This window comes from Microcebus murinus, chromosome 24, assembly GCF_040939455.1.
Source record: "Microcebus murinus isolate Inina chromosome 24, M.murinus_Inina_mat1.0, whole genome shotgun sequence".
Classification (NCBI taxonomy): domain Eukaryota; kingdom Metazoa; phylum Chordata; class Mammalia; order Primates; family Cheirogaleidae; genus Microcebus; species Microcebus murinus.
Genome location: NC_134127.1, coordinates 26,146,587 through 26,287,062, shown reverse-complemented (window position 1 = coordinate 26,287,062; position 140,476 = coordinate 26,146,587). Strand labels below are relative to the sequence as shown.

The 140,476-nt window shown below is 45.1% G+C and overlaps 11 protein-coding genes and 4 long non-coding RNA genes across 19 annotated transcripts in view; 3 read left to right on the top strand and 12 right to left on the bottom strand.

Annotated features, from left to right (window-relative positions):
- LOC105869243 (uncharacterized) overlaps positions 1-3,459 on the bottom strand; it is a 5,687-nt gene extending 2,228 nt beyond the window's left edge. The window contains exons 1-2 of one of the 3 annotated variants that reach the window (XR_001153074.2): positions 3,375-3,459; positions 598-875 (exon numbers count right to left, since the gene is read on the bottom strand). This is a non-coding gene — a long non-coding RNA (uncharacterized LOC105869243). Of the gene's footprint in view, positions 1-597; positions 893-3,374 lie in introns of all 3 variants that reach the window. The other 2 variants (XR_001153078.2, XR_012914697.1) reach the window with 2 other exon arrangements.
- Positions 3,460-6,301: 2,842 nt separating this feature from the next.
- LOC105869239 (uncharacterized) lies at positions 6,302-8,056 on the bottom strand. Its single transcript, XR_001153069.3, has 2 exons — positions 7,876-8,056; positions 6,302-6,551 (listed from the first exon to the last, which is right to left on the bottom strand). It is a non-coding gene; the product is annotated as an uncharacterized LOC105869239 (long non-coding RNA).
- A 3,245-nt stretch (positions 8,057-11,301) lies between these two features.
- Positions 11,302-12,902, bottom strand: LOC109729810 (beta-defensin 1-like). The gene is made up of 2 exons (XM_020282748.2): positions 12,845-12,902; positions 11,302-11,485 (listed from the first exon to the last, which is right to left on the bottom strand). Exons 1-2 carry the CDS (start codon positions 12,900-12,902, stop codon positions 11,349-11,351), a joined length of 195 nt encoding a protein of 64 aa, XP_020138337.1. The 3' UTR covers positions 11,302-11,348.
- A 4,794-nt stretch (positions 12,903-17,696) lies between these two features.
- LOC105869238 (beta-defensin 103A-like) lies at positions 17,697-18,836 on the bottom strand. Its single transcript, XM_012760930.2, has 2 exons — positions 18,751-18,836; positions 17,697-17,996 (listed from the first exon to the last, which is right to left on the bottom strand). The coding sequence occupies exons 1-2, from the start codon at positions 18,806-18,808 to the stop codon at positions 17,851-17,853; spliced, it is 204 nt and encodes a 67-aa protein (XP_012616384.2). The 5' UTR covers positions 18,809-18,836; the 3' UTR covers positions 17,697-17,850.
- Positions 18,837-23,594: 4,758 nt separating this feature from the next.
- Positions 23,595-28,759, bottom strand: LOC105869240 (uncharacterized). The gene is made up of 3 exons (XR_001153071.2): positions 28,512-28,759; positions 25,036-25,190; positions 23,595-23,808 (listed from the first exon to the last, which is right to left on the bottom strand). It is a non-coding gene; the product is annotated as an uncharacterized LOC105869240 (long non-coding RNA).
- An 8,796-nt stretch (positions 28,760-37,555) lies between these two features.
- Positions 37,556-52,910, bottom strand: SPAG11B (sperm associated antigen 11B). 3 transcript variants are annotated; one of them, XM_012760934.3, is made up of 3 exons: positions 52,825-52,910; positions 51,794-51,928; positions 37,556-37,743 (listed from the first exon to the last, which is right to left on the bottom strand). In XM_012760934.3, exons 1-3 carry the CDS (start codon positions 52,883-52,885, stop codon positions 37,556-37,558), a joined length of 384 nt encoding a protein of 127 aa, XP_012616388.1. In that variant the 5' UTR covers positions 52,886-52,910. The 3 variants fall into 3 exon arrangements, with proteins under 3 accessions (XP_012616388.1, XP_012616389.2, XP_012616387.1); XM_012760933.2 differs by lacking the exon at positions 37,556-37,743 and adding an exon at positions 50,209-50,527; XM_012760935.3 differs by lacking the exons at positions 51,794-51,928; positions 52,825-52,910 and adding an exon at positions 39,078-39,132.
- Positions 52,911-54,490: 1,580 nt separating this feature from the next.
- Positions 54,491-62,048, bottom strand: LOC105869236 (beta-defensin 104A-like). The gene is made up of 3 exons (XM_020282798.2): positions 61,991-62,048; positions 58,090-58,236; positions 54,491-54,543 (listed from the first exon to the last, which is right to left on the bottom strand). Exons 1-3 carry the CDS (start codon positions 62,046-62,048, stop codon positions 54,491-54,493), a joined length of 258 nt encoding a protein of 85 aa, XP_020138387.2.
- A 247-nt stretch (positions 62,049-62,295) lies between these two features.
- Positions 62,296-73,046, bottom strand: LOC142864088 (uncharacterized). Its single transcript, XR_012914681.1, has 2 exons — positions 72,973-73,046; positions 62,296-62,499 (listed from the first exon to the last, which is right to left on the bottom strand). It is a non-coding gene; the product is annotated as an uncharacterized LOC142864088 (long non-coding RNA).
- LOC109729817 (beta-defensin 106A-like) lies at positions 64,257-66,754 on the bottom strand. Its single transcript, XM_020282799.2, has 2 exons — positions 66,706-66,754; positions 64,257-64,411 (listed from the first exon to the last, which is right to left on the bottom strand). The coding sequence occupies exons 1-2, from the start codon at positions 66,752-66,754 to the stop codon at positions 64,257-64,259; spliced, it is 204 nt and encodes a 67-aa protein (XP_020138388.2).
- On the top strand, positions 67,909-69,827 carry LOC109729818 (beta-defensin 105-like). Its single transcript, XM_020282800.1, has 3 exons — positions 67,909-67,978; positions 68,345-68,386; positions 69,700-69,827. The coding sequence occupies exons 1-3, from the start codon at positions 67,909-67,911 to the stop codon at positions 69,825-69,827; spliced, it is 240 nt and encodes a 79-aa protein (XP_020138389.1).
- Positions 73,047-77,147: 4,101 nt separating the features above from the next.
- LOC109729819 (beta-defensin 107A-like) lies at positions 77,148-81,116 on the top strand. The gene is made up of 2 exons (XM_020282801.1): positions 77,148-77,217; positions 80,971-81,116. Exons 1-2 carry the CDS (start codon positions 77,148-77,150, stop codon positions 81,114-81,116), a joined length of 216 nt encoding a protein of 71 aa, XP_020138390.1.
- A 14,389-nt stretch (positions 81,117-95,505) lies between these two features.
- On the top strand, positions 95,506-102,290 carry LOC105869234 (zinc finger protein 705D-like). The gene is made up of 5 exons (XM_075997278.1): positions 95,506-95,524; positions 99,305-99,424; positions 100,165-100,260; positions 101,326-101,600; positions 101,937-102,290. Exons 1-5 carry the CDS (start codon positions 95,506-95,508, stop codon positions 102,255-102,257), a joined length of 831 nt encoding a protein of 276 aa, XP_075853393.1. The 3' UTR covers positions 102,258-102,290.
- Positions 102,291-111,991: 9,701 nt separating this feature from the next.
- On the bottom strand, positions 111,992-113,677 carry LOC105869233 (ubiquitin carboxyl-terminal hydrolase 17-like protein 6). Its single transcript, XM_012760928.2, has one exon. The coding sequence runs from the start codon at positions 113,675-113,677 to the stop codon at positions 111,992-111,994; it is 1,686 nt and encodes a 561-aa protein (XP_012616382.2).
- An 11,909-nt stretch (positions 113,678-125,586) lies between these two features.
- On the bottom strand, positions 125,587-127,272 carry LOC142864127 (ubiquitin carboxyl-terminal hydrolase 17-like protein 6). The gene has a single exon (XM_075997277.1). The coding sequence runs from the start codon at positions 127,270-127,272 to the stop codon at positions 125,587-125,589; it is 1,686 nt and encodes a 561-aa protein (XP_075853392.1).
- An 11,906-nt stretch (positions 127,273-139,178) lies between these two features.
- Positions 139,179-140,476, bottom strand: part of LOC142864126 (ubiquitin carboxyl-terminal hydrolase 17-like protein 6) — a 1,686-nt gene continuing 388 nt past the window's right edge. Inside the window, exon 1 of the mRNA XM_075997276.1 lies at positions 139,179-140,476. This exon is cut by the window's right edge and continues 388 nt beyond it. Coding sequence (XP_075853391.1) covers positions 139,179-140,476 — 1,298 coding nt within the window.

Below are 140,476 nucleotides of genomic sequence, written 5' to 3'. Positions count from 1 at the left end.
TTATTGTTTATATATAATTTAATAAGTAAATTTATTTTCTGGGATTGTTGAGTATTTAGTAAGATTACAGTCTTTGGGACCAAGCCAAATTGGGCTTGAGTCTGGGCTACCGTACACACATTCTGCATGACTTTGAACAAGGTATGTCACTTCTTAGTCTCACCTTTAAGACAGGGCCCCAAATACCTACCCTACCAATAGTGCTATGAGAAGTATACATGGGATAGTATGTTAAAAGTTTTTCTCATGATGTTTGGTAAGGAGAAGGTGGTCAATTGTTAGTGTCGTTGTCTGGGTTCATAGGGAAAGTGTCTGAAAGCTGTGAAGTCCGCTTTAAATGCCATAACCATTAGTTATGTGTGTTATCTGTCATGACTCCTAGTGAAAGGTAATCTTAAGGAAAGGTTTTCAATGTCTTTAATCTTCCTTTCCTTATTTGTACAATGGAGTGTGTCGCACATGCCACGCTGCTCTCAGCGATGACACTGCGCAGTCATGACCCGTCCCAGTGCATCCTTTGGATGATGCACCAGTGTGGCCCACGCCAGCCCCAGGCACGTCCCCCATACCATCCCTCCAGGTGGACCCACAGCTCACCTGATGCTGTCTGGGTGAGACATATGAGGAGGAGAAAGAGAAGGAACAGCAGCCTCATGCTGGGAAGCAAGCCGTCAGGAGTGTGAGACGACCCGGCAGTGTCCGAGGGTGGCTTGTTCTTCAGTGCACATCAGTGAGGACAGATGATCTGAGAGAGAGCTTGGAAAATTCAGCTGGAGAGGAAAAGCTGACATCCGAACACAGACACTCAAACGGGGCCTGGGTGTGATCTGAGATGCTTCCTCTACGGACACATGATCACAGATCCAAGTTTCCTCCTGTCAAAAAGGAAGGGCTTTCCGGGAAGTCTGCATTTATTTTCTAGTGGATTTTCATTTCTGTTTATGGCTCTGAGGTTAGGTGCCCCCCCCTTCTTTTAAGAAGAAATCATTACAAAACAATGATTTGGAGGATTCATTCATTTATTCATCCACTCTCATTTCATGTCCCTGCCTCTGTCTCCTTTCCCTTTAGAAATACAAAGAAAATCATCCTTTTTAGAGGCTAAAAAAAAGGAGATGAAATTTTGTACATGGAAATTGCCTTCTCTCTTTTTTCAAGTTCAATAATTCTTTTGCTACTTAAATTAAAAGAAAGAATGGTTCTACTCCAGGGAAGCTCTTACCTTGCCAACATCTTGTGTGCATCACCACAGGGTAAGACCTTATGGACCAGAGAAATCCTTAACACAGGCATTTGTGGCAAAGGAAGTAAACAGCAGAAAGTATACAAAGTAAAACATTGGAGTGCCTCCTCCTCTCTCCCCCCTCCCTGATCCCTGTGTCGCTTTATATTGTTTCTAGTCTCTCTCCTCCACTGTACTCTGATTTTCTAAATTAGCAGGTGCTGTATTATCTCACTTTCTCAGCACCCTGAACAATATACCTGGCATAGAGAAGGCATTCAAGTATTTGTTTCAATGAATGAGTAACTGGATGATGGAATCACCATGTGGATGAATAAATGGATGGTGGGAAGGAGGAGGGTAGAAAGGAGGGAGGGAAGTACTATGGTCTGAAGGTTTGGATGTTTGTGTCACCCCAAATTCTTATGTTGAAATACTAACTTCCAAGGTGATGTTATTAGGAGGTAGGGCCTTTGGGGGTGATTAAATCATGGAGTTGGAGCCCTCATGAATGGGATTACTGTCCTTATAAAAGCGACCTAAAGGAGCTTGTTTGTGAGAAAGAAGTGGGACCTCACCAGGCACAGAACCTGCTGGTGTTTTGATCTTGGACTTTCAGCCTCCAAAACTGTGAGAAATAAATTTCTGTTGTTTATAAGCTACCCAGTTTATGGTATTTTGTTATAGCAGCCCAAAAGGACTAAGACAGGATGGATGGAAGGAAGGAAGGAAGGAAGGAAGGAAGGAAGGAAGGAAGGAAGGAAGGAAGGGAGGGAGGGAGGGAGGAAGGGAGGGAGGGAGGGAGGGAGAATGGAACTCAGCAAACCAGACCTGTATCTCTAGGAGTGGTCACCCTACATTAATAATACTGGTGTTGAGAAGCCAAAAGGTAGATTGTTGCTGAGATGCAGACATCAAAGAAATCATCCAGACTCTGAAGTATGCCATGGTCTTTGGAGGAATAGAGACAAAAAAATTATCCTAATAGTGAGAGAGCTTTAGAATCAGACAACCATGAGTTCAGAATCTTTGCTTTGTTATTCATTGGCTGAATGATGTCGTGCAAATAACTTAACCTTTTTAAGCTCCGTGTCTTCTTCTGTTCATGTGGTCATGGTTACAGTGTCAATCCCCAACTCTCTGTCTCAGTAAAAGGGGCTTGGGAGGAGTGGATGGCTGACCAATACCTCTCCATGCAGAAAGTTGTGTTTTCACTAGGCATTTCAACCCAAACTGCGAAAAGAATATTTTAGCCAACTTCTGGGTCCCCCAAAATATACAAGATGTCAGTTTCTTCCACCAAGGGCTAAAATGTCTCAGAAAAAAAAATAAATTTAAAACTGAATGGGGCCAAGTTGTGCCTTTTGGAGCCCATGGAATTAGAGGCTGGTAGTGAAACTTTGGCCATTTTTGATGTGGAAAAAAGATTGTCCTAGACAAGACCTACAATTGTAGCCATATACACACACACACACACACACACACACACACACACACACGCACACAATTTCCCATTGAACTTTACTTATTAAACATTACCATCACTTAAGTTTGTATAATTAAAAAAAACATTAAAACTCCTCCAACCATCACTCCAGTTAGAGGGAATTTTCTTGAACACCCCTCATGTGCCAGGAAACTTGGAAGTGGTATCTTGGTTGACCCAAAGTCCATGTGAGATACGTATTTCCTTTGAGCGAGTCAATGTATGTCATACAACTAGCGATCAAGCCAGGATTTGAACCGTATCTATCTGTTGCCAAAACTTTTGCTTATCTTACAGTATTTCTTGCTGAAAACAGAATGATAATATGTGCTGAATGAAGGAACATAGCTATGTATGATAAACTGTCTCTCAAGGGCCTCTTTAACAAAGGCACCAATCCAATCCCATTAATGAAGGCTTTGATCACTTCCCAAAGCCCCCACTTCTTAATACTGTTGCACTGGAGATTAGGTTTCAAAATGTGAATTTGGTGGGGGACACAAACATTCATAGCAAATGATGATGATGATGATACTAGAAAATGAAGTGTAGACTGAAAGCTGTTGTCCATATTCCCAACTCCCACACTTCTTGTACACCAAAAGCAACCCTCTTCATGGCCTCTCATTGCACCTTCAACCCCAGATGGCTCCCCTGAAAACCTACCTTGCAGTTAGTTGGCTTCTCCACCCTCATAGGCTGAATGCTGCCTGTCTGTTCAGGCAGAGACACTGAGAGTAGCTGCCCATTACCACATAATGAGGGATCCGATCAACAATGGGCAGAGGGAGGGATGGGTGAGGCTTTGCAGGATACATCATGACCCTGTGGACAGCAATCAGGCTGGAGTGGCGCTGAGAGAAAGAAGGAAGTGGGGACTGGGTGGACACCCCTCTTGAAGGGTATCACCAAAAAGCTGCACAAAGACAAAAACCAGCAGCTGAAGGGTGATGTGTATAGAAGAAGAGGTGTTTGTTTTAGTTTTTAGAGGCTGAATAGAGGGTGGTGAGAGGTAGAGCAGATGAGAGAAGGGATAGCCAGAGTCCTGTCCATGAGTGTGCAAGAGAAAGGGGGTCCAGGACCCAAGTGGAAAGTGGCCCTGGACCAGAACAATGGCAGCCCATTCTGGTGATCATCGACTCCACGATTCACAGAGAAAAACAGCCTCTTTGATGCTGAGATCATAAAAACATTCCTCCCATGAAGAAGTCATAAAAAGACACTTAGAAATGTTATGACAATAAAACACTGATTTTTTTAGGGTAAAGCTTGCAAGTAGTAAAAAAAATTAAAATTCCAGTAACAACAATAAGGTTTTAATGAGCAGTAAACCAAATCACATTTAAAATCAGATAAAGATTAGAAAGTAAAATAAGCTAAAAAATAAAGAATACAGAGGGTATAAAATATAAGAGATAATTAGATTAAGGTAAAACAAAAGCAATAAAATGAAAAGGTAGAAGCATAGGAAGAGAAGTTTATTGCTATTAACAAATAGGAACTCAGAAGTGGAAGGGAAAATTTAAAAATGGAAACTATTAATATACGAAGTAGAATAAGGATTTTGGAAGTCAAGGAAAAGCTTGACTGTTGAGAAACAGATAAAAAAAAGTAGCTGCAGGCAGCAACAGAGTGAAGATCTCCAATGGTGGAAGACGCAAGGCCTCAGACAAGGGTGCTCCTGCTACTGCCCTTCCCTTCCAGGGACTCTCGGAGGCCGTGTAAGCCCCAGGTACTAACCGCTCCTTGGAGTCACTCACTGTTGGGTGTCTCTGCACCTGTAAGAGCTGCCCATGTTAACAAACTGTTTTTCTCTTGTTAATCTGTCTTCTGTCAGTTTAATTTCCGTGGTCCCAGCCATAGAGCTGAGGAGGGTAGGGGAAAAACATTGTCCCTCCTCCAACACCCCTCATGGATTCTAGTCCCTGGCAGCCTCCATAACCATCTCCTAGTAAAACGCTAAAACTTTTATTTATTTATTTATTTATTTAGAGACAGAGTCTCGCTTTGTTGCCCAGGCTAGAGTGAGTGCCGTGGCATCAGCCTAGCTCACAGCAAACTCAAACTCCTGGGCTCAAGCAATCCTACTGCCTCAGCCTCCCGAGTAGCTGGGACTACAGTAAAACTTTTATTTTTAAAAACATAGATTTATTCAGCCCTTATTTTCCTTCCCCTCCATGTTATCTGTGTCCCCCAGGGCCTAATCTTTTGAAATCAAATGTATACTGTGTAGGCTTAAACAAAAGAGCAATTTTCTTCCCTAAATGAAAGTTAACTACCTGCCTATTACCCAGGAATGAATGGAATAGTTAAAATCAGCACTTTTGTCCCCCTTTTGGTCCCTCATAGAGCCATTATTGTTTCACATGAAGTGAATTTTAGAGTCCAATCTTACTTTGAAGTCCCTGACCAAGCAGGCACCCTCCAATGCAGACCTCTCTGCTAGTAAAACGTGACTCCCTCACTTTCTGCGCTGCATCCTCCCACTGCCCGGCCAAGGATGTTTGCTGCCCGGACTCCAGAGAAGCTGCAAGTTGATTACCGTGTAATAAGACCTACCCATAAAATAAGCCCTAGCAGGATTACTAAGCATTGGCACAATATAAACCCTACCCTGAAAATAAGCCCTAGTGATGGGCGTGGCTACCCAGCGCATCTGCACAACCCATGCATGTGGTCGCGGAGTGGTAAAGAACACAAGCAGCCCTTCCCATCTGCCCCATGAGAGCTCTAGTGCTCCACACAAGAGATTGGGGCCAATGGTTCTAAAGTAAATAGAGTCACAAGAAATTCAGGATGGAATTCAGGGTTTGGAGAGTTATGATGATGTTCCAGAAGATGACAACTTAACTCTATTTGAATAAATTTAGATTGTTGCACCATACTTAAAAAAAATAACACATCCCCTGAAAATAAGTGCTAGGGTGTCTTCTTGAGGAAAAATAAATATCAGACCCTGTCTTGTTTTCGGGGAAACACAGCATGTGCATCCACCTACACAAGGCATTTCTAGTCTGTGTTGGCACTGATTCTTCGTGGAGAAGCTCTACAAACCTCAAGAGATTATTTGTGAACTAAATTGAATACAGCAGTATATAATATACATATTGACTAAAGAGCTATGTAAAATACACAGTCAGGCACTTAAAACTGAAGCAAAATCGGCGGGTTTGAAGCAAACGGAGGTGCCCAGCCGAGCCTGGGTAAGAGGTGTCTGTTGCGAGGAGCAGAACCAGGAGCTGCTCAGACGGTGGTGAGATTTTATTCACTTGGTGGCCTGGGAGTGGCTTCCTCAAGGGACCGGGGGCCTAACTGGGTCTTGAAGGGTTTTGGGGTCACATTTATGGAGATCTAGGTTGCACAGGAGGTGGCAAGGCAGGGCAGATGCATGGGGGACAGGACAAAGGGGGGCATGCGGGAAGATTGGGGTCCAATTTACTCAGAGCCTAAAATTCTGCAAAAGTTAATGGATCGCGAGGAGCCCACAAATTAAGCATGGTGCACTCACATGCAGAATCTCTAAGCCAGAGGTCGCCTCGATGGGGCTCTCTGACGGCCACGTGAAACACCACACCATAACCGGGAGGTCGGGGTTCTCGGATTTTGAACAAAGCGCTTTAATTGGGTTCACATTTTTAAATAAATCTCAAGGGAACAGTTTCTCACTCTGTAGTGGTCTCAGCAGTGGGCGTTTTTTTTTCTCCTATTTCAATCTCCTGCAGCATTTTTGTCTGGGCAGGAAACACCTGCCAATCTCTTCCCAGTCACGGTAGCATCTGAATGGAAAACAGAAGCCCGCGTCCTCAAGGCAAGATAAAGGAAATAGTCCTTTTGCGAAGAAACCTGGAGAAAAAAGAAAAAGCATAGAGAGAAACTCAAGCACCAGGGGCAAGGTCCAAACACGAGTTAGTATCCCTTCTGGGAGAAAAGCTCCCATCCAAGGATGGGGCTACATGATCATGATGATTTGGCCTGGGATTGTCACTTCTTGTGGCTCATTTTCCTACAAAGGGATTGGCACTTGTGTGTTGCTAGCAGTACCTGTTCTCCACGAAACAGATTGCCGAGCATTCTGATGGTGGCAGAGAGATTTGGGCTACTCGATGGGTTCAGTTGGGGGCCTGTCAGGGGTTTCATGCAAATCTGTCCCCTTTATGAAAAAATAGACTAGAGGCTATAGGAGGTCAGTAGTTATGAAACACAGGTCGGTACATCCCAAGTTAGAAAAAGCAAATGGGAATCCATTTGTTTTTCTTTTTTCCGAATCACTTGGTTGATTAAGTATTTGAGCTTAGGCGGGAAGAGAAGATGTAGTAATTGTTTTATAAACATTCAATTTATAAATATTTAATCATCAGAGTGCTATCAAATAAAGGTGATAAAGTCACAAGAGATTTATAGTATTTCTCATTTCTAATATTTTTTCTTCTCAAGTTTCTTCTTTTCCTCTTTATCCTCCCTCCCTCCCTCCCTCCCTCCCTCCCTCCCTCCCTCCCTCCCTCCCTCCCTCCCTCCCTCCCTCCCTCCCTTCCTTCCTTCCTTCCTTCCTTCCTTCCTTCCTTCCTTCCTTCCTTCCTTCCTTCCATTCCTTCCTTCCTTTCTTACTATTCGTTATCTCTTATTCAATGCCCTGCATTGGTTTCTTTTTTTACTTCTCCTGGTGTCAATGCCAATGTGACATAAAGGAAGAGGTGGCCATCAGTAGGTGATGCTCCAGCTCGTGCAAAGCAGGGCATGCTGGGGACAGGGGAGAGACCATGTGGGGGCACCAGTGGCCAAGGTTTGCCATGTGAGGGGTCCCAGGCATATTATGAGTTTCTCTAGGTGGAAATAACTCCCCCATTTAATTGTAAAAGGATATACATATAAAAGAATAACCTGAGTTTCTATCCTCGAAGTAAAGTTAATTCTTCTACTTCCATTGAAAGAAGCACCTGATTTTTGCCAAGAGGCCGCGGTGAGCCTCGCGGGTATTTCAGGCCGGGCAGAGAAAGCACAAAACCCTGGCATCTCCTCAAGGCCTCGCCCGCCTTCAGTGTGAAAGGGAGGGTGCTCAGTTTTAGAGAGCAGCGCAAACAAGCTGTTCGGCCTAGAGGAAGAATGAGTCATAGACCGCAGCCGACCCTCAAATTATGTCGCCCCTCTTATTCCTCAGACCTGTCCTTACCCGAAGCGAGCAGCAGGGATAAAAACGGCAGCGTGAAGAACAAGTCGCGGACCCTCATGGCTGATGCTGACAATCTAAGTGACAGGCAAGGCGGGAGAGAGTGGTGAAGTTTTCTAGTTTATAAACAGGAAAGGGAAAGGTTACTGGCAAAGGGATGTTTGCAATTCTAGTAAAGTCACACAATGATGGAAACATAGCATCTTTCATTCTAGAACATATGACGTGTCACTGAACCAACTTGTGGGCACAGACACGTCCGCTGCCCGCTTCCATCTGAGACACGGAAAACACACCCATGACGGGTCCTTCTGAGGAGGGAGGCACAGGAGGGAGCTAAGCTGGGCTTTTCTCCACTTGGTAGCAATCCCAAGATGACATCTGGCTCGGATTTAATCCGTTTCCAAGGTGGCATTTATTGCTCTTAATTTTCTGTCCTCCCCCCAAAAAAAGCAGGAGACAGAATGAGGCCAAAATGGTGTTCATTCAGGCCACTGTAGCTGGGGTGTGAATCAGGACTTGGTCAGACCAAGAATAGCTACTCGTGGTGTTTGGATAGAACCAGAATAGGTTAATCTTCCATCCTGAGAGAAGGGAAGAAAGGTGAGCCACCTTTAAAGGGAAATGACCCAATGGCTCTTGGATTTTTATGTGACATTAAAACTTATGTGAAAGGCCTCTTAAATTCCATGCCAACTTAATACTACAAAGATTATGAATTAAGACGCTATCTCCATTTCTTATCTTCAGAGAAAGAGAAGGTAGGGGTAAAGTAACAGGCCGGATTGCTACCTTCTTAGTGTCTCTTACACGTTCTATGCAAATGAAGATTCTAAGAATGTACGTTTATGACTTCAGGTCGTTCATGGATCAGAATCCTTCACGTCCAGAACTCAGGCTTTGAAGACAGCTCTATGTTTTGTGGGGCATAAATTTGCTCTGTTTTTCTTAGGACAGCCCTTCGGAGGTATGTGATGAACTAATAAAGAATTAAACCTTGAACTGTAAGGATACATTCCCTAACAGTGCAGGTTTATTCCTGTCATTTCTGCTGAGAAAATACTTTTGGAGCAGAGATCTCCTGGAGATGTGAAATCACAGAGCAGAAACAACATGCCCTCCAGCCCCACTCAAGACTGGACCTGTTGGCCATAAATCCCAAATTGCAAATCTGAAATAAAATAGGTCCTTCATGTAAGACTGAGCTCAGGGCATCCCCTGAAGGAGGTCAAGTGGGCACATGTGAACCTTGGGTGCATCTATGAAGAACATTATATAAAGTTCAGTAAAATGTCTATAATGTATCATCATTTTTTCTCCTTCAAACAAATGCAGGTTTAGATCATTTGTGCTACTAATTTTATGCTTGGTGCATGATTTGAAACTAGTATACAGTCTGCCTTTCTTATCTGTGGGCTCTGTGTTCATGGATGCAACTAACTGTTGATCAAAAACATTCAGAAAATATTTGTCTGGACATGTACACACTTTTTTGTTGTCATTATTCCCTGAATAATACAGTGTAACAACTATTTACATAGTATTGACATTGCCTTAGGTATTAAAAATAATCTAGAAATGATTTGAAGTGTATAAGAAGATGTGCCTAGTTATATGCAAACACTACACCATTTTATATTGAGATGCCGTGACCTGGGGATCTCCAAGCATCTGAGGATTGTATTATCTATAAGAGGTTCTGGAACTAACCCCTCATGTCTTCAAGCTCACTCATTCTTTCTTCTGCTTGGTCAGTTCTGCTGTTGAGAGATTCTGATGCATTTCTCAGTTTGTCAGTGGAATTCCAAAGCTCCAGAATTTCTGCATAATTTTTTTATTATTATTTCAATCTCTTTTTAAAATGTCTCTGATAGGCTTCTGAATTCCTTCTCTGTGTTGTCTTGAAGTTCATTGAGCTTCTTCAGGTCAGCTATTTTGAATTCTTTGTCCGAAAGGTCACATGTCTCCATCATTCCAGAATTGGTCACTGGTACCTTGTTTAGTTTGTTTGGTGAGGCTGCATTTTGTAGGGTGTTCTTGGTGCTCATGGATGTTCATTGAGGTCTGGACATTGAGGAGTTAGGTATTTGTTTTAATCTTCACAGTCTGGTCTTGTTTGAACCTGTCTTTCTTAAGAAGGCTTTCCAGGTATGCAGAGAGAATTGAGTATTGTGATCTAAGTCTTTGGTCACTACAGCACTACCAGCACTAGGGGTACCCCAAGCCGAGTTATGACTCTTGCAGACTCCTGGTGGTGCTGCTTTGGTGGCCTTTGCTAAGGTATGGGAGAATTCCCTGGATTGCAGGTAAAGATTCTCCCTGTCTTCCCTCCCTTTCTGTGCTGGGCTGCTGAAGCTGTGGGAGGAGTGATGTGGGTGCTCCCTTATGGCCACCAGCACCAGGTTGCAGCTGAAGCCAGCCCAATCTTACCCAAAGCCTGTGATGACTGTTGCCTGGCTACCTCTGATGTTTATTCATAACCCAAGGGCCCTTTAATCAGCAGGTGGTGAATCCTGCCAGGACTGGATTTTTCTCCAAGGAGTTATTTCAGAACCAAAGTGCATTTACCCAGAGGTAGATTATATGCACATTAAGTGAAAAGTTAATATAAAGAAATAGAGAGCTTCTTATAAATACAGGATACATCATATGTCATGATTTAGCTACCACACCATCCGAAGGAGAGAGGGCAGGGCTAGATAGGTACCTTGCTTCTTCCCCTTACAGTCTATGGTGACTTTCTTTTAGACATTTGCTCCCCACTTCTTGCCTTCCACGCTATATTGTCCTGATTTCGTTGTGCCTTCAAACAGGCTTTATTTTTTTTTCATAGCATTTACTTGGATCATATCATGTCTAGATGTAAGAAAATCCTCTGTCCAACTCAACTTTGCCATTCAATTTATAGTTTACGAAGCAATGTCTCCCCTCCGGGGCCAGTCGGTAAATGAATAAGACAAAGTCCACACCTGTAGGTAGAGGTCTTATAGCCAAATAGGGAATTAAAAATTTACCCACATATGCATGAAGCAGAAACCACAAGAAAGGGAGCCCTTGTGCAGAAAGGAGGGTAGAGCTTCCCTCTCTGGGTGGATGGATCAGTCATGGTTCCTTGAGGGAAGGGAACTTTGAGTTGGGAATTGATGAAGGGGGAGTGCTTTTTAGAGAAGATGTGGGTAGGTAAGGGCATAGGAGGCAAGTGTCAAGACCAACTGGGGAAGGTGGAAGGACGCATGGAAGCGATGCTGACACACCTGGAAAGCAGGCAGGTCCCCAGATCCTTAGTGTGGGGAGCTTAAAAGGGTGTCCTAAGGACTTCAGAGATGGGCCTGCCCGAAACCAACACTGCATGATCAGCACAATTACTACAAGGCAAGGTTCTTTGTCTCAGAACAAAGGAGTTTAATTTGGTTTACACATCACATGTCTTTGCTGACGGAGCCGCGCGGCCACACGGGTCCCTGCGGCTTCCGGGCTCATTTCTTCCTGCAGCATTTGATTCTGGAAGGGCCGCAGGTGCCGATCTGCTTCCACGTCTTAGTGCAAGAAAACGGGATACACACGCCTCTATTCCTGGCGCAGCTAATGGGATTTGTGATATCTTTCGAAAAGCCTGGAAGGAAGTGAAAAACAAAAAGGGTAATGGAGTGTTAGAGTTCAAAACCCCATACCAGAAAGGCTTTGCGTAAACCCTCAAGGGGTTTCCTTCTCCTTCCTCAATAATGATGATGAGAGTTCAAACTAGTATACAGTCTAGTTTATATACTACACTGCAGTCTAGTATACAGCTGGGGGCATCTACTTTTAATCTTTGGGTTTCCAAGTCATTGAGCCCTTTAAGTACTTGAGCTGAGTAGAGAAAGATGCAGCTCAAGGGTGGGAATTGTTTGATACGATCTTAATACCGAAGTGACTCCAAACAACAAAAACCAATAATTAACAATAATTAACAGTAGACGTAAACGTTCATAATGGATTGCTTCTAATATCTAAATCTGGGTCTAAGTCTCTTCCTCTCTTTCCTGCTTCCTTCCTCTCTCCCTTCCCGGTACTGTTCTAAGCGTTGGAATATTGCAAGTTGCCTCTCAGAGCACCGTTGCTCTTCTGTGACCCAGAACCCATAAGCAAAACTGAGGCCTTTTCACTATAATTTCTACCTGAGCAGTTTTCCTGGGTCTCAGGGAGGGAGAAATTCTCTTTCGCCCTCTCCCTGTCTCTCCCTTCCACCCTCCCTTCTTTCTTCATCCTTTTTATTCTATTTCCACAATGTCAAGGAGAAATAAAGGTGAGGCATCCAATTTTAAAAGTTATCAGCAGGCTGTCCTTGCGCTGGGCTCCAGGAGTGGCCCTGTAGAAGGGACCTTTCTTGAGGACCTTTGATCTGAAAAGACTAAGGGACTCAGTGTCCCAAACAGGAGCTCTCAAAGTGTAGTCTGGGTCTTATGACTCTATGGAATTCTCTAGGTTACTCAAATCTACACTTTAAACATAAAAATGTATAAAATGACATATTGTGCTTCTTTCTTTGGATAAAATTAAAATTTCTTGTGTTTATTTAAAAAAAAAAAAGGTCAACTAACAGAGGATTCAACCCTGGTCTTAGCAGCCTTAGCGTGAAGAGCAGGGAGGAGACAAGATTGCTCCTTCGCCTCGGCCAGGAAAAGGCTGTCAGGTGGTCACTGGGAGCCTGTCACTGCTACCTGTCAGGTGTCCACTGGCCTTACCTTAACCTCCACTCCCATAGAAGGAAACGATGCCTGGTTCTCCTAAGCAGGTCACACAACGCACTTGGTCTAAAAGTATACTGAGAAGAGAGAGAGAGAAAGAGAGGCAGAAGGAGACAAAGAGAGAGAAAGAGAGAAAAGAAGGAGGCAGAGAGAGAGAAAGAGAGAGAGAGAGAGGAAGGGGCAGAGAGCGAGCCTTTACCCCATTCTTGCCATCCGTCCATGCCTATTTGCCTGGCCCGCCTTACCTGGAAGAGGCAACAGGAACACCAAGAGGCCCGTGAAGAGGAGATGCAGGATCCTCATGGCTGGTGAGCTCTTCCTCAAACTGAGACTGTGGAGGAAGTGGAGCTGTCCACCTTATAAAGGCGCAGGCACCCGGTCACTCGGTAGCATTCATCATGGGCCCTGGCCGCAATGCCGGTAATTACACAATGATTGCAGCTGGACATCTACCTGGTGCGTCAGAGCAGTGGCCCTCAGAGAACAAAAGACACTCAACAGCTCTTATGCAAATCGGGACACAAACAACCCTGGGTAATCCCTTCCCTCTGCCCTTGGGACCAGCAGCTCCTTCCTGTCTAGCTCCATTTAGGATCTGGGGTATGGATGTTGTTCAGGGACAGACTCAAAGTGTGGCCTGGAGCTCACCTGCCTGCTCCGGGAAGGTTCTACTTTTCCTGAGAGTCTGGGGACAGTCTCAGGCCAATGGGACATGAGATAAAGGCTGTGTCCCCAAACCTCTAACCTATAACAGGGAGGGAATTGAGGCTGTTTCTATGTGGCCAAGTGCTTCAGTCCCCCAGGCAAGGGCGGGAAGTCCCATTCCTACAGACAGGCTTTCGGAAAGCAAATTCTTTCACATCTATGATTTCAGAAAAACGAGGTTTCCCCAGCAGTGTGTCCCAGATGTGAGTTAGCCAAAGCAGTTTTAACTGGTCCCCATTTCTTGTGGCAGGGCTGGCTTTCTGGGCTTGAGCCCTGTGTAGTGGCACTCAAGGGACCTGCTCTGAGAAGGGACCAGGCATGGTGTAAGTGTCTGCTGTCACTATCTTGATCTTCTTAATAGTGTTTCCTTGGAACTTGTGTTTTGTACGTGAAGCTGGAGGCAACAGAGCATGCACATGGATATGTGGGGAGACGTGACGTGCAGGCTCATGGCTCAGTGGACAGAGGGCAAGGTGCGTGCGGACAGCTGACCTGGCTTCCCCGGGCACCTCAGGGCTGGTTGGACTGGTGGTGGCAAAGGCGGCAGCAGCAGGAGTGGCCTCAGCCCTGGGAGGAAAGGAGCATCTCCATGTGGGGACAGCAAGGAGACCTCTGTGCCTATCCATTCCGGGTCACTCCTGGAGCATCTGCACAAATACTAACTCCCTGGCCTGACTCCAGGACAGGAACCATAGGTCTTCAGGTGGCAAAGTGTCAGCAAATCATTGCAAAACTAAAGTGTGCACACGGACATTGCCATAAAGCATAGCAGGGAGTTATTAGAATTCTTTAAAGAGTTTAGAATTTTTCAAGGAGTTATCCCAGGCTCGGAAATAAAAAAGCAAATTTATAGAGATAGTCATGTTCAACAGAGAAGAATGCCATTTTTATGTGAAACTTCAGTCTTTAACGAAGACAACAATTTTAAAATTAATGTTTCCCTATTATTAAAGGAACAGCTCTGCAGTGCATAAAACAGGAGTTTTAAACTTTTGGTCTCACATGGGCCTCTGCAAAGTATGGGAATGTCAGAAGCCACAGCCAAATTCCACTGGATAAATTAACATTTAAAATTAAATTCATCTAGACTTTGAACTTGGAGGGATAAAGGAAAAAAAAGTTAAATTCAAACTTACATGAAACTGATTTGTCTAAGGAGTTAAATCGTTTTATAAAAGTATCTTTACAAGAATCATCAGCTCTTGAAATACTAAAATTTGTTTCATAATAATATATCCCAGTGACGTCACAGGTTATAAAACACTCTGGCAACATGTGATTCTTCTCCAAGGAAAAAATGAAGTTGCTTAAGGTGGGAAGTTCGATGACCTAATTAATGAATTGGCAGGAAAGTGGACCACAAAAAAATGTATGATTCATCCAGATATCCCATTAATAAAGTATTATTTATTCCATTAAAATTATGACACTAAATTTTGGAGGGGATTTGTATGATTATGCTGTTATTCCTGTATAACTGTTATCCTCATTACATTTTATAAAATAATAAAATGTTTTTAAAGAAAGTTTATCTCTTACTGCCTTTAACACTTTTTTCCCCCTGTTTTGAACAAGGTGCCTGCATTTTCATTTTGCACTGAACTTTGTGAATTTGGCAGTCAGCCCTGCCATGGCCATTTTCATGTAAGTTATCTTTTTAAATTTAAATTAATTAAATAAATCAATTAATTAATTTAAATTAATTAAAACAATTTAATTTAATCTTCAACAACAAATCTGCCAGGTAGGTATTACCCAATCATGCAGATGAGGAGCCTGGGATCTAGAAAGTCTCAAAGGTATGTCCAAGGTCAACTGGCCACTAAGTGTCAGGGATGTAATTTGAAACAAAATCTACCTCTCGTCAAAGCCCATGTTCCTAATGACTGGGACACAATCACCACGGTGTTCCAGTAACTACGCCACTTCTTTCTCCTGCAACCCTAACGCTAGAGTAATGCTCTGCCACATGCCTGACTCCCACAGAGTTACTGTCATCCTCGCCAGTCACTCGAGCTCCTTGGTGAATTCAGAGCCTGTTCTGACCTTGCAGGACGTAATCGAATGACGGTGTGATTACCCCCACCTTGTGGCAACTCTTTGTTGCCATCGCCCTAAAATGCAAATCTATTCTCAGTTTCCTGCCCGCCTGAAGTGTGGGTGTGCATACACCTGAGGCATCTTGTTATTTCTTTGTTTCCCCTTTATGAGCCCAGTGAGAGTTCTAACAATTTTATTGGTCTTCTCAAAGAATCGACTTTTCTTTCTTTCTTTTTTTTTCAGATTTGTAATTAACTTTTTTTTTAGCGCATTATGGGGGTACAAGTGTTAAGGTTACATATATTGCCCATGCCCCTCCTCCACCCTCGAGTAAGAGCTTCAAGTGTGTCCATCCCCTAAATGTTGCACATCTTACTTGTTGTGGTTGTATACCCCTCCCCCCCTCCCCCCTCCCACCTGCCCAGCACCCGATAAATGTTATTCCTATATGTCCACTTAGGTATTGATCTGTTAACCCTTTGCACTCGCTTGCTTTTTTCTCATTATCCACTCGACATTATCCACACTCCACATCTGAGTGCAAAGGGTTAATACCAGTTTGCTGGTGAGTACATGTGGTGCTTGTTTTTCCATTCTTGAGATACTTCACTTAGTAGAATGGGTTCCAGCTCTAACCAGGAATATACAAGAGGTGCTATATCACCATTGTTTCTTAAAGCTGAATGGTACTCCACGGTATACATATACCACATTTTATTAATCCACTCATGAATTGATGGGCACTTGGGTTGTTTCCACAGCTGCCTGTCTAGTGATTTTTGATTGGATTCAGTACGTTATAAAGCTAAACCACTGAAGGACGGATTGGGTTGTTTCCCTTTAAAGAATGTTAGACTCTATTCTGGCTCCCATTTAAGTTTCTTATAGATCAGTTTGGCCCTCTCAAGAATGGTTTTTAAAAAATCTATTAGAATAATTGCACAGTAATTGCACAACAGCTTAACCGAGAGCTAAATAACACCACTGCTAATGTGATACCCCTCTGAAGACACTGAGATCTCTCCACTTTGCTGGTGGGGATGCAAATTCTACCAGCCTGTGTCTGCCCCAGAAATTGCCCCATCCAATCCCTTGGAGTGTTTTTGTTTTTCTTTGGCCTTGTGAAGTTTTGCCCTAAGCATCTTCAGCTCGGGACACTGCTCAAGATTGAAGGGCCCCTCTCTAACATCCCACAACACTTAGGAGCTCCGTGTCCTCGCAGACACCCCCTCTTTGATCTTCTGCCCTGGAAATGGGGGTGTCTTGTGCTGTGTCAACTCTCTGAGTGTCCCTCCGTGTGTTGGCCTAGAACCTGCCCCTGTAGTAAGGCAGGGTATTTCATAAGTCCCACTTCACTTGTCTGTGGCACTTGCTGTCCGATACCTGACACCTGCTGAGTGGGTCCCTTGTTCTGTACTGTCAGAGGGCAATTCCCGTAGCAATTAGTTAATTTTGGATGGAAAGTGAAGACCAGGTTCATCACTTTCCATCTCTCTTCCTGAGAGCCCAGATGTCTTGTCGTTTTCCTACAGCACCTTGACTGGGGGGCTGGTGTCAGGGGTGAGGGACCACCCACTTCATTTCCTGGGATCCTCCAGTATCAACCACGAATGAACACTAAGTAGACTGTAGGGCCTCCAAATCATTTGAATGTACTTCATTTCAATAGACGCTTGTTAAGCAGCTTACATGCTTGGGGCACTTTAGCGAAATAGTCTGGCAAGGATGAGGACAAGGTCCTTGCTCCTAAAGATCACGCAACTGGATATTCAAGTTGGCAGTAGGCAATGTACACAATGCAGAAACCAGGCACATTCCTAGACAGAGGACGCAAGGCAGATTCTTGTGGTGAATGAGAGCTTTTGAGAAAGCAGCTGTGTTTTCCAGGAGCTAGCCTGAGACACAGCCCTGAGGGATGGGGTAGGGCTTAGAGAAGAAGCTGGGGGAGGGAAGACACGTCAGCTATAAGGTCAGCCAGGCAGAGGCGTGGGAGAGGGCAGCGCAAAGGGAATATCTGGACTAGAGCCCGGGCCCCTGTTTCTCCGAGGAATGAGGTTTCCAGAAGGCTCCGGGTTGCCCCTGAGAGATGCATTAAAGCTTTAGAGTCAGGTTTGGTGGAGAGACACAACGCTGGGTGGAGAGCCTGGAAGCCCAAAGGCAGGCAGGCGACAAGAAGGAAAAAGGAGTTTTTCAGGAGAATAAGAAGTTCAGTTTTCCTGGGGTGTAACACTTACAAAACAGGAATAAAACTGATGACATTTGGAAAATAAGTTTAGGCCCCTTGTAGATTCCCCGAGAATATTCTACTTTAATTGAATAAAAGGTCAGTCATTAAAGTTTTCTTAGTTGTTTATTTGGTAACAACTACCACAATAGCCATATTCTTGTTTAAAAAAAACCTAAATATTCTATTATATTTTAAAATAAAAAACATTTACTTGATTTAACTTTTTTAAGCTTTACAAAGGCACCCCCCCCCAACATCTTCATCACATTTCTAGAACTGTCATTTCTTTCTCCGGCAGCACTTTCGGCCTCCGGTGGAGCAGCGGCCGATCTGCTCCTCCCTGGGCAGGCAGCTGAGCACGGCGCAGCGGCCCCTCCGGAGCCGGCAGTAGAACCTATGCAGTGAGTTCACGATTCCACCGTCACCTGGGCGGGAAACAGCACACAGGGGATGTCTTAGGAAGACTTAGATGCAAGTTAGGGCTCCCAAAATTCCTCAAATAACTCATCTGTTGCCTCTCTTTTATTCTTTACTTTCTTTCTTCTTTGTCCTTTTATATATGTATATATATAATATATAAAATATATTATATAATATATATATTTTATTATATATATTATATATATATAATCAACAGGAAAGTAAAGGTAGAACTAAGCCACCAATAGACAATGTTTCCATGGGCCATGCTCAGCTGGCCCAAGCCATAGTGACGTTGGGGCCGTGACGTGGTCCCTACGCCCCACCGCAGGAACAGGGAGGGCTGGGGGCTGGGGGCTGTGGGGGCCTCTGCCACAGTCAGACTTCACCACTGCACCTAGGAAAATGGGTGTCTGTGCTGCTGTGCTCAGACAAAATCAATCTTCCCTGTTGGTATTAATTTTTTTTTTAGCACTTTCTTCATGATTCATTAACAAATATAACAGTCTTCCCATGGAGAAGACAGCGAGAAACAGGTTTTGTGAGCTATTTGGTCCCTTAAGAGTGGGTCAGAAAAGACCAGGAAGCCAGCTTTAAGGTTCTCGGTGATTCCTGTTGGAAAAATATACACAGGGCTGCCCTGTTCCCACACGAGGAACTTGTGTGGTCTCGGGCTGTCTGGAGAGCGCAGAGTCTGACTCAAGTTATGTTAAAATGCTCTCCCTGCTCCCTGCCCGCCCAGCTCCCAGCCCTCCTTACCTGGGACTGGCATCAGAAACAGGGCGAGCAACCCAAATAGGAGGTAATGGACCCTCATGGCAGGCAGGCTCCACCGCGAGCTGAGACTGGACGGCAAGATGTGCTTGTTCACTTTATAAAGGTCCCAGCAGCAGGTGGAAGGAAGCAATGGCTGCAATTCTTGCAATAGTCCAGTGATGACGATATGACATATTTCCTGATGTGTCATACCAGTGCCGCTCACCACGCAGAACACACCTACTTGCACGGAGTTAGTAAGAACCTGACGGGTGAAGCAAGGGCTTTGGAAGCGTGGCTGTCCTGCCATCTTCGGGCTCCATGGCTTGCACCTGTCTGGCTCAGATCCGGTTGTGGGTTTGGATGGTAGTGGGGGAGGGGCGGCAAGACTTGTCTCCATTTAGGGATGGTCTGGAAGCATGTGGTGTGGGACTGATGTGTCTGAACTGTGGTTACTCTGAAGCTTTCTGCCTCTTCCTACAACACTGGGAGAATGAAATCCAGCTGGGGCTTACTCACATTGGTCCAAACCTGGACATATTCAGTGTCTGGAAATAGGACTTGCTTTCAGGTAGTCAGGTAAGGGAGGGAGCAAACGAACTGTCCTCAAGAGCCCCTGACCCCAGGGCCTTGACCTACCATGTGGTGCTATAGTTTCAGTAAAGCATGTCTTTCTTTTCATTATTGGAAAGCTACCAAATTTATGAATCAGGAAGCTGTTTAATTTTACTTCATTAGAAAAAGAGCGTGCTGGGCCGGTGTGTCCAGTGGACTGGCAGCTCCCCCAGCCTGCCCCTGAGCCTGCCTATCAGGGCTTCAGATGTACAGTGGAGACCTCAAGTTCTTTCCGGCCCGTGGGCATTAGAAGCAGCCCAGGGATCCGGGGATTTCCACTGGATATAGACTCAACGTTCAGAGGGCAAGCTGCTTCAAAAAAACCCAAAAAACAAAAACCACCCAAATTATTAGATTTAAAGGTTAAGGCATCTAATGAGTGGGTTATATTTGTTGACCGACTATATAACTGGGAGCTGCAGTCACTGTGATGTCGCCTGGCTGTTGCATCGTGTAGATGCAATTATAACGGAGCCACCAGGGATGCAAAGTGTGTCGGTTGCAGGAAAGCGTGTTCAGGATGCTGGTGCACCCATCACAGGTGTAAGCAAACTCCTCCTATAGGTAAGGACCAGTCCTGCGTGCTCAGTGTCGGCGGGGGCGGAGGAGTGAGGTACAAAGAGGGACACGTCCTGGTTCTTTCTCTCAAGAAGCTCCGTGTGGGTTCAGGCAGGTGGGAAAATGGTCAAATAATAAATATCACGTGCGCTCTGATAAGTGTCGTAGTAACAATTTGAGCGCAGGGCTGTGGAAATGTAGATGAAAGATACTGTGTTTCCCCGAAAATAAGACCCACCCATAAAATAAGCCCTAGCAGGATTTCTAAGCATTTGCACAATAGAAGCCCCACCCCGAAAATAAGCCCTAGTGATGGGCGTGGCTACGCAATGTATCTGCACAACCCATGCATTTCCTCGCAGAGTGGTAAGGAAGATGAGCAGCCCTTCTCATCTGCCCCATCATGACAGCTACTATCCCAGAAGTGATCGGAAAGGTGCGGGCAGCCCCATCCACAAGGTCGGCTCCCCTGTCAGGTCCCGGCCATCCTGTGCGTGCTGCAAGCTGAGGCTTTGAGGGGAAAATAATATCCCCTGAAAATAAGCCCTGGGTGTCTTCTTGAGGCAAAATAAATATAAGACGCTGTCTTATTTTTGGGGAAACCCAGTAATTCCTGCTAAGGGTGGGTGTCAATAAGCAGATTTAAGAAAACTTAGGAGCTGTAGATGCTTCTTTTCAAAATCTAACTTACCTTTTAAGTCGAGGATTTGAGATAGAGCGATTGGAGATATTTGTAAATGGAGGAAGGAGGCGAGTGTGGCTGGGAGGGGTGTTGACTTTGGAGTCTTACTGTGTCCTATGTAGGCTAAGAACACAGGGCGGGTGGGGTGTTGCAGAGGATTAGGACCAGGGCTGCAGGGCTGGAGTCACCAGGCCATCGGCTCACCAGGGATGACTTACCCTTCCAAGGGCAGGGCAGACCTCCACAGGCAAACCCTTGGTCTAACCTGTTTCTTCAAAGACTGGGAGGCATTTCTGAAACATGCCCACGATTTCATAAGAGACTGCTTGCCAGCTAATTTGGAAGCTGGGAATTGGGGATTGGGCTGTGACAATCAACCTCTTCATGTTCGGGCACCCTCCTCACTCACACGACCAATTTTGAGGAGTATTTCTGTATTTCCAGAAAACTATAAAAATAATGCATGTTTATGGTAAAGCTTCAAACAATAGAAGAAAGTGTCCTTCACTTCTCCTTTGCCTCAGGGGACCAGTGGTAACTGTGGGTGGTCCCCTTTTTGACTTATTATTATCGTGTTTCCCTGAAAATAAGCCCTACCCATAAAATAAGCCCTAGCAGGATTTCTAAGCATTTGTGCAATAGAAACCCTACCCCGAAAATAAGCCCTAGTGCTGGGCGTGGCTACGCAGCGCGTCTGCACAACCCATGCATGTTGTTGCGGAGCGGTAAAGAAGACGAGCAGCCCTTCTCATCTGCCCCATCGTGACAGCTACTATCCCAGAGGTGACCGGAAAGGTGCGGGCAGCCCCACCAACAAGGTCGGCTCCCCCTGTCAGGTCCCGGCCACCCTGTGCGTGCTGCAAGCTGAGGCTTTGAGGGGAAAATAACACATACCCTGAAAATAAGCCCTGGGGTGTCTTCTTGAGGAAAAATAAATATAAGACACTGTCTTATTTTTGGGGAAACAAGGCTTTCTTCATGTCAAAAATGTCTGTAGCCTCTGATGTGATACAGTTACATATATACTGGCTAATAAGTGAGTGAAACAATAGGAGCATGTGGAGTCTCAGCACTAACAAGAGCCCTGTCCGGCCACTTTCTGCCCGCCGGGGTTTGAGTCACAGGGCTCGGAAATGCTGACCCTGCAAACCGTTGTGCTAGACTCGCTCGGTTTTCTGGTTGTTTTGTTGGTCAACAGGAAATGCTGATTAGCTTGAGAGAGGAAGGGAGAAGGGACTTAGTTATTTGTCTTTTTTGTGTATGTCAGACTCTTTTTCTAATCATTTCTTTAAAATTCTGTTTTTAAAATATGGAACAGAGATTGGATCGATCCAAGCGTTCGGCTGCGGGGCGGAGCTGCGTGGAAGGCAAACACCATGGACCTCGGCAGTGGAGCGCAGAGAACAGTACACCTGCTGTGGAGCCCACAGAGAAAGCCCTGTGAGTTGGCGATGTGAAAAGGACTCGTAAACTGCTAATGGCCACCCACATTGCCCAGTGTGTCGCCCACGTGACTCCACGGAGGCGTAGTTAATAATATCAAGGTGGCTAATGACTGTGGCATGGGCTCCCAGCACGGAATCCAGAAAGTCAACTTTTTCCTTTACGTTGGCGTAGTCCTACAGAAGAGTCTCCTTGGGAATAAGAGCCACTTGTCCTTGGCGGCTAATTTAGAAGCTGGGGATTGGGGACTGGGCTTCAACCATCCCCAACTCCTTTGCCACCATGTCAATCTTGCCAGGGCCACAGGTGTGTAAGTCATATAGGTAAAGGCATGCACCCTCCCAATTTTACAGACGAGGAAACCGAGGCTCAGAGAGGTTGCATGGGGCACCTCAGTAACTGGCCAGGTGTTCCTGTGTCTGCCCCAGACCTCTCTCAGGCCCGCTTCTTCTGTGTTGTGTGTGTAGGGAGCTGGACACTCCCAGCACCCTGTTCCCTAGGTGCCAGACAGACTGGCCAGGGGCGGCGCTGGCAGAAGATGGGCGGGCAGGGGCTGGGGAGAAGCAAGCTCCTTCTCTTCCTGCACCTCAGCAGCTGTCTTCTCTGTGGCTCAGTTCCTACCGTGAAGCGTCTTCTCCACAGTCCCAGCCCCCACAGCAGCCTCCCCTGTGGCTTCCCCTGGGTGGTCCTGTGCAAGCCCTGAGAATATCATCTCCTTCCTGCCCTCATCCTGATAGCCCTAGGAATGGCAGCGTCTTTCTGGTGCGTGAATCTGAGGTGACTCACCATGCATTTTGTCTTCTTTGCTCTCCTGTCACCTCCTGAATCAATTTCCTGCATTCAATTCCCCCCGTTTGACATCACTAGATTCATTTGCTTCCCTTACGGGGCTCTGACTGTCTGCAAAGTCTAGCTCTAAATCATCACACTGTTAAAGTTCTGCACATTCTTCCTCCTCATGGTGACATTGCTGTGTTGTCATGGGTGAGAGTAATGCTTTGCTGCCTGCTGCCTTCTTGTGTTCCTGACCAGCATCTTGGGATTAGCGTAAAGCAGGATTTGGGCTTTACGCCCAAAGACGTTATGGAGTTGCCGGTTGCTTTGCTGTGGCTCTTTGTTTGCATGTTCTCATGATTGTGTGTGGCTTGCGTAGCGGCGACACCTGTGAGGCAACTCCTGGCAACCTGGCCTTATCTTTTATCTCTGTTATGTTTGCTTAATTATCTCTAAAAGAACATAAACAAGGAAACAGAAACAACAACAACAATAACAACAACAGCTTTCCTTGGCTGTGGAACAATAGAGTGCCTTTCCTTCCAGAAAGTTAATAAACCATCAGCCTTTGGTCTGAAACCCTCCCTGGGAGCCTTACATGTTGCCATTGTTTCAGGTCTCGCGGAGGTTTAAAAATCAACTCAGCGCCTTGCTTCACTTGCCCTGCCTGGTGCGTATCTCTTGATAACCCCTGAGCTATGACTCCAGCTGCAGACGATACTGTCCTCCCTCTAAACCCAGGTCGAGAAAGCTATGGCACAGCAGGGCACGCAGGCCAGGGGTGCGTAGGTTTATTCCACGCTGGGTCACTGAGTTGTCTGTCTCCACCGAATCTTGTGGGTGGGGACTAATACTCTATGTTATCTTCAGGCAGCAAACTTTCTTGGCATTTTTGCATCTTGCAGGCAGGAACACGCATTGCAGGCCCTTTGGCTTCCTGCAGACACCTTTGAATTGGGAGCAGTCTATCTGATACTGTGGTTCATCCACTGTACAAAGAAAGGGAGAGAGGAAATGTCAACATAAAGGCAAGAAGAGGGTGTGGGAAGAGAGGAGAAGGGGGCCGGAGGGACACAGAGGCTCTGGGCTCCAGACGAGGCAGGTCTGGGGGGCGCAGAAACTCGCGTTCCCTTGGGGGCGGGAGCGCGGAGGGGCGGAAGCACGGGGCTGGTTCAGGGAAACAGTGAATAGTCCAGTCTGGCCAAAGCCTGGCGGACAAGTGTGTGGACAAGTTTGCATCTGATTTAGCAGGTACGTGGGGGCCATGCCACCAATGCATGCAAAAACTAGGTGTAACATTTATTTATTTATTTATGAGACAGGATCTCGCTCTGTCACCCAGGCTGGAGTGCCGTGGCATCATCACAGCTCACTGTGACCTCTAGCTCCAGTAACCCTCCAGCCTCAGCCTCCCGAGTTGCCGGGAGAGAAACTGTGCATGCAGTTAAGCTGATGAACCCAGTGGTGACTCTTTCAAAAATCTGTGTGTTTTATGGACCGTTTGCACAACCTACTTGCAAATAATGCCAGTCAGTGACTCTGGGAGCGTGGCCACTGTGGGACAGGCTATCAGAGCCTGGGACAGTCACCGGGTCCCAGCCATTCTGCCCCACTGTGGTTCTCAGAGCACCTCGACTAGTCCGGAGGGAAGAGGCTTCCCCCAAGGCATCGGCCGCTTTCTCTGCCAGGACTGTGCCAGAATCCTGGTTCGAGGACCGTTGGGGAAGGTGGCAGGGTGAGACTTCTCAGTGGTCTCACACTGGCAGCCACCGAGACTCTGTTGTTGGCCAAACACCTGTCCCACCCCAGATTTCTAGTCGTCTTTTCTTAACAGGAAAGATAAACTAATTTGAAGAGACAAGGTGTTGAGTTGCACTTTGGATAAATCTGTAAGGCTGTTTTTCATGGTCCTCTGACCCCCCATGTCCTGCTTGGGCACAGTCATTCCCCCATGTGGCGAGACGGGCCCCCTAGTCCAGCGAGACTCGGTGCCACCAGTGCCACTGATGACGGGCCACGCCTACAGGACCCCACTCGCGGGGCCGGCAGAGCACGGGTGCTGCTTAGCTTTGAGAAAAGCAGCACAAACTGGCAAAGTGATGCCACGTCCATGTTCTGCACCGACTCTCCCCAGAGAGCTCCTCCCGGCTCTTCCAGAGACAGCCACCCCCCGCAGTCACCCTCTCCCACTTCCGTTCATGGGCCACCACGCTTACCCCATGTGGCCTGGGAGAGTGCCACAAGAAGAGCAAGAAAGACGGAGAGAAACCGCATGGTGCAATTGAACCTCTGAGGATCCCTGGAGAGCGGAGTCAGAAGACCGTGTTGTCTCCGGTGCTGGTCACTTAGATGGCGCCTACTGTGTGCAGTGCTGGAAGAAAAGGAAACAGATCACTGAAGCTGGAAGGGAATAGCTTCACTGCGTTTGCTGAATGAGCATTCGTATCACATTCAGGCTGGGGCTTGGAGGGTAGACTCTTTCCCTTGCGGATACAATCGAGTTGACTCCTGCCAGAAAGAAAACAAAACAAAACAAAACTTTCCTTAATGAATGCAGCTTTTTTCTATTTCTTTTTTTTTTTTTTTTGGTCTATTACCTATATTTCTTTGGGGACCTAGAAGATCTTGAAGGTATCCCTCTCAAGGAAGGAAACAAGGAAACACTTGGATAGTTCAGAAAGCATAATTTAAAGATGAAAAAGACATACATCTGGCTCTAAAAATCAATTCTTTGTTTCACTGTTCTCTGGAGGGCCAGGCTTCGGGGCCAAAGTTAAAGGCAGATCAGTGTCAAGACTCGCTGTCGCTGGGAACAGGCAGCGTGGGCTCCAGAGCTGCGACCTCTCCTGACAGCATGAGAAAAGACAGAGTGTGCAGCCAGAGCCAGCCCCCTGGGAAGCAGGGTCCCCCAGGCGGGCGGTCCCCTCGTGGGTGGTGTCTGCAGTGCAGGAAGCTAGGGGCAGCCCGAGGGCCAGCGAGACATGCGCTGGAGCTCCCAGAGGAGCACAGGCTGAGTCTGAACAGGGACAGGTGTTCCCAACCAGGAGACGTGCCCTGCGAGGCCCCGCCTCTGCAGGGAAGCGTGCGGGGCCCCAGGCCCAGGCTCACTCGGAGCAGTGCACCACCTGCGTTTCCCGAGCTGCCCTTGCCACGTGGTTCACCTTAATGCGAGTGGAAGCGGCGGGACCAGCTCTCTCCCCATTGTGGTTCCATGTTCCCGTCTCTCCCTCAAATTTTTATTGTTTCCACCTGTTCTTGTCTTTTCCCTTCTCGCTTCAGAGGGAGCTCTCCCCTCCCTGCCCGTTTCCTTCCGCGTGGGGGTGCAGCGCTGTGCGCCCTGCAGCGCCGATGCCCTCCTGGTCCTGCGGGTCGCTCTCCCGCCCACGAGTATAACAGCATCATAACAATAATGATGGCGATGGTGACTATTTCCCCCTCTCCCTCATCATCATCACAGCTGACATTTGTTGGGCATGCACTATGCTCTGGACACTGTACTGGGCAATTTATGTGCATTTATTTCCTTTGAATCATGCAATAATTCCAGCATGTTGATACGCTTTTCCGCACTTCGCAGAGGAGGAAACAGACTGAGCGGCTGTATAAGGCACCCAGGCTACTAACTTCGCACCACATTCTTACTCCTGCGTCTCTTCCTGCTGCACATGACCCTCGAACGAGGTTATCTGCCCCTCTGTGCTGATGCCTTCCATGTGCGTCATCTGTAGTCTCCACCACTTGCCCCATTTTCCCGGCTGAGCTGTGTGTCCATTATCATCGCGATAGCTCCTTGCACCTCACCCTCACCCCAGCTTGTATTCACGTCTTCCCCCTTTCTGTAGATATCACTTCCATTTCCCAAACTGCTTGGCAACAGAGGCTGGGAACCAGCTTCTTTCCCACTCTTCTCTTTTCCTAACTGCTCAGATACAGCCACTCACTGTGTCCGGCCAGTTACTGCCACACGGTTTGCACAGTCGGCAGCCCATGCACCAGCCCCGCCTGGTCCAGCACCCCAGTGGAGAGTGACCCCTCCTTGCGCGGCATCTGTGCAGAGCGTGTCAGCACCACACGCTTGGAGCATTTGCCAAATTCCATGACAAATGCCGTGTACCTTCTGTGTGCACGTTTCTTACCATCTTTAATGGATGGTGTCTTTTCATTTGTGTCTTTATGCTAACGAGAAAATAGACACTCAAGCCCTGTGTTGCTTTTCACCCTTTGAATAATAGGAAATATTTTCGAACTCCTGACCTTGAGCAATCTGCCCGCCTCGGCGTCCTAAAGTGCTAGGATTACAGGTGTGAGCCACTGCGCCTGGCCCTGGAGTCTCACTTTGTTGCCCGGGCTAGAGTGCAGTGGCGTCAGCCTCGCTCACAGCAACCTCAAACTCCTGGGCTCAAGTGATCCTCCTGCCTCAGCCTCCTGAGTAGCTGGAACTACAGGCATGCGCCACCATGCCCAGCTAATTTTTACCTACATATTTTTAGTTGTTCAAGTAATTTATTTCTATTTTTAGTAGAGACAGGGTCTCGCTCTTGCTCAGGCTGGTCTCGAACTCCTGAGCTCAAACAATCCACTCGCCTTGGCCTTCCTGAGTGTTGGGATTACAGGCGTGAGCCATCGCGCCCGGCCCTAAATAGGAAATATTTTAAAACTAGGATGTTTAGGACAAATATCATGGAGAAGAAAAAAATCATTCCAGAAGATCAAGGAAGTGGAGAGAACATCGGCAGGTAATGCAAGGACAACAGAGTTTATAACAGGAGGTCGATGTGGAAGAGTTTATGTTTTAACAAAACATTCACAGTGGGTTCTATATAGAGGATGTATTGGAGGCTCAGGAGACTAAAGGCCGAGAGACTAAGAGAGAACGCAGGGCTGCTGTGTTTCCAGGGTGATAGGAGGCAAAGTCAGACTGGAGCATGAGAGCCACCGAGTGAGCACGAGAGAGGGAGGTAGGCGAGGACGCAGGCCCAGTAGCTGCCGGTGTTCTACTCGGGATGGGCAGACAGTGATCTCACTAATGAAGATATTAAAAGTGGTGATGTCGGCCGGGCGAGGTGGCTCACGCCTGTAATCCTAGCACTCTGGGGGGCCGAGGCCAGAGGATCGCTGAAGGTCAGGAGTTAGAGACCAGCCTGAGTAAGAGCGAGACCCCGTCTCTACTAAAAGTAGAAAGAAATTAATTGGCCAACTAAAGCTATATAAAAAAACTTAGCTGGGCATGGTGGCACATGCCTGTAGTCCCAGCTACTCGGGAGGCTGAGGCAGGAGGATCGCTTGAGCCCAGGAGTTTGAGGTTGCTATGAGCTCGGCTGACACCACGGCACTCTAGCCCGGGCAACAGAGTGAGATCTGTCTCAAAATAAATAAATAAATAAATAAATAAATAAATAAATAAATAAATAAGTGGCCATGCCAGTGGGAGCTCAGGGAGACATGGACCAGAGAGAGAGAAAAAACAGGCTTATATTTGGCACTTTTTAAAAGGGTCAAATTAGTTCAGGAACGTGGAGGCTCAGTGGCCATGGGGAGCTGCATGCCTTTCCTGGACTTTCTAGAATCACACCCCAAAAGGGGGGCGCTGACTTTACTGACTCCGAAGGACAAAATCAAGAAGGGGATAAGTATGCAGACAATCATACAAGGCTGCCCTGAAGACACTTTCCCACCCACTTGCCACACTTGCCAGCGATAGATATTTGCATTCCAAGCAGAACGAAGCGCACAGTGATGCCTTCCCTTCCGTTCGCACTGTGAGGCTCTAATCAGACCCTAAAGTCCCGTCCGTGCCCTTCCGGCGAGAACTCGCCATGCAGAGGTCTTGCCAGCAGCCCAGGCAGTCTGCTGGCTGCATCCCTGGGCAGGGCTTTCAGGCTGCAGTGGCTCTTACAGAACAATCATGAGGTCAGCTCATCAATGGGCTGGGAGCTGGGGCGGGGAGGTGATGTGTCCAAGAGCAAGAGGTGAGACCCCAGGGAGACGTTTCTGTAAATAGGGCTCCTGCCACTATCATTTAGTCAGAACTGGTCACTGAAAGGAAACTGTCAGCTGATGCTGCCATAGGCAATGGGGAATTTTACACATAATGGCCAGCATCTATAGAGATATTGTGACATACACAGCACCGTAGTTGATGTTTTAATGCATTTTTCCAGCAAAAAACAGCATGAGGCCAGTATTAGAACTTGCATCTTAAGAATAAGGAAAATGAATAGAAGAGAAGAGAAAGAACTTTCGAAAATTCAAATTTGGAGCCCAGGACAATCAGTCTGAGAGATTGTGCTAAAAAGCCACTCTGTCACCTAAGGTTATTACAAATATGAACATGTGTTATATCCACCTGTTTGTTGAAGGTTTGGGGAGTGGGGTTTTCCCGTGGAAAGTGAGAGACTGTATGTGGTGGAGAATGAAGGGGACGGGACCTGGAATGGAAGCCACACGTCACTCACTCGACCCAGGTCGCAGAGCTACTTCTGTGGCCTGTTAGGGACCAAGCTGCAGAGCTCCACGGCACCCCTCCCCACGTCCCCTCCCATCGTCCACTCCCTGGTTTGTGGAAAAACTGTCTTCCATGAAACCAGTCCCTGGTGCCAAAATGTTGGGACCACTGCTGTACTGCACCACAGTGTCCGGGTTCCTGACTCTCTCTCACTGGCCAGGGCTCTAGGGAGCCACTTGAACGATGCTTGACCTTATTTTGGGGTCTTCCCTAAAGCAGAGAAAATATATTCTTTACCGTCTCATTGTGTCTTGGGCCCAGGACACCGGCCACCTGTTGGCTCAATGTGCCCTTTGTGAAACGCTCCTGTGTCTAGGATCTAAAGCGGGTTCTGCTGCGTGGACTTCGGGGAATCCCAGCTCAGAGCCTGGGCAGGACACACATTTGGTTTGCTATACTCTTACCTTCTCCTGTCTCTCTGCCTCACAGCTGTGGCCCCGTTTATCCCTCCCCCCACCTTTGCAGAAAAACACAAACTCACTTCCGTGCGTCTCAAAATGGTGCATCTCCTGTAAGTTAGGCTGTGTGTACCTCACTCCACCCTGTGCAACAGCAAGCCAAAAATGTGTCAGTTATTCTTCAAAAGATACTGGAATCTCCTCTCCTGCTTTTTGGAGGTGGAAGGGTCTGGGCGTAGAAATCCGTGCCACTAATCCCCTCTTCGCAGGCTCTGTCCTGTCTCACAGGCAGGGGTACATTGGAATTCCCTGGGATTTCTCCATACTTAAGGGACAACATCTTCCAAAGGGAAAAGACTTCCCCTAAGAGATCTATGTTTATTTCTATATGGGCTCTTCAGCCACATAAATAAGAGAGGTGTTTATTTCCCTCACCTGCATTTTCTTTGTTCTTGTCCAAAGGTCCCAACTTCTGCTCACCTTTCCTCACCTTTTCCAGGAAGTCAAAGCCGTTTAACTGGATCCTGACTGGAAGAATCCAGCTTCAACACCTCCCGAGGTACAGAGAGAGGGTGACAGTTGCCTGAATTATCCCAGCAGGCATGAGGCGGAGCAGGAAAGAAACCAAATGCAAACTGCGCTGAACAATGAGATTCTAACTCTTGGTAAATGAGAAGCTTCTTAGTAATCAGGGAAATATTTCCTTCCTGGCTTTGGGTTAGGACTGGACAGTCCTCAACACCTAACACCTGTCCCAGGGAGTGGTAGGAATGCTCCACCTCACAGGTGCGTGAGCCGAGGAAACAGGCTCGTCTGCACTTATCCTGGTGAGTGTGCCTGTGTGTGTGGCGGGGAGGGCCTGGGGGTGCACCTGAGCCCTCCCTGGACCCGGGGCCTCGGAGAGCCCAGCCCCTCCAGCCTGGCGTTCTCCAGAGCTCGGGCATCAGCAGACACCAGGGCTGACCTGCCGCGGCTCCAGCCGTTCGGTTAAATAGAAAGAGGAGCTGGACCGACGCAGCGGCATCCTCACTGATGGGTGGGGGTCCCAAGAGTGGAGGAGGGACGGAGAGTGGATGAGGGAGGACAACCTGGAGCACACACAGGGCCACTGGGGAAAGACTGGCTTTTTAAACAGCCTCAGCAAAGAGACCTTTCTTTTGGAATCCAGAGAAAGCATACATTTGCCAGACTTTGACATTTTCACCCTTCTCTGATGAAATCTCCGGAAACTTCAGTAAAATGTGCTGTTTGTCCTGGACGGGCCTGTGTGGGTGTGTGAGGGAGTTTGGGGGAGCCATGGCCGAGGCAGGTCATTGTGGTCCTGGGGAGGAGACACCACCATGTGGCATGGAAGTGACCACAGCAGAGTCTCCCCTGGTAGGGGGAGACAAGTGTGACCCAGGAGCCGAGCACATTGTCCAGGAGAGCCGGGACTCTGCCCTGGGTGATGGTCTCAGCTCTGGTGCGTGGACACTGTCATCAGGAGCCTTAGCAAAGACCGCCACGGGTCCACCCAGGCAGGGAGGCCAGATCCCCGCAGGAGGCACCTTGGCATGACATGTAGCTTTCCAAAGCTGCAGGGATGGGACTGAGAACCACGGGAGCGGAGGGAGACGGCTCCTTCAGGTGAGGACACTCCTCCGGCTCAGGGACACAAACCCGGCCGGCTGGCTGGTCACCGCCTCTGCACCCCGAGCTCCTCCTTGCAACCCCACGGCGATACCAGCAAAGTGAAACTCAAAGCCTTTCCAGTTCCCTCGCCTGTGCTCCCCCGTGACGTGGCCACGCCCAGCGCCAGACACCCGGTCCTGCGAGCCACCCTGACGCTGCGGTCGTCTGCTCCGCGGTGGGATTCCAGGGGGCCCGGCGGCTTCCCAGTGCTGGGAAAGGACGGGCCCTCGCTGTGTCTCACAGTGGGAATTTGCATTCCTCATGCCTTGACTGCCCTCCCTGTAATCCCAGTCACGCTGGAGTCTGGGGGCTGTCCTGGCCTGGAGGGAGGACACGTGAGTCCAGTGGAAGGAATCGGATAGGGAGCGAGGAGAGGATGGAGACGCCCAGTGAGGTAGAAATGCTCCCTTCTCAGCTGTAGCGTTTTCCCTGTTGCCAGGGGCTGGCTGACACCCTGGGGAGTCTGAGGGTCCCTTGTTCGCTGGCTGCTAGCTGGACACCCCTCTGCTGTCCACCTCCTGGCCCCCTAGCCCATGCTTCCCTCCACAGGTGCCCCCACCCCTGCTCTGGGCACTGAGCTGGCCGCCATGGGGCAGCGAGGACAGAGACCCCTTGGCCCTCCCTCACTGGGGATCTGGGCTAGGTCACCCTTCCCCGTGCAGCCAGCGGGCTCGTTTGTAACTTCCCTCCTTCATGTCTTTCTTCTTCCCTCCCCCGCTTTCTTCCTTCTTGCCACAAATATGAAGTAGACTCAGAGCTAAACGTCCAAGGAAGATCGGTGCCCAGGGTGCAGGCTCTGGGTGGTGCCAGAGTGTCGGGACAGCAGACAGGGTTGGGCGGCCGCAGGGTGACAGGTGCCAGCTCCAGGTGGGGCTGGCTGGGAAGGAGGCACAGGAGGGCCAGAGCCACCTGCCGGCCTCAGCGTCACTTCCCGGAGAAAGTGCCGAGACCAGGAGGGGGAGGAGGGGGAACGCGGGAAACATGCCCTGCACAGGACACTGAAAGCATAAAATCCGGGAAACAGATGAGCAGGTGAGTTCAGGAATTTAATGCTCTTTGGCGGTTGGAGATTAACAGGGTTACCGTTTTGCTGGGAAGTTTAGCAGGGGCTTCCCTGTGAGGGTCTAGACAGGCGTCCTAAAACTGGGGCATGGGCCACATGCAGGTGTTTTTGCCCATTTGTTTTTTTACTTCAAAATAAGATATGTGCAGTGTGCATAGGAATTTGTTCATAGTTTTTTTAAACTATAGTTCTGCCCTCCAACGGTCTGAGGGACAGTGAACTGGGCCCCTGTTTAAAAAGTTCGAGGACCACTGGTCTAGGAGGTGCTGTCAGGAGGTCTGGGGCAGTGAGGGGGTCAGATCGGGCTCCAGGATGCTCAGGCCAGGCCAAGCGTCAGGGAGACTCCTGCCTCTCGGTGTCACTCAGTTTTGCTCTTAGGCCAAAGCTGGCTGCGGGATCCCTGCCGAGGGGCTGGCTGGGGCATGGCTCTGCCTGCCAGGCCGCCCACCTCCCACCTGCTCTGGGAGCCGGCGCTGACCCCATGGAGCTGAGCCAGCCTCATCTCGTGAACGGTTCCCTCCTACTTTTCCGCGCTTTGTGTATCGGGGAGCCTGTGGCCCCTCCGGGCCACGGGAGCCCCCGGCTCTCACACCTGAGCCCGACGCTTCTGCACCCTGTGGCCCGTGTCGGGGAGACGTATCACTCAGGAGTCCTGAGATCTGCGGCAATTCAAGGCCTCGATCACGGGCTTACATCAGAAGGTCTGTGCCTGCAGCTTCTTCCAGGTTTTAAGCAAAGAAATGTAAATGACAGGTTCAAACCTGTCCTCAGAATGTCACGCAGCAGCAGGGGAAGCCTACTCATGCCAGCACGGAACCAAGGGTGGAGACTTTGAAGGTGCAGACGTCACTGCCAGCTGCCTCCGAGCCAGGCTCTGACACAGGCGAACGTCCCCGCTTCCGGGACCGTCTCATGAGACCCCTCTGCCTCCTTCCTTCCAGGACTGGCAGGGTCCCCTACCTTAGTCTCAGGGCAGCTCTTCAATGCCTTCAGGTGGCTTTCCAGAGCACTGTAGCAGCAAAAAGCACAAAATTTATTTCTTGCCTTGCCCTCATCCAGGAATGAGACTTGGCAGGAACCCCACATTCCTTTCACATATTTCCAGCGAAAGGAGGAGAAGAACAGGCAGATTCCAGCCCCTTTTTGCTACTCTGTTAGCTGCCCTGGGCAGGTTTTCAACCTGGGTAAGTTTCCACTTCCTTGCCTCTAAAATGTAGACAGCACTACACACCTCACTGCAGACCATGTGTGTAATGTGAAAAGCAATTTGAAATACGTGGTCTCCTAACCTTGTGAACACAGTGACCCTCACCATCACTCTTTGTTAGGAAACAGGGACCCAGCAGGGACATGGTGAGTGAGGACCTCACCTCTGATGTTTCACGGAGCAGGGAAAGCGGGCCAGGCCGGGCCGTCCGGGTCCACCGCTGACTTGCCATGTGACCGCAGGCAAACCTCTTGAGCCTTAAGAAAGACATAGTAGAAGTCTCTGCTGACGCCCTGGCAGACAGGAGCGGAGCCTCTTACGTAGAAGCTGTGCGGCTCTGGGTGAGTGACCTCGCGTCTCTGAGCCTTAGGTGTCCACCTGTGTTCTGGGCGTCTTCATGCCATTCCATAGGTAAGCTGAGATACATGCATGGGGAATGCTGAGCACAGGGCTGGAGTGGAGACAGCATTCAGTAGGTACCAGGTAGCTGGTAGAGGTGGTGGTGCTGGCAGAGTTTCTGAGCATGCTCAGGGCCCTGGGAGTTTAGTGCCTGAATTCACCCACACCTGGGTGCTGGGCAGACTAGTGCGAGCTCTGCCTCACCTGGGCTCTGTGCCATGCCAATGATCCTAGAGCATCCCAGCCCCCGCCCTGTCCAGTCTGCACCGCCCACATGGGCCACATGCTCCACGTGAGACCACATGAGCGGGGAGAGTGGACGAGGGCTCTGTCCCCCGTTCTGGCCGGATTTTAGAGGCGAGAGCCCCAGGGGGAGAGGGGTGGCTGAGATGAGAAGAGGAAGGGGACAGAGAAACCCGGCGTTGTGAGAGAAAAGACTAGATACAGACTTCAGGCCTTGACGACGGTGCAGCCACAGTCACTGTGCCCTGTCCCGGGGTTCCTGGTGACACCCCTCTAGCCCTTGGACCAGAAAGCACAGCAGCAGTGCCCTGGAGACCTGTGATGGAGCCTTGGATCCATTGATTCCTTCCTTTCTCTATGTCATGGCCACTGTTCCTGGCTGCTTACCGAGTATTTATCTGCACCAGACCTGTCCGAGAGTTCAAAACCCAGCGGGAGGCACAGGCACATGAGTAAACAGTAGCAGAGGAGTGACCACCTGTGACAGCACGCACCCAGGGCCCGGGGGCACAGGCACAGAGCAGGCACTTCTCTGCGCAGGGTCCCGGGGAGAGGGCCATGAGGCTTTGCAGTGGAGGTGACATCTGAGCCAGTTTGAGTAGGGGGAGGGAACAGCTCTGCTACAATGACTGCATCATCTTGGGAAGCTGGGTCCCTCAAGGTACAGAGGGGATCATTGCACCTAGAAGAAAGAGCCGTGTGGAAAGTGTGCAGATTTGCCACGTGGAGCACACTGGGCCCCAACTGGGCCAGGCTGGGGCTCCAGACCACCACCAAGAGCCTCCTTGCCCCTCCTGAGGTGGACAGAGGGTCCGTGCACCTCCAAGCGCCAGTCCCGCCGAGAGAAGCAGCTTGCAGAGTCTCCCCAGCATCTCCTCCCGGCTGCCCCGACCGCGTGCTGACGTTGCCTCAGAGCAAGGACAGGGCAGGGCCAGCAAATGCCCAGGTTGACACCAGACCCGGGGCAGAGGCAGGGAGGAGAGCAGACACTGCCTTCTGTGCGTCTGCCTGCTTAGGGTCACGCTCGAGCCTCTCCTGTAACTCCCCGGGCACAGAGTCCACAGAGCACACCAAGGGACAGGGCGGGGTTAGGTAGAGCCCACAGAGCCCACTCCGAGGCGCCTGCTCTTCTGCCCGGAGCTGCCTCCTGGCCACCCAGGTGCCCAGCGCCGGCCACCCTGGGCCACAACTCCAGAAGGCAGGTGGCAGATGCAGGCAGCCTCGATGTTCGCCGTCCACAGCTCTGTGTGCGCTGCTGGCCCAGCCCCACTCTCGGATGGGACATGCACAGTGATGCTTTTGCAAACATCTTCATCCGCTCAGTCTGAACTGAGTTCAATTCATTTTTCCCCAAACCTATAGTGAATGGTTACTCTGTTCAGGGCAGGGAGGGATGGGACACCGTGTCAGTGCTGAGGAATCCAGGCCCAAAGTAGTAATCCCTGGCTCCAGCGGCCACTTTCCTTGGCCAGTTGCACCGGCTCCAAACTGCCTCCAAACCGGCTTCCCACCTGGTGGCAGGAGGAAGCCGCAGGCATCGACGGTTGCGGCGCGCCCTCTCGTGGTCAGTGTTGGTATTGATGGGTGGCCCCTCTTGGTCAAGGTATTTTTCAGGCTTTGAAAAATAAATAGCATTTCAGAGAAATCTCACATTAGAGGAAGATAACATTTTTCACAACGGAGACCATACCAGGCCCAGTTTCCACCTTGAAAATGTTAGACAACCCAGCTTAAGGCCGCTTGAAAATCCCCTGTTGGCCAGTCCTGGGCTCTGCCCAGGGTTCCTTAAGAGATCCTCATGTGACAAGTTCATGGGACGGGATGGACCCTTCGCCTCACCTGGCAGAGAGCTCAGGCCACCGCTTCCTGTTATTTTCCAGTCCTGGTGAGCAGATCTGTCGCTGGAGTGATGGCACTCCCTGCTGAGAACCTCCTCCCACCCTGAGGCGCCGGCATTTGCTGTGCTTCCCACGGGAGCACAGGCTGAGCAGAGGCCAGAGCACTCCCAGGCAGGTGCTTACTCCAGCCAGGTTTGGAGCACGTGCTCTGCCCCGGGGGCACGAGAGCGGGCTCTACAGTGATGCCTGTGCTGCGGAGACGTCCCCTCTGTGCAGTCCCAGGGGTCTGACTATATTTAGAAAATAAAAAATGAGAGTGGATTTAGAAGAGGCTGGGGAGAGGCCAAAGGCATGATGCCAAATATGTACTGCAACCTCAGCTGGGAATCGCAGACGGGAACTCCGAAGTGTATATTCTAGGTGACTCTTAAAAAGCAGGTTCAGCTTCTTCAGGAGCAAACTGGATTCAGGCAGCCAACAGAAATATGAAAACAAAGTATCTTATCAAGCCATCTGTTAGTCTAGAGAAAGCTTGGCACATGGTCTCTTCTATGTCAGCACATTTATTATTTTTTACATTTCTTATCTGTAATTAATATGCACTATGCTTGGGATGACTGGCTCAACAAACTTGAGCAAGATCCAGAGAAAAGTAAGGAGGAAAAGGGTGTTGATCACTAAGGAATCTTCATGAACGATGACTCTACCTTGCTTCAGTTGCTCAGAAATATGTTCTTTAGAAGTAACGTGGAAGAGTGAACACTCGATTGATTAGGCATGCCAGAGTCCCACGTAGGAATGGCATGGTTAACCTCATGATTTTCATTTTCCTTCCACCCCTAAAACGGACCTGTTCATGCCTTATTATTACACACTCCGTAAGACTGTTACTAATCAGCGCTTAGATAATCTAAGAGTAAAGTTTGATAACAATACAATCCTATCAAAATGTGATCTGTTGGTGTTATTCCTTGAGGAGGCTCCGGAAAACGTACCCTAAGGTTTGTCACAGTCTGGGTGAATAAGCAGGAGAAGGCGAGTGCCCGGTGTGACAAGATATCACTAGGTGGAAAAGAGACTTGCAGATCGGTTTCATTTCTGTCCCTCTGAAACTAAGTTTATAGCTCAGTTTCTAGTCTATCAGCATCCCTGGATAGGTAAGAGATAGTCCCTGGAATAGGAAAAGAAAGTGGAACTTTACAAAATTCTGGGAAGCCTTGAAATAAAAAACAAAACAAAACACAAAATGGCAAGAAAAGGAAGCTTTTAAGAAAATTCTTTCATCAGACCTTCACCTTGGGTGCTAGATTCATTCAACAAACATTTATTGAGCACCGCCGCCAACAAGCCACACATTTCCTCAAGCCAGCCCTCGGAATACTTCAAATCTCTGCCTTCCAGGAGCATACGTCTTAGATCCCAGGTCTGCCAACCATCTCTGGCGTCTCTCTTTCTCCTTCCTGTCTGTGTGGCACGCAGCACCTATTCCAGGGATCGGAGCAAATGTCACCCTTTTTCTCACCAGAATAGCAGAAAAAAAGCCTGCAGGTCCCATGTTGCATGAGGCAGATTGTATTTCTAATTCCAGGTGGAATATCCCCTACAGATGCAACAGAACAGAGTGATCTTTAATTCGCAGAGTGCAGAAAATAAAGAACGGCCCCAGCCTGCAGCCCGACTCCAAATGTTTACTATCTTCTTACAAAGCTAAGTCTCTTTGGACAAATCCCAACTTAACTGAGCTTTAGTTTCTTAGCTTTAAGACTCAAACAATTAATTTCTATGTCAAAACATTTTGCCAGGAGGACCCCATCGTGAGCCGCCCCCAAGATCACCTGGCCATGCAGGTGATCCGAGCAGCCCATGCAGCCCTAAAGGTCTGAGGCCAGCTTCTCCAGCTCTGCGGCGAGAGATGTGCATGAAGGGAAAGCGGAGGGAGCTCTGCAGACCAAAATGGAATGGTAGGGGCGGGGCTTGGTCTCTAGGCAAATTGGAAATAGTTCTGATTCTCAGCGTACGGCCCAATCTTTAATTTTATGCCCTACAGTGAAAAAGGGGACAATAAAAGCCCTCTCCCCACCAGGACCTGTGTGCTTGTAAATCCGATCTGACCACAACCACCTGAAGTTCCCATGAGGAAAGAGCTTTGGACAGGAGATGGTTGAAAGAGAGGTCTCAAATGCCATGAGCCTCAACTTCAACAACAACAACACTACAGTGTTGATGTTGTGTGATTATAAAAACAGTCTTGCACAATAGCCCAGCTCTGAAAGGGGCCCACACTAATGATCCTGTGTCATTTCATCCCTGCCATGGCTCAGCGAGTACGGCAAAATGAACAAGTGGGTCCACCTCTACTTTAGCAAAGATAGAGGAGTCGCCAGCCTAGAAGTCTGGAGATCTGGATTCTAGCATTCCTTCTTCCAACAACTCATTTTCCCTCCTTGGATTATTTAACTGGTTATGCCTCAGTGTTCTCATCTGTGAAATAGGTTATCTGTGCAAGGTGGGGAAATATTAAAAGTGTGGACATCTACTATGATCCTAATTACTCATTGCCTAGCAGTTTATTAGCACTTTCTCTGGACTGCGGTTTTCCCCTGGTGGAGCGTGGGCTGCTGTGGAAGGTCTCTGATTCCCATCCAGCTCTGATCCTTGTGTGACTGTAACTTCCTTCTGGAAACCTTTCCCAGACTGCAGATTGCAGTGAATGCTTCTGATGCCCCTTTGACCTATGCTACGACTCTGACAACTCTCATTAAGCTTTTACAGACTCTTCATGGGGGAGATCGAAATGTCCCAGAGCCGAGCCCCAGAGAGGCCACCTATGCCAGCTAACAACACACAGACACAGCTGCACGCTGTCCACGCACTGACACGCACACGAGCAGGATTCCCGCACCCCCTCCCCAGGGCCGATCACAAGACATTTACCTGAGTTGGTTTGGACCACACAGAAGAGAACAGCGAAAAGAAAGAGGACCCTCATCCTTTCAGGTCCCCTCAGATCTCCCCGTCCTCCTGTGGAGGAGAGCGAGTCTGATGAGTGACAGAATGAAGTGGGGCGGAAAAGGCACAAAACGGAACATTTATAGGTTTTGGACACTAATCCGAAATGAGCACATTTCTCTGCTCTACTGAATAAGGCTGTGGGCAGAAAGTACTGACCACTCTTCCCTTTCTGCCTAAAAATAGACAGGCTTCTTGGTGTCCGGAGAAGCATGGACAGGCCCACAGCTGTCTGGAGGTTGGAGAGGAAAGCGGAGCGGCCGTGTAGCGGGGACCGGCACGGGGTGACGGTGAAGCAGTTGTGTAAAGACATGCTCCTTGCCTGAAGGGGGTTTTTGGTTGGGCAGCATCCACTGCAGTTGAGCAGATGACCAGGCAAATGACTCCCAAGAGTCTGTCTACTCTACAGAAACGGAGGCCCCTGTGCACCAAGAGGTAGTTGCACGAGAAGGTTCACTGTGGCATCATTCACTGCAGGCAACAGAACACAGCCCAGATAGCGTGTTATGGCAGTGATAAAACAAGTGGTGCATTTCCACAAAGCAACAAAAATAGGAAAAAAACAACTATGCATGCATACAGCACCATGGATGAACCCCCCAAAATTATGCTGGGTGAAAAAAAAACCCAAATGCAACATACTATATTATTCTAAAAATTTAATGGAACGGACCTATGTGTTCATTAAATGCTGAGATGTTGTTTGTTTTGGGGGAAGAGGGCAGATTCTTCTCTCATTGGACAAAGCTTCCGCCCCTTGAAGGTTTGGCAGTCTAGTGGGGGGTGCAGGGAGCCCCTAAGACCACAGCTGGGACACTGCTTCACCAGCACAGCACAGAGACCCCCAAGAGCGGGCACATGGGGCTCGTCCCCATAGGAAGGGGCCGCCAGAGCAGAGTCTGCAAGGACAAGGTTTGTACAATGGGCGATGCTCAAACACACAGTGGAAGCAGCTGTACATGCAGCCCCTACCTGATTTTAATCCCCGGCTCACGTAGATTTATTTCTCTTAAAAGTCTCTTGATACCAAGGGGAAAGGAAAAGCAAGTCTTCTTCCCATTTTGTCCCCAGGCCTATGTGACAATGGCTACTAGTCGCCGATTAATTTTCCCAGAGCATTCCCATGTGTACGGGGGCATCTAGGAATCTACACCCCCATTTTATGTAAACGATAATAGACTTTACATGGACTTGCCTTTTTTATTTGGTGTACCTTGGAGAGCCTTCCAAGTACGAACGTGGAGAACTTTGTCATCCTTCATAGCAGCTTCACTGTGTTTCTTGCAGGTTGTCTTCTGCCTCATTTAACTGGTCTGCCACAACCATCTTTCGATGGTGAGTTTGCTTTAGAAAGGTGGATTTTGAAGAAGAGATGTCAGATAGCGGCCCTAGACCTTCTGCATGGGGGAACAGCGTGAGGGTCCAAAGAGGTAGGGCCACGTGCTCATTCCAAAGTTTCCAAGTCTGGAAAGATTAAGCAAAGGCAGTGGGTCCTGCCCAAGGGCACTTGGGGCCTCCTTCACGACCTCTCCTAGGGCTCTCTGAGTCCCGCCTTACCACTGCTTAATACAAGTCACTAAGGACACTCCCTTCCTAACAGCCATCAGCAACGCTTCTGAGGGCTGCTCTCCATGGTCCAGACAGGCTAGAAAGCCACCGTCTGGGCTCTGGGAAGCTGTGCTTCCTGGTCAGTGGGCTGCTCTTCCTTCTCGGGTTCTCACCAACAGGAGAAAGTCCCAGAAGAATCTCCACTTCAGGCACTAATCTGCCCTCCCAGGTAACCCTAGTCCTCTTCTCCAATGCTCAGGGACATGAGAAAAGAGCAGGGAAGGACACACTAGCAGTCTTCATTGCCTGGCATGCTGGGCTCTGCACTGGGAGGTGCTTTGTGTAATTTTAAAAATTGAGAAAACACTTCAACAGTGAAGTAATAAAATATTAATTAAATTACAAAAAAAAAATAAAAAAAAAGCACCAAAAAAAAACCAAAGGGCACTTGGACTCACAGACCTTTCTGTGCCTTGTGAAAGCCTCTTTAATAACAGGACCATAGGGGAAATGGGTTGGCCACTATGGGCTGCTTTTGTCCCTCTGCCAAAAAGTATGAAACTAAATAAACAAAAAGGTTGCCCTCAATGGTACCCACGAACTAAGTATTATAACTGTAAAATAGACATGAAGATGTAAGTGCGTATGGGAGGATCAAGCTCAGTAAACAATAAATCTATTAAAATTTGAAATTCTCTGTGGAGCATTTGTTCTGAAGACATCTCTGAAATCTCCCATTTTTAAAAAGGCATGTGCCGTTTTATTTGACCCTTAGGAAAGTTGGCTTCTGTGCTAAGATCTCACTGTAAGTTAAAGAAGTCCAGCAAATAACTATAGTTCTGAGTGTATCCTGTGCATGGGCAAAGTGTATCTTAGAAACATAAGAATTACTGCTTGATAAAACACTAGAGTGTAATGATACATGTCCAAACGTAGAGGTCATTTTTAAAAAGTCACCTTTTAAAGATGACTTATAGATGAGATAATAAAATGCCTATTTTATACTTTACATTCATTCTTTCTGTTTATACCATACCTTATTTGGAAAGATTTTTAAGGTAAAGGTGAATTATATATTTTTTATAGTAGTATAGCCACTAATCAAATCGTAGTGAAATTATAGTTTAGAAAGTTTCTGCATAGTTTTGAAACTGAATGAGCTCTGTTGGAAAATCAACTCATTTGGAGGAGAAATAAATGACTAGTATCACATTTTATCACCCATCTTCTCCTTTAGGCATGAGTCTATTTCCAAGTCACAGATACAGAAAGCAATCCCCAAGGAAGAATTTTACAAATAGTTCTGGAGAATAAAGCATATCATTCAAAATAAGAGAAACTAGAAAATCAAGCTCATTGACTAATTTCATTACTATCTGATCATAGGTTGATAGGTTCATATAATTGCAGGGCTGAAAAAACTAAAGCTCAGTTTGTTTCAACACATGAGATGTGCATAATACTCATGAATAGAAAAGAACAGTGGAAGGAGAGGAGAGGAAAGATACATTTGGGATTGCAAACATTCGATAGTAGCAACCTTTTTTATATATTAAAAAAAAACCCTTGGCCAGGTGTAGTGACTCATACCTGTAATGCCAGCACTTTGGGAGGCCAAGGAGGGAGAATCACTTGAGGCCAGAAGTCTGAGACCAGCCTGGACAATATAGTGAGACCCCATCTCTATAAAAAATAGAAAAATTAGCTGGGCATGATGGTGTGCACCTGTAGTCCCAGCTACTTGGTAGGCTAAGATGGGAGAATCACTTGAGCTGGGACTTTGAGGTCACAGTGAGCTATGGTGACTATGATAATGCCACTGCACTCCAGCTTGGGCAACAGAGTGAGCCCTACCTCTAAAAACAAAAACAAAAAAACCTTGATAAAATTCAGCAACAAAAAGACACGTCAATTTTCAAATGAGCAAAGGACTCGAATAGATATTTCTCTGAAGGAGAAACAGAAATGGCCAACAAGCTCATGAAAAGATGCTCAATGTCATTAGTCAGAGGGAAATGCAAGCCAAGACTGCAACGAGCTATCACTTCACATCCACTAGCATAGTCAGGCAAAAACACAACAACAGCTGAAAATAGTGAGTGTTGGTGAAAATATGAAGAATTGGAACCTTCATGTGTTGCCGGTAAAAAGGTAAAATGGTGTTGCCGGTAAAAAGGTAAAATGGTGTCGCCGCTATGGAAGAGTTTGGTGGTTCGTTGGTAAGTTAAACAGAGTTATCAATTAGACCCAGCAATTGTACTCGTAGCTGCATCCATACAAATAATGAAAATGGTGTTCTACCAAAAACTGGTGTATAAACTGGGTCCCTACCAACTGCCTTGGCTAAGCACAGTTCTTCTGTGGCTAAGAATTCTTACAGTGTCCCCTTGAAAATAGCTTCCTACTGACTTCTTTTTAACTGAAAATCCACATGAGTTCTTTCTTCTGTGTCTGTCTTCTTTTTATTCTTGTGACTTACAAAAAAAAAAAGACAAAAACAGCTAATACTCATCAGCATAACCAGCCTCCTTTCCTTCTTGCCCTGGAAACTTCTTAGGGGATTTTGTTTCCCACCATCCAAACTCCATTCTTTAGTTTGCTTCCTCCAATCCTCCACATTATTAATATAATCCCTTGTTGTAGCTAATGGTCATTCACCAGACCTTTGAATAAGCCGGGGAAAAGGTTAGGGCAGTTATTTATTGGTTTCCCATAGTCCGACACCAAATCCTCATCCCATTTGCCTCATAGATCTTCCTTCTCTTCCAAGGCTTGGCACCGCCCATCACAGGAGAGCATGCCAAGCTCCCGAAACCATGCCACCTTTGTGCATCCAGCTACCTGAGTAACTCAGGTCTTATGGATGGACCTCTGTTTAATCTGTCTTCAGTAGCTGTGACCACGCTGCTTGCTTCCCAAGATGCATTCATCACTCACACAAATACAACTCAGTGATGGTCACAAATAGCTTGAGGTTAAAAGGACACTTTTGTCCATTGTGCTTACCAAGAGCTAAACGAAGCATCAACCCAGGCAGTATTGGCTAGGGACTGGAGCCCATGCTCACAGTCTACATTCCCAGAAAGTGCTGTTTCCTCTACACACACTCACTAACACAGCTATTTGGGCTGGCGGAGTCCGTGTCCTCCTGCGGCTTTTTGGAGTCCGTGCCCTCCTGCATCTTGGAGTCTGTGCCCTCCTGTGGCTTGGAGTCCGTGCCCTCCTGCGGCTTGGAGTCCGTGCCCTCCTGCATCTTGGAGTCCTGTGCCCTCCTGCAGCTTGGAGTCCATGCCTTCCTGCAGCTTGAAGTCCATGCTCTCCTGCGGCTTGGAGTCCGTGCCCTCCTGCGGCTTGGAGTCCGTGCCCTCCTGCAGCTTGGAGTCCTGTGCCCTCCTGCAGCTTGGAGTCCATGCCCTCCTGCAGCCTTTTGGAGTCCATGCCCTCCTGCGGCTTGGAGTCCATGCCCTCCTGCAGCTTGGAGTCCCGTGCCCTCCTGCATCTTGGAGTCCTGTGCCCTCCTGCATCTTGGAGTCCGTGCCCTCCTGCATCTTGGAGTCCGTGCCCTCCTGCGGCTTGGAGTCCGTGCCCTCCTGCGGCTTGGAGTCCGTGCCCTCCTGCGGCTTGGAGTCCGTGCCCTCCTGCGGCTTGGAGTCCGTGCCCTCCTGCGGCTTGGAGTCCGTGCCCTCCTGCATCTTGGAGTCCTGTGCCCTCCTGCAGCTTGGAGTCCATGCCCTCCTGCAGCTTGAAGTCCATGCTCTCCTGCGGCTTGGAGTCTGGTGCCCTCCTGCAGCTTTTTGGAGTCCATGCCCTCCTGCAGCTTGGAGTCCTGTGCCCTCCTGCAGCTTGGAGTCCTGTGCCCTCCTGCAGCTTTTTGGAGTCCGTGCCCTCCTGCAGCTTGGAGTCCTGTGCCCTCCTGCAGCTTTTTGGAGTCTATGCCCTCCTGCAGCTTGGAGTCTGGTGCCCTCCTGCAGCTTTTTGGAGTCCATGCCCTCCTGCGGCTTGGAGTCCGTGCCCTCCTGCAGCTTGGAATACTGTGCCCTCCTGCAGCTTGGAGTCCTGTGCCCTCCTGCAGCTTGGAGTCCATGCCCTCCTGCAGCCTTTTGGAGTCCATGCCCTCCTGCAGCTTGGAGTCCATGCCCTCCTGCATCTTGGAGTCCCGTGCCCTCCTGCATCTTGGAGTCCGTGCCCTCCTGCGGCTTGGAGTCCGTGCCCTCCTGCGGCTTGGAGTCCGTGCCCTCCTGCAGCTTGGAGTCCTGTGCCCTCCTGCAGCTTGGAGTCTGGTGCCCTCTTGCAGCTTTTTGGAGTCCATGCCCTCCTGCGGCTTGGAGTCCTGTGCCCTCCTGCAGCTTGGAGTCCTGTGCCCTCCTGCAGCTTGGAGTCTGGTGCCCTCTTGCAGCTTTTTGGAGTCCGGTGCCCTCCTGCGGCTTGGAGTCCATGCCCTCCTGCTGCTTGGAGTCCTGTGCCCTCCTGCAGCTTTTTGGAGTCCGTGCCCTCCTGCAGCTTGGAGTCCTGTGCCCTCCTGCAGCTTTTTGGAGTCCATGCCCTCCTGCAGCTTGGAGTCTGGTGCCCTCTTGCAGCTTTTTGGAGTCCATGCCCTCCTGCGGCTTGGAGTCCATGCCCTCCTGCTGCTTGGAGTCCTGTGCCCTCCTGCAGCTTTTTGGAGTCCATGCCCTCCTGCGGCTTGGAGTCCATGCCCTCCTGCAGCTTGGAGTCTGGTGCCCTCCTGCAGCTTTTTGGAGTCCATGCCCTCCTGCGGCTTGGAGTCCGTGCCCTCCTGCAGCTTGGAATACTGTGCCCTCCTGCAGCTTGGAGTCCTGTGCCCTCCTGCAGCTTGGAGTCCATGCCCTCCTGCAGCCTTTTGGAGTCCATGCCCTCCTGCGGCTTGGAGTCCATGCCCTCCTGCAGCTTGGAGTCCTGTGCCCTCCTGCATCTTGGAGTCCCGTGCCCTCCTGCATCTTGGAGTCCCGTGCCCTCCTGTGGCTTGGAGTCCGTGCCCTCCTGCAGATTGGAGTCCGTGCCCTCCTTCGGCTTGGATCCTCAACTTTCTCCCCTTAATTTGTCCACAATGAAATGGAAATAATAACTGGCACCTTGCAGCACCTTGGGCAGGCAGGTGGGAGGTGATGACTAGGATTGTCTAAGGGAGATTTCAGAGCTCAGAGGACGGGGACGGTCGCAGCTAAAAGAGAAGGGATCTGGGAAGCAGATGGAAGTGAGAGAACAGATTCTCTGGAAGGCTTTTCTGGCGCCCTAAAGGCTTGAGAGGACTGACCAGATGCTTCAGCCCAGCACAGACAGAAGCATTCAGATCTAGCAGAGCCAGTTAGTCAGACCCCTCCAAAGGAGCCCCTCTGTGTAGTGGGGCTGCTCACTGTCCCCTGCAGCCGGGTGGGTTCCTGCCCCTGTGGTCCCCAGAGGCACTGCTAGTGTTACTCGTCTTGCTCCAGAGAATTATTTCGGTTTCTCGAGAAAAAGGCAGACTCTGCATTAATTAACTCAGTCTCTTTTCATGAAGACACACTCACTTTTATTTTATTTATTTTTTTCTTATTTCTCAGGGAGATTCCTTGGGTGAAGGAAGGTCATTTCTTGGGACCTGAGAGACAAGATCCAGCCAGGTCAAAGAGGGCCATGCCTGTGGGGTTGTGGTGACCACCACACTTGAGGAGCGGAAGAAGAGTTAGGTGTAGCCATCATTTACGTCACAGGGGAAGGCAAATAGGGATGGCGTGGGCCTGCCAACCCCATCCCCCCAGCAGACTGCCTGGTGACAGGGAGACTCTGGGCCCTGGCCCAGTGAAGGGATCAAAGCCCACGGGAGGTGCCGTGGGCGGGAAGGACACTGTGTGTGGCAGGTGGGCGAGCAGAGCAGAACGCGGCAGGGCAGCCAGGTGTGTGATCCCGGCCCCGGGGTGGCTGCAGGGCCTCGTCCCACTGGGGCACAGCCAGTGTCCATAAAGCCTCTGGTTGCTTAGGGTCTCACACTGAACAGCTTCTGTGCAGAGAACAACACAGTGTAACTAATGGAATTGCTGGCTCAGAACCGACCTTGAGAAGACCTTATATTCATTCTCTTGTCTCCAGGCAGAACTGCAAAACGTTGCCACAAAATGGTAGAAAAAAATCATTATTATTTTTTACCTATTTCTTATGAATCTCAGAGTAGTCTCCAAATTCTCCCTGGGTAATACGCTTTAACTAACGCTCGGTCCTCTTAGTGCCAGGGAGGTCCTTTCTTATGTTAAATTTAGGACTTTCTTGGTGAAACTTGAGTTTGCTACAGCATGTCTTTGCCTGCGATCAAGGGATATCTTTATATATATTTATCCTTAGGCATATTACTTTTGTGCTTAAAAATGTATATTTAAAATTTAAGTGTAATGCAATAACTTGACAGGGTGCTTTTAAAGGTAAAAATAATTTAAAATCATCAATAATCCTAACATTGGAAACTTCATTGCTTTTGGACTTACGTTTCATAATTAGTTTTACATCAGATTTACGAACATTGGAATGCTGTAATTTTTAGGTGAGAAAACTACCTTGACTATTTTATTTTATGCATTTGAATGGTTTTTCATTGCTTTTATATTTATTATACCTAAGAAATATATAATATCTTTTTAAGTAGATGTGCCATAGTTTGATAAGATATTGCTCTGTTTTGAACATTTAGATTTTTTTTTCTCCAAAACATTTATGGAAATATTTTTGTTAATTCTTGAGGATAATTTCCGGGAAGAAGAACTGATGCAATGAGAACAAGTGTTTTTGTCTTGCAGGGATATGGACAGATTGCTTCACAAAGAGGTGAGATAAATTGTCGGTGCTTCCGGTTTTGTATATAAGTACTAGTTTGGTCAGACCTTTGTTGTCCCTGGGCATCAGCCTCGGGTGAGTGCACCTATGTGTGAATTAAGCAGGGGACACTTTTGTCCAGAAAGAAGTCTGGAAAGGTGGGATTCTACGTGCCTAGTTTTGTTCACGCCGAGCCCTGGGATCTGGATTGCAATCTGGATTTCTATCCATAACAGTGTCTGGAATGATTCTTCACTCTCAAGAGAAAGAGTAAAGAGAATGATAGACTCAAGATTTTGTAACACAGGACGGGCACAGTGGCTCACGCCTATAATCCCAGCACTCCGGGGGGCTGAGGCGGGCAGATAGCTCAAGGTCAGGAGTTCGAAACCAGCCTGAGCAAGAGTGAGACCCCTGTCTCTACTAAAAACAGAAAGAAATTAATTGGCCAACTAAAAATATATAGAAAAACTTAGCCGGGCCTGGTGGCGCATGCCTGTAGTCCCAGCTACTCGGGAGGCTGAGGCAGGAGGATCGCTTGAGCACAGGAGATTGAGGTTGCTGTGAGCTAGGCTGACGCCAGGGCACTCACTCTAGCCCGGGCAACAGAGTGAGACTCTGTCTCAAAAAAAAAAAAAAAGATTTTGTAACATGAGTTATAAACAGCTTATGAATAATTAACATGAGCCTAAGATAGTTACTGCTTATGAATATTTCACAGACAGGTCATACAAATTGCATTGTTTCCTCACTGTTTATCTGTTAAAAATATTCATGGAACTTCTTTTAAGTAGGGATACTCTACACAAAATTATAAAACAGGTTCCGATCATGGAACACACTCATCCTTTCTCGCCTCTCACCTGCTCACTCACCCCACCTAGACCTCCACAGCTGATCTGCCTGAGAAAGCAGAGGTTGCAGCCCGTGTAAAACTACTAGAAGCTTCAGTGAAGTCCTCACTTAAAAAGAAGTGAAAGAGACTAAGCTGAACTAGAGTAGGTGCCATTCCAAGAGAAAAAGTGCAGGTTATTTTTTTTAAGTTAATGTGTATTTATTCTCCATGAGAGTTTGAGAAGCCACGGTTTGTTCAGTAAAATGAGAACAAGATTCTAAGAGAAAGTCATACTTTGAGAAAGGGCAAGACTGTTTGCAAATATAAGATTGCTTGAAAAATCAATAAAAATCCAGTATCTGAACTTGAAGATCCCAAAATAATAAAAAATAGAGAGGCACTGCAGAAAGAGAAATTGGTGCTCTAAAAAGAAATACCTGAAAAGTAGAGAGTGAAAGGGAAAGGCATGGAAGTTATGGGTGAAAGGTAATGGGTAGGGAGGATATTGCAAGGACAACTAGGATTAAACAGCAGCCATTTCAAGAAGTGGGCAGGTAATTGCCAGAGGAAAGAATACATGAGGTTAGGAGCACATCCACATTGACAAGAACAAAGCAGTAACACAATAAAACTATGAAAATCCACATAAAAGAAAAAATGCTCAATAAACAAGTGAAAAAAATGCTCCACTACATAGTCATCAAGGATGTACCAGATTGACATGGGCAAAATGGTAGAACCAAAGGCCCTTGTCTTTCTCTTCTCCCATTGATGGGTTTATATAAGTATAAACACACATATCAATTCTCTCAGAGAGAAAGCCTGAAACTAGTTGTTTGTGCACCAAGCAACGGATAAAATATTCACATCAAAACAGGAGGGAAGAGCTGAGATGCACCCTGTTTGTGAACGCCATTCAAGTTCAGCATGTCCAAAGCCCATCTCACTCTCTGTGCGTTCCACTCACCTCTCCTTGCCCCATGTGGGTGGCCTGGGTCCACACAACTATCCATCCCACAGCTCCTCCTCTTCTGCCACCAGACCTGTGAACTCCAGCTCTTTGGGGTCATCCACCCTTCACCTCTGTTCTCCCTACTTTAGTCACTGACCGGTCTCCCTGAACTCCAGTTGTTGCAATCATCTCTCGTCTGGTCTTCCGGCCTCTAGTTACACACATTTTTAGTCCGTCCCTATTTTCTTTGTAATAATGAATATTCTAAAGTTGGAGATTTGATTACGTTGCCCCCCCCCCCCCGAAGCACCCATTAGCCTCCTCTTGCTTAGTGGTCAGAGGTCTTTAGCACGGTATCTGTTTGCTTTGAGACTGGCACACCGTTTTGCTTATACCAGCCACATCTGTTATACTAATTAACCCCTTGTTTGATGTTATGCTGAACTTCCCCCCATTAACTCAGCAAACCATACTTTCCCGTCTCCAGCCCTTCCTATAACAGTACCCTCTGTTTGGAAACCTCTGCCTCTCTCTCTCAACTTAATAAATCCCTACTCATCCTCCAAAACCCTTCTCAAATATCCCCAGGAACTCTTTATAAATTATCTTTTGTTTATCTGCTGTACCTATTACCTAGGGTATATCCACATGATAGCGTTTGTAGCATTTATTGTTTTTATTTGTTTAGGTACTTGTCTCCCCACATATATTATTCATGTTTCTAATTGGCTTCATTTCTCATGCCTGGAACAGAAGTAGGTTTTCAATATACTACAAGGGTACAGTAAAAAGAAAAAAAAAGTAGGTTTTCAAGAAATATTTGTTAAATAAAAGAACAAATTATTTGAATGCTTTCCTATGACATTTTATTACATATACATCTACCAGCTCAAATTGTGTGACTTTGAAGTTCCTGTACCTCTCAAGCTAAGTCATGTGTAGCATTTTTGTCATTTATTTTGCCACAATAAAATGTTTAGACTGTCTGGCACAAATGGTAACTTCAGCTCCTTCCTGCTCAGACACTGCTCAGAAATCCTACACTGGGACTGACAGCGTGGCACAGGAGAACAGGCAGGTAGTCGAGCTTTGGCTTCTATCAGCTGCAGCATTTCCTGTGAAAACAACAGGCATCTTTCTTTTTAGAGCAGTAGCCGACTTGCGTTTCCATGTAGTTACAGTATTCTTGGCAGTAGCCTTCTCTTTTCTTGCAGTTGACAACTTGGAAATCTGGTCCAGGCTCTGTATGAAGAAATATCCAACATTAGCCTCTTAAAATGAGCTCAAGAATCAGACAGTAAATTAAAACAACAACAACAACAACCAAAATACAATGAAACACAACAAAATGAAAACAAAACAAAACAAAAAGAATCAGACAGTGGTCACGTTAGCCCTTAGGCATATGGTGGGATGGCAATGGGTAGGAAACAGCTTTCCGTAGTTCAAAGTTTTAGGTTTTTATTTATTTTTTTAACTAATCCTGCGACAGATTATCTAGTTCTAATCTATAACATCACCTCCAGATACATTGCTCCGCTCCTTCTAAGTCTCTGCTAACCAACTGAAAACAACAATCCTGGCTCACAGAGATGCTGTTAGACTACATAGCCCATGCCCAGTGCTGTGCCTGTTCGTATTTGTGGTGCAATAATTGCTTTTTCTTTTCCTTCCCTTGGGAGGAGAATGAGATGAGTGAGCCCCTTGTCACTGGAGGCCAATTCTGCAGGGATGGGATGCTGGATAGGCTACTGCAGGAAGTCACGCTGCTGGGACTTCATCTGCTGGTTTCACTAGCAATTTGCCAGCACCCTCTCATCCTCCTGGGACTTGCCACCGAACTTCTGAGCTAGTCCCTCCTGTTTCAGGGTCGGCAACGAGTTCAGGATTAAGGAAGCATCTTGGAAACTCCATCTCCTCCAGCCCTGTGGACAGGAAGGTGGCCCTGGACGGGGTTTGGGGCAGACCAGGAGCCTGGCCCTGTTGGGGAAAGTCTGGAAAAGCATCCGTGAGCTCGTTGACTTTTGTAAGCCCCTGTGTGTGCTCCTCCCAGCCCAGGCAGACTGACAGCACAGCCTGTTCTCTGCCCCAGTCTCCAGGAAGCATTCCCTGACCCTTATTTGGCACCTGGCACTTGGAAGGTATTCAGTAAATTGCTGTGGAGCGAATGAGCTCCAAGGCCCAGGGTGTGGGGCTGCAGCCTGGCAGGAGGAGAATGTTCTTCCAGTGTCTCCTCCAGCTACTGTGTTTGGGTGAAGTCGGTGATTACAGACGTGGCCTCAGGTAAGTTGCCTCTTGACTCCGGAATACCCTCAGTGGTGCAGGCCCAGCAGAGGTGTCAGACCCCACTGCCTTCCCGACAGGTAGGGCAGCCCTGGGCCACCCAGAGCTTCTTCCCCAAACATCTGCCGCTCACCCGCCCCCCCACCCCGGCCACCTTCCCTGTCCTCCTTCTCTCCACATCTCCTGAGGGGACGAAGTTGTCACATGCTTGGGTGCCCGACTTACCCTGGTAAGGGGGGGTGCGCGGTGGTAAGATGTAGCGTTTCACTCGGTGGTGTGACGAGTGACCAGGAGATCCTTCCCCAGGTTCTCTGAACCCCTCAGTGCTTGAGTAGTTAACATGCCTGGTTCGGGACGATCCTGTTGAAGCATAAATACCCAGCATAGCGTGTTCAGTGCTCTCCGCGGGGTGGAGCCACGAGGATGTGGTACCTATATGCCCAGGCATGCATGCACGTGGGCGATGGGATGAGAGGGAGCTGGAGGGAGGGCCAGTGCTGCTTGTGTGTGCGCATGCATGTGCGTGTGCAAAGAGAGAAGGTGCGTGGCGTGTGAGAAGCATGTGCATTCAGCAGGGAGCCTGGGTTCCCCATGAAAGCCTAGCTGAGCCTTTGCCTCAGGTGTCCGCCGGTTGAGCACCCCTAAAAGTTAGTGTCTTCCCTGGGAGGCCGAGGCAGGCTGATCACTCAAGGTCAGGAGTTCGAGACCGGCCTGAGCAAGAGCAAGACCCCCCTGAGCAAGAGCAAGACCCCGTCTCTATTATAGATAGAAAGAAATTAACTGACCAACTAAAAATATATAGAAAAACTTAGCGAGGCATGGTGGCACATGCCTGTAGTCCCAGTTACTCGGGAGGCTGAGGAGGGAGGATTGCTTGAGCCCAGGAGTTTGAGGTTGCTGTGAGCGAGGCTGACGCCACGGCACTCACTCTAGCCTGGGCAACACAGTGAGACTCTGTCTCAAAAAAAAAAAAAAAAAAAAAGAAAAAAGTTAGTGTCTTTTTCTGGAAGGGGAAAGTTAAAAGGACAAAGAGGATGGAATCAGGGGAGGGACCCTCCCCCCGGGGAAGCCAGTGTCGTCAGCATATTCACAGGGCCACTTACACACCCAGCTCAGAGGCTCCTTGCTCAAGAGCACCACCCGGAACACGTGCTCCCCGGACGTCCTCTCTCCCTGCCGAGCCCGGTCTCTCATCCCCAAAACGCCCCCTGCAGAGGGGTCCCGGCACCCAGGCCCAGGCCACCTTTCTGTTTTACCTGGGAACAGCAGGGCCACGAGGAGAAGGCTGGCTAAGGGAGGGCGAAGTGGCCGCTTCATGTCTGCTCTCCCGGGCCGCCGGGAAGGGCGCAGGTGGGCCGGCCCGGGGCTGCCTTTATGGGGCAGCGCGCGAGTGGGCGGGGCGTGGGCGGGGCGTGGGCGGGGCCGCGTTCCTGAGTGACGCCTCATCTTCAGGGGACACACGCAGGGCGGTCTCGTCCCACTGCTGGCGGGACAGACACTCCAGCGGTACTTCTCAGGAAGTAAATAACATGCCTGGATGCCTTGGGTGGGTTCGGCGATTAAGAAAGAACAGGGGAGAGAAAGGGAAGAACAGCAGGAAGATGAAAGGTCTGCTGGAGACGCAGGACAAATAAGTCACTTTCATCAAATCACCAGTTTCCTCAAGCGCTTCTCAGTAGCCCGGTGTTCATTACACAACAGCGTAAGGAAAGCTGCCACAGCGCTTCTGTCCTGTCTGCTAGGCATGCTTCTTTCAGTGCAGAAAGTCTTCAAACATCCCAGCTAGGACCTGGCTTCAGAAACTTGCCATTGTCTTGTCATTTCTTGTGGCCTGCTAAAAGCCACATCTATCCTGAAGGGAGGCGGAGGGGATGGCAGAACCCGTTATAGAATATGCTAATCGTTGGGTCAAACTTTTTTTTTTTTTCCACAACTTATAAAAAGTATCTTTTTAAAGCTGCTTAGTATGTGGAATTTCGATTCATTTGAACCAAGTAGGTGAGCTAAAGTAAAGTGAAAGAGACTCCATTTGTCAGAAGAGAGGATCTGCAACCCACATCCCTGAAGGATCTTATGGGAAAATGCAAACGTGTGTGTGTGTGTGTGTGTGATATTTTCAACACCAGAATATCCTCTTTCTTGCCTCCCAAATGGCATCCTGTTAAACCCTGGAAAATATAAATGTGAGAATGGAAACCACATTGTAGTCCAGTTTGGACTCAGAAGTATTCTGTAGTATTGAATTTGGATTCTCCTATTGTGTTATCAAATGACCCAGTGAAACTTTCTCCGGATGAGGCTCACAGAACAGTGAAGCAAAGATTCCTACGTAGATTGTCTTATTCTTGAATTTTAGGTTGTAATATGCTCACAAATCTGCCAGGACTGCTAGGACCTCCTTTACATAGGCCCAGATGCCTCTCCAGGGCAAATAACTTGCTATGTGGAAAAGATAGACAGAGATATTCAAGCCCTTTTTGGAAAAGAAGTGGGGAAGCATTGCAAGACACGAGAGAAAACTGCTTTTGGATAGTAGTAAAGGGATTGGCTTAGAGAACTTCGAAAAAACATTATTCAATGTTTTTTTTTTTTTCATGCAAGGAATCACGAAATGAATTCTGTCTTCAGAAGGCAAGTGGATCTGTAATGACTTCAGCCATCCTAAGAATGCCCTGAAGAAGGTATGGAAAAGAACACCGGAAATCTTCTTACATAGGTTCTGAGGAATAAATACCTTATTTTGGCAATAAAACTCTTAAAACCTACATTGTTATAATTTTAAATAAAATCTGTAGAGGCTGTTAGTTCTGATGAAATAATCATAAAATTTTAGAACTGAGAAATGTCTTAGAAACCCAACCTCTGTTTGAAGAAGAAGAAACCAAGGATGGGTGAAAAAGCGACGTGTGCGGACACGCGAGTTCAAGACTGAAGGTCTGGCCTCCGCTGTGCGAGCACTAAGATGCCAGCACGGGCTGCAGGGAAATAAAGAGACACTCAGAGTGAAAGGGAGAGGAAGAAAATTCCTTTGGAAAAGAGTGGGAACTCTTAGTGGTCATAGACATAAGAAGAAATATTATTTTTCACAGGAATGGTATGTTTTCTCCCTGCTACTTTTAGTCTTGTTGCTTAATTTCTCGTAACTGAAAAGCATTTCAACTCCTTCCCAGTCTTCCCAAGTTGATTATTTTTTCTCTTGGATTCAGCCATGAAAGTAGCTCCACTGCCTCCCAAGGTCTGCTGCTCCTGAGTCCACATCCGTCTTTGACTTTGTCACATTGGGAGGACTCAGGAGTCTCGCCCTGTCACCTGGGCTAGAGTGCAGTGGCATTGTCATAGCTCACTGCAACCTCAAATTCTTGGGCTCAAGTGATCCTCCTGCCTCGGCCTCTCCAGTAGCTGGGACTACAGGCACACACCACCATGCCCAGCTAATTTTTCTATTTTTAGTAGAGATGGGGTCTCGCTCTTGCTCAAGTTGGTCTCAAACTCCTGAGCTCAAACAACCCTCCCACTCTAGCCTCCCAGAGTGCTAGAATTACAGGTGTGAGCCACCGCACCCAGCCTCTTACCTTCTTTTTCCTAGAGGGGCATCTGTGCGGATGTAGATGAGTACTAGCAGTCCTTGTGGATTTGTTAACATATTACAGCCTAAAATTTAAGAAGAAGGAAATTCACGTAGGAATCTCTGCTTTACTCTTCTGTGAGTCTCCTCCAGGGTAACTTTCTTCGGGTCACTAGAAATGTGGTAGAAGAGTTCGAGGCTGATTCTATAGCAACATCTGAGTCCAGACTTGGCTGACACATGGTTTCCCTTCTCACATTCATGCTTTCTGGTATTTAATGGGGTGTCACTTGGGAGGCAAGAATGTGTTGAAAATCTCTCCCCCTACACATTTGCACTTTCCAGTAAGGACCTAGGTGGTGGATCTGCTCACCCAGATATTTGCTTGGTCAATTTCAAATTTCTCTATGTCTCTTGTCTCTGTCTACCTCTGTCTCTGTCTCTCTCAAGTTCACATATTACAAAATGCATAAATATAAAATTAAAAACGTCCAAATGATCCTTCTTCCTGTTGATTTTAATTAGGCTAATTTCAAAGGGTTAGTGATCTCCCACTGGGAACTGCAGCCTTCAGATCTGTAGCCATCCTTTGGAGAAACAAGCTAAGTAGCAATGTTATTGAATTTCTGATTGTGTATCAATTGTGCATAAACTGTCAATGCCAAAAGCATTAACTATTAATGTTTCCTGCCAATTCTGGAAACAATAAAATAGAAAATATAAGTTTGTTCTCATACTATTAAGCCACAATATTAAAATAGTCTAACTTTGTAATTCCCTTTACTGCTGAGGATAGCAGTTCATGAATACGACTGTGAATTGTAGCTGGGGAAGTACTGTTTTAGCATCCAGCCCCTTTAGAAAGTGAAAGGATGGAACATAAGGTCAGCAAACAAAACTCAGGGCTCTTCCACAAAAGCCAGGCTACAAGGCCATCCCAATTCTACCTGACAGTGAGGTAGTTTTTCTTTCTGCACGTTGTCACCCCTGCAGCCGCTGGTGGTGCTGATTAGAGCCTGGAGGAACCCTGGATCCGCTCTTTGTTACATTGGGAAGTACAAGACGGCCTCTCTCTAGGCAATGCACCAAATTGGAATTTAAAAAAGAGATAAAAATAATTTTAATGTGGGGCTAGAAGTTGAGTCTGTGCTTGTGAGTATTGTTGAGTAAAGTGGCCGTGTTGCAGAAGGGAAAATCAAGGCACCAGTCAGTTGAGTAACCTTCCCAAGGCTACCGACTATGGGACTCCAGGCTCCTGGCATCTGATCGCACTGTGCTGGGCTGTGCGGGCTCTGGTTGGCATCTGACCATGGGGTTGCCTAAGATCCTGGACCATGTTAAGAAGGTCCCTGGTCCCTCTGAGCCTAAAAGGCCAGGATGATGCAGTTACTCTGTATCATTCAAGAGCTTCTTGCGAGGACCCAAAGAAAGTATGCACTGACAGGACTTTGTAAAAGACAAAGAATAATGAAGGCACCAACAGAGTATAAGAAACAACAAAGCAAGTGCTGTGTAGCCCTATAGCACATTCTGTGTTCTGCATTTGGAGTGCTGCATCTTCAGGGGCTGTTTAACAGCTTCCTCCCCTCCCTGTGGTTGCCGTGGTGAGATCTAGAGGCTCACCCAGGAGTGCATTCCATTTTGGGTGTGGTATTTTAGAGTTGGGATAGCAAGTAGACGACACCACCTACGCAACAGACCTTGGAGGCAAACAACCAACTGCAGTGTGTGGACCTTTTAGGGCTCCGATTCTAGGAAAGCAACTCCTAAAAGAGTCACTTGTGAAATAATCAAGATCATCTGAACACTGATTGGCTATCACATTATATTAAGGATCTAGCATTGACTTTTTTCCAGAGACGAGAGTGGTACCGTGGTGATATTTTTAAAACCAGTCCTTTTCTCTGAGTTACACATTCCAAAGTACTCTCAGATGGACATCTTTGAAATGAGTGGTTATTCTTTGAAATAAGCTAGGAGGAAGGAGATTTTCAAGGGAAGGAACAAGATTAACGACATGTGGAATTCGGGTGGGGGCTGCCAACAGGTTTGTGACGCTGTTGTTAGCACAAAGGGCACAGTCTGAAGGTGAGGGTGCTGCTGCACCACGCCCGGCAGCTCCTATGGGGCATTGCAGGTGGCCTTTCTTGCTTATTTTATAGCTGCTGACATTCATTGGCTACATCCTCATTTATCACCCGGGCCACTTTTGTAGAGAGAAGCTTTTCCTCATAAACCATTTGGTGACCCTGAAATATGATGTGGCCAGGACAGGCAGGTCAAATGTTTCCTTACTCCCTTCTTTCGCGGTTTCTAGGATAAGGTGCCTGGATGGAGCCTGCTTGGCCGGGCGTTGCTCTCTCCTGCCCTCTGCTGGACGGGATGCCACACAGACACCCACATGGTCAACCCCTTAAGTCATGGTTGGGGGGAGCGGGTCCCCAACAACCTTGTCATCCCACCTCATCTCTTTTGTTTTTCTCCTCTGAGGTCTACGTTTTGAAATATAGGCCTTGTATTCCAAACAAGGCACGCTTAACATCGATTTATTTTCCATTTTAATTAACAAAAGACATACGTAACTGTGGAGCAGAACTTCCGAGCAGAAAAGAAAACCAGTATTATTAAGATAAATTGATATAATGCAAGCCCAAACAAATGACGTTTTACTTAGGTTTATTGCTGATGAGATATACATAATTTTTTTGTTCTGTTTTTAAGGTGTCAGAAATCACGCCTAAGCTGTGTGGCTGTCTTTCCCCATCTGCAACCCCAGGAGGCTGAGAGCTCTGCTCTGCCATGACCCCTACATTGCTCTGCGTTGAGTGGAAGCTCTGCAGGCCTCATTCAGTGACTGGATTCTTGGTTGCACGGGGCACGCCCTTGTCGTAAGGCCTCAGGAAGTGAAGGCACAGAGGTCTTGCCTTGAGCACAACTGCATTTCAGTGTATCATACGCTTCAGTAAGCTGTCACTCCACTTTTTCAAACAGCACGCAGAGGTGTTGGGACACCTTCCAATTCTGTATTCCTGGCTTTGGCATTCCCTCCGGCAGCGAGCAGTACCATAGCCGCATACTCTGTCCACTTCAAATTCACTTCTCACTAGACGACAGGGTAAGTCACCATGGTTAATTGAACCCCAGCACTGAAAGGCCAGACTGGCAGCGGGTTTCTTCAAGGAAGAGGTGGAGAACGCTGGAGCAGGGTGGCCCAGCTCTTCCCAATGCCCTGACTCTCCCACGCTTTCTCACCTGCCCGACTTGGCCCTCTGGTTCCCAACCAGGATGGCTTTCTTTCTTGAACATAAAAATCAGTCCATGTCACATATCTTTTTAAAAATCCCTACAACAGTGTGCCATAACTTTTTGATGAAATCTAAACAAGCCCACTACCAGGTCCCCAGAGCTATCTTGATCTGATTGGGGCCACCTCTTCCAACTCTTGGTGCTCCACTGTGCCCCTCCCCCCAGCACCTGCCGTGACACCCCTGCTGGCTGGCCCTCTGCTATTCCAGCACCTTCCCTCACACTGTCCCCTCTGCCTGGATGCTCCTTGAATCTTCATCTCTCAACCTTCAGGTCACAACGCTGGGGACACCACTCCCTGTTCTCTCCCTGTCGTTAAATGCCCCACACGATTTTTCTCCCTGTGCATGTTTTATTCTTTCATATTATCTATCCCACGTTGCAGTCACATATCTTTTTTTCATTATTTGCTCTTCTGATTTAAACGTAAGCTCCCAGAGCGTGAGGAGCATGTCTGCACCGCTCACTAGCATGTGCCCAGCATGAAGCACGTAACACGTGCTCAGGAAGAGCCTGCTGAGTAAATGGCTGGATAGACTAGACTAGAAAAATCCAGAAGAGACTACAACAGGCCCGAGTAGAGTAGAGGAAACTGGAACAGACCAGCATCCCGACCGTGCGGCCCCTGCCCCGGAGAAGTTTGGGGGGAGATGTAGATTTAGTTACAAGGTCTCAGGAGGTGCTCACTGAGGCTGAAAGCAGATTTTTAAAACTTGTTACCGGACGCGCCAAACTGGTAGCATCTTACAGCAACCCCAGGAGAGCCCAGAAGTGCGGCTGCTGCTGGAGGTGGAGTAGCAGACAGACTACCAGAGCCTTGCCACGTAGGACTGGCCTGAGGCTCTCTTGCAAACTCAGCAGGACCCAGGTTGGGGGAGGGTGCCAGGAGGATGCTGGGGAGTAGAAAGTCTGCTGTGCAGAGGTGGGGGCTCCTCCTTATTGCACCTGAGTCCCTCTCCCCTCCCAGCCACTGTCTGTTCATTTTCCACAGAGCAGAGGTGCAGGAGAACTCAACAGGGCTGATTATCCTTGCACCAGGGTTTTGTGTCTTTCCTAGTAAATAACATCCTCCTATTTCCAAAGCTAAGGCGTCAGGGCAGTTGGATCGGGGCGCAAGTGGGGACCAAGAAGCGGTTTGACCGAATCACCTGCTTGACATGGTGCTAAAGAGTCCCACGGTTAGGATGGCCCCTGGGGGGTGGGGAGAAGAGCCTGTTTTGCTGTAACCTCTGCCGCTGTGGTCGGAGTAGAAGGCAATGAAGAAAGGAGTGAGACGAGCTGCAGTATTTATTAGGCTGAGGCTAGGTAGTACATAGATGACTTCTGATGTGTTTGGAGCCAACTACTTTACAGCCTGGAGTTAGAGGAGCAGCAGGAAGCCACTGTGTGTACTCAGGGAATGTGCAGCTTAGAGTTAGTGGAGAAGCAGAATAGACTAGAAAGACAATCCAATCTTTACAGTGCCAGAGCATCAGCTCCAGCAGATGATCATTAGCCACCTATTTAGAGGTGGGAATTAAGTCCCAGAGAAGGAAAGTGACTAACCTGAGGTCACACAGCAACTTACGTGTCGGAGCTGGTCTTATAGTCTGAGGAATCACAATATGAAAGGGAGAATGTAATCTATTAACCAAGCAATAAATAGATTCTAAGCAGTAGATAGAATATTTATTGGTAGATCCAATCACATTGGGTCTCTTTCTTGAATAAGCGATTGCCCTCCTCTGCACCCATTCCCAGTCCTTGTGGGCGTTTAAGGGGTTGATGGTTGTTGAGAGCCAAAGTCACCCAAAGCAGGAGCAGCAGGAGATGCAGGTGGGAAGTGCTCCCTCCTTCACCCTCACTCGCCTCTGCCTGCTACTTTCTCCCAGACCTGTGGTCCCTCCACCCCTGCCCTGGGCCTCACAGCAGGAGGTGAGTATCAGGTGAGTGAGTGAAGCTTCATCTGTATTTACAGCTGCTCCTCATTGCTCACATCACCATCAGATCAGGGCGGGCATTAGATTCTCACAGGAGCGCAAATCCTATTGTAAACTGCACATGGAGAGATCTAGGTTGTGGCTCCTTATGACGATCTAATGCCTGGTGCTCTGGGGTGGAGCTGAGGCGGTGATGCTAGTGCTGGGGAGCAGCTGCAAACACAGATGATCATCAGCAGAGAGGTTTCACTGCACAATAAATACAAATTGCTTCAATCATCCTGAAACCATCCTCCCCACCCCAGTCCGTGGAACAATTGTCTTCCATGAAACCGGTCCCCAGTGCCAAAAGGTTGGGGACCTCTGCCCCAGATCATCTTCCTGCCAAGGCCTTTCCTTAGACCATGCTGCAGAGGCCAGTCTCACCTACCCCCAGCAGCACATCGCAGTGGCAGCTCCCATCTCTGCACATCACTTCCTGGCCCTGCGGAGGCACCTGACTCAGGCTTTCTATCTTGACAGGTTCTTTGTCTTGTGATCATAGGTTGAGGGAAACCTGTCTTTTGATAAGTAGATTACTGTCATATTTTGACAAACCTGGAACATGCTGATAACAGAATGTTATAGAAGCGTCCATGAGAAATGACCCAGGAAGACAGGACAAGGAAGGAGTAAACTAAACACATGCCCTCTGAGAAAAATGATTAACCCATGTGAGTCACTGCTGAGATCCAGTTGGGAAGAGGGGAAGGAAGCATGCTGGGCTTCTGGGCTTCTTCAGAGCCTTGGAAAACCCAGGGGGCAGCTTGGGAGGGAGGATCACATGGGTTCTATGAATCATAACAATTGGTTCAGTCCCAGCACAGCTGGATGTGTTGAGCAACTTTGAGAAAATTACTTCCATTCACTGTACTATTGGCTCAGCTTTTGAAAGGAGGGACTTAGGTTAGATGATCTCTAATATCCATTCCATATCTCATATTATAAAACTGTATGCTTCTTGGCACACAGATTAACACAGGAGTCAGAAGATTGCTGACATCTCAGTCTGACTTCAAAATTTCCTTAGCAGACTCCAAAGACACCTGCTATTTATGTGTGTTATTAATAAATTATGTTTTTGCCTCCTAAATTCACTGCATTCCTCTTGATCCTAATTTTCTGACCTGATATGAAAAGTTGTAAAATTTAGAAGGAAGGGTAGGTCCTCTTTCTGTGCAGAGCAAAGCTGTTCAGAAGGAGACAGATGGGAGAAGCCATCTCATTCCACAATGAGGAATACCTGCAGCTGCCCTGCAGTGGAGTAAGTATGGCTGGTGAGTCCTCATCGCTAAGGAATCCAAGAAGAACTACTACCATGGGCATCTTGGGGTCAGTGACATCTGAGAACCCTGTCTCCTGCTTTTGTTTTCCTCCCTAGAGCTGTAAGCCTCACAGCTGGGAGGTGTGTCTCAGTGAGGACTGCCACTCGCTGCAGTTTACTAATGCACCCAATGAAGACAAAGCGATAAAGGCTGGGATTGAAGAAGGTTGCTGAATCCTTCAGGATTCTTTTTTCTAAATCAAGTTTTTCTCCCCACCTCTCATCCTCTGCCACTGCGTATATATTTCCAGCTGAGAGCCTCTTTTTACCTGGAGGATCTTGGGAGAGCAGAAGAGATATGGCTAAGAGCAGCACAGGGATCCTCATGGCGGGAGGGCTGCTGGAGTGAGCAGGGGCAGGTAGGAGGGAATCACCCCCGGGCAGGACAGGGCAGCTGTTTTTATGGGCAGGGCTGCTTCTGATTACTGAAGCTTATCAAGGGCGCTGGCATTGCCCATGAGCACCAAGACTCAGTGTGAGGGGGCGGTGTTGGGGCTTTAGAAATGTGGGCTTGGCAGAACTCAGGACAGGGAGAGTGAGTATCGTATGGGAAGTCTGAGTCCCATCATTTGCCTCCCCATCTGAAACAAGAATTGTATTAGATGATCTCCGAGATACCCTTCGGCCTCAACATTCTGTGATTCTGGTGAAAGGACTTTCCATTCTGTTTCAGTTGAACTGGTATGAAATCGCTCCAGGTGGGTGTCAGTCGGGAACTTCTTGTCGAAAACATCGGTGTAGGTAAGTGGGGCTAACGTCCATCCCTTCCAAGTAGCCTCTGGAATAAACATACAGGAATAAATAAATACACAGTGTCAAAGAGAAGCATGGTGTGGGACATGAGGAGGTCATGAATGCATGAGGGGTCTCAGCACACTTCTGGAACAGGAAGGGTGTGTGGTGAGAATGACAATAAGTGACAATAGGGAATACTTTATGGTGGGCATCATCAGTCATCAAAGGGGGCGAAGTCTGGCTACAGAACAGCAGACTGGCTTGGAGCTCAGAACAAAAAGGGGGACAAGAGTGAGAAGAGAGAAGTTAAAAGGGGAGGGAGGACTTATTGAAATGCTTATTTCTAACAATGGCACCAAATCACCTGTGACCTTACTCTTTACCCTTCCAGAGAGCATATATGCCTTTGGATATAATCCCCCCTGCACCCCAGGCAAAACAGACAGGGTATAGGCTCCCAGGAATTGCCCTTAGGGAAAACACCAGATAATTTATTTTAATGAAAATTCATGAGGTATGTTAGAGAAGATGAAAATGTCCAGTTTTGGAAGTTGACATTCTAGGATAAGCTCTCCTCATTCTGAAACACAGATTAGACAAAGCCTGGGAAACAACATTTTGTTCATACATCCTAAGCAAAACCAAGCAGAGCTCACACTTATGGGAGAACAAGACAGAGAACCGATTCTCCTCACACAGTAACAGGATAGAAAATCAGAGATCACCACATGTACCAGTTTAGATTCCCCAAGAAGCAGATATCAACAAGAACGAGAAAGAAAATGAATTTATTGGGGAATGTCTAAGAAGGACAGAAAAGAATCATGCTGACTGGAAAAAAAGCCAATCCCAAAAGGTTATATACTGTATAATTCCACTTATATGACATTCCTAGAAGGACAAAGCTGTAGAAATAGAGAACAAATTAGTTGTCCCAGGGTAGAGAAGGAGGTGGAGGTGGGGGGAAGAGGGTGTGGCTCTAAAAGGATAACATGAAGAGTCCCTGTGATAGGGAAATGCTCTGTGTCAATGTCAATATCCTGGTTGTGATTTGCACTATAATTTTGCAAGATGTTACTATTGAGAAAAATTTAGTAAAAGATCTGGGAATCTGTATGTATTATTTTTTTGCCACTGCCTGGGCATCAACAATTATCTCAAAACAGAAAGTGTAATTAAGAAGTATGTTGTTAAAGGGTTATTGATTCTAATGGGATTTAGTACCTTGATCTCCAGGAATTAAGGTGGAGGTAAGGCAAGGTTTCCATCCCAGGAGGGATCTACACTGAATCTTAAGCATTAGGAACATGACAGGAAATTCTTACTTAAACTAGATAATTGTCTTAGTTCATTCATGCTGCTATAACAAAATACCTTACTTACACTGGGTAATTTATAAACAATAAAAATTCACTGCTCACAGTTCTTGTGGCTGGAAGGTTCATCCTTCTTCCTTATATCCTTCCTTCCTTCTTTCTTCTTCTTTTTCTCTCATCTCAATGGGTTGGTTATGGCCAACTGCCTGTGTGCAAGCTAGAGGTCTGTTGACTTATATTCCCATTTTAAGAAAAATATTGGATGACTTTGGAACAATTTCTTTACTCCAAAATTATACAAAATAAGCCAGGGTGGAGGGACTATAAAGATTAGGTACTCATATTCTCTCTTCCAAATGAAGCATTTGACAAACTGAACAAAGACAGCCATTTATTTTTATTGAAGTGTCTGCTTATAACAGAGGCTGGTTTAAAAAGAAGAAGCTAGGTCACTGATGCTTCTCCAGGAAGCTTGTCTTCAAAATTAGTCATCTTCCCTATGATTCCCACATGGCTGGAGAATCATGCAGCATCTCAGGGTCTTCTGGCAGAGAGCAACAAATTCTTGATTTTTCTCACAAGAATGCCTGCATCTCCCACCAAGCTTCTGGCATTTGTCATCAAAAAATGCATTCTTGGCTACACAAGGGAAGGAGCCACCTGGATTAATCCTCTTTTCATACATGTCTAGATACCAGTGATGTAATGAGTTGGTGAAGATTTCTTTACAAGCTCTCACAGTGCCATACCCTGCAGTTAGATGAGATGGCTGGGGAAATATTTCCTATTGGATATTTATGTCCCCCCCCCCCCCCCCCCCCGCACAGTGTGAAATGCCAGGAAGAATAGATTTGCTTTCCAGCATTTGAGATTAGGATGTGTGGGGGCTTTGGGAAACAGAAACTATCAAAATCTGTAAAGGTAATTATCAACTTGTTCCTACAAACAACTCCAGAGTCCATGAGTTCCCCAATGGACTCAGAAAGATTGCTACTTGTTGAGAGTAGAGCAAGAGCTGAGATTGGGGTGATGGCTCAAGACTGGATAGATACATAAAAAGAAAAAATATGTTTACTATTGTAGACAGAAAGTAAAGAAGCTGCCTGGAAAGGATTTCTCCTCCATAGTCCATCAAAACACCAGCTGTGGAAAGCAGGTGCTTTGGAGCGGGTAGGATGAGTATGTTGGGAATGGTTCCTTAAGACTTTTCTAGTGTTATTTTGCACAGTTCTGGCCTTAGGACTTTATCAGTAGCAATAATAAGAGCAGTCTACTTCAAATTAAGGACAGACAACATATCTTATCAGAATCAACATTTTAGAGTTGCCTAATTTGAGTGTATGTAATGAAGCTGTCAGATGGACACAGATTGCATTTCATGTCAAAATATAAAGGTACCTAATTCACATCTACGTGAAACTCAACAACCAGATGGATCAGTGCCAGCATATGCACTAATTATTATCCAGGGTCAGCATCTCTGTTCATAAGTATAAATACCCCACTATTTTGAAGCTCAGTGAACCCTGCCTACCACTGCAGGGGTCTATGTTGTTTCTGCCATTCTGTCAATAATACCGTGAGGCTGTCTCGGGCCAGAGTTGCAGGACCTCACTCTGACAAGAGTCCTTGTATTGGATCCAATTCACAGTGATAACCCAGGCTGACTCAGGAAGTAAAAAGAGTGTTGGTGCCCATGAGCTTCCAATGGATCATCACAGATGCCCATGTGGATACTGTGTGTGTGTGTGTGTGTGTGTGTGTGTGTGTGTATGGTGCATGAATACATTGGTTTTATTTAAATATATTAAATAATTTTATAGTAAATAAATTTGTATTGTGTTGACTCATAATGAGTGATCTGAAAAGGATACTTCTGGTCAGTTTCCGATGTATAAGTCAACACCAGTGGGGTGGATGTAGCAGGGTTCACTGTGGGTCCTAGAGCCTCGTATCCTCACACAGAGTCTACTCACATGGGCTTGTCACAAAACAGCTGGTGTGAAATTTCTGGGCATTATTCCTGGGGATAATGTATCACTAGCATCTGGCACAAATTTGGACTTATCATGGGTTCTGAGAGACCCTTTCTTCAGCTCTCTGGATCTTTGGGTGAGTATAGTCTTATACCTTAACTGGAGCGACTGGAGTTTCCCAGGAACAAGAGAGCTCTGACATGGGGAGGGCATGATAAATGCCTCTCACTGGGACAGAGTAGAGCTGAACTCTGCTCCTGGCTTCACCCTTTTTTGTCTGCATGACTCTGAGAAGCTGTTTAGCCCATTTGAGGTGCAATTTCTGCATCTGCAAAATACATGTAAAATGGATGGTCCCAAACAAAAAAGAGGCCCTGAATACAGTGCAACTGAAGGTAGGAAAGAGTTTTCCTTAAAGGCACTGGCTTTGGAGCATTAAAGGCATTTTATGTGAAATTTTTATCATAGCACTCAGCTTTATGGTATGTATCCAAGGAATGTCAGCCTAGGTCATGCTGTGTCGTCTGCTGCTCAACGAGGTGAATGCATCGGTGTCTCTAAGCTCCATTCCTTCTCCCTCCCATTCTTTCCTTTCTTTGTCTCTCTTCCTTGTTTCTCTTAATCTTTACCATAACCATATCTTAAAAGGTCCATAGACTCTTTGCTTTTAATTTTTTTTCCCAATCTTTTTTGGCGGCACCAAGAGTTGTTTTTCCTTCCTTTATTTCTTCAAACCTGTGACAGCCCCTCCCAGAAAATAATAGCAAATGCAAGGGATTTATGGAAGAGGCGTTAGGGTGGAAGTCTCCTCCTGCAGCAAATGGTCCCCCCGCAGGGCCACTGGACCAAAGGTGCCCTTGCATGCCAGGGCTGGTCATGCCTGGACGCTCCCTGAGGTCGACCTTCCCTCTGGGACACCACCTCTGTCCACCTTCCCTGTCAAGATACTCATATTACCTGGGGCCACAAAGAGGAGAACAGCAGAGAGAACGATGAATGTCCTCATGACTGGAGGGTCTTGAGAGAGCAGCACAGTGTCCATGAGAAAAGGGCCATGAACACCCACATTTATACGCTTCTCCAGAACAAATAACATTTTGATCGCTGAGGCTTGTCAGGGATAAGAATCTTTCCATGCTCTGCTGAGTAGAGCCCACAAACCTCAGTGGGTGTCACTCCATCCACAGTGTACTGTCTTTCTGATTTTGGAAAGTTCCCAGGAAGGAACATGGAGATGACAGTTTGGATTTCCAATCCTGACCGTGCTCCTTAGTATCAGTTAATCTTCTGAAATACCCTGGGAAGCACATACCATTATTATATCTTTATTTTAAGGATTAGGAAACTGAAGTTCAATAAATCAAGTAATCTATCAAAGGGTCAGACATTGCTAAGTCTATCTTTCTGACTTCATAGTCTTAAGGTTTTCTAATTATTCCATTTTGCATTCTAGAAATGAAGAACAGAAATATAGGCAGCTTATTTGGGGGGCAGTGATGTAAATATGATTTTTGATACCCATGTTCTTAATGAATTAAAAAGACATGGCAATCACGGCTTTATTCTCTGAAGTGACGTTGTCACAGGCAGAGGGATTCAGAGCTAATTTGTAAAATGACTTCTCCCTCTCCCTTTCTCCCTGTGGTATTTCTGAACAACAAAAATGAAGGCTGGGAAAAGAAGAATCCACATTTATTGAACTTTTAAGGGTACCAGACCCCCTAAGCATGCTACATGTACAAAACACTTTTGCATCCTAATCATACTGGATAGATCTTTACAACAACCTTGAAGGGCCACAGAATTTGTGAGTTTTTTCTTATTTTCATCCAGAAAATGGAAGCTGGAAGAGATGGAATCATTAGCTCCTCGTCCCTGGGTGACTACAGCAGCCCCATGAATAACCCCTGGTCTCCTGACTCCCAGGCTGGTGTTCTCACGACACCAGTTAAACTCCTCCGAATATAAGGCTTCATGGGCGTCCAAGGCCATTATCCATGATATCAGCCCTTGATCCTGAGAAATGGTGCATATAATTATGCTTCCTTTGTTGATTCACTTCACTGACCAAGAGCATACCCCATTACTTTTAAATATAAATGAGCCTCTTGTCTTCTCAAAGAAATCCCAAACCTCTGTTCTAAAGAGTCTTCCTTAAAGATGGCTCTGAGCAGGAAGATGCTTTATTTTGTTTTTGCTTTGTTCTTCACTTTGGCTCAATTACCATCAGGTAAATGCAAATGGATGGGATTTTGATGGGGCGGATCATAAAGCTTGAAGAATCTTCTAGGTACCACCCTGAAAGTGAGAGTAAAGGTCCACTTTCCATGCTGCCTCTCATGGGGATTTCTTGGAGCCACCATGGCATTTTCTAAGAGCAAACTGTGTATGATACTTTACCTTTTGTTTTTGTTAATTTGGTATTGCTGGTGCCAGGAGTGCTGGCTTGTGACACAGAATAGAATAAAGTTCACAACTCTGTGATCTCCTGTTTCTTGACATCCTATGTCACATGTGGAGTTGGGAATATTGTTTTATAGGGTGTTTTATCCTGTGTTGATTTTAACTTTCAAAATGTGTGTTGTTTTGAATTTAGGGTGCCAGGCAGGAATGGATTACCCCCAGTTGTTTCCAGGAGGTAAGTTAAATCCCTTGCATATAATTTTTCCTTTCTTTTAGGAGCTTTGGCCCTGTTAGCTATTGTTGACTTCCAGAGAGTAAGAGAGGATAGAGACAGTTGTGCAAATAGAATTGTCTGGAGATCTCAGTCCACTAACTCTATTTTCTATTTTTCCTCTTGTCCCCAGTATCATATTTATATTTTTCCATTTTGCAGAGAAATATCTTTATTACTGGATGGCAATTTGGCCATAGAAATTTGTACCCACTGACTCTTCCCATTAGCTCACGATGCTAACTAACCCAAGGTCATAGATTTAATCTTTTAGCAGCCAATTAGCACTGCTCTGAGAACCTGCCTGCCCATCTATTTCACAAGCTTATCTCCTAAATCTAGTAAAAGTCAATGCATGCTCTTGGTTGAAGAAGGCTCCAATAAAAGAGTGGCTCAGTGGAACCTCATCATGATCACAGAAGAACTATTCATAAGGAATAGCCCACAGATTTTTTTTTTGTGAAGTCATATTTCACAGGAAGAAAGCACATTGTAAACTGAAAGAAAAATTGTAAAAAAAAATGGAAAGCGTTTAGACAGAATTTCAGAGTAAGAAATATACAGGTTGCTACTAGTCATCGAGTGCCTGTTATGTAACAGACACTCTATTCAACAACTTTACATGGATTGTGTCATTTAATCTCCAAAATGCCCCTATGACGTAGGTACTATGATAACCAAAATATTCTCACATAAATTATTCCATTTGATCACTAAACAGACTAAAAATGTAGTCAGGTGCTTCTAGAATGTGGACTAGACAAATAAGAAAACAGAGTGAGAGTTTACTGAGGACATGCAAAGGCCTGGGAAAGAAGTGTCCAGCCACATAACCATTCTTATTATGTTAATGATGGCTGGATACTTTCTGGGCAGACCTTGTACGAGGCCCAAACAAGAATTAAATCTTAGTCTCTTAACTCCATTGTCAAAGATCTTTCTAAAACCACAAGGTATCCCTCCCATTTTCATGTAGCAAACTTCACAGGGGTATCAGGTGTGTATTTTTATAGTTCTGTGATCTATATGTCATGCTTTCTGCCCGTGGCTTACTTTTGCTCCATGCAAGATTATAAGCGCTTGGGGAGCAGGAATTCTGATTAGCTCTTCCTTAAGAATTAACCCTCCCCAACTCCATCCTGCAAAAAGCAGAAGCTCTTTGAAAAATCTGGGCTGGTTCTTGAAAACAGTCTTTATAATCATCCATACAAACCCTCCCTTGGTTGGTGGCCTTTGCTACATCAGAAAGCCATGTCAGCAGCTCTTTCTTGGCACAGGGGAGTTTGCTGTTTGCGAGCCATGCAGGCTTGGTCGGGGCAAGTGCAGGAGGATGTGCTTGGAGAATGAGAAGATTAAAGGACGTTGCAAGCTAAACTTTTTCTGCTGCCAAAGGAGGAGCTTTTAATCCAGACCAACAACACTCTTCTGGTCTTAGGAGCAGGACTGGATGTTCGAGGAAGGTCAGAAGAAGTTACGTGGCTTCTCCACGTCACACAGTGAGTGAGTTTCAGGACCTTTCTCATTTCTTTCTGTTTTGTTTCTTTGCTTGCTTTTAAAGATGGTCTTAAAAAAAAGACACAAGAGGATACCTAATAGCTACCCACTTAATCAGATAGCAATACTATATATTTGTGGAGTACCTTATAATTTATAAATTCTTATTTCGTACTTTTCTCATATGACCCAAGGTTACCTCATAAGGTAGCTTTTATTTTTCCTATCTCTATTTAAAGGAATGGAGACCTAGGAGGCTGTTATTTCCTTGGGGCCATAGCTGGGAAGCTGTAAATGATGTGAACACAGCTGTCATATTGTGTATCTATCTGCGTGTATTAATTCTCGCTTAATTAACAGATAAATGGAAGTGGCATCCACATCTATGTTAATGGAGTTATAATTCTGTTGAATATAAGAAACTCTTTTTATTCGTGTCATTTCTTGGTATCCTAATTGACACATTCATCAATTCTAGTACTTAGGGTGTATTTTTAAAACAACTCACATCTACTCAGTTAATGCCTACAACGCCAACTTTGCATTTCTCTTCTTGCCCATGAAAGAAAATGGTTACAGATGCACAGAATGTTCAGCACAGAATGTACATAAATGATCAACTGTATAACTTTTGCCTTATGAAATAAAATTTATAGCTTCACAAATAAAGGTCAAAATTACCAGTCCTATGGCCAATGACTCAAATGTGGTCACTCAGTTTTAACACGTGAGACTGAACAATATTTTGCTTAACATTTGAGCATATCCTTTGTCTCTTTGTGCTCAGACTCATCCTTCATTATTTCCCCACTTTGCTCTGTAAAACAAGAGCGATGCAATTACACTTCCCAGGCTTCCTGACTTCTGGCTGGTTTCAGTCAATGCAAGCGTCTCCCAGGCGAATGGGAGGTTGGAGAAAGGGTGGACTTGGGGAATTTCTCCCCGACTCTCTCTTCTCTCACCCCCACAGGACAGTCCCTGCATCTGTGTCCTCAGCTCTCGCCTGGCTGTCCCACAGCAGCTGTATCCTCTGCCAGCCCACACTTGCCCTTGGTTTCCCCCAAACCATAGCACGGTAGAGGTTCCAGCTGTGGCTATCTTTAGGGCTGCCTCATTGCTCCAGGTTTGCATTTACAGTTTTTCCAACACTCCATGGTCGGCTGTCCATGTCCAGTTCTCTCTATGGACTGACCTGGTGTGAGGACCCTTTCCATGTCTGGACCCTGACTGGTTTAGCTTTTAGGTTCACTCTATGTTCAGATTTATTTACATATTGTATTATCAGCTATCTTTCATCAGCTGTCTTCAATCATGAAACCTGGAGTGTTTCTTTCATTTGCACAGGAATTACCTGAGCGAGGTGGGAAGTGTGATATCTGGGCTTAAGAGCGTACAGCTGAGCAGTCAAGTAGCTTATGGGGAGATGCCCTTCCTTCCAGTTCTCCACAGTGAGGGTGGAGGCTGCTGCCTTTCAGAATATCGTGCAACTAGGATATTCCCCACTCACTGCAAATACCACATTGCTTGATTAAAAAAATTAAAAACCCTTATTGAAGTTTCTTTTATGGAAAGATTCATGCTCATGTCTTGGAGCTGTACATGGTGGTAGATCAGTAGTTGTGCCCTGATGTGACCTTCCTAACGACCTTGTGTAGTATCCAACTTACAGCTGCAGAAGACACCGTGCATGCATGCTTTCCTACTCACAAGTCATCCCTCTCTCTTTCTCTTACTCTTTCCTCTCTTCTGCACTTGGCTCCCCTTAAGGTATTTTCCATCTAATGCCCCCTCTTCCCTGAGACACCCAGTCCTTCCTAAAGAATAATAAAGTCTTGACCCTTACTAATTTCCTGTTATGTGAAAATTCAATTTTTTCACGTGTCCATTGGAGGTGGGTGGTTTCACTGGATCAGTTGATTCCTTGGGAATTTCAAGGGATTTCCGGTCTTAGTTTCTGCTGGAGCTGCAGAGGGGAAGGTCTCTGAATGACTGGTGGGTCAGAAATAAATGGATGGGAAGAAAAGAGGTGTAGTGCATCTTGTTTTCTCATAAAGTACCTCCACCCTACATAACTTTCCTGTTTAGCATGACTATAACCCAGTTGATTTGCAAAATTATAGCTATGGTCTTATAATGCTAACCCTAACCACATGTTACTCCTTCTTGGCTCTGTGTTTCATTTCAAAGCTTCCTCACAATATCTGAAAGGGAATGGCAGTGCTTATACAGCAAGATCTGTCAGTTCTGGCTGAAGCCCCAAAAAGATGCAGGAGAAAACATTATCCTTAATTCCCAAATTCCCAATGGAGGAACCGGATCACAAATGCAGGATTAGCAAAGAAGTTGACCATGAAAAGTATCTTGAGACACTTACCTTCTATGCCTACTTGAAGGTATATTAAAAAGCTATAGAATCCAGGGAGCAAGATTTCTTTACAAACTGTGTTGGTGTACTGTGATTGTGACTTCACTCTGTCTCTCACAGGGAAGCATGAGAAAAACATCACTTTCACACCAAGCATTATAGGATGGGCTTCAGGAAGGCTACTTGGAAATTTCAGCATGGTGATGCATCATGTCTGATGCATCTAGAAAATATCTACAGGCAGAAAGCCGTGGCTGGAGCTGGGCAGGATGGCAGGACAAGAAGTAGTCAGCAGCGGGAGTAGACACAGTGGTATGTTAAGCATGACAAAGGATGTGATTCCCATAGACCAGGTGGATGATACACGAGGTCACTGGGTTGGAATCATCCTAAAGTAAAAACAACAACAACAACAACAACAACAACAACAAAAAACCCAAGGATGTGGTATGTTAGGGCAAAGGGACTCAGCATAAAATGGTTTTAAAGATGTAGCCGTGGGAAGAAGGGAGTTGAGGTAAATTCATAAGAGATCAACTAGAAAGGATATTAACCATTCAGGAAATTGCTAAATGCCATGGCCTGCTCAGGAGCCTTGAGAGAAGACATAAATTTGCCTCCAAAAGAGATTCACCTTAGAATGCTGCTATAGTCATTCCTTTCACTGTATAACAAAGCACCACAGACTTACCTACTTAAAACCACACATATGGTCTCACCAATTCCGCAGCTCAGAAGTCTGTGTGTGATGTGTTTAGAATCTCTGCTCAGGATTCCACAGGACTGAAGTCACAGTATTGACAGGGGCTGCGATCTCATCTGAGGCCAGAGATCCTCTTCCAAACTCACGTGGCCAGGAGCCAACCCGGACAGTGCCAGCAACTACAGACTGCCTAGCATTCTCTGTTCCATGGCTCCTTCCAAAACATGGCAGCCTTCTCCTTTAAGACCAGCAAGATACTCTCTCTCATACTTCAAAACTCCAACTTCTTTTTAACAGCACTAATTGGGAGTGGGGGGGACATTGAAACAGTGCTATTTGAAATTTTTGGTCTACTATTACAATTAAATTGGTCATTAATTCAAATTAGATTGTTATAAATTATAATATTAATTATAACCCCCAGGGCAACCACTCCAAAAATAACTCAAAAATATATAGCTAATGAAAGAAATGAAAATGGTACATTGCACCATATCTATTTAGCAGTAACAAAAAGAAGTAATGAAGACCTGCTTAGTTTCCCACCTGGGGTGGTTCACCCCTCCTTAGGGAACCTGGTGGTCCCCCTCTCCTGGGAAGTCGCCATACTGATGCTGAACTTAGTGTGGATACCTGATTGGCATAGCACACTACATCCCAGAACTCCTGGACTCAAGCAATCCTCCTGCCTCAGACTCCCAAGTAGCTGGGACTATAAGTGTGTGACACCACATCCAGCAAGAAGCAATGAATAAATTTGAATTAATCCATTTACATTTAATGTAATTATATTAAATGCAAATGGTTAAGCACTCCAATTAGAGATTGGAAAATGGATTTTTTAAAAGCTCCAACTCTATGCTGCCTATAAGAAAGTCACCTTAGATTAAAAAAATCAAAGGTTTAAAATAAAAAGAGGCCAAAAAAATGCCATGAAAATAATAACCAAAAGAGAGCCATAGTGGCTATACTAATAGCATATAAGACAAAATTGCTATTAGAGAAAAAGAAAGACATTTTATAGTGATAAAAGAGTGAATCCATCAAGTTAATACAACAATTATGAACATATATGCAACTAACAACAGAGCCCCAAAGTACACGAAGAAAAAACAAACAGAAATGAAATGGGAACTAGATAATTCAATAATAATAGTAGGAGATTTCAATACCTACCTTCAGTAATGGATAGAACAACTAGAAAGAAGATTATTAAGAAAATATAAGATTTAAATAACACTGCAAACCAATTAGACCTTACAGACATGCGTGAAACACTCCTGCCTCAGCCTCCTAAGCAGCTGGGACTGCAGGTGTGTACCACCACACTCGGCTAACTTTTTCTATTGTTTAGTAGAGACGGAGTCTCACTCTTGCTCAGGCTGGTCTTGAACTCCTGATCTCAATGGACCCTCCTGCCTTGGCCTCCCACAGTTCTAGGATTACAGGTGTGAGCCACCATGCCCAGTCATAATTTGAAATAAATTAAGATGCAAAATACTATTTATTTTTACTCAGACACTTATTTTTATTATATTTTTTAGTCTACCTGAAAGTCTAAGTTTTTTTCTGGTATAATTTCTCTTCAGCCTGAAGAATTTCCTCTAACTGTTCTTGTAGGGAATTTCTGCTGGAGAAAAATTCTTTTAGTTTTCTTTGAAAATGTCTATTTTTCCTTGATTTTTGAAGACTATTTTCTTCTGAATACTAAACTGAGGCTGGCAGGTTTTTGTTTGTTTTGTAGATATTGTTGTTTTCCTTTAGCACATTAAAGATGGCGTTCTGTTTTTATCTGACCTTTAATTTTCTGATAAGAAGTCAGTGGTGACTCAGTTGTTTTTCTGGACAGAATGGGTTACTTTTCTCTGGATGCTTTCAAGATTTTCTCTGTTCGTTTGGATTTCAAAAGTTTGACTGCAATGCACCTAAACATATCATTCATGCTCTCTAGAGTTTGATGAGCTTCTGGTTTTCAAAATGTATGTCTTTCACCAAATTTGGAAGTTTTCAGCAATTTTTTCTTGAATTACTTTTTGCTCCATTCTGATTCTCGCCTCATTGTGGGATTCCAATTACCTATTTACTATAGATTTTCATAGTAGTAGCCTTGATGGCCTGTTTTATAAATCATTTTGCCACTTTGATCCTCATATTGTATAATTTCTAATTTGCTGAGCCATTATCCTGTCATATTCATTACTTTATCAAATCTATTCAGTCAATTTTTTGGGTATCATGATTTTTAGTTTCGAAATTTATTTATATTTCCTATTTTCTGATGGGATTTTCCTTTTTTTAAAAAAATTATTCCAAGGGAATTTCCTTTACCACTTGGATAATGTAAAAATGGGTGTGCTAAAAAAAATAAATAAAATGAGTGTATTAAAGTCCTTGCTGATCATTTCAGCATCTAAGTTGTGACTAGTATGTTGAAGAGAATTTGGATGCTGTTATGTTTCTCTGACACTTGTTTTTTTTTTGTTTTGTTTTAGTAGAAAACTAACTCCATTAAATTCAAATTGCAAACACGGTCATGTCTGTGATGGGCAGGAGCTCAAATCTCTCTCTGTTCGTTCATTTGTTGCTTTTGTTTTTAACTAGTTTGCTTTGCTGATATGTGGGTTAGCAACAATCAGGGACAGAGTTTGTGCAAAGAACCCAGAGCCCTCCTTCTCTGGGTGTCCCTTTTAGTATTTTCCAGTGGCTATGGCCACTCTTGTGTCCAAACTTCAGAAAGATGGTAGAATTTTTTTATCTTTAGCTTCTTCATGCCACATTGAAATCACAGAGAACTCTCAAAAATATGCCTGCTTTTATTTCAATGTTCATATCCTTCAGGTAGTTATTTTTTCCCCCAGAGTCTTGCTTGTTATTAATGAGAGGATTGGTCTATTGGAAGCTCACTCTACTCTACTGGAAATAAAACTGCTCACTTGGTCTATGGTCTTTCATACAACCTCCCTACTTAAAATCCTTCAATAACTTTCTTTTGATTTTAGGACAAAATTCAAATTTTTTAGTAACATATACCTGAGCAGCATAAGTACACATGGTAGTTGCCTGACATGTTTGTTGAATGAATGCTATTTTCATGAAATATGAAATATGGTTATATTTAATAATAATGTCATTGTCCTTAATAATATGTTATACCCATATAAACTTTGAACATTTAATAACAATCCATTTAATTGCTTGACTATTCATGAATGTCCCTAACTGGACAACTTTCAATGAATAAATCAAATACCACATATATTTTGAGAACCTACTGTTGCAAAGCACTGCTGTGAGGAATTAATGGAAAAGAAGGACGAGAGGTAAGCTGTTTTCCTCTGCAGAGCTCGCAGTCTAACTAGGGAGATAAATTTTTTATATACTATAACTTTTGCAAAGCAATTGCACCAACAACCAATTAATAACTGCTGAATAAATTTTATAAAAGAGTAAGTTGGGCTGGACACAGTGGCTCATGCCTATACTCCTAGCACTCTGGGAGGCAGAGGAGGGAGGATCGCTGAAGGTCAGGAGTTTGAGACCAGCCTGAGCAAGAGCGAGACCCTGTCTCTACTGAAATTACAAAGAAATTAATTGGCCAACTAAAAATATATATAGAAAAAATTAGCCGGGCATGGTGGTGGATGTCTGTAGTCCCAGCTACTCGGGAGGCTGAGGCAGGAGGATCGCTTGAGCTCAGGAGTTTGAGGTTGCTGTGAGCTAGGATGACACCACGGCACTCTAGCCTGGGCAACAGAGTGAGACTCTGTCTCAAAACAACAACAACAACAAACCCAGAGTAAGTTGTTTGTAAATATTAGCTAAGGAGAAAAACGTAGCAATTACAGATCTGTGGACATGGTGGTCGGTATGGCAGGGCTTGCAAGAAAAAATAGAGAAGTTTAGGCAGAGACACAGGGCAGAGTATTCCAGGCAGGAAGGCAGGGTTCTCTGCCTTACGGTCCCATAAATGTGATTTAGATAAAATCTGATCTGTCAGCCCACACCTTGTTCACTGGAGCATGGAAAATAGTACCTTCTTAATGAACATCACAAAACAAAGTTGGCTTCCAGCCCCTTCAGAGCAGCAGTATGTGTTTTCATCAACTTCCTCTGATGAAGAGCTGGACTGTAGCTACTGCACCGTCTTTGTCATCTCTCCACTGATGCCTGGAGCCATGAGAATCTTTTTCTTAATGTTTGCTGCACTCATTCTTCTTGTCCAAACTGTCCCAGGTAAGAGGGAAATCTTTATAGAGGTAGCGATGGCAACCTGCACAGGGTCTGTCTTTTGAGAAGAAAGCTCAACTTTCACAACAGTTCATGATCCATCCCTGTGTCCTGCAAAGGTCCCAGGCCAACCAGTCACTGGAAAAATCTTTTCCTGAGCCCAGACCTAAAACAATGGGACCACGCCGACCTAGACCATCTCCAACCATAAGAGTGTCTATTCAAGTTCCTAATAGCTCTGCCAAGGGGTTCAGACTTATTTTACTTTTAGATTTCTTTCCTCCTTTTGTAATCTTCATCCCAGCTTCAGCATATGCTAAAGTGATTGCTCTAAAATGAGAAAAAAAAAATCAGAGGCAAACGCCAAACACTCATGTTAATTTAGAGAAAGTACACCTTTTATAGCCTAAATTAAATGAAAGTTACATTAATAAGTTCTTTAAAGAGCTATTTTTTTTTCATGTCTGAGTAGTTGGTCCAAATCTCTCATCTATAGATTATTTCAGACTTTCTTTCTGGCTCTCACACACTGATAGAAAATTACATCACTGAAACCACTAACATTGTGATTGGGGTGCTCTTCAGTCTTTAAGTCTCTTGAACTGGTGTCTCTTTGCTCAATATAGTCATGAGTCTACTCCTAAGAAACTTTTGTGTCCATATTTCCTCAACTACCTCATTCCTTCTGTTATGAAGCCTTTCCTTTGAAAGGCTCTATGTGCATCATAAAGTGCCCTGTTCATTTCCTCATGGTTTCCTGAATTTCTACACCTATTTATTACACATTCCAGGCACAGTAGTCCTAGCAAGCCAGTAGATATCAAATGTGTGCTTGCCACTTAATGGGAAATTGCTCTGGTCTCTATATTAAAGACAGGTAAAATGAAGAAGTAAAAATATAATTAAAGCATGGTCCTTGGCCTTAATTTTCTTTAAATTTATTAGTTTATTACTTCTGTGTTGTTCAAAAACAGATTGCCCAAAATTGTAAATAAGCATTCAATAAATTTAAAATCTATAAGTAAGTGAATGGTCGAGATAAGCAGATGACAAGTAACTTTAATAGGAAACAATTTTCATAAATGCCTCAAAACATGCAAAGTGCAAAGAGAAGCTATGAAAGGGGAAGCTTGGTTCTAACTAGGAGATTTGGAAAGGCTTTTGGAGAAGTAATATTTGCATTTATGAATGAACTTTTGAACGAACCTTTTAAAACAGGACAGGACTTGAACTAAAGAACAGAATGTACTCTACATATGTGCCAGTGATAAAAAAAAAATAACATAAATAGAAAAATACAAGTTTTTAAAAAATAAAAAGAGAAAAAATATAATGAAGAAACGATCAAGGAATAATGCTTCCATGTTTGATAATAATGTCCCCCCTAATTCTACAATTCCACTTGTAAAATTAATTAATTAAAAAATTAATTCCTTAGCTTCTGCCCTCAGTTTCTTTCTACAGATATCAGACAACGTTCCAGGCCAGAGAAACTCATTTCAAGCTGCCTTCCCCACTCCCCTTAATCAAGACTCTTGTGCATTCAGATGAATCTATAGAAGCGGGTGCTGAGTAGCTCCCTGTCCCCCCAAACTCGGCCCAGACATGTTTGAATCCCAACAATAAGCACAGTTTGGATACAAACTGGGACCACCACAATCACAAAAGTCACACAGAATCTGAGAGTTGGAAATGAATTTGACAATCCACGTAACAGGTGACTAGCACAGATTATTAGATGAAACTGTTTGAGATCGAATCTCAGCTCCAACCCTCATCCACTGTATAAACTCTGTACTTCAATTTTCTTTCTATAAATGATAATAATAATAGTGTTTTGAAGATTAAAAAACTTGTTATATTCATTAGTTAGAGGCTAACTTGTTATAATAAAGAAACTCAAAAATAGAATGACTAAGAAAATATAAAAGTTGATTTATCTTTCATGTAAAAGTCCCCAAATAGGTAAGTTGGCTAGGCTGTGGTACAAAGCTCTTCTCCATCAAGTTTTGTCAGGATTAGGGCTGCAGGTCAACCCTGCCATCCTAAACATGTGACCATTGTATCCGATTCCAAGGATGCTCTAACAAGGAGAGCTAGAAAGCAAATATGGGTGGGGCTCAGTGGCTCAAAATTTTAGCACTTTGGGAGGCTGAAGTGGGGAGGATCACTTGAGGCCAAGAGTTCGAGACCAGCCTATGCAATAGCAAGACTCCATCTCTACAAAAAGTTAAAAAAATTAGCCTAGTATGGTGGCATACACCTGCAGTCCTAGCTATTCAGGAGGCTGAGGCAGGAGGATCACTTGAGCCCAGGAGTTTGAGGTTGCTGTGAGCTATGATTGCGCCCCTTACTCTCATCTGGACAACAGAGTGAGACACTATCTCCAAAAAATAAATAAGTAAGTAAATAAATAAATAAAATAAAGCAAGTATGAGACATAATTTAAAAGATTCCATAGGAGCAGCTCACAGTATTCCACTCTTATTTCATTTGTCCAAACTTATTAATGTGGCCATATAGAAATATAGAAACTAGGTGCTGACATCTTTAAGTATCCAGGTGTCCAGCTAAACCCAGAAGTTCTATTACTAAAAGTCTGAAGGGAAAAATGACTCTTTGGAGACAATTTAACAAACTCTCTCTTCATATAACTGCTTTGGTAGTGCCAGGCACATACATGTTAGAGTTAAATGTCATTATCATTGTATTGTAATTTGTTCTCCCTCTTCATATTTTTCTTATTCTCTGCCCTGATTCAGTATTTGAGCACATTAAATATATTCCATGTCAACTGCATGTCCAGATGCCTGACAAATTTCAGTCATCTGTAACTCACAATATCCTGAGTTCTACTTTGGCTTATTTAAAATTTTCCCCTTACTTTAAGCAGAAATTCTTGCAATTTCTTTCCAATGGTCTCAGTCCTAACTTGGATAGTAACAAACCCAACATCTCTTCCACAAGGTAATAATTCAGATATGTGGTTAATGATATGCACCTTTTCTCCCTAAAGTTGTTCTCTCCAATAAAAAGCATTGCTCCTTTTGAGAGTAGCTGACATCTCTTTTGATTATTTCTCCTCCTATTTCTCCTAAGAATATATTAACATATTGCCAATGTAAAACAAAATTCCTCTTTGGTAATATGTTCACTCTCTTCAACATGGTCTCTGTTCTGAATGAATGCACATTGCCTAAACCCCTCTTAATTTGTTTGTCAAAGCTACATGCATGACCACATTCATGTTCTCTGCAGAGTGACAGGACTAGCACCATGTTGCTTTTTTGTTTCTACCTAAGATTGTGAAACTCCAAAACCATATGCAAAGGCACATGGTCTATCATTTATCTGCCTATAATGTAATAACACTGTGCAACTTTTGCTATACATCATTAACTATTAATTTGGAGATATGAAAAAAATCACTTGTTAGAAACAGTTGTTTATCGGAATTAGAAAGTATTTTGCCACCCTCCCAGGAAGAAACACTCTGTGTCTATGTAACACACATATAATTTCGGCATAGGGAAACTCTTTTTTTGTTTTTCCTAATTGGCTACCTAATGAGGACATTTGCCAGGGTCTGAGCTCCGACGTGACTGGTCAGACGTCTGCTTTTTCTGATTCCTAGGCTCATACCCTGCCACTCAAGGAGATTTGGTCATGGGGAGTTTTGAATTTTTCCTGGGTGATGCAATTTTGTCCTCCAGTAACTAATTAATAGATAACTAAAGACTAATTGCTTTCTTCACCTAGCCAGGGGAGGAATGCAAAGAGAAGCACTTTGTAAGAAATTGAGAGGCCGCTGTCAAGTTGAATGCCTCACTATTGACGAGCAGATTGGAGGCTGTAGAGCGGAATTAATACCACTTTGCTGCAAAAGAAGACGTCTTAAAATCTAAGCAGCAGCTACAAGAATGAAAGAGGTAAAGATAATTTGGCTGTGATATCAGTGGGGAAACCTCTCTGAATCTTCTCTTTGACCTCTAGATTTTGGATTCTCTGCAATTGCATCATTCCAGTGTCTGATGCTACAGGGAGATACTCTCCCCAGGCCATGAGTTTCTCCAGGACAGGCGCTATGTCTTGTTTACCTTTTCACCCCCAGTTCCTGGAACAGGATCTATTACTATTTTGTTAATTGCTCAAGTAAGTGAGTGAATAAATAGATAAGACAAATATGATTTTTAAATTTTTTGGGTAGAGACAGGGTCTTGCTATATTGCCCAGGCTGATCTTGAACTCCTGGCCTCAAGGGATCCTCCCACCTTGGCCTCCCAAAGTGCTAGGATTACAGGTGTGAACTACCATGCCTAGCAAGAATCTTAATTTTTAAACAACTTTTCCAATTAAGTCTCCTGCACAGTAATGTTTGAGAGCTATTGATCACTGAACAGAGGAGCATCTGAGATTCGTATCTGAGCACTGGTCTCTTTGCCATACCTCAGATAGTGGCAGAAATAGAGATTCAGAACTCAAATCCAGAATTCCTGGCTTTGTGTCTAGTGGCATTTTACTGTGTTGTCCTGTACCATTTGAAAAGGAGTGTTGACAGGGAATGGCCAAAGGGCTCACCTGCTTGTTCAACTAGAGAAACAAAGCCCAGACTTTAGTGGGGGAGACAGATATATGCCCAGCAAATTCACGTGCCATGTGGTAAATTCTACAACCTTACCTGAGACCTGTGGGAATTTAGAAAAGATGTGGAGGAAGCCAGTAATTATGATTGGAGTTACTGGAGTCTGGGGAGGTTTCCCAGACAAAATGCAACCTAGCCTAAATCACTTAAACTGAAGGATTGTTGTTGATAAACCTCTATTTTGTTTCCAATATATTGGTAGTTTATGTTCCCATTTGACAATTGTTTCCATTCAAAACTGCCCACTTTCATTCTTCTGGGGAACTGGATGCCCAAAATAATAAGGACTCTTTGTCCTTATTTGTCCTCTCATGAAAGCCATTCTGCTCGCACGAGTCACCTCTGTCCCTGGTGATCCTGACCGAGGTATACAAAGGTCCTTATTACCCAAACAGGTATATTCCACCGGCCCTGGTGAGCTGCTGACCAAAGTGAAGCCATCTCCTGCCTATCTCTGGAGACATCTTCACCTGTGAGGACTATCAAGATTTTTATTTGCCACTGCTTTTTTTTTTTTTTGCATTTCATTCTTTTTTGAAACAAGTCTCACCAGGTAACACAAAAAGGCTGTAGAAGTCTTGGTAAGTTTAAAGAACCTAAGAGCTCAAGGGAATCCTGCGCATTGGACAAAAATCTCTGATATCCATACTCAGAGAAGGGGCCCATGAGAAACCAGAAGAGTTGATGCCTGAGACACCTGAAGTCACGTGAGCCCTGCATGCGCCCCTCCCACTGTGTCAGGTAAAGACGGATGTCGGTGAAATGCACTCTGGGTGCTTTGCAAGTGTCTGGAACTACCTCTGCTTCATCACCAAAACTGCACAGGATCTGCGTGATAGAAAATGGGGCATTTTCCTGATAAGTCTTTGTCTCTGAACTCCCTCTGCTTGTTCTCCAAGCCGGTGATGCTAAGACTGGAAAGATGGGAAAGCTCCATGGGCCCTGGCACGGCAGGGTGATGCCAGCTCACTAGACAGGTTCACCTGGAAAACCAACCCATTGCCCTCAGTTCTGCTGTGCCTCTCTCTGGGCTTGACTCTGTCCCTGTGAGTTTATTCCAACCCTTGGCTTTGCCTCTTTTTTTCCCAACCCCTGGTCTTCTCAAATAGACCCCAAACACAGGGATCTGAGCTGCTCCTGAGACCGAGTGGCCCTTTCACCTTCAGGGTAGGATCAGGGACTAGGAGTAACAACCATCCTGCCTAGACCTGCCCTGAAGTGGCTCTGAGCCAGACTCCCCACCTTTGTCCAAGGAAATAACTGGAAACATGAAAGAAAAGGCCAGTTTCTAAAACTCATGCCCAAGTATATTGTTCAAGGAGGAGCAAACAGTATCAATGCACATGAAATCAGATATTTGTTTATGTTTTGCTGAGGAATGAAGGCCCTACAGTTTGGTGAAGTGTATAAAAAGTAGACACGGAGGAAACAGCAGTGCTCGCTTAACCAGGGTGATGATATAGGGGAGGAAAATGAGGATGACGGTGGCTATGGTAACAATGATGGTTTTCATCTATCAGGCATTGCAGCCATTTAGACAAATAGGACATAGTTTCTATTGTCTAGGAGCCTATTAAGTCTTCAATTCAATGATTCTGTAAAAATCACCCTACATATCATTTTACACAATGAAGTTATTAGATGTTGTTGTTACCCTAAAAAACAGAAAAACAAGGACCAATTGTGAAAACTGCACAGAAGTTTTCCCATCAAACAAACAAACAAAAAACATAAGAAACAAAACTATTAATAAATACGGGCTGCCACAATGAGATACCACTACACAATATTGGAATCACTAATAAATGTATTGAAAGTCAATAATAAGTAATTTAAAAAACAATAATAAAATATCAAGTGCTTGAGAGGATGTGGAACAGCTAGAACTCTGTAACATCTTCTGGTGGAAATATAAAATGATGCGGCCACTTTGAAATAAACCTCAGCAATGTCTAACAAAGTTAAACATCTACTTAGCACATAACTTAGCAATCCCTCTGGTACATGTTTACCCAAATGAAATAAAAACCATATTCACACAAAAATCTATAGACACACATTTCTATCAGCTTTATTTATAATTTTCAAAATCTGGAAGCAACCCAAATGCTCCTCGACAGGGACATGGGTGAACACGCATAGGTCAGCAAGACGGCAGTGTGCTACTCAGCAGTCGAGAGATGTGACACTGATGTGTACGACGTGTTGGAATTATAAGTAGATTACACTAGATGAAAGAAGCCAGAATTTAAAAAAAACTATATGTCATATGATTCCATTTATATGAAATTCTGGAAAAAGAAAAATTATAGAGACATTAAACATGAGTGATTGCCAAGAGCTAGGGGGAATGACTTTTTGTGCTGATGGAACTTTTTTGTATCTTGATTGTAGAGGTGAGTACCTGCCTGTGGTAACTACATAGATTTGTCAGTTCAGCACGAGAATGAACACACACACACACACACACATTTATGCATAAACTATATCTTCACAATAAACGTGGGGATTGGAAACAAATGATGTGTTGGCATGAATCTCTACCCCAGTGGCTGGAAATAAGCTAATTTTGTGGAGAGTTTCCCTGTAACACACTCACAAACACTTTGCAAATTAACTTGAAAAAGTATTACTATTTATTTTCAAGGGTTTAATATGTTCTTTAAGAAATGAGTGTTGTGAGCAATATAATCCATAGGGTTATAGGAATAGCAGTGAGGCTATGCTATCTGCAGACACCACAAAATCATTCAGTGTCAAAGTTGGAAGAAATCTCGTCTATGATCCAGTCCAATTTTGCCATTTTGCACAGAAGACATTTATGACTGCTCCCACCTCCCCCCGCCACCTGAGTGAAGTCCAACATCACAGTGCGAGCTGGCTGTCAGTGCCAAAATACTTCTTAATATCTTAACTTCTAGTCCTGCGTTCTTCCCACAGCATCCCACATGCAGGTTATGTTGGATTATTTCCCTTGTACGGACTTTCTAGTAAAGTCAGGGGAGAAAGTGCCACCACATCCAACTGCATTAATGTGGGAACACATAAAAATGATTATTTCTATTTACAGAACCATTGTCATTATACAACAATACCAAAGGCTCTGGTTGGTACTTTGTACACACCCACCATTTATAATGTATGGGACAGATGGAGTAATTACTTCAAGGCATTAAAACAAAGGTGGCCCGCATGCATGGTTCTGAGATAGTGTGTCCACAGAGAGCAAACCTGGAAAAGTGGAATGAGCTTCAGGACACAGGGTTGTAAAGCTGTTGCCACCCCTTCTTCTAATGAATAGGTGACCTTCTCTTCTCTGGGTCTTTCTTTCTTCAACTGTAAAACAAAGTTATTAGAATAGACTAGATCACCTACATGATCCTCCTAACTCTGAGTGCCTCTAAAGCAAACAGTAATGACTCAGTGTATTCACAACATATAATGCAAGATACACAGTTCACTAAGAAAGAACTAAAAATACATTAAAAAGTGAGACAGGTGCCCATATTAAATCAAATGCCTCCAGGTGACAGAGAGGTAAGAAATGAGGGGAGTAGATGAGATTTAAGAAATACTGACACAGTTTTAGGAGTGATGTCAGCAAGATGGTGAGACAGGAGGCCCCGGCTTCTTCCTCCTTCCATAGACATTAAGAATAAGCAGCTACACACAGATCAATTCTTTCTGAGAAAAATCCAGAAATAATTGAGAGGCTCTTGCACGCTGGGCATCTGAGAAAATGCCCACATCGAAATGGGCAGGAAAAACACAGACACACTCTCACCTTCAATGGCAACCTCAACACAGCACAGGAGGGAGGGAGACACCAATTTTCAGCTTTTCCTGGAGGAATGAAGGGACTGTACATATAATACTCTAGATTTTATGGCTGCTACCCAAGGGACTGGCTGGCAACTCGTCTATCCCTGGCAGTTGTCAGGGCTTAACATTCACTCTTCTCTAAGAACCACAGAGAACAAAGAGGTGATTGTAAACAGGTGTGTCAACACTGCCTGTGCCTCTTTTCCTGGGCTCGGAGCAGAGTGTGCAGGTACTAGGGCCCAGCTCACAGCTGCTCCTTGAAAGGTGTTAAGACTGAACACCTAATGTCCAAGCTTTTCTAGCTACTACCCACGGGTCCTGGCCCCATGAAGTCCCTGGAAATGAGCCCATTTGCTTTTGTCTCTGCCTCCTGGGTGAATGGGGATGAAGGAGTGAAGGGAATTTCACCCCAACATATGACTCCTTAGTGTAAAGAGTATTTTGAATTAAAGGCCCTTAGAGATCAACAAGCATTTGAAGAGACTCTCCTATACCCATGAAGAGCTTATAGACCCACAAGAACACAATTATTTTTGCTTACCCTCTTGTTCTTTCATTATCTGTTGCAGAAAAGAAGATCAAGAACGAAGCAAGAACTGGCCCTACCGCTATGTAAAACAATGCCTCTCAGGCTCATTCAATTTCCAGAGATTCATTTGCAAGTCAGTCTCTGTTCTCCCCATCGATTCATTCTCTGTAGTAATTCTTTTGCCCCTCAACAGAATAACCTATATTCCCCACCTCCCCTCTGAAACGAGGTCATGTAAGCATTTGGACCCCCACGGGGATACTGAGTAACCACTCTATCTCCCTGCACACACAGCAAGGAAAGCTGCATGCCTTTTCTCTGATTAATTTGCCTTACAGTGGAGTTGATTTTTCAGCAAAGTTTCTCAGGGTGAAGGGGAGGGTTTTCCTTGGCCCCAACAGGGAACAGAAATGGAAACTACGTTCTGTGGTCGTCAGTGTGAATTTGCACAGTCGGTGCACAGGCCGCTTTGCGCTTCACATGCTAGTTCCCATGGTAACTAACCAGTTCTAATGGGTGGACCTGCGGATGCTCTTGATGCAACCACCGCCCATGCTGACCCTCACTGACGTGTCCGAGCCTCCGCGGTCCGGCTGTGCCTGTCGGACTCACGGACACGCGGCTGCACTCGCTCACAGCAGGGCGTCTGATATAAACTGTCTTTTTTTTTTTTTTAAACTGTCTTTAATTTTTTGAGAAGGAAGCTCCTCCATGTTCCATAGGTGACCTGGCAGCTCTAAGCGTTTACCGTGAAGCAGGTGAAACACGTGCGGACGGTGCAAGCACCGCGGCCCTGTGGCCACACAACACACCCTCCCGCACAGAGACGCGGAGACACCGGTGGGCGGGGCAGAAGCAGGGCTGACCCGGAAATGCTCTGGGGTGGAGGCCCTCGGCCGAGGCCTCGCCCACACCGGCCCCGCCCTCCAGCTAGGTCCCCGGGAGATGGAAGGCTCCAGCTGACCTGGAAGCCCATTTTCTGCGTGGAAGACTCTGTTCCAGAAGTGAGTATTTCTTAGTTCACAACTCCCGCTGCTGTCCCCATCGCTGTCGCCATTGCCCCCAGGCTTGTTTCAGCCTGTCACGGGGGTACAAATGTTTAGGTTACGTGTATTGCCTTTGCGCCCCCCCCCCCCCAGTGAGAGCTTTGAGCGTGCCCATCCCCCAGACGGTGCGCACCGCACCCATTAGGTGTAAATGCACCCTCCCCTCCCCCCTTCCACCTGCGACACCCAATGAATGTTACCAGTATACATGCACTTAAGTGTTGATCAACTAATACCTATTTGGTGTTGAGTGCATATGGTGCTTGTTTTTCCATTCTTGGGATACTTCACTTGGTAGAATAGGTTCCAGCTCCATCCAGGATAATACAAGAGGTGCTAGATCACCATTGTTTCTTATAGCTGAGTAGTACTCCATGGTATACATATACCACATTTTATTAATCCACTCAGGTATTGATGGGCACTTGGGTTGTTTCCACATCTTTGCAGTTGTGAATTGTGCTGCTATAAACATTTGAGTGCAGACATCTTTTTTATAGAATGCCTTTTTTTTCTTTGGGGTAGATGCCCAGTAATGGGATTACTGGATCAAATGGTAGTTCTTTGAGGTATCTTTATATTACTTTCCACAGAGGTTGTACTAGTTTGCAGTCCCATCAGCAGTGTATGAGTGTTCCTATCACTCCACATCCATTGCTATTTTGTAAAAAAATAGTCTTAAAAACAATTAAAGGACATAATCTATTTTCCTTAATTGCATTTGCATGATTTACCTAAGTACTGGGAAGTTGTTTTCTTTAGGGTGTGCCTTGATGAGATTTTTATTGACTACCGTTTACGTTAATGAGGGTGTTTCCTTTGAATTATGTTTGATGAGATTATCAACTATATATAAAGGAAGATCCAGACCAAAATAACAGACTCTGTAGTGAGAGAAAGAAGCTCTTGAGTTCCTTTGTGTGGTGACTCCATCCTCAAAATAGACTTGGCTTCATTGGCTTTTTCAGCCATTTGGGATCTGGTATGTACTGGAGGGAATTTTAACCAGGAGGTGTGGATTATTTTATTTTCCAAAGGAATTTTTATTAGGAAATTATTGCTTAATGTCACTGTAGATATTTGAAAACAAGGGCGTATGAAACCTGGTTAGGTTATTGTGGAAAAAGAATTTATCTGTATTTATAATTCATATGTAATTGTCATAGGGAAATTTGCCTAAACTTAGCATTCAAAAGTCAATCTTTCTGCATGTTGACTATTGTTAGGATATAGCATAAATAAATACAGAGATACATAAATAAATAAATAATGGAAAGTTAGACCAGTGGCCTCAAAGAATAGTAGAGTTCTAACTAAGCCAGGGCAAAAGCAAGAGAAAAGACTAACTTTGGTTGGAACTTAGTGAAGGTATCTCTGTGAAACTGACATTTAAACTAAAACCAAAATATAATTTGTATGAGGTGGGAAGTGTGTCTCTGTGGATTGGCCTAGGAATGAAGGATAGTAATAGTGCCCTGTAGACATAACAGCAGTGTTGTTGGTTTTGTGAGGGCAAATGAAATATCAGTCGCTGTCTGGTGGAGCCATTAACCAAAGCTGGAGAGTGAAGGAGTAGTGATTTTTTTATGCAGGGAGGAGAGAGATGTGGAGGTAATATCCTAAGATACATTTCATCGTAGGTGCATGTAAATTTGTCAGCAGAGATGATAGCTCAGAAATGGGGCCAGGGATGGTGGCTCAGGCCTGTAATCCTAGCACCCTGGGAGGCCAAGGCGGGAAGATTGCTTGAGCTCAGGAGTTTGAGACCAGCCTGAGCAAGAGCGAGACCCCATCTCTACTATAAATAGAAAGAAATTAGCCAAACAACTAAAAATAGAAAAAATGAGCCAGGCATGGTGGCGCATGCCTGTAGTCCCAGCTACTCGGGAGGCTGAGGCAGGAGGATCGCTTGAGCCCAGGAGTTTGAGGTTGCTGTGAGCTAGGCTGACGCCATGGCACTCTAGCCCAGGCAACAGAGTGAGACTCTGTCTCAAAAAAAAAAAAAAGAAGAAGAAGAAATAGAATCCAGAAAATTTGGTCACTTTCAATTTAGAGACAACAAAGGACAAAACTGAAGCAACTGAATCAATGGGAGCCTACCAAGCCCCTGTGTGAAAGGAGGAAAATGGGATTAGATTGACTTTAGTGACTTTCCAGTAGTCTCGAGGACTTAGATGCAGAAAGCATGTGGAAGTAGTGATTGTGTGAAGTGTCAGAGAAGCCTGAGAAACAATTGGTTTTGAAAATGAGGTCATGGTTTTATTTTCTTTGTTTCCAAGTATATGAGGAGATAATGGTGATGTTAAGATTTATTTACCAAAAAATTCACTGGTGGTATTTGCAAGTCAAAAGGTGAAGGGAATCTGAAGAAACTGGAACTGGATTGTGAAAGGTTAGAGAACAAATTGACAGTGTAATCAGAAGAGATTTTTGTTTCAAGATAAAATATACATAATGAGCTGGAATGATGAAAGGGATTTTGAAGACATGGATAGATTCCTATTAAAGGAGATTTTATTTATAATTAATACAGTCCCTGACAAAATAGGAGAGAAAGGGGTTCAACAGAAGCATTTGGACTTAGCCAGGCACAACATGACCCTTCAGTTTAATAGGAGAGGAGGAACAAATGGGGATGAATATAGGAATATTTGTAGATATTATGGTGATAAACTTATTTTGTCACATTATATACTTCATCTGTGTTATGAGCTGAATTGTGCCCCTCAAGTTCATAAGTTGCAGTCCTACCCCACTGTACCTTAGATGTGACTGCATTTGGAGATAGGGTCCTTTTTTTTTTTGAGACAAGAGTCTCACTCTGTTGCCCAGGCTGGAGTGTCGTATTGTCAGCCTAACTCACAGCAACCTCAAACTCCTGGGCTCAATCAATCCTGCCTCAGCCTCCCACGTAGCTGGGACTACAGGCACATACCACTATGCCTGGCCCATTTTTTCTATATGATTTTAGTTAGCCAAGTAATTTCTTTCTATTTTCAGTAGAGATGGGGTCTCACTCTTGCTCGGGCTGGTTTTAAACTCCTAACCTTGAGTGATTCTCCCACCTCGGCCTCCCAGAGTGCTAGGATTACAGGCGTGAGCCATAGTGCCAGGAGAGAGGGCCTTTAAAAAAGAAAGTAGCTTAAATTTTAAATTGATATCATTAGGGTGGGCCCTAATCCAATATTGATTAATTGATTGTTGTCTGTTTTTTTTTTGTTTGTTTGTTTTGTTTTGTTTTTTTTTGAGACAGAGTCTTACTCTGTTGCCCGGGCTAGAGGGCTAGAGTACCGTGGCATCAGCCTAGCTCACAACAACCTCAAACTCCTGGGCTCAAGCAATCCTTCTGCCTCAGCTTCCCAAGTAGCCAGGACTACAGGCATGCACCACCATGCCAGGTTAATTTATATATATATATATATATATATATATATATATATATATATATATTAGTTGTCCAGTTATTTCTTTCTATTTTTTTAGTAGAGATGGGATCTTGCTCTTGCTCAGGCTGGTCTCAAACCCCTGAGCTCAAACAATCCTCCTGCCTCTGCCTCCCAGAGTGCTAGGATTACAGGTGTGAGCCCAATAATGCCTGGCCTTATTGTTGTCATTATAAGAGAAAATTAGGGCACAAACTTGTATAGAGGGCAGACTATGTGAAGACACAGGAAGAAGACCACCACCTACAAGCTAAGGAGAGAATCTTCAGAAGATCCTAACCCTACTAACCCCTTCATCCTGCACTTCTGGCCTCCAGATTAGGAGAAAATAAGTTTCTCTTTAAACTACCCAGTCTTCAGTATTTTGTTATGGAAGCCTTAGCTAGCTAATACAATCTGCTTTAATGAGAGTTAATCTCATATTCTGAAAATAAGAGTAAAGGAGTTGAGAATATGTGAAATTCAAAAGGCAGGAGATATTTGAAATATTTATGGAGCATGGAAGAATAATTTATATAGCAAAACATTGTAGTAGTGTAGAGTTGATAGGTGTCTTTGAATGCCATGAAGAGTACTGATTTTGTGTTTAGACAGGGATCTACATCTTAGTCACACACAGTTAGCTGTAGTCATGGAAGAGGCTGGTACATGGAGTGGGATGGTTAATTTTAGGAATCACCTTGACTGGATTAAGTAGTAGCTACAGAACTGGTAAAGTATTAATTCGGGTGTGTCTGTGAGGGTGTCTTTAGAGAAAATTTGGCTTGTGAGTAAGTGGATTGATTCAGGAAGATCCACCTTCAATGTGGGTGGGCATAATCTAATTGGCTGGGGGCATATGTAGAACAAAAAAGAGGAAAGGATTTCCTCTCTCATTCTCTTAGAGCTGGAACACTTTTATTTCTGCCCTTGGGCAAGTTACTGCTCCAGGTTCTCTGGCCTTGGGACTCCAGGACTTACACCAGCAGTCTCCACCCCACAAAGTTCTCAGACCATAAGCCTCAAACTGAGAATCACACCACAGGCTTCCCTGGTTCTGAGGCTTTGGGACTTCAGCTGAGACATCCTACTGGTATTCCAGGGTCTCCAGCTTGCAGACAACTCCTGGGACTTTTCAGCTTCGATAATCATGTGAGCCATTTCCCCCAATAAATCCCTTATCTGTCTGTCTGTCTGTCTGTCTAACCTATTGATTCTGTCTTTCTGGAGAATGCTGGCTAATGCAGATTTTTGTACTACGAGTGATTCTAGAGGAGTAGAATTTTAAGAATTGGTTTCCTTAATTGGTTTTGGAGTTTTGAATTGGTTCTCTAGTTTGATTAGACCTACAAATGCTAGGGACTGTACTTTTTTTTTTTTTTTGAGATAGAGTCTCACTCTGTCACACCGGGTGGAGTGCAGTGGCATCATCATAGCTCACTGCAACCTCAAAATCCTGGGCTCAAGCCATTCTCCTGCTCCAGCCTCTGGACCTACAGACACAGGTCACAACGCCTGGCTAATTTTTCTATTTTTAGTAGAGATGAGGTCTTATTCTTGCTCAGGCTGGTCTCAAATTCCTGACCTCAAGCAATCCTCCCTCCTTGGCCTCTCTGAGTGCTGGGATTATAGGCGTGAGCTTCCGGCCCCCAGTCAGGACTGTACAGAGAGCACACTGAGAATCCATGGCATGGACTATTTACTATGGACATATATAAAATATCTGATACTCCTAATCACCTACTTATAAAAGGTAGGAAACTTGCTAACTATTTGTGATGCCTTCAAACATTTGTGGAAACCAAGGAGTATAATGAAGTTGGTAAGTTTTTTCTAATGTCATGGGGCAAAGTGATGAAATAAAGGGATGAACCCATCAATGATTCAAATTTCTGACTCCAGCTCCACATGTAGCCTAAGTTAAGTGTGCCCTGAGCCAGAATTTTCTCCTGTAACCACAGGGCTGCAGTTGCTAAAAATCAAACACAAGTGCTTATCATGTGATTGGCAGAAGTTGAGCTCTCAGCCTTGCAGGGTGTCTGCTGTTAAGTGAGGGCATTTCTTGGGGAAGAATGAGATCCTGCAAGTTGGGGGAAGGGGACGAGCGGAAAGACCCTGAGGAGGCTGGGGACGTTAAGCTCCTAAATTCTGATGAATCTCCCTTTGTCAGTAGAGGTGTCCTCCCTGCCCCCATTCTGCACCCATCCCACCTCTGTCTGAGGGAATTAACTCCGCACAGCCTGAGGCAATAGCAGGCAAGACAATGCTGCCTCTCTTCAGGACCCACTCAACACCCCTCTTCTGACCTATAACTAGACTCAAATGCCAGCAGATCTCAAAAGGTGAGGGGCAAAGTATGCCCCGCGAGGATGTGTGCTGCATTCCAAAAGAACTATTTGAGTTTTGTAATATATACAAGCAGAAATCCAGGGAACATGTGTGGGCATAGATATTAAGGGTGTGGGATAATGGTAGAATGAAGATAAAGTTGAATCAGGCCAAATTTATTGATTTAGGCCCATTGAGCAGAAACTCTGCTTTTAATGGTGCAGCTCAGGGAGTTAAGAAATGTGTCAATGGTTGGTTGGCTGAAACGTGGATCAAAAGATTGCGCCATGTGAGCAATTGTAGATGTTCGATCTCTCTTGATTTGACAAGGGATTCATAGGCTAGGGGAGACTGGGACTTACACATGCTGGGAGGGTTCAGAGACATTTTCACAAATACTTTGAGGAATAGATTTGGGAGGGGAACCCCGGCATCCCTGACGAGCTCTGTGATTGATTTTCTCTGAAGGCTGGAGCTTACAGTGGGAACCACAGGCACTTGGTTGGAAAGCTTAAAGACAAAGGGAGTATTTGGGCTTGGATGTTGCAGGGGCCAACTAGTGGCACTCAGTCATCTACTGTGATGGACAGGAGAGGCAAAGCAACAATCAGAATAGTCTGACTTGTGTAGACCTATGTATGGTATTGGCTAGCTAATCATTGTGTTTGTAGAAGTGAAATAGAAAGGAAACCTACTAAATTCGTACTTGATCTGAAAAAGGAGAAAACTTTCATGTCAAGTGAACAGTCTACCTTGAATCATAAAAGCAGAGAGTCATGACCCCTCAGTCAATTACCAGAATGAAGCCAGTTTATAAACCCAGAGCTCTTTGAATGAAGGAGGGGGCAGATTCCCCTCACCCCTATGAAGCACCCCAGTACACTACTGAACAGTGATACTGTTAAATCCTTCTCCCATCCTTTCCAAAAAGACTTACAGACTTTTCCCAGAGTAACTGCACTGTGGGAAAAGATAATCAAACTTTCAAAGAATACTGGACACTGGCTCTGAATTGACCTTGAATCAAAGAGACCCAAATGTCACTGTGGCCCTCCAGTTAGAGTAGGAGCTTGTGGAGGTCATGCAGTCAGTGGTAGCTCAGGTCTGACAGTAAATCCAGTGGATTCCTGAACCCCTCCCGTGGTCATTTCCTCAGTTCCACAATGCACGATTGAAACAGACATAGCAACTGGCAACATTCTTGCATTGGTTCCCTACCTTTTAGAGTGAGGGCTATTCTGGTGGAAAAGGCCAAATTGAAATCATTAGAGCTGCCTCTACTGAGGAAAACAAATAATAAGTCAGAATCAATAGCTCATCCCTGGAGGAGCTGTAGTAATTGATGCCATCATCAAGGACTTCAGAGACATAGGGGTGGTGACTCCCACCACTTTTCCCATGCAAATACCCCTATTTGGCCTGAGCCTGGAGAATGACAGTGGATTATTGTAAGTTTACCAAGTGGTAGCTCCAATTTGGAACCTGGTAGGCAGCTACTGATCTGGCAAATGCCCTTTTCTCCATATCTGTCCTTCAGGCCCAAAAAGAAGCAGTTTGCTTTTAGCTGGCAAGGCCACAATCCATCTTCACTGTCTGACTTCAGGGGGTGAATTAACTCTCCATCTGTGTGTCACAATATAGTTGGCAGAGATCCTGATTGCTTTTCCCTTCTGTAAGATGTGACACTGTGCCATTGCATTGATGGCATCATGCTGATTGGACCTGCTGAGCATGATGAAACATCCAGCAGGCCTGCTCTATCCCATTTGAGATGTAAATCAACCTTTGTACAGCTTATCCAGGATGTATCTGCTGCCCACCCATCAGTCACTTAGATCATTAGCCATTGTTATTAGTCTCTTATTGTGCCTAATTCATAAATTGAACTTTATCATAGGTCTATATACATAGGAAAAACCAGCGTAGTATATATATAGTTGGATGCTATTCATGGTTTGAAGCAACCACTGCGGGTCTTGGAACACATCCCCCATAGGAAAGAAAGGACTACTGTGTATGTGATGGAGCCTGAACAGGTTCTGAAGTTGCAAGTAGGTTACTCAAAGAAGTAGTCCAAATGCCCATGGCTCTTACCCCTGCTACACTGCTTTGTCTCTCTCAGCCTGTACCTTGGGCCTCCTGGGAAGTGCCCTACAATTAGTTGACGGAGGAAGAAAAGACTAGGGCCTGCTTTACAGATGGTTCTGCATGATACTCAGGTGCTGGACAGCTGCAGTATTATGGCTCCTTTTTGGGACATCCCAAAGGACAGTGATGAAGGGAAGTCTCCATGGGTGGTTGTGCATTTTGCTTGGAAGGAGAAAGAGCCCTATCTGGGATTATATACCAGTTCATGGGCTGTAGCCAATAGTTTGACCAGATGGTCGAGGACTTTGACGGAACATGATTGGGGTAAGATGATATCTCACTGTGGTTTTGATTTGCATTTCTCTGATAAGTGTATTGGTCATTTTTTACTCTTTCATATACCTCTTGACCATTTGTATGTCTTCTGTTGAGAAATGTCTATTCAAGTTCTTTGCCCACTTACTGACAGGATGGATTATTATTATTATTTACTGCTGTATTTGAGTTCCTAGTATAGTCTGTATATTAATCCTTTGTCAGATGAATAATTTGCAAATATTTTCCCCAATTCAACAGGTTGTCTTTTCACTCTGGTGCCTGTTCTCTTTGTTGTGCAGAGGATTTTTTTTTAGTTTAATATAGTACTATTTGTATATTTTTGTTTTGTTGCCTGTGCTTTTGAGGTCTTAACCATAAAATTGTTGCCTAGGTCAACATTCTGAAGTTTTTGTCCTATGTTTATTATAATATTTTTATAGTTTCAAGTCTTACAATTAAGTCTTTAATCCATCTTGAGCTGACTTTTGTACATGATGGGAGATAGGGGTCGTTCTTCTGCATATGAATGTCCAGTTTTCCCAGTTTTACCATTACTGAAGAGGGTATTCTTTCCCCAGCGTATGTTTTTGAAATCTTTGTTGAAAATCAGTTGGCTGAAAATACATGGATTTATTTCTGGGTTATATTCTATTCCACTGGTCTGTGTGTCTGTTTTTATGCCAATACCACACTGATTTGGCTACTAAAGTCTAGTAGTATAATTTGAAGTCAAATAGTGTTATGCCTGCAGCTTTGTACATTTTGCCCAGGATTTCTTTGGCTATTTGGGCTTTATTTTGGCACCATTATGAATATTAGGATTTATTTGTCTATTTGTCAAAAATGGCATCGGCATTTTGATTGGGATTACAGTGAATCTGTGTAGTGTTTTGGCCATTGGGATCATTTTAAAGATATTAATTATTCCAATCAATGAGCATGGATGTCTTTCCATTTGTTTTGTCTTGTTTATGTTTCCATTTGTGTTTCTTTCACTGGGGATTGAGTTTTCTCTGTGTGTGTATGTATATGCATCAAAGAAGATACTTGATATAATTTCAGTTTTTAAAATTTTTTAACACTTGTTTATGGCTGAACATATGACCTAATCTGGAGAATGTTCCATGTGCACCTTGGAGGAATGTGTATTCTGTTTCTAGGAAACAAGTTAAACTGTTGTCTGGGAAAGTTTTTATTTCTCCCTTATTTCAGAAGATCTTTATTAGATAATGTATTTGTCTTACCTGTCTTTGGTGCCAGGTTTATTTTTCCATTTAGCACTTTGAATATATTTTTCTACTCTCTCCTGGCCTGCAGGGTTTGTGCTGAGAAATCTGCTGCTAGCTATAATGGGACTACTTTCAATGTGATATATATAATTTCTTGCTGCTTTTAGAATTACGTTTTTTATTTTTGATGGTTTGATTGCTCTTTTGGTTGGCTTTGATTGGAGATCTCTGAGCTTCCTATAGCTAGATTTTGTTACCTTTCCCAGATTTGGGAAATTTTCTGCCATATTCATTTAAATTTGCTTTTGGACCTATTCCTCTATCTTTTCCTGTTGCAGCTCCTATTATGCCAACTTAGGTTACTTGGTGGTGTTCCATAATTCCCTAGGATTTTTTCCCTTTTATTTCTGTGGCTGGGTAATTATTATGAGGATTTTTAAAGTTGTTTTATCAATCTTCCTTTTCTCAAGATCCATTAGTTGTGATTTATTAGTTTCTTTTGGTCATCTCACTTTTCTGATTTTTTCATAATCCTTGAGTCCTTACCTTGGTGCCTGTGTGTTTGAGAAAATGGCCACCTCTTTTAACCTTTCCAGGTGTTGTTTGGTGGTGATAGCCTTCACTATTTACTTTAGTCTGGGATTCTGGGAGCCAGCTGACAGCATACAGACAGACCTTGCTGTCAGGATTTCTATCTGGGTGGGCTGCTGCCTATGCTGTGAGACCAAGTGAGATGTATATGTTTCTATCTTTATGGGAAACCACAGCCATAGCCTTGTTACTTTTGCCCCTGGAGAGGAAGAGTTTCTTCTGTGTATATCTTTTAGAGTATACTGCACGAGTCTGTCATTTGGAGTGGTGGGGTCACACCAAAGTTAAAGTCTAGGGATTCATGACAAGTTGGTCTGGAAATTGTGCACAAGACTGAAATCTAATGTTTACTTTCTCAATTCTCAGCTTTGCCTGCCTAGTGCTTGGACTATCTGTGTGTGGAAAGCCAGAAGTAGATTGCCTGACATTCATTGACAATGCAGCCACTGGTGAGTAAGACATGTTTCTTTCTGCTTAAATTGCAACTGTATTACCAGTAAATGAGCAGGCTTCCCCTATTATGATACATTTTCTAAGTGCAATAAACAGCTATTAAGGATTAGAGTTTCAGTGACATTTCCTGACAACTCTGGGATGAGTATTCTGGGTCAGGAACTCATCTATAGCTAGCCTTGTTCCTAAATTATATAAATTTATTCTAGCCTCCACTAATATTGTGTATTTATAGAAGAGATGAGAGAGATTTTCTTTTTGTCATCAAAACCATGGTCTCATTTGGAAATAATTGACAGAGTAACCATATTATTGGCTGCAGTGGACTTAGGATTGTGATGAATGAAGGCCATACAGATGATTAAGGAATGTCCATTTGCATTTGAACTATAGTCCAATAGGGAGGTAGGTGTCTCCTCAAATGAGTTTAATCTAGTATGAAAAGTCCTTGGTGAGATCTGTGCAATGTTGAGGCAAGCATTTCCTCAGATTGTTTTCTATTTCAAACTTAAAGTTTTGATAAAACATATTTATACTTTTGAAAACTTCAAAGACAATACCTAAAATTCTCATTATCAGCCTTGTCCTCATCACACTACTTCTCTCTATAATCTTCTTTTATTCAAATTTGATAATTGGAATAATGTATAGGGAGTGTTGTTTTCTTAATTGTGGCTGTGAATTTTTGAGAATGAGCCTAGTAGGTAGAGTAAAATAATTTAAGCCTTGTAGACCTTTTTAAGGAAAGAGATAGACCAAAACTAATAAAGAGACTTCTTTTGCCCTTGAGCAGATACACAGCATAAAGATAAAATAGAGACATTTATAACTATTGCTTGAGAAACTTAGCAAAAATTGAGAATAGAAGGCCTCATGCCTAAGAAATGGTCAGGCTATGACTGTCCTTCAGAACAGCTGGTGCAGAGGCTCCTGGCTTGTGCTGCTTAACTGTCTTTGATTCTTATTTTGTACACTTGACTCAGGTAGAGTTAAGGGAGACTGCACTCACAGATCTTAAGTTCTGTCTGAAACTTGTTGGGTTCTGAAAAGTGTTTAAGATTGTTTCAAGGTTCTCTGTATTTTTAATGAATTATGGACTCATGGTTTGTGTTTAATACTTCTTTTCTAAGTAGGAAACACTTCATACATTAATTAATTGGATCTTTTAACACAAATCTGGTTGTTAAATCAACTTGGTAAATGAGGAACCTATGGTTCATTTAGTGGAATAATTTGACCATAAACATGGTTGAAAAGTAACAAGTTGTGGTTATTGTTTGCCTTACAATGCATCTAGAGTTACTTGAAATTGATGGGGAAGGAGTTTTAATTATGAATTTTCCAGTGAAAATTTTATAATTACTTATCTGGGAGTCATAATTACTAACCCTTTCTAATAAACTTTTATGAATTTAGAGTGTGTTTGTCTCTGTAGATGTATTTGAAAAGCACAGTGACAGCTCAGCACTGAGAATAAACTGGCTGGAGTCACAAACACAGTTTGATATTTCTACACACTATGTTACTCCCCCTTCCTCAGTGCTGTCATCTCAACCCTAGAACTCCAGACATTGACTGGGAATGCTTTATCTAAACCTGAATGTCTGTGATGTTCCAGGAATCAGTGACCTTTGAAGATATAGCTATAGACTTCACCCAGGAAGAATGGGCCCTGCTTGACACATCTCAGAGAAAGCAGTACAAAGACGTGATGCTGGAAAATATGAGTCATCTAGTCTCCATTGGTGAGTATGTCAACATTTATGTATTTCTGTGCAAATTTATGTATTAATTCAGTTATTCATACATTCAACTAGGATTTAGAACATCTTCTCCCCGTTTTGTCTCCATTCTCTGTCCTAATTCTTTAATAGCCCTTATAATAACACGAAATAATGTTTATCACTTCAGTAGAGTGTAATCCTGACCACAATTTTGTCTTTCTTGCTACTTAATCTCCAACACTCAGCATAGATCTGGAAACTTGATGAATATTTTTACGTGAAAGAATTAGTGGATTAAATATTTTCTATATAACTATTCTGTTATGTTCACTATTCTGAAGCTTGAAAATAGTAAGTTTTCAATAGTTAGTAAAATAATGAGCATATTTTTATGTACATAGAACATAGATTTTTTTCTTAAGATGTATGATTGTTGTATTCTATTAGAAAATAATATCTATTCCACATTGGAGGTAAGCATTTTTTTCTCATTTTGGTAAGACTGAGGATCCTATGTTCTCTTATGCAGCTGAGTCATGGGCATCAGTATCCTGAGAACCTCACTGTTTGGGGGCAAATAATCTGGATTTTTATTTTTAAATCTTAGAACAGACATTCAATGTTTTCTCTATTCTAGGAATTGTTACCTGGGTTAAACTGTATTATTCCCATTCCTTCATTGTATCCTGGCCTAAACTTGATGAAAATGCATAATAATTAGCACATAATTTAAAATTGATATATCTTTTTTCCATGAACAGGGTGTCCACTCCACAAATCAGATGTGATTTTGCGATTGGAGCAAGGAGAAGAGCTGTGGAAAGAAGGGAGAAAATTTCTTCAAGGCCAGAGTCCAGGTAAGCAGCAAGGACTAGGAGGTTCCTGGTCAGTGATTCTGTAAGTCTTTAAAATACCAACTGAAGATTTTAAGTGAGTGATATTTTCTAAAATGAATATAAATTAATGGGCAAAATGCCTCAGATGTTGTCATTACTTGCATATATCAATAATTACTCATGTTCTAGTATCTTTTGTTTAAAGGATATTCATGTACTTGTTGGAGTTAAAATTACACACTGATTCTTCTCCTGATACTTCCCCTTGAAGATTTTCCATTTATTTACCTACCCAACATCTCATCTCCATTTTACTTTTTTCATATTTCCAGCCTGAAAATCTTCTCTAATTGTCAGTACTTTATAATCTGTTTTTAATATCTACAGCAATCCTTCATTTGACATATGTGCCCCATTTATGTATAAATTTTTAAAACATACTAGCATGAGACTTGATTATTTTGAATATTTTTATTCTCCTAATGCCACTTAAAATATATTTTTTCAATTATTTTAGGTGAAAAAAGTGTCCCAAAAAACCAAAAACTGATATTCACATATCGTGTCAGCAGGAAAGGCACCTCCACCAATATACCAGCAGTAAGTATCATGGGTATGAATACAGGTCATGTAAATTAAAGACTTGGGAATGGGATAAGTTAGTAAGTGAGCACAATCACCTGACTGGAGTTGATTAAGTATTAAGAACTCTGAGCAAAAGTTTTTGGATACTTTGAGTTTAGTGAATAAATTAACCTTAGGTCAAATTTATAACTTGAAATCTTTACGAAAAGGAAACAGAAACATTGTGGAGATATTGCTCAAATCCTAATATTTGAAACACTGAAGTCTTCACAATTAATCTGATGAATTCTATGGTTGGAATGCTATAAAAATGAAATTATTTGTATATGCATAGAAGTAACACACTAAAGTATTTAATTAACATTGGAAAGATTTTAACTGGAATCTATGACTGAAAGATGAGGCTTCATATGTAAAGAAAATAATGCATGGATGCATGGGAGAAAATCATTAATGGCCTTTTATCTCCTTCCCCAAATCAGAAATCTCACCATCCTCAAGAGGAACCTTTTGAACTGAATAATTTGACAGAAGATTTCACTCACAGGTCTTTATCGATTCCTCAACATTTGTTAATTCACACCACAAAGAAACCCTATGTCAGCAAGCAGTGTAGAAAATCCCTCAGTGACCTGTCATTCATTAATCAAGATAAGCAAGTTCTTCATAGACATAAATCATATGAATGTCATCTATGTAGGAAATCCTTTCATAATAGCTCTAACCTTAGACAACATGAGAGAATTCATACTGGAGAGAAACCATATGAATGCCATGTATGCAGAAAAGCCTTCAGTCAACGTTCTCACCTTAGACAACATGAGAAAATTCACACTGGTGAGAAACCATATGAATGCAATCTGTGTGGGAAAGCCTTCAGTCAAAAAGTTGTCCTTAGACAACATGGGAGAATGCACACAGGAGAGAAACCATATGAATGCCACACATGTGGGAAAGCCTTCCGTCAATGTTCTCACCTTAGAAGGCATGAGAGAAATCATACTGGAGAGAAACCATATGAATGTCAACAATGTAGAAAATCTTTTAGTAGTGGCTCTGGCCTTAGACAACATGAAAAAACTCACAGTGCAGAGAAGCCATATGAATGCCAGGTATGTGGGAAAGCCTTCAATCAGTGTTCTCATCTTAGACAACATGAGAAAACTCACACTGGAGAGAAACCATATGAATGCCATGTATGTCGGAAAGCCTTCAGTCAACCTATTGTCCTTAAACGGCATGAAAGAATTCACACTGGAGAGAAACCATATGAATGTTACCTATGTGGAAGAGCTTTCATTCAAACTTCTATTCTTAAGAGACATGAGAGAATCCACACTGGAGAAAAACCATATGAATGTCATCTATGTGGGAAAGCTTTCAGTCAAACTTACCCCCTTAGAAAACATGAGAGAACTCATATAGGAAAGTAGCCCTAAAAATGTCATCTATGTGGCTGAGTTCAGTGTGGGCAACATAATGAGACTGGTATCTAAAATAAAATCATAAAAATAAATTAGCCAGGTGCAATGGTGTGTACCGATAGTCCCAGCTACTTCAGAGATAGAGACACTGTTACTTGAGGCTAGGCTGGGAGATATATGGCAAGAGCCCATTTCAAAAAAAAGTCATCTAAGTGGGATGCCCTTCAGTCACCATTCTTCCTTTAAATAATATGAGGGAATTCAACAATGGAGAGAAAATGAGAAATGTCTTCAGAAAATACTCTGACCTTAGATGACACAGAATTTGAAATGTAACTGCCCTGGAAGACAAATCAGCCATAGTTCAAGCACACTAGCATACTAGAACCTTGAAGAAGCATTGTCTTTAATCATTGTGGAAAATCCTTCCATCATGCTACTCCTCAGTTGACATAAATACATTCATTTATATATATGATATCTGTATTAGACATTTAGTGGTTTGATCACAAAAGGCATGAGAGGGCAAACTATAAATGTCATGAGACTATAAATATAATACAAGTTTTCAGGAACAAATCAAAATTTTAAACACACTAGAGAACTTGTACAGTGCAGAACTTCTAGTTCTGTAATCAGCATGAGAGTGATTTTGTAGTTTATTGTTAAGCAACATGAGAAAACTCCATTTGGAATAATCACTCAGGTCCAGAATAATTTAAACATTCAGCCAAGCACTAGCCTTGGTGTACAGAAGAAATCTTATTGAATGAATAACCTGTTAAATAAGAGGAAAGACTTAACTTGCAGTGTGCAACCTCTTGATGAATACCAAATATTTTATAATGGAGAAGTTATTCAATGAACAATAATGAGAAAGACTTTATTCATAGAGCAGAAGTTGTGGCACATGGGATGATTCACACTGGACAACATCCTGTCAGTGTTGAGCATGAAGTAAAGTTTTGAATTTTCATTTATTTAGCTAACCTTAACATTGTCATGCTGAGGAGATACCAATCACAAAATAACTATGCAGACACCTTCTACTACATTTTACATTAGACAACTAGAATTAAGATAAACAAATAAACAAAGAAATCATGTTCAGTATCTCCACCCTACCACATGTGTGTGTGTGTATGGATGGATGTATATGTCAACAGAACACAAGGGCATTTTTTGGAGCTTAGAGATATGTTTAGTACCTTAGTTGTGTGGTGATGGTATCTGGGGTTTATATGTCCAGACTCATCAAGATATATATATTAAATGTATGCAAATTTGTCTACCATTTATATCACAATAAAGGTTAAAAAAGAAAAATGACTCTAAAATTTTTGTAATGAATTCTTCAACATACAATTCAGCAACTCAGAATTTTAAGAAAATACCTATCTATGAAAAACATGACATGTAAGAGAGTGAACTTATTGGGAATGCTGAATGCATAATTTTAAAAAATTATATTACATTTCGATAGGTTAATACAATATATAAATGATAAAACCTGTTGCTGAAAAACCTAATATATTTATGATAGTCTAGTTTTTGTACGCAGTTCTAAACATGTAAATTTGGGTCTGCAGTCCTTGACATGTGAGGAGAGATTCCGCCCTACTTTCTAAGTCTCCTTTTTCTCCAAAAGACCTGAGCTGTGTTCACACAGCTCAGCTAAACTCATTCCAACTTTCCCTAAACACCTGCTGGCTCCATGTATCCCAGAGGGTGACACAACAAGGACCTTCAGCCAACTTGTCAGATTTCTCAAAGAGCCATGACATGGATGTATCAGGAAATTGGGAATGATATCAAAGCCACATAGTATTAACCATTGAGTGGCCCAGACCTTGTTTTTGTCCCTGGGAAGTTAACTCTGGCCAGAGAGACAGGTGATCTTTGCCTTCCCAGCTGATGGAAGACTCCCTGGATTTTTTTCAGTAAACCTTCTGAGTTAAGTGGACACAGGAATTAATTCCATAACACATATTTTATCAAGGTCAGTCCTGACTTATGACACAGATAGGGACACAACTGTTCTCCCACCACAGCAGCTCAGATGATAAAACAAGATAAAATACCCTATCTTATCAACTACCATGTATGACCTTGTTATTAATTTCCCAAAGCAAAATTTAAGTTATCACAAAGGGTATCTCCCCTGCTTGCACTCAAGGGTAAGATACGTATTAATGTTATATTTCTGCAAACCTCAATACTGAACCTAAACTTCAAGTGTAAATGCTGCCAGAAGGTCAACTGGGCTGACATATACTTTTGGAAAATTGGAAAAATCTCAAACCATAGGCCTAACTTAAGCCAAATAAATGAGCACATTGCTGAGTAAAACCAATACATCATAATTTTTAAAAATTTCCCAAGTGATTTTACTCTGAAGCCAGGGAGGGACAATGTAGAAGAGAAAAAACCCCCGTGTCTGTAATTAATGTGAGAATGCCTTAGTTTATTGTTAAATAACATGAGAAAACCCCACTTGGGAAAAGATTTGGTCTGTATATAAAGTGAAAAATATTCAGCCAAGCATGATGGTTGTTGTCTACTAGAAAACTCTCTGAGGAAATAGTTGGTAAAACAGGAAATATGAGAAGAAAGGCTTTACAAGGGTAGTGAATCCTCTTGTGAAATACTAAATACATCCTACTGAAGAAGTTATTCAATGAAAAATCATGAGACATCCTTTATTCATAGGGCAACACTCCTTGCACATGTGAGGTTTCAAACTGGATGAAACACTCTTACTGCCACAAAAGGAGGAAAGTCCTCAGGTACCATGTATTTCTTAGTTAACATTATCTCACACTGAGGAGATATCAATCCTATAATCAACATGGAGAAATCACCTTCTAGATTTCAGTTCAGAAAACTGGGTCAAGGACAGGGAGTGGACTCTAAAAATATACCTTTAACATAAATTACTAAATAATTCAGAATTCTGAGAAAATGTCTGCTTATAAAAATTTGGTATTTAAACGTACTGATCTGGGAATATTGAATGCAGAATGATGTAAGAAATTAAAATGCTTTTCAATAGATCAGTAGTTGCAAATGTATTTATTGTAAGCAATAAAACCTGCTGTTGAAAAATCTAATAGGTTGATAGAGTTCCAAGTATTATTTATGCAGTTCTAACACATAGATTTGGGATGATCACATCAATTCCTATGAATTCATCTTGCTATAAAACAAGAAGAAAATGATTAAAATGTCAGTTACAATAGTAAATACCCTGGAACAAGAGGTGCCAGATTAAGTGTTAAATGTTAAATGACAGCATGGGATGGCAATTGTCAAAAATCAAACTACAGTAAACTGGCATTCCAATACCTTCAAAATAGTATTCTATGTTACTCTCCATCTCTGTTGGTATGTGAATCTTTCTGTGTGTTGCTGTGTCTTTGTCTCTGTCTCTCAAACATATACATGCCCACAAACACACACAGACATACACAAAACACCTCTGCCTTCCACGCCATCCTGAATTTAGTAGATGACAGATTAAAAATAGATCAACCAACTTCAAAGTATCATATTTATTGCTAGTGACTCAAATGTGAGTGAATTGTATACAATTAGGAGAATTTTAATACTAATTAGGTAACTAATTATAAAAAGCACTTATTTTACTTCTTATTATAGATTATGTTTCTGGTTTATTTTGTGTCCTCTTGAATAGATTTTCTCTAGCCCAGTATGGAGTCCCATTTACTGATGATGGTTAGGAGGGTTTCACTGCAGACATTCATACATACAGCTGGTCCCCAGCTGCATTGTACTGCCTGGTGCCCATTTAGAATGACCCAGCTGAAATGTCCTCAGCCCCCTCTGGAAGCCAGATCAAGTTTAAGCCTCTAAGGGTGGAAATTCTTATACAATTTTTTATTTTCTTGTATCAAATCCAGAAAACACAGCATATAGCATTTGGTAATTTTATCTATATTTAGGTTTTCCTTATAAGTCTGGATATTTGCTATTTAAGATTCAGTTTAAACTGCAGATGAACTTTGCCCTTGTTTTTATGAAGATATCTTTATATCATTAAGGAAAGACTATAGGTAGTTTTTAATGACAAACGTTGGAATCAGGACAACTAAATAAGATATTAAGATAATGAAACCAAAATCATAGGAAAAATTATTCCCACAGTGTGTATATTTCAAAAAATATCCAATTATTCAGGTACAGGGCTCATTTTTCCCATATCAAATGAACTCTTTCCTCACATTCTCTTTTATCTCAAATGTATAAAAATTTAAACATTCTTCACATACAAACATCAACACACATTCACCTCATATGTAAATGTATACTAAACACAAACTTTCTTCAAATAGAAATTTTCACGTGTCACCAAGGCTAGATGATATGCACACTTTCCACTGTCACATGCACAAGCCTATGCCTTTCAGCCACACCCATAAACCATAAAAACATAATAAAAATGACACATCTCCAAAGCTCTGTAGGTGGCCCCGCCCATTAGTTTCCAACAGCACATTCTCAACCTCTTTGGATAACCCGTCTGAATACCTATCACACACAATACCAGTAAGAGAACAAGGAAAAAGAAATACTATCCTTGCATCTCCCATATAAACTCCAAACCGATGATTTAAAACTGACAAACTGATTCACGTGTATTTCACATTGTCAAAATTGAAGCATCCCATATTCCTTCCACAACTGACTCTCCAAATACATCACAAACTGCAAGCCCTCAAACTCAATAAAAATCCAATCTTCTCCAGTAATCTTGCAGTGGGGACTCTCCCCAGAATACAATACACACATATGCAGACGTTGTTTCATATGCCATGAACTCATTCTTATAGACCGTCACCCTCTGCACTATCTCCCTACTCACAACTTCAACACAAAAATATTTCCCTATGTCGCTTCTACACTGGAAAGCAGTGTCCCATGACATGGGACCAGAGTGCACATAACCATCCCCGAACCTTCTTTTTTTTCGTGAAGGGTGGAAGAACGCCCGCCCCTCGGCTCTGGGCTTGGAGGCTCCTTGAATGAGTGACTGGGAAGTGGAGGCCTGAGGAGAAAGAGGGATGTGCTCTAAAAGGGCACGAGTATGAGGTGAGGAAGGAGGGCGGGGGTACTCAGGACAGGGCTGGGGGCTCCAGAATCCCAGGGAGAGGGGTATGTCGCGGTATTCTGGCGCTGTCCTCAACCCTTCGAGAGGTTCCAGAATCTACTTCCTGCGATGAGAGACTTTCTTCGGGATGAATAGCGGAGGAGGAGAAAAGAACGAAGACGGGAAGGCCAGGACAGCGCCCATCCTGGAGCTATTTTAACTAACCCTGGACGTGGAGCCTGGACCCCACAGCGGAGCGACAGGTATGGGACACTCCGAAGACAGCGCGACGCTCCCGCGGGCCGGTCTGTGGTTGTGGGGACTGTGTCGTTGGCGGCGAACCGAGGACCCAGGTGCAGAGGACCGGGCGGCAGGGACCTCAGAAGCCAGTTGTGGACCAGAAATACCAAAACTCGCTCAAACAGCAAAAGACTGCTTCCGGGTCAGCAGGAAACTGGGCGCTCCACGGGAGCGGGACCTAGATGCAGGCGCGGTGCTTCTCCCTCGGGGCGTTTTCGGGTCAGTCTCTACTTCCGCCTGTGGATCCTGAGACTTCCGGTTTGTCTCCACGCGATTGCGTGGTGTGTGCAGCGGGGCGGGGCTTCTTCCACCAGGTTGAAGTATTAATAAAATGGTTCTAATGTTTTATGGCAACGGCTTATTCTCGTCAGACCGTTTATATTCTTCCCTCGCAACGGCGCGAACTCGGGTGACGTCAGAGGCCGTTTCCGCGCGGGGGGAGAAGCGGCGCTGCGCGCGCAGCCGGTGCCCCCGCGTCCCGGGCTCCGGAGGGCGACGGGGTCGCGATGGGCGGCGGGGACCGTGCGGTTGCAGCTTCCATCTGCTCTGGACCTCGGTTTCCGTCTCCACGCTGCTCACCCGAGCGGCGGCAGGGACTTCACAGGAGCAGGGCCTGGGCAGTGAGCTGGCGGGGCAGAAAACCGTCTGAGCAGACAAAATTGCTGCCTGTGTTTACACACATCTGTTTAAACTTTCCTCTTTACCTTTAGTTCCTTTCCTATTTCACACGGGAGATGGTTTATCAATTCAAATACCTTTAAGATCAACAGGAATTATATCTCATAATTTCATTGATTTATTAATTTATATATACATTGTAATTTCCAATTTCTCTTTATCTTTATTCGCAGAGTATCTAAAAATTATTTTAAATTAGAAAATTATGAGTTATTTTAATGTATGACTTTGTTTTCTATTCATGAGTATTTTATAGCCAATATGGATAATGAGGCTTCTCAAATGCTTACTTCTGTGGAGCTGTGAGGAAATTGCTTTTATCTAATAAAAATTTAATTTTTCAGTATTTTTAGGAATATTTAATAGGGAAGTCTATGCTTTCACGTAAACATTAAAACAGTAGTAAAACTGGATATTCAAATTTCGGTAGCCTAATTTATGCCCTTCATATATTTTAATGTGAAGTATGTGCGTTTATATTTCCTTTTCTGTTTCTTCTGGACATTGTTAAGTTCATGCTACCTAGATTGTAGCAAAAACAATTCCCAGTTGTTCATGCTGCTGACATTTCTCAAAGATTATGTTCCCAAAATGGTACCCTATTGCTTTTCCCATAACTAAATTCTCAGTTACTCAACGTTTTAAGTATTTTCAGAAAGTGTTGAGTGTTTCCTCTCAAATTTTGGAATATAACTTTCTTGTAGGCCAGATATTAGATAGAAGCCAGAGGTTCCTAAATAGAAGATGCGACAGCCTTGCCCAGTGCCATCCCTGTCTATCTCCAGGACTAAAACTATTTCCCCGAGCTCAGCTCACTTCTCTCATACTTGTTAGTAAATGGACACAGATTAAGTAGCCAGGACTGTACACCATTTAGTGATCAAGATATCCAGATATCTGAACCTCTAATTAATATTTTTAGCACCCTCACACTTAGGATATAACTCTGCTTGTGTAAACCACCCAACATGCCACTTACATGCGTGAATTCTGTGTTCATTATTATACACCGAATGTGCCTGGAAAGTCTCAAGATTAACAGAATTGTCTCCTCTTTAGCTCACGTGAGGTACATACTGTTTGAAAGCACTCTAAGGGAAGCTGATGCCATAATATGGATGGCAAGCTCTTTCACCATATCTCTGACTGTTGGTTTACTTGGATGGGATTAAATCTAATGAGTTAGAGTGCATTGTGTATATTTTTTTTCAATTTCTGTTTTCTTTAATGTATTACAATATTTCTTAAAATGGAAATGCAATGTACAGGAAGCCTTGGAAAAACATCCTCATTGAAGAACTAGTGCCCTTTACAGGAGAAAATATACCCCAACCCCAGCACAGTGGTGATAGGATGAAAAATTGGCGGGTTTCACTAAGATGAAGTTTGTCTCCTGTTCCGTGGAGAAGTCTTACATCAATTCTGTTCTAATAAAACCTTCCTGCATCCTGACCCCTGATACCTGTATTTGCAAATCAAAGAAGATAAATACCCACCAAAATAATTGAAATATCAGGATGCCAAGCAAGGTGGACCATTATATTCATTGACTCCTGTGATCCTTAGAGGATTTTAGAGAGAGAGAATTCTTGTGCACCTAGAAGTCCTCTGTTTTAACAGAACTGAAGACCCAGGATCTGTGGATTTTGTCAAAATGTGTGCGACACTCAGTAATAGGGCAGTCTTCAGGCCGTGAGACAAGGCTGTAGGAGTGTAGAGGTATAGCCTCTGATTCAGACTGAATGAAGTCAGGATCTTTTCAAAAGGTATGGTGGACTGATTGTGGTCCAACCTGAAGTTCCTTTAATCTCATTTTCTTCACGGAACTTCTGAGCTCAACCAAGAGGAACCTTGTGCCAGAGTCTTAAAGTGAAAGAAAGATTACTGAGAAAGTAGCTTGACAGGGAGGAGAGGCCGTAATTTGCCCTTCCTCAGAAACTCCTCCCTACAGAGCCATGCAGATTTTCTTGATCTTAGTAAAAGTTTCCTGGCAGAGAGAGACTGCAGCAAGCAAGGGAACGGTGTGTTATCCTTGTGCACCACATCCCGTGGTTCTCAGACAGTGATGGGCATCCGGATGGTGTGGACAGTGTTTAACAGAGCAGAGGCTCTGGCTCTACAGGGACAAAGGAAGTGACATCTTGGGGGTAGGAAATAAGCATGAGTATATTTAAAGCTCAACAACTGCTTTGAATGTGAGCCCAAGAGAGAATAATGCTGCACACGCTTATTACTACACTTTAATTTGTACAAATATCACTCAGATACATTGTTAATATGTATGTTTTTCTGCCATGCCGCGCTGAGAAGAACCACACCCAGATGTCCAACCGAATGAGAATATTTTTGTCTCCTGGGTTACCCAAATATGGGCAACCCCTCCTACTTCTCAATAACCACCCAAGGTCCCAATGGAAAATCCCCAACTCTCTTGGCCAAAAGTACCTAGCTCCAACCAAAGGCTATAAAAGACCTCAGACCCTTCAAAGGGAGGCTACTTCTGGGTCTCGCCTCTCAGGACCCGAAACTCATCCTGGAGTGTATAATAAAACAACGTAGTTTGGCCCACCCCCCCAAAATATGTATGTTATTCATAAATAAGGGGTGAGTCTTACTTTAAAATCTATATTCCAATAGGTGCTACCAAGGATTTCATTGCTCTCACATAATTCAACATTGATGAGTATAACTACCAAGAAATTGAACTGGAGTGTTTTAGAAATTAAGCTCTTTGCAACATAGGGAGACACCAAATGCACAACAACAAAACATTCGCCAGGCACGGTGTCACCTGCCTGTGGTTGCAGCTGAGCCAGGAGGATGTCTGAAGCCTGGAGTTGGGGGTAGCAGTGAACTGTGACCTTGCGACTGCATCCGCTCCACCCTGGGTAAAGAATGAGTCTCTGCTGCTGAGGGAAAAAAGGAACTACAGTACCTATGTCATATTGGGATGAATTTTATTAACATTTAACAGATTTTAAAACTACAGCTTTGCAATGAAATTTAATAACCTCATACACACAAGGCCATATTGGATCATTAAGCAGAAGGAGCACAATATCTAGAAAAAATGTAGACTTTCCAGCCTACTATATCCAGAGAACACACCATTGCACTTAATTTGATAACCCACCAAAATCCATGGAATAATCCTTAGCAGCTGAAGGCTTGGAGCGGTAAAAAGATCATACGTGTCTTGAAACCTTACTCCTATTTCAATTACTTAAAGTGTCGCACATGATTCCCAGATATCCCACGATACCAAAAGGCAAACATCTCACACCCACCCACAAGTGAGAACAAGTACTAACACAGCACCACCAGAAAATCATGAGACTCCATATTGAATTCCACACACTCTAAAAACCTCACAGTGGAATCCTACACTTCAAAACCTAAAAATCAGAATTCACAATGAATTTCATATACAGTGAACATCTGCACGTAGAAAGTTCCTTCAAATGTTCAGAACACTCAAAAATCCAAAGAAAATATTTCACATATGTGGCCACATCCTGGAATGCAGCCACCAGGAACCAATGGCTGCAGGTGCTTGTAGCCAAACCGGACCTCTTCATTTCCAAGTTTCTTCCTCCAGTACTGACTTGTGTGTGTGTGTGTGCGCGTCACTGCACATGCATCAGTTCTCATCCTGATATTACTGGAACACAACCAGAGAACTTGTGCCGTGCTTGTTCCTCCTCTTGCTACCCCTGGCCCTCCCACCCACACAAGGGACTTTGCTAGCTTTCAGGGACACCTGGTCTCTTTCTTCCTTGTCTGATGCGGGCAGCAAGTTATTGTCCTTTGTCATCTCCTTCTTGTATTTTGGTGGATGAATCACAACTGCATTGGAAGGCAGGGTGGATTCAATTTTTCGGAAGTTCACCGCAGGCTTTGGTCGGTTTTGTTCCAGGAGGCACTTCCACTGATCTAAGGAGAGCTCCGTAGTTGCTGTCTTTTCCAAGCGTTCCTCAAACTCGGGAATCTTGACGCCAGAGTCACTTTTGAGCTCCCGTTGGGTTGCTCCCTTGTCCGTGTCTTCAGCCCCACGGGCTCTTGGTTTCTTCCCTCTGGAGGCACACCCACCGTCTCTCCCCAATTCACTCTTCTGGATGTAAAAGAGAAGGTAGGCAGGTTGACTGAGGACAGAAGAAATGTGACAGGCGGTCACCTTAGCATCATCCATTTTGTACCACTGGCCATTCCCAGCTTTGACATAGCAGAAGTAATGTCCACTTTGACAGCTGCTCCCAGCATGGACCAGCACAGCATACAGGAGGTAAACAAGGGGTCCTCTGTTCCGCTGAGACATGTATGGTTGCATGTCAAGGCACTCGGGATATTGCACTTCTTTTGCAATTTTGTTGCCTGTGACATCTGAGAACCTTTTCAACACAAGCATCAGGACCTTGGAGGCAGTGTGCACAGTCAGAGACTTGGACGCAGGGACCTTCTTTAGACAAGTACCACAGTGATAGGCATCCTCTCCGTCCAGGTGCTCGGGCTTCACCAACCATTGCAAAGCTTGGTTGAGGCTCTGAGCTGCCTCGATATCCAAGGCGATGTCCAGGTAAGGTTCAAAGGTGTCTGAAATGCCATGGCAGTGCAGACACTTGATCTGAGACCTCCAGTAGCCTCCAAATATTTGACGGATTAGGGTTGTGTCCTCAGAGTGACCGTCTAAGGGCTCGTGCCCAGACAGACAAGCTCTCTTCATGGCATCCACAGTGCACATGAGAAACTCATGGGCATCTTCCTGGTCGTATCTGTGGAAGCCAGCAGCCAGTGCCAGCGAGGGCTTGATCACCTGGCCAGGCTGGGTTAGCACCCGGGTGACATGAGCTTCCATAGTGCACAGCATGCAGCATTCCTGACGACGACAGCTTAGAGAATGCTCCTGGGACAGCACATAGTTGGCGAGGGGTGGTGTGTACGTCAGGCACTGCAGTGCAGCATTCATGTAGCACGTGTTTCCCACATTGCAGAGCCCAGCACCAACCCCATAAGGTCTCTTCCAGGTCAGCAGCAGTTTGTCCCTGGGAGCCAATGGCTTTGTCCCAGGAGCCTGTTTTAAATGCAGGTCGGGATCTCTCTTAGATAACAGTGAAGAGTTCTTAGGTCGGTAATAACTGGGGTTATCCATATCGTCAGCTAAATTTGGCTGAGAAATTTTGAGTTTTGCAAAGGCATTGAAAGGAGGCTCCCCTCCCTGGAGGACTGAAGCAGCCTTCATGTTTCCGGGAGCGATGATCCCGAAGCTCCCCCGCTGGGACCGTAAGTTGAGGAAGGACGATGCTTTCCCTTCTGAGAGCGCCTTCAAATGGCAGGTCCGGCTCCACATCAGCCTTTTTATAGCTAGCCCGACTCACCACACCCACTCCCGAGGCACAACATCCACCAGTCACGTCCAAGCACTCAATCGGATTAGGAAGCCTCAGGGTGTGTTCTCTGGCAGTCCCCAGATAATCCGACCAGCACCCTCCCCATTACTATTTGTGCAACACCTGGGGCAGATTGAACTAGCAGGATCCCGATTAAGTACCCTTAATCGGGATTTAACAAGGGTGGGGTGGTGGACATATATTTGTCCTAGCCCTTTGAAAACAATAATGGGGGAACGTTAGATATTGAATAACAAGTCGGACTCACGCTTCGAGATTTTATTTCTCATTGCAAAGCTACAGTTCCTAAGGCAGAATGGCACTGGTGTAAGATCAGACCTAGAGACCAATGGAATAGAGCAAAAGGCCCAGAAATAGCCCTCCTTCTATGGTCAATAGAGTGAATGATTGGTGCACAGCTAATAACACTTTTCAGTGTGGACAGGATAGTGTTTTCAAAAAAGGCTGCTCTGAAACTTCGATATCCACAAAATAATGTAAATTTCCACACTCAGCCCTCAAGTCACAGAAAGATGCCTCTGCTTCTCAGACTCCAAAGTGCAGTTTCGAAATCTCGTCACCCCTTCCATGGCTCAGGCCTGCCGCTACAGCCAGCACACCCACTCACTAGGTAAAAGGTCAACAATCAGATCCAAACCATTAATGGCCTCAGGGGGATTACAGTGGGGTCCCTTGTATTCTGGTGGGAATCCCATGGGCCTAATCCACGTTACTATTTATTGAACACCGGAAGCAGATTCCGATATCAGTATTGTCCTGAAATACCCTGAGAGTACCTCTGAGTCACGGTGGTGGGTTTCCCTCTGTCTGGCTTCTTCCAACAGAAAGAGAAGGGATAACATGGGAAGAAGTGACGTGTGTATGCCTCTGTGTGCGTTTGTGTGTCTGTGTGTGTGCGTGTGTGTTTATCTATACTTTCATGCGTTTACATGTGCGAAGCACTAAAATGCCTTAGGATGCTGATAAGCAGAATTTGGACTCTTCCTTCCTGATTTTATGTCTTACTACAAACTACATTAATAAGTCACTGCGTTGCTGGCACAAGATCAAACCTAGAGATCAAAGGAACAGAATCCGTAGCCCAGATACAGCCCCTGCCGTCTGTGGTGCACTGGGTTGAGTGATGGATACAAGCGTGTCCAAACTCTTATGGAGAAAGTGCAGTCGTCTTTATAAAATACAGGATTGTGAAACTCTGATATCCACAGGAAACCTTAAAAGTTTGACCCTAAACAAATACGACACAAAATAACAAAATTACCTGGCAGAAAATACGAAAGTGTATCTTTAAATTGATGAACAAGTAAATATACAAAGTAAACGATGAAACGTTTAGAAGATGACATGGGGGATGTGTTCTCGGCACTGAATTTCTGGGGATTTCTTGGATATAACACCAAAGAATAGGCACAAAAGAAAAAAGCAAGTAAATTGGGGTTTATCTACATTAAAACTTTTATTCATCATGGCCACCAGGAAATGAGTAACAATAAAACGCATAGGATGGGAGAAATTATTTGCCAATTTTATATGCGATAAAGGACCAGGTAACCAGAATATTAAAACTTGTATGCAACTTAAAACAAAATTAAAAGCAAAAGGTACAAAAATAGCATTTTTCCTAGAAAAGATGCACAATGGCCAATGAATTCATAAACGGATGATCAATATCGTTATATATTAGGGAAGCACTAATCAAAATACAATGAGATAATGCTCTGCTACTGTGAGGGTGGCTAAAGTTTCAATCAATCAATCAACCAACCGATCAATCAAAGCGGAGACCAAGAAGGCTGTTAAGGAGGTAGAACAATGGAATCTCCTTACATTGGTATTCAGAAAGAGAACATGATGAAATTCCTGTCCAAAACAACATGACCATTCATTACAAAGTTAAACACATAATCATCACATGATCTAGAAACGGAACTCCTATGTATATACACAAAGGATTGAAAAGCAGACACTCAAAGAAATATTTGTGCATCGTTGTTCATATTATCAAAGTTCACAACATCAAGGGTGAAAAGAAACCAAAGATTCAACGGTGGATGAATGGATTTAAAAACTGTGGCGTTTGGGTGTGTGTTTTCCTGTGTGTGTCACGGAACATCGTTGAGCCTTGAAAATAAAGTTGTCTGTATTCAGGTTGCTAATGGAGGAGAGAGAGTGGAAATGAAGCTTCTATCCACCAACATTGCAGAGGTGAAAACAACGTTCACCGTGTCTGTACACATAAGTAGAAGACGGAAATGAAGATGCAGAAAACAGAGCTCCATCTGCCTCTCTAGAGGCATTTTAGGAGCAATCCTTGGAGTCACAAGGCAAGGTGAAAAATCAGCCAGTCACTCAAGGGCAAATACTTGAGGATTCATGTCAGGAGAGGTCTCCAGACCAGTCACTTCCATGGTGACAGAAAGGAGAACTGTAGTGTAGAAGGATTTCCCAGAGGGAAAACGTGGAGTTAAGGTTTGAACATTGCCGAGTTTCAGTTGGGAAAATGAGAAGTTCCAGAGGACGGTGGTTAGGGTTACACCTCAAGGTGAATGCAATGAATCTCGGGGAATCACAAATGGAAATACAATTAAAATGCTTCATCTAATATTAAGTACATTTCAGCTCAATAAAAATGCAAAGTGCAAGATGAAACAGGTGTATGTACAAAACTTTAATTTTCCTAAAGAAAGCATATGTTCTTAAAACCGTGCAGGTATACCAATACATTTGTTGTAAATAGGCTTGAAAAGGGCAAACGACAAAGAGGAGTGCTTCCATTCCCGGGACCATTAATGGAAACGTAACTGGATTGCGCTGATTAGGTTAGGTCACACCCACAACTGCCAACCCACGGAACTGTATAAAAGTCGGCTCAGACAGGAAGCCTCCCTCAGTGCCCCTTGCCCAGGAGTCCCGGCTGCTGCAGCACACCCGGCGCAGAGCTGGCCCCGCAGCAGGCTCCCCTCCTCTGAGAACCCACTGACAGACAACAGGGGGTCCCCGCACTTCAGGTTGGTGACTTGCACTGATGTCTTCAGAAAATTAGTAGAGTACAAGAAATACATGATATTCAGGTTGTAGGTCAAAGATAGGTATTCTGTTTTTATGATTGTACTTCTTTGAAAAGAGACCTAAAATACTTGAGTTAAATGTCAATTATCTCACAAAAATTCACATTCCTAAGGAAATACACCCCCCCCACCCCCGACTTTGTAGGGAAACGGTTTTGGAAACGTGGTGCTTTTGTCCGTAAGCAGTAAAGGCTGAATATTTCAGTTCTCCTTCGTTTCTTCAAACAGTTCACTGTGCACGTTTTAGAAAATACATAGAGGGTGGGCTTGTGGAGATAGGACAGTTATTGAAAGACTGTAGACCATAAACTTGCAGCAGAGCAGGGGAAAATTACATTTGCGTGTGAATTTGAGTTAGGAAATTGAATATTTTACCATCGATAGTGACAATTCAAAAGGTAACAGGAAAGCATGTTTGATTTCAGATTTTCAAATATTTGTGCCCCACGATTCTGGATACCATTTTCTGTAGCTTCGATTTTTTGTCGCTCCTGGAAAATATTGTCCTTCATTTCACTCATAGAGGAAAGTGTCATAGAGCTTATCAAAGTCTGCAGCATCAACGATTCTGGGGTAAAAACCTAAATTGATCGTTTCAGTACGTCAGGTCTAAGACAGGGCCCTATTTTGGGGATCGGTAACGATAGGAGAGGAAGGTAACACATCAGGGAATGAGAGTCCACTTTGTGAGGAAAGGACTTGAGGAAGTGGCTGACATGGCTTCCTTAAGGGGAAGAAGGTGTCGCGGGAATTTTTTGCACTATGCGAATTCATAGTGCTCTTAACGATCTTTTTTTTTTCTTTTACTCAGCAGATCCAAAGGTCCACCCCTGAGGTCATCCAACCTCAAGCTGCCGGGAGATGAGACGGGTGGCGGGTCACTACCCACAGTCTGAGAAGAACACACTCAGCAGAGCCCAGACTATGAGGAAGCAGCAGAGGGCACCCGCAGGGCCCAGGGCTCCCCGACCCGAGGAGGAGAATCCCAGGGTAAGTGGAGACGACGATCTTTGGGGATCAGGGGACACACGGACCTCAGAGTCGGGGGGTGACTGTAGAAAATTCTGACACCATAAGCCAGTTTTCATTCCTACCCAAGGATGGCCCTGCCCGAGGCCTCCTGACCATCAGGGGAGTCTATGAGAGACTCTGAGGACCAAACTCAGCTCCCAGTGAGTTCACGTGCAGCCAGGATTTTGTCCTGGTGCTGAGCTCTGGTTCATGGCGCCCACCCCTAGAACCTTTAATCTCTACTCCTAATGCCCTTCCTAACGGGTGCTTTTGGTTATGACGTCCTGGCTCGAGTGTGCAAGCACCTAATTGGCTACTTGTGCCGCTCACCTCCCTAAAAGCAATATTCAGGTCTGAATGGAAACTCTGTCCTTACGTTGCCGTTGGACGGCTGCCCCTGACTGCTGCTGAATCGCTCGCTGACCACTGTCCTTGTTCACCCACAGGTCAAGTGCAGGGACTGTGGGGCTTTTGGACACACGGCCAGAAGCACCAGGTGCCCCATGAAGCGCTGGGGTGGAGCCCTGGCGCCGCAGCCCTTGGGCCCCAATAGGGGGAAGGAGAACCTGGCACCCCGGAAGCCCCATGATCTCCAGGACCCAGTGTCACTCGACCAGAGTGAGAGGGAGAAGGAGCAGAGACCGAGGTGAGCCATGGGGGAGGTGTAGCCACTGCCTGGGCCCTGGACCCCCAAAAGGTGGCATGTCTCCTTCTCACACCTCGTGCACAGCCTCGTCCAGGCAAGGAAAACAGTACTGGGGACAAAGGGCCAGGAGGTCCCTTTCGGGTAGGTCTCCTGCCCCAGGAGCTCTTTCTCCTCCTGCACATTCAGGAAGGGGAGGCCGGAGCAGCTGCTGAGCTTGTGCACATGACCGGCAGAAAGGGTGTGGAGACTTCAGGAAAGTCCTTGCTGGGAAAACCCGGAGGGCTGCCTGGAGTAGGGCAGGGATCTGACAAGAGGGAAGGTGCAGCTTTAGCCCAGGTCACGGGGCTTTAACACCTGTGTCACACCCAAACAGTCACTGGGACCCTGCCGCCAAAAGGATTCCTCCATGTGTGGACGGGAAATCCCCGGGTGTTGATCACACCCTTTGTTCCGCAGGCAGGAGCAGCAGCAGAGGAAGTCTGTCCTGCAGGCGTTTCCCAGGACACCCCAAGGGAGGCCCCAGCAGGACTGCAAGGAAGTGCCGCAACCTTGTGCCTACCTGAGGGTGAGTGTGGCCCTGGTCCCTGCTCCCTGGGCCTGCTGGGCACCCCCGCTGCGTGTCCCTCCAGGCCCCGCTGTGTCTAGTCCTAGTTCTAGTCCTTACCCCCTAGCGAGTGTTAGTTTGAAATCCTTTGGGGCCAAGCTGATTCCAGTTTGTGTCCCTCTCAGATGTCATTTTTCCCATTTCCTCGTTTCAGCAAATTTACTTCCAAGCCTCCCAACGCTATGTGTGTGGGGGCACGTGCAAATCTGTTACCAGATTATTGCAAAAGCCAGAATCCTACATCCAGAAACACACATCTCTTGAGTGGATAAATATTCCGAAATTCCCTGTCCCGCCTCCTCACCCACCCAACTGCTCTCTGAAGAACATGAGGCAGTTACACTCCATGGGATGAAACGTGTGTTTCAAGTTCCTCCAGAGGGGGCGCTGATTTGAAGACCACCCTGTGGAATAGGACCTAGTCCGGGATCCCGTTCATTCTGTACTTGTCCCGATCACCCAAGGTGGAGAGCCTGCCCATATTTAGAATGACTTCTCATAATTAGGTCATCGTGACATCTAAGTTGCTTTGATCCTCGTTTCTAATCCCATGTGGTTGATTTTCAGGTTGAGTCGTCGGTGAGGAGTTTCTAACGTGTGTTTTGTCTTTTCCTACAGATTCCGAGCAGACCCGTGCCGGTCTACACAACCAACAACAGACCTGCCCTGGACCCTCCTCTTAGAAGCCAGCCACCTGCCAGGGATGACATGAGCTCCACGTTCTCCTCACTGTCTCCCATGGCAATGCAGAGACTGAGCTCCTTCTGCAGTAGTGGACCAGATAGAGGACAGGCAGGGCTCCTCACAGAGACCCCGAAGCCTGCGTTCAAGCGCTACGGCCAGGACCCTCTCGCCATTGACAGGCTGGCCCCGAGCAGGGGTGACCGCAGCTTCCTTGGAGCTCCCCACGCTGCCTCCACAACCCCTGTCCTGGGAGACGTCCTCAAGCCCCAGGCAGGGCACAAGCGTCCTGTTCTGATCTCACAGCCCTGCCCACCGCCTGCCACACGGAGCTCGGGCCAAGACTTCAATCTCAGCATCAGGGCACCCGGCAAGAGACCTGCAGAGACCCCCACCAGGACTTGCCAGCGTCCTCCAAAGAAACCCAGACGAAACCCCTTGGAGACACCTCAGAAGAGCACTCAGAGGCCGAAGCTGAGCCCTGTGCGGGCTGACCTGCCTCCACCAAGAGAAGCTGGACTTGAATGCAAAGTGGCGCCTCAGTGGACCGGGAAGAGTGCAAGCCAGGTGCCCAGCAGTGACCTGCAGCCTCCACATGGCAGAAGTCTCCTGAGCCCTGTCCAGGCCTGCACCGAGCCCCGTCTCCCGTCACCCAGCCCTGCTCCAGGCCAGCCCCTCAGGATGGCCTTCAGGAGACTGGACAGCGGGCAGTGGAGCTCCAGGCTCCTGCCAGCTCCCTCCTGCCTCCTCCCTGAGAAGCCAGGTCCTCCTGCCCAGAACCCTCACGCCCCAGAGAAGTCTGAGGCTCACTGTGCCCGGGTCCCCCCGAGTGTCCTGTATGAGGACCTTCGGCTTTCCTCGTCCTCTGAGGACACTGACTCCGAGTGAGACATTGTGTACTTGGGGTCCAAGTGTGTGTACTTCGCGGTGTCTGGGTGGTGCCTGGGTCCTTCATCTCTGAAGCCCTGTCCCGTCCTCAGGGGAGAGGCTTTGACTCTGGAAGTTGTCAGGGAACCCAGGCTTGGGATATTTCTTCACCTTGTACATTGGAGTTCTCTAATGTCACTGTATGAAAGTCTCTTTGCACTTTGCTTCTCTGTCAATAAAATTGTCACCTCGATACCAGGCCGTGTCCTATTTTTTCTTTATCCCAGTGCAAATTACGTAAAACCTATCTCTATAGGTGGAAGTTTATGGAAGGTGATGAGGAGGCTGGCAGGTCTAATGGCTCCTTAACAATTCAGAATCTCAGGCAAAATGCATCTCCACCCGATCCCAGGCCACTAAGATTGTGGGAGGGACCTGTGGATTTACCTGGGGACAAGGACCCGTGCGCTGTTCGTTCTGGTCAGCCAGATCCCCACACTTAGCTTCCTGAGCTGGGAAAGAAGCCCCAGCACACGACCCCTCCACCCCGACCCTCACACCCCAGGACAAATAGGCGTCGTTCTCTAGAGGATCCCCCATCGCCGCCGCCCCCACCCCCCAAAACATCACTTTCCTTTGCCGAGTCCTAGTAAACTTAGATCAAAATAGGAGTCTGAGGAAGGCAGCCTATGGAAATTTATGTGTATGCCCCTATTAATGCAAACTTCACTGGGCATCTGCTCCGTGTCCACACCCTCCTTACTGTACACCCTGTGCTGAGAACTTCAAGATGTTACCAGAATCAATTCCATAGCTGCTCAGGGAGGAACGCCCATGTCCTGGGAGGAAGGAGGACATGGGGACTGGGAGGGAGCAGCAGGGCAGGAGCAGACACTGCAGAGTGTGAGGAAAAACTGTCTCTGCCGGGATTCTGCTCTCAGGAGGAGTGACCTCCGAGCTCCCCTCATGGGTACAAGCTTCTGGAGACAAAATGACGTCAAAATCCCAGGCTGCTGCTACCAAAGGTGTAGAAGAGACACCCACACACAGCCCTGCCGTCTCTGGTGGACGGGTTTGAGTCACTGACACCAGGGTGTCAAAACTTTTCTATGCACAAGGGCATTCCTTGCCTAATAGGGTGCCGTGAAACTTAGACTATCCGAAGAAACCCCAAAGTTGGACCTTATACAAAAAAACACCCAAAGAAATAAAATTCCTAGACACAAAATACTGAAATACAACCTGAAATTCAGAAAACACTAAATGTACAAAGTCAACCATGAAACGTAGAAGAACATATGGGGGCAATGTTCAGGGCACGGGATTTTCTAAGGATTTCTTGCACATGACACCAACAATCAGGCATAAGAAAATAAATAGATTGGGGTGTATCAAAATTGGAACATTTTTTATTTTTCTCCAGCATATTGTGGGGGTACAAATGTTAGGGTCATGTCTATCACCCTTGCCCACCCCCTCCTTTGAGTCAGAGCTTCAAGCATGTCCTTCCCCCAGTTGGTGCGCAGTGCATTCACTATGAATGTATATAACCGTCCCCTCTCCCGCCACCTGCCCGACACACGATAAATGTTATTCCTTTATGTCCACTTAGGTGTTGATCACTTAATACCAATTTGCTGGTGAGTACATGTGATGCTTATATTTCCATTCTTGGGATACTTCACTTAATAGAATGGGTTCCAGCTCTATCCAGGAATAAACAAATGATGCTGCATCACCGTTGTTTCCTACAGCTGAAGAGTACTCCATGGCACACATATACCACGTTTTATTAATCGACTCATGTATTGATGGGCACTTGGGTTGTTTCCGCTTCTTTGCAATTGTGAAGTGTGCTGCCCTGAACATTCGAGTGCAGGTGTCTTCTTCTTAGAGTGACTTTTGTTCTTTTGGAAGGGTGCCGAGTCATGGGATTGCTGGATCAAAGGCTAGATAGACTTGTTGATCCAGTCGCTTTAGGGAATCTCCATATTGCTTTCCACAGAGAATGAACTAGTTTGCAGTCCCACCGGCAGCGTAAGAGTGTTCCTATCTCTCTGCATCCACGCCAACATTAGAACTTTTATGCTTCAAGGCCACTCTAAAACAATGACGGAACTACCAAAAGGAGGCGACAAAATATTTGCAAAATATATTTCTGATCAAGAAGGAGTATCCAGAATATTACAAAAGTTTGTGACTTAGAAACAAATTAAATCCCAAAAATGTATAAAAGTAGACGTTTCACCAGAGAAGATATGAAATGGCCAATGAATTCTTGAAGGGAGGCTCAAAATCCTTCTTTATTAGGGAAACACTACTCCAAATACAAAGAGATAATGCTCTGCTCTTCTGAGGCTTGAGACATTCAATCTATCAGTCAGTCAAAGCAGAGATTCAGAACCATTGTTAAGGATATATTGAATGAGAATCTCTGCACATTGCTACTGAGAATGAGAAAATGAGGAAACTCCTGTGGAAAACCACACGACCATTCCTCACAAAATTAAATGGATAATTATCATATAAGGCAGAAACGTCCCGCTTAGCTACATAGACAAAAGACTGAAAGGCAGACGCTCTAAGAGAAACTTCTATACCTTTCCTCATTCTACCAAAATTCCAGAAAGGACACAGTGAAAACCACCCAAATATTCAACAGTGGATGAACGGATGAAAACAATGGGGTGTTTGGGTGTGTGTTTTTCTATGTGTGTCCCGTAACATCATTTGGCCTTAACAATGGATAAAGTGGCCTCTTTGAAGGTTGCTAAGGGAGGAGAATTGGTGGTAATAAAGCTTCTGTCAGCCAATATGAGAGGGGTGAAAACAACGTTCACAGTGTCCGTACAAATAAGTGGAAGATGGAAATGAAAATGCAAGAAACACAGACCCATCTGGCTCTCTAGAGGTATTTTAGAAAAACTTCCTTGAGGCACAAGGCACGGTGAAACATCAGCCAGTCACCCAAGGACAAATACTTGAGGATTCATGCCATGTGAGTTCTCTAGACCAGTCACATCCGTGGTGACACAAAGGAGAATTGTAGTTTGGAAGGAGTTCCCAGAGGGAGAACGTGGAGTTAAGGATTAATACATATAGAGTTTCAGTTGGGAAAACGAGAAGTCCCTGGGAGGTGGATGGTGGTTAGGGTTACACCTGAAGGAGAATGCACTGAATGTCACAGAATCCTGCTCAGGTGAATACGATTAAAATGCTGCATTTCATATTAACTATATTTTATTTCAATAAAAATGCAAAGTGCAAGATGAAACAGGTATATGCACAAAAATTTATTTTTCCTACACATGGAAGTGGTATCTCGGGATTAGAACACAAGCGTGAGTGTCATTTAAAGCTCACCAACTGCATTGAATGTGAGCCCAATTGAGAATAAGTCTGCACCCAACACTTACCACACTTGAATTTTCACAAACATCACTCAGATACATTGTTTTTTAAAAATTATTATTACATTTTTATTTTTACACTTTAAAAATACAGAGTTTATTATATGTCTATTATGGTTCCATAAAATTATATTTAATAATTGAAGGATATGTGTTTTTTTTCCGGCATATTATGGGGGTACAGATTTTAAGGTTTCAATAAATGCCCAGTCCCCCCCTCCCCCAACAAGTCTGAGTCTTCAGCATGACCATCCCCCTGATGCCGCACATCTCACTCATTATATATGTTTCCCCCTCCCCCTTCCCCCTGACCAATACCCTATTACTGTAGTACCTATGTGTCCACTTAGGTGCTGCTCAGTTCATACCAATTTGCTGGTGAGTATATGTGGTGCTTGTTTTTGCATCCTTGGGAAACTTCACTTAATAGTATGGGTTGCAGCTCTAACCAGGAAAATGTAAGATACATTGTTAATATGTATGTTTTTGATTCATAAGGGGTGAGTTTTACCATAGATTTCTGTATTTCTAATAAGGTGCTACCAAGGTTTTCATTGCTCTCACATAATTAAACATTGATGACTATAACTACCAAGAAATTGAACTGGGGTGTTTTAGAAATTAAGCTCTTTGCAACATAGGGAGACACCAAACGCACAACAACAAAACATTCGCCAGGCACGGTGTCACCTGCCTGTGGTTGCAGCTGAGCCAGGAGGATGTCTGAAGCCTGGAGTTGGGGGTAGCAGTGAACTGTGACCTTGCGACTGCATCCGCTCCACCCTGGGTAAAGAATGAATCTCTGCTGCCGAGGGAAAAAAGGAACTACAGTACCTATGTCACATTGGGATGAATTTTATTAACATTTAACAGATTTTAAAACTACAGCTTTGCAATGAAATTTAATAACCTCATACAGACAAGTCCATATTGGATCATGAAGCACAAGGAGCACCATATCTAGAAAAAATGTAGACTTTCCAGCCTACTGTATCCAGAGAACACACCATTGCACTTAATTTGATAACCCACCAAAATCCATGGAACGATCTTTACCAGCTGAAGGCTTGGAGCGGTAAAACCATCATACGTGTCTTGAAACCTTACTCCTATTTCAATTACTTAAAGTGTCGCACATGATTCCCAGATATCCCACGATACCAAAAGGCAAACATCTCACACCCACCCACAAGTGAGAACAAGTACTAACACAGCACCACCAGAAAATCATGAGACTCCATATTGAATTCCACACACTCTAAAAACCTCACAGTGGAATCCTACACTTCAAAACCTAAAAATCAGAATTCACAATGAATTTCATATACAGTGAACATCTGCACGTAGAAAGTTCCTTCAAATGTTCAGAACACTCAAAAATCCAAAGAAAAGATTTCACATATGTGGCCACATCCTGGAATGCAGCCACCAGGAACCAATGGCTGCAGGTGCTTGTAGCCAAACCGGACCTCTTCATTTCCAAGTTTCTTCCTCCAGTACTGACTTGTGTGTGTGTGTGTGTGTGTGAGTCACTGCACATGCATCAGTTCTCATCCTGATATTACTGGAACACAACCAGAGAACTTGTGCCGTGCTTGTTCCTCCTCTTGCTACCCCTGGCCCTCCCACCCACACAAGGGACTTTGCTAGCTTTCAGGGACACCTGGTCTCTTTCTTCCTTGTCTGATGTGGGCAGCAAGTTATTGTCCTTTGTCATCTCCGTCTTGTATTTTGGTGGATGAATCACAACTGCATTGGAAGGCAGGGTGGATTCAATTTTTCGGAAGTTCACCGCAGGCTTTGGTCGGTTTTGTTCCAGGAGGCACTTCCACTGATCTAAGGAGAGCTCCGTAGTTGCTGTCTTTTCCAAGCGTTCCTCAAACTCGGGAATCTTGACGCCAGAGTCACTTTTGAGCTCCCGTTGGGTTGCTCCCTTGTCCGTGTCTTCAGCCCCACGGGCTCTTGGTTTCTTCCCTCTGGAGGCACACCCACCGTCTCTCCCCAATTCACTCTTCTGGATGTAAAAGAGAAGGTAGGCAGGTTGACTGAGGACAGAAGAAATGTGACAGGCGGTCACCTTAGCATCATCCATTTTGTACCACTGGCCATTCCCAGCTTTGACATAGCAGAAGTAATGTCCACTTTGACAGCTGCTCCCAGCATGGACCAGCACAGCATACAGGAGGTAAACAAGGGGTCCTCTGTTCCGCTGAGACATGTATGGTTGCATGTCAAGGCACTCGGGATATTGCACTTCTTTTGCAATTTTGTTGCCTGTGACATCTGAGAACCTTTTCAACACAAGCATCAGGACCTTGGAGGCAGTGTGCACAGTCAGAGACTTGGACGCAGGGACCTTCTTTAGACAAGTACCACAGTGATAGGCATCCTCTCCGTCCAGGTGCTCGGGCTTCACCAACCATTGCAAAGCTTGGTTGAGGCTCTGAGCTGCCTCGATATCCAAGGCGATGTCCAGGTAAGGTTCAAAGGTGTCTGAAATGCCATGGCAGTGCAGACACTTGATCTGAGACCTCCAGTAGCCTCCAAATATTTGACGGATTAGGGTTGTGTCCTCAGAGTGACCGTCTAAGGGCTCGTGCCCAGACAGACAAGCTCTCTTCATGGCATCCACAGTGCACATGAGAAACTCATGGGCATCTTCCTGGTCGTATCTGTGGAAGCCAGCAGCCAGTGCCAGCGAGGGCTTGATCACCTGGCCAGGCTGGGTTAGCACCCGGGTGACATGAGCTTCCATAGTGCACAGCATGCAGCATTCCTGACGACGACAGCTTAGAGAATGCTCCTGGGACAGCACATAGTTGGCGAGGGGTGGTGTGTACGTCAGGCACTGCAGTGCAGCATTCATGTAGCACGTGTTTCCCACATTGCAGAGCCCAGCACCAACCCCATAAGGTCTCTTCCAGGTCAGCAGCAGTTTGTCCCTGGGAGCCAATGGCTTTGTCCCAGGAGCCTGTTTTAAATGCAGGTCGGGATCTCTCTTAGATAACAGTGAAGAGTTCTTAGGTCGGTAACAACTGGGGTTATCCATATCGTCAGCTAAATTTGGCTGAGAAATTTTGAGTTTTGCAAAGGCATTGAAAGGAGGCTCCCCTCCCTGGAGGACTGAAGCAGCCTTCATGTTTCCGGGAGCGATGATCCCGAAGCTCCCCCGCTGGGACCGTAAGTTGAGGAAGGACGATGCTTTCCCTTCTGAGAGCGCCTTCAAATGGCAGGTCCGTCTCCACATCAGCCTTTTTATAGCTAGCCCGACTCACCACACCCACTCCCGAGGCACAACATCCACCAGTCACGTCCAAGCACTCAATCGGATTAGGAAGCCTCAGGGTGTGTTCTCTGGCAGTCCCCAGATAATCCGACCAGCACCCTCCCCATTACTATTTGTGCAACACCTGGGGCAGATTGAACTAGCAGGATCCCGATTAAGTACCCTTAATCGGGATTTAACAAGGGTGGGGTGGTGGACATATATTTGTCCTAGCCCTTTGAAAACAATAATGGGGGAACGTTAGATATTGAATAACAAGTCGGACTCACGCTTCGAGATTTTATTTCTCATTGCAAAGCTACAGTTCCTAAGGCAGAATGGCACTGGTGTAAGATCAGACATAGAGACCAATGGAATAGAGCAAAAGGCCCAGAAATAGCCCTCCTTCTATGGTCAATAGAGTGAATGATTGGTGCAAAGGTAATAACACTTTTCAGTGTGGACAGGATAGTGTTTTCAAAAAAGGCTGCTCTGAAACTTCGATATCCACAAAATAATGTAAATTTCCACACTCAGCCCTCAAGTCACAGAAAGATGCCTCTGCTTCTCAGACTCCAAAGTGCAGTTTCGAAATCTCGTCACCCCTTCCACGGCTCAGGCCTGCCGCTACAGCCAGCACACCCACTCACTAGGTAAAAGGTCAACAATCAGATCCAAACCATTAATGGCCTCAGGGGGATTACAGTGGGGTCCCTTGTATTCTGGTGGGAATCCCATGGGCCTAATCCACGTTACTATTTATTGAACACCGGAAGCAGATTCCGATATCAGTATTGTCCTGAAATACCCTGAGAGTACCTCTGAGTCACGGTGGTGGGTTTCCCTCTGTCTGGCTTCTTCCAACAGAAAGAGAAGGGATAACATGGGAAGAAGTGACGTGTGTATGCCTCTGTGTGCGTTTGTGTGTCTGTGTGTGTGCGTGTGTGTTTATCTATACTTTCATGCGTTTACATGTGCGAAGCACTAAAATGCCTTAGGATGCTGATAAGCAGAATTTGGACTCTTCCTTCCTGATTTTATGTCTTACTACAAACTACATTAATAAGTCACTGCGTTGCTGGCACAAGATCAAACCTAGAGATCAAAGGAACAGAATCCGTAGCCCAGATACAGCCCCTGCCGTCTGTGGTGCACTGGGTTGAGTGATTGATACAAGCGTGTCCAAACTCTTATGGAGAAAGTGCAGTCGTCTTTATAAAATACAGGATTGTGAAACTCTGATATCCACAGGAAACCTTAAAAGTTTGACCCTAAACAAATACGACACAAAATAACAAAATTACCTGGCAGAAAATACGAAAGTGTATCTTTAAATTGATGAACAAGTAAATATACAAAGTAAACGATGAAACGTTTAGAAGATGACATGGGGGATGTGTTCTCGGCACTGAATTTCTGGGGATTTCTTGGATATAACACCAAAGAATAGGCACAAAAGAAAAAAGCAAGTAAATTGGGGTTTATCTACATTAAAACTTTTATTCATCATGGCCACCAGGAAATGAGTAACAATAAAACGCATAGGATGGGAGAAATTATTTGCCAATTTTATATGCGATAAAGGACCAGGTAACCAGAATATTAAAACTTGTATGCAACTTAAAACAAAATTAAAAGCAAAAGGTACAAAAATAGCATTTTTCCTAGAAAAGATGCACAATGGCCAATGAATTCATAAACGGATGATCAATATCGTTATATATTAGGGAAGCACTAATCAAAATACAATGAGATAATGCTCTGCTACGGTGAGGGTGGCTAAAGATTCAATCAATCAATCAACCAACCGATCAATCAAAGCGGAGACCAGGAAGCGCTGTTAAGGAGGTAGAACAATGGAATCTCCTTACATTGGTATTCAGAAAGAGAACATGATGAAATTCCTGTCCAAAACAACATGACCATTCATTACAAAGTTAAACACATAATCATCACATGATCTAGAAACGGAACTCCTATGTATATACACAAAGGATTGAAAAGCAGACACTCAAAGAAATATTTGTGCATCGTTGTTCATATTATCAAAGTTCACAACATCAAGGGTGAAAAGAAACCAAAGATTCAACGGTGGATGAATGGATTTAAAAACTGTGGCGTTTGGGTGTGTGTTTTCCTGTGTGTGTCACGGAACATCGTTGAGCCTTGAAAATAAAGTTGTCTGTATTCAGGTTGCTAATGGAGGAGAGAGAGTGGAAATGAAGCTTCTATCCACCAACATTGCAGAGGTGAAAACGACGTTCACCGTGTCTGTACACATAAGTAGAAGACGGAAATGAAGATGCAGAAAACAGAGCTCCATCTGCCTCTCTAGAGGCATTTTAGGAGCAATCCTTGGAGGCACAAGGCAAGGTGAAAAATCAGCCAGTCACTCAAGGGCAAATACTTGAGGATTCATGTCAGGAGAGGTCTCCAGACCAGTCACTTCCATGGTGACAGAAAGGAGAACTGTAGTGTAGAAGGATTTCCCAGAGGGAAAACGTGGAGTGAAGGTTTGAACATTGCCGAGTTTCAGTTGGGAAAATGAGAAGTTCCAGAGGACGGTGCTTAGGGTTACACCTCAAGGTGAATGCAATGAATCTCGGGGAATCACAAATGGAAATACAATTAAAATGCTTCATCTAATATTAAGTACATTTCAGCTCAATAAAAATGCAAAGTGCAAGATGAAACAGGTGTATGTACAAAACTTTAATTTTCCTAAAGAAAGCCTATGTTCTTAAAACCGTGCAGGTATACCAATACATTTGTTGTAAATAGGCTTGAAAAGGGCAAACGACAAAGAGGAGTGCTTCCATTCCCGGGACCATTAATGGAAACGTAACTGGATTACGCTGATTAGGTCAGGTCACACCCACAACTGCCAACCCACGGAACTGTATAAAAGTCGGCTCAGACAGGAAGCCTCCCTCAGTGCCCCTTGCCCAGGAGTCCCGGCTGCTGCAGCACACCCGGCGCAGAGCTGGCCCCGCAGCAGGCTCCCCTCCTCTGAGAACCCACTGACAGACAACAGGGGGTCCCCGCACTTCAGGTTGGTGACTTGCACTGATGTCTTCAGAAAATTAGTAGAGTACAAGAAATTCATGATATTCAGGTTGTAGGTCAAAGATAGGTATTCTGTTTTTATGATTGTACTTCTTTGAAAAGAGACCTAAAATACTTGAGTTAAATGTCAATTATCTCACAAAAATTCACATTCCTAAGGAAATACACCCCCCCCACCCCCGACTTTGTAGGGAAACGGTTTTGGAAACGTGGTGCTTTTGTCCGTAAGCAGTAAAGGCTGAATATTTCAGTTCTCCTTCGTTTCTTCAAACAGTTCACTGTGCACGTTTTAGAAAATACATAGAGGGTGGGCTTGTGGAGATAGGACAGTTATTGAAAGACTGTAGACCATAAACTTGCAGCAGAGCAAGGGAAAATTACATTTGCGTGTGAATTTGAGTTAGGAAATTGAATATTTTACCATCGATAGTGACAATTCAAAAGGTAACAGGAAAGCATGTTTGATTTCAGATTTTCAAATATTTGTGCCCCACGATTCTGGATACCATTTTCTGTAGCTTCGATTGTTTGTCACTCCTGGAAAATATTGTCATTCATTTCACTCATAGAGGAAAGTGTCATAGAGCTTATCAAAGTCTGCAGCGTCAACGATTCTGGGGTAAAAACCTAAATTGATCGTTTCAGTACGTCAGGTCTAAGACAGGGCCCTATTTTGGGGATCGGTAATGATAGGAGAGGAAGGGAACACATCAGGGAATGAGAGTCCACTTTGTGAGGAAAGGACTTGAGGAAGTGGCTGACATGGCTTCCTTAAGGGGAAGAAGGTGTCGCGGGAATTTTTTGCACTATGCGAATTCATAATGCTCTTAACGATCTTTTTTTTTTTCTTTTACTCAGCAGGTCCAAAGGTCCACCCCTGAGGTCATCCAACCTCAAGCTGCCGGGAGATGAGACGGGTGGCGGGTCACTACCCACAGTCTGAGAAGAACACACTCAGCAGAGCCCAGACTATGAGGAAGCAGCAGAGGGCACCCGCAGGGCCCAGGGCTCCCCGACCCGAGGAGGAGAATCCCAGGGTAAGTGGAGACGACGATCTTTGGGGATCAGGGGACACACGGACCTCAGAGTCGGGGGGTGACTGTAGAAAATTCTGACACCATAAGCCAGTTTTCATTCCTACCCAAGGATGGCCCTGCCCGAGGCCTCCTGACCATCAGGGGAGTCTATGAGAGACTCTGAGGACCAAACTCAGCTCCCAGTGAGTTCACGTGCAGCCAGGATTTTGTCCTGGTGCTGAGATCTGGTTCATGGCGCCCACCCCTAGAACCTTTAATCTCTACTCCTAATGCCCTTCCTAACGGGTGCTTTTGGTTATGACGTCCTGGCTCGAGTGTGCAAGCACCTAATTGGCTACTTGTGCCGCTCACCTCCCTAAAAGCAATATTCAGGTCTGAATGGAAACTCTGTCCTTACGTTGCCGTTGGACGGCTGCCCCTGACTGCTGCTGAATCGCTCGCTGACCACTGTCCTTGTTCACCCACAGGTCAAGTGCAGGGACTGTGGGGCTTTTGGACACACGGCCAGAAGCACCAGGTGCCCCATGAAGCGCTGGGGTGGAGCCCTGGCGCCGCAGCCCTTGGGCCCCAATAGGGGGAAGGAGAACCTGGCACCCCGGAAGCCCCATGATCTCCAGGACCCAGTGTCACTCGACCAGAGTGAGAGGGAGAAGGAGCAGAGACCGAGGTGAGCCATGGGGGAGGTGTAGCCGCTGCCTGGGCCCTGGACCCCCAAAAGGTGGTGTGTCTCCTTCTCACACCTCGTGCACAGCCTCGTCCAGCCAAGGAAAACAGCACTGGGGACAAAGGGCCAGGAGGTCCCTTTCGGGTAGGTCTCCTGCCCCAGGAGCTCTTTCTCCTCCTGCACATTCAGGAAGGGGAGGCCGGAGCAGCTGCTGAGCTTGTGCACATGACCGGCAGAAAGGGTGTGGAGACTTCAGGAAAGGTCTTGCTGGGAAAACCCGGAGGGCTGCCTGGAGTAGGGCAGGGATCTGACAAGAGGGAAGGTGCAGCTTTAGCCCAGGCCACGGGGCTTCAACACCTGTGTCACACCCAAACAGTCACTGGGACCCTGCCCCCAAAAGGATTCCTCCATGTGTGGACGGGAAATCCCCGGGTGTTGATCACACCCTTTGTTCCGCAGGCAGGAGCAGCAGCAGAGGAAGTCTGTCCTGCAGGCGTTTCCCAGGACACCCCAAGGGAGGCCCCAGCAGGACTGCAAGGAAGTGCCGCAACCTTGTGCCTACCTGAGGGTGAGTGTGGCCCTGGTCCCTGCTCCCTGGGCCTGCTGGGCACCCCCGCTGCGTGTCCCTCCAGGCCCCGCTGTGTCTAGTCCTAGTTCTAGTCCTTACCCCCTAGCGAGTGTTAGTTAGAAATCCTTTGGGGCCAAGCTGATTCCAGTTTGTGTCCCTCTCAGATGTCATTTTTCCCATTTCCTCGTTTCAGCAAATTTACTTCCAAGCCTCCCAATGCTATGTGTGTGGGGGCACGTGCAAATCTGTTACCAGATTATTGCAAAAGCCAGAATCCTACATCCAGAAACACACATCTCTTGAGTGGATAAATATTCCGAAATTCCCTGTCCCGCCTCCTCACCCACCCAACTGCTCTCTGAAGAACATGAGGCAGTTACACTCCATGGGATGAAACGTGTGTTTCAAGGTCCTCCAGAGGGGGCGCTGATTTGAAGACCACCCTGTGGAATAGGACCTAGTCCGGGATCCCGTTCATTCTGTACTTGTCCCGATCACCCAAGGTGGAGAGCCTGCCCATATTTAGAATGACTTCTCATAATTAGGTCATCGTGACATCTAAGTTGCTTTGATCCTCGTTTCTAATCCCATGTGGTTGATTTTCAGGTTGAGTCGTCGGTGAGGAGTTTCTAACGTGTGTTTTGTCTTTTCCTACAGATTCCGAGCAGACCCGTGCCGGTCTACACAACCAACAACAGACCTGCCCTGGACCCTCCTCTTAGAAGCCAGCCACCTGCCAGGGATGACATGAGCTCCACGTTCTCCTCACTGTCTCCCATGGCAATGCAGAGACTGAGCTCCTTCTGCAGTAGTGGACCAGATAGAGGACAGGCAGGGCTCCTCACAGAGACCCCGAAGCCTGCGTTCAAGCGCTACGGCCAGGACCCTCTCGCCATTGACAGGCTGGCCCCGAGCAGGGGTGACCGCAGCTTCCTTGGAGCTCCCCACGCTGCCTCCACAACCCCTGTCCTGGGAGACGTCCTCAAGCCCCAGGCAGGGCACAAGCGTCCTGTTCTGATCTCACAGCCCTGCCCACCGCCTGCCACACGGAGCTCGGGCCAAGACTTCAATCTCAGCATCAGGGCACCCGGCAAGAGACCTGCAGAGACCCCCACCAGGACTTGCCAGCGTCCTCCAAAGAAACCCAGACGAAACCCCTTGGAGACACCTCAGAAGAGCACTCAGAGGCCGAAGCTGAGCCCTGTGCGGGCTGACCTGCCTCCACCAAGAGAAGCTGGACTTGAATGCAAAGTGGCGCCTCAGTGGACCGGGAAGAGTGCAAGTCAGGTGCCCAGCAGTGACCTGCAGCCTCCACATGGCAGAAGTCTCCTGAGCCCTGTCCAGGCCTGCACCGAGCCCCGTCTCCCGTCACCCAGCCCTGCTCCAGGCCAGCCCCTCAGGATGGCCTTCAGGAGACTGGACAGCGGACAGTGGAGCTCCAGGCTCCTGCCAGCTCCCTCCTGCCTCCTCCCTGAGAAGCCAGGTCCTCCTGCCCAGAACCCTCACGCCCCAGAGAAGTCTGAGGCTCCCTGTGCCCGGGTCCCACCGAGTGTCCTGTATGAGGACCTTCGGCTTTCCTCGTCCTCTGAGGACACTGACTCCGAGTGAGACATTGTGTACTTGGGGTCCAAGTGTGTGTACTTCGCGGTGTCTGGGTGGTGCCTGGGTCCTTCATCTCTGAAGCCCTGTCCCGTCCTCAGGGGAGAGGCTTTGACTCTGGAAGTTGTCAGGGGAACCCAGGCTTGGGATATTTCTTCACCTTGTACATTGGAGTTCTCTAATGTCACTGTATGAAAGTCTCTTTGCACTTTGCTTCTCTGTCAATAAAATTGTCACCTCGATACCAGGCCGTGTCCTATTTTTTCTTTATCCCAGTGCAAATTACGTAAAACCTATCTCTATAGGTGGAAGTTTATGGAAGGTGATGAGGAGGCTGGCAGGTCTAATGGCTCCTTAACAATTCAGAATCTCAGGCAAAATGCATCTCCACCCGATCCCAGGCCACTAAGATTGTGGGAGGGACCTGTGGATTTACCTGGGGACAAGGACCCGTGCGCTGTTCGTTCTGGTCAGCCAGATCCCCACACTTAGCTTCCTGAGCTGGGAAAGAAGCCCCAGCACACGACCCCTCCACCCCGACCCTCACACCCCAGGACAAATAGGCGTCGTTCTCCAGAGGATCCCCCATCGCCGCCGCCCCCACCCCCCAAAACATCACTTTCCCTTGCCGAGTCCTAGTAAACTTAGATCAAAATAGGAGTCTGAGGAAGGCAGTCTATGGAAATTTATGTGTATGCCCCTATTAATGCAAACTTCACTGGGCATCTGCTCCGTGTCCACACCCTCCTTACTGTACACCCTGTGCTGAGAACTTCAAGATGTTACCAGAATCAATTCCATAGCTGCTCAGGGAGGAACGCCCATGTCCTGGGAGGAAGGAGGACATGGGGACTGGGAGGGAGCAGCAGGGCAGGAGCAGACACTGCAGAGTGTGAGGAAAAACTGTCTCTGCCGGGATTCTGCTCTCAGGAGGAGTGACCTCCGAGCTCCCCTCATGGGTACAAGCTTCTGGAGACAAAATGACGTCAAAATCCCAGGCTGCTGCTACCAAAGGTGTAGAAGAGACACCCACACACAACCCTGCCGTCTCTGGTGGACGGGTTTGAGCACTGACACCAGGGTGTCAAAACTTTTCTATGCACAAGGGCATTCCTTGCCTAATAGGGTGCCGTGAAACTTAGACTATCCGAAGAAACCCCAAAGTTGGACCTTACACAAAAAAACACCCAAAGAAATAAAATTCCTAGACACAAAATACTGAAATACAACCTGAAATTCAGAAAACACTAAATGTACAAAGTCAACCATGAAACGTAGAAGAACATATGGGGGCAATGTTCAGGGCACGGGATTTTCTAAGGATTTCTTGCACATGACACCAACAATCAGGCATAAGAAAATAAATAGATTGGGGTGTATCAAAATTGGAACATTTTTTATTTTTTTCCAGCATATTGTGGGGGTACAAATGTTAGGGTCATGTCTATCACCCTTGCCCACCCCCTCCTTTGAGTCAGAGCTTCAAGCATGTCCTTCCCCCAGTTGGTGCGCAGTGCATTCACTATGAATGTATATAACCGTCCCCTCTCCCGCCACCTGCCCGACACACGATAAATGTTATTCCTTTATGTCCACTTAGGTGTCGATCACTTAATACCAATTTGCTGGTGAGTACATGTGATGCTTATATTTCCATTCTTGGGATACTTCACTTAATAGAATGGGTTCCAGCTCTATCCAGGAATAAACAAATGATGCTGCATCACCGTTGTTTCCTACAACTGAAGAGTACTCCATGGCACACATATACCACGTTTTATTAATCGACTCATGTATTGATGGGCACTTGGGTTGTTTCCGCTTCTTTGCAATTGTGAATTGTGCTGCCCTGAACATTCGAGTGCAGGTGTCTTCTTCTTAGAGTGACTTTTGTTCTTTTGGAAGGGTGCCGAGTCATGGGATTGCTGGATCAAAGGCTAGATAGACTTGTTGATCCAGTCGCTTTAGGGAATCTCCATATTGCTTTCCACAGAGAATGAACTAGTTTGCAGTCCCACCGGCAGCGTGAGAGTGTTCCTATCTCTCTGCATCCACGCCAACATTAGAACTTTTATGCTTCAAGGCCACTCTAAAACAATGACGGAACTACCAAAAGGAGGCGACAAAATATTTGCAAAATATATTTCTGATCAAGAAGGAGTATCCAGAATATTACAAAAGTTTGTGACTTAGAAACAAATTAAATCCCAAAAATGTATAAAAGTAGACGTTTCACCAGAGAAGATATGAAATGGCCAATGAATTCTTGAAGGGAGGCTCAAAATCCTTCTTTATTAGGGAAACACTACTCCAAATACAAAGAGATAATGCTCTGCTCTTCTGAGGCTTGAGACATTCAATCTATCAGTCAGTCAAAGCAGAGATTCAGAACCATTGTTAAGGATATATTGAATGAGAATCTCTGCACATTGCTACGGAGAATGAGAAAATGAGGAAACTCCTGTGGAAAACCACACGACCATTCATCACAAAATTAAATGGATAATTATCATATAAGGCAGAAACGTCCCTCTTAGCTACATAGACAAAAGACTGAAAGGCAGACGCTCTAAGAGAAACTTCTATACCTTTCCTCATTCTACCAAAATTCCAGAAAGGACACAGTGAAAACCACCCAAGTATTCAACAGTGGATGAACGGATGAAAACAATGGGGTGTTTGGGTGTGTGTTTTTCTATGTGTGTCCCGTAACATCATTTGGCCTTAACAATGGATAAAGTGGCCTCTTTGAAGGTTGCTAAGGGAGGAGAATTGGTGGTAATAAAGCTTCTGTCAGCCAATATGAGAGGGGTGAAAACAACGTTCACAGTGTCCGTACAAATAAGTGGAAGATGGAAATGAAAATGCAAGAAACACAGACCCATCTGGCTCTCTAGAGGTATTTTAGAAAAACTTCCTTGAGGCACAAGGCACGGTGAAACATCAGCCAGTCACCCAAGGACAAATACTTGAGGATTCATGCCATGTGAGTTCTCTAGACCAGTCACATCCGTGGTGACACAAAGGAGAATTGTAGTTTGGAAGGAGTTCCCAGAGGGAGAACGTGGAGTTAAGGATTAATACATATAGAGTTTCCGTTGGGAAAACGAGAAGTCCCTGGGAGGTGGATGGTGGTTAGGGTTACACCTGAAGGAGAATGCACTGAATGTCACAGAATCCTGCTCAGGTGAATACGATTGAAATGCTGCATTTCATATTAACTATATTTTATTTCAATAAAAATGCAAAGTGCAAGATGAAACAGGTATATGCACAAAAATTTATTTTTCCTACACATGAAAGTGGTATCTCGGGGTTAGAACATAAGCATGAGTGTCATTTAAAGCTCACCAACTGCATTGAATGTGAGCCCAATTGAGAATAAGTCTGCACCCAACACTTACCACACTTGAATTTTCACAAACATCACTCAGATACATTGTTTTTTAAAAATTATTATTACATTTTTATTTTTACACTTTAAAAATACAGAGTTTATTATATGTCTATTATGGTTCCATAAAATTATATTTAATAATTGAAGGATATGTGTTTTTTTTTCCGGCATATTATGGGGGTACAGATTTTAAGGTTTCAATAAATGCCCAGTCCCCCCCTCCCCCAACAAGTCTGAGTCTTCAGCATGACCATCCCCCTGATGCCGCACATCTCACTCATTATATATGTTTCCCCCTCCCCCTCCCCCCTGACCAATACCCTATTACTGTAGTACCTATGTGTCCACTTAGGTGCTGCTCAGTTCATACCAATTTGCTGGTGAGTATATGTGGTGCTTGTTTTTGCATCCTTGGGAAACTTCACTTAATAGTATGGGTTGCAGCTCTAACCAGGAAAATGTAAGATACATTGTTAATATGTATGTTTTTGATTCATAAGGGGTGAGTTTTACCATAGATTTCTGTATTTCTAATAAGGTGCTACCAAGGTTTTCATTGCTCTCACATAATTAAACATTGATGACTATAACTACCAAGAAATTGAACTGGGGTGTTTTAGAAATTAAGCTCTTTGCAACATAGGGAGACACCAAACGCACAACAACAAAACATTCGCCAGGCACGGTGTCACCTGCCTGTGGTTGCAGCTGAGCCAGGAGGATGTCTGAAGCCTGGAGTTGGGGGTAGCAGTGAACTGTGACCTTGCGACTGCATCCGCTCCACCCTGGGTAAAGAATGAATCTCTGCTGCCGAGGGAAAAAATGAACTACAGTACCTATGTCACATTGGGATGAATTTTATTAACATTTAACAGATTTTAAAACTACAGCTTTGCAATGAAATTTAATAACCTCATACAGACAAGTCCATATTGGATCATGAAGCACAAGGAGCACCATATCTAGAAAAAATGTAGACTTTCCAGCCTACTGTATCCAGAGAACACACCATTGCACTTAATTTGATAACCCACCAAAATCCATGGAACAATCTTTACCAGCTGAAGGCTTGGAGCGGTAAAACCATCATACGTGTCTTGAAACCTTACTCCTATTTCAATTACTTAAAGTGTCGCACATGATTCCCAGATATCCCACGATACCAAAAGGCAAACATCTCACACCCACCCACAAGTGAGAACAAGTACTAACACGGCACCACCAGAAAATCATGAGACTCCATATTAAATTCCACACACTCTAAAAACCTCACAGTGGAATCCTACACTTCAAAACCTAAAAATCAGAATTCACAATGAATTTCATATACAGTGAACATCTGCACGTAGAAAGTTCCTTCAAATGTTCAGAACACTCAAAAATCCAAAGAAAAGATTTCACATATGTGGCCACATCCTGGAATGCAGCCACCAGGAACCAATGGCTGCAGGTGCTTGTAGCCAAACCGGACCTCTTCATTTCCAAGTTTCTTCCTCCAGTACTGACTTGTGTGTGTGTGTGTGAGTCACTGCACATGCATCAGTTCTCATACTGATATTACTGGAACACAACCAGAGAACTTGTGCCGTGCTTGTTCCTCCTCTTGCTACCCCTGGCCCTCCCACCCACACAAGGGACTTTGCTAGCTTTCAGGGACACCTGGTCTCTTTCTTCCTTGTCTGATGTGGGCAGCAAGTTATTGTCCTTTGTCATCTCCGTCTTGTATTTTGGTGGATGAATCACAACTGCATTGGAAGGCAGGGTGGATTCAATTTTTCGGAAGTTCACTGCAGGCTTTGGTCGGTTTTGTTCCAGGAGGCACTTCCACTGATCTAAGGAGAGCTCCGTAGTTGCTGTCTTTTCCAAGCGTTCCTCAAACTCGGGAATCTTGACGCCAGAGTCACTTTTGAGCTCCCGTTGGGTTGCTCCCTTGTCCGTGTCTTCAGCCCCACGGGCTCTTGGTTTCTTCCCTCTGGAGGCACACCCACCGTCTCTCCCCAATTCACTCTTCTGGATGTAAAAGAGAAGGTAGGCAGGTTGACTGAGGACAGAAGAAATGTGACAGGCGGTCACCTTAGCATCATCCATTTTGTACCACTGGCCATTCCCAGCTTTGACATAGCAGAAGTAATGTCCACTTTGACAGCTGCTCCCAGCATGGACCAGCACAGCATACAGGAGGTAAACAAGGGGTCCTCTGTTCCGCTGAGACATGTATGGTTGCATGTCAAGGCACTCGGGATATTGCACTTCTTTTGCAATTTTGTTGCCTGTGACATCTGAGAACCTTTTCAACACAAGCATCAGGACCTTGGAGGCAGTGTGCACAGTCAGAGACTTGGACGCAGGGACCTTCTTTAGACAAGTACCACAGTGATAGGCATCCTCTCCGTCCAGGTGCTCGGGCTTCACCAACCATTGCAAAGCTTGGTTGAGGCTCTGAGCTGCCTCGATATCCAAGGCGATGTCCAGGTAAGGTTCAAAGGTGTCTGAAATGCCATGGCAGTGCAGACACTTGATCTGAGACCTCCAGTAGCCTCCAAATATTTGACGGATTAGGGTTGTGTCCTCAGAGTGACCGTCTAAGGGCTCGTGCCCAGACAGACAAGCTCTCTTCATGGCATCCACAGTGCACATGAGAAACTCATGGGCATCTTCCTGGTCGTATCTGTGGAAGCCAGCAGCCAGTGCCAGCGAGGGCTTGATCACCTGGCCAGGCTGGGTTAGCACCCGGGTGACATGAGCTTCCATAGTGCACAGCATGCAGCATTCCTGACGACGACAGCTTAGAGAATGCTCCTGGGACAGCACATAGTTGGCGAGGGGTGGTGTGTACGTCAGGCACTGCAGTGCAG

Bases quoted from the DNA above. Each gene is read 5' to 3' on its own strand.
- LOC109729810 (XM_020282748.2), bottom strand. From the start codon at position 12,902: ATGAGGATCCTGCATCTCCTCTTCACGGGCCTCTTGGTGTTCCTGTTG. The intron at 11,486-12,844 runs GTAAGGCGGGCC...ACTTCCTTCCAG, and splicing joins GTTCCTGTTGCCTCTTCCAG to GCTTTTCGAAAGATATCACA.
- LOC105869238 (XM_012760930.2), bottom strand. From the start codon at position 18,808: ATGAGGGTCCATTACCTCCTATTTGGGTTGCTCGCCCTGTTTCTGATG. The intron at 17,997-18,750 runs GTAAGGAGGGCT...TTTCCCGCCCAG, and splicing joins GTTTCTGATGCCAGTCCCAG to GTGACGGTGGAATCGTGAAC.
- SPAG11B (XM_012760934.3), bottom strand. From the start codon at position 52,885: ATGAAGCGGCCACTTCGCCCTCCCTTAGCCAGCCTTCTCCTCGTGGCC. The intron at 51,929-52,824 runs GTAAAACAGAAA...ATGCTTCAACAG, and splicing joins CGTGGCCCTGCTGTTCCCAG to GATCGTCCCGAACCAGGCAT. The intron at 37,744-51,793 runs GTAAGTCGGGCA...TTGCATCTGTAG, and splicing joins GCGCACCCCCCCTTACCAGG to GGGATATTCCACCTGGAATT.
- LOC105869236 (XM_020282798.2), bottom strand. From the start codon at position 62,048: ATGAGGATCCCTGTGCTGCTCTTAGCCATATCTCTTCTGCTCTCCCAA. The intron at 58,237-61,990 runs GTAAAAAGAGGC...CCTGTCGTCTAG, and splicing joins GCTCTCCCAAGATCCTCCAG to TGAGAAGTGAATTTGAAGTG. The intron at 54,544-58,089 runs GTATGATACACT...ATTTCCCTGCAG, and splicing joins GAGTGACAGCTTACTGAAGC to CCCGTGCTGGCATCTTAGTG.
- LOC109729817 (XM_020282799.2), bottom strand. From the start codon at position 66,754: ATGAGGACATTCATCGTTCTCTCTGCTGTTCTCCTCTTTGTGGCCCCA. The intron at 64,412-66,705 runs GTAATATGAGTA...TCCCTTGTGTAG, and splicing joins TCTCCTCTTTGTGGCCCCAG to CCAAGAATGCATTTTTTGAT.
- LOC109729818 (XM_020282800.1), top strand. From the start codon at position 67,909: ATGGCTCTGAGCAGGAAGATGCTTTATTTTGTTTTTGCTTTGTTCTTC. The intron at 67,979-68,344 runs GTAAATGCAAAT...TTTTGAATTTAG, and splicing joins TTTGGCTCAATTACCATCAG to GGTGCCAGGCAGGAATGGAT. The intron at 68,387-69,699 runs GTAAGTTAAATC...TTCTTGGCACAG, and splicing joins CCCCCAGTTGTTTCCAGGAG to GGGAGTTTGCTGTTTGCGAG.
- LOC109729819 (XM_020282801.1), top strand. From the start codon at position 77,148: ATGCCTGGAGCCATGAGAATCTTTTTCTTAATGTTTGCTGCACTCATT. The intron at 77,218-80,970 runs GTAAGAGGGAAA...TTCTTCACCTAG, and splicing joins TCTTGTCCAAACTGTCCCAG to CCAGGGGAGGAATGCAAAGA.
- LOC105869234 (XM_075997278.1), top strand. The intron at 99,425-100,164 runs GTGAGTATGTCA...TTCCATGAACAG, and splicing joins GAGTCATCTAGTCTCCATTG to GGTGTCCACTCCACAAATCA. The intron at 101,601-101,936 runs GTATGCAGAAAA...TATGAATGCCAG, and splicing joins AGAAACCATATGAATGCCAT to GTATGTGGGAAAGCCTTCAA.
- LOC105869233 (XM_012760928.2), bottom strand. From the start codon at position 113,677: ATGTGGAGCCGGACCTGCCATTTGAAGGCGCTCTCAGAAGGGAAAGCA.
- LOC142864127 (XM_075997277.1), bottom strand. From the start codon at position 127,272: ATGTGGAGACGGACCTGCCATTTGAAGGCGCTCTCAGAAGGGAAAGCA.